Raw genomic sequence first — 144,179 nt, forward strand, 5'->3', positions numbered from 1 at the left:
AAGACATGAATTCAGGAAAAATTCTTGGTAAGTTAGATTGTACAAAGTTTAATGGACCTAGATGGAAAAGCACATGAAGACTGTTGGGGAGCTAAAAAAGAGAATGGAATACAGGAAGGGAAAATATTAGGAACTTTTATCTTATGGACTACAAGACACGGTCAAGAACAGAAAACGAACAGAGTGGGAAGTTGATGAAAAGCAAAGGAGAAATGGGGAGAGAAACAATGAAGTTATTCAGATAAACAGTTATCTTCTGGAGGACTACTTGGAGGTTTTACTTCAGTTTATTTTTATGTTGGAAGTATGTGATCTGCTTTTGTGATTTTTTTTTATTGATTTTATTGAGCTATACATTTTTCTCTGCTCCCCTCCCGTCCTCTCCCCTCCCTTCTACGGTCTTCCATGGTCCCCATGCTCGCAATTTACTCAGGAGTTCTTGTCTTTTTTATAGTAGCTCTGTGGAGCATGTCCCATTGTCACTACTTTCTAGGTAAAGTTAACAAAAGCAAAACTTGGTGGTGTGTAGTTACTTGCTCAACTGTAAGGCAAACAGATGATAAAGCGAGATTGCAAATCTAGGGCCACCTGCCTCCAGAGTGTGCATGCAGTATCCACATGAGCAGTCATCATTACATTTTACGTAACTTTTCAATGGGAATGCGTTACTTACCACATGATCAGAAAGGATTGAAAAGCAACATGATGAGCATACCTACACATTAGCAACTCTCAATAGACAGCTGGCCATCCACCCAACCCCACAACACCTGCAGGAACGTCTTCAGTGTAGCTGCAGTGACTGGGCCACAGAACATGACGGTGGCGTGGCATTGAGGTTATGAATTACAGAACTCATTAAGCCCATGAGATGCTTTAGTGAAAGGATGAATGTGTAGAAGACTGCATAGTAGAACCTAGGACAATCAAACCTTAATATAGAACACTCCCCCAATGGCAGCCTCCTGTTCCTATGGACTGGTTGTTACAATTAATATGTATGTTAGGTCACAAGGTTACCAAATCACTTAATATCCTTGCTACGTTATGTTCACTGTAGTTTGCTTTTCTTTGGCTAGGGAAATTGATTTCACAAATAGTCTTTTTAATCTTCTTCAGCGAGTGCTCTAATTTACCTTTGAAATGAAATGCATTGTCAGTGAAGGAATGAGTCTCTATTGCAGGTCCACCCTACGACATGTGTGCATCCTGTTTGAAATCTTCCAGTAAAGACAGTCAGAGATATCTGGAGAGGATAAAAGTCCTGGTTCATGAGCATGCGTGTGTGTGTGTGTGTGTGTGTGTGTGTGTGTGTGTGGTGTGCAGTGGCGGGGATCAGAGGACAACTTTCAGGAACTGATTCTCTCCTTCCATCACGACTTCTAACCATTGTCTGGCTTGGTTGGCAAGAGCTTTTACCTGCTGAGCCATCTGGTTGCCCCTGTTTGCATACCCCCTGAAAGTTCAGCATTCTGACTCAGTGTGAATGTAACTTGCAAAATTTCAATAATAAAAGAGAAATAAGCGTCAAATTCTGATACACAACATTGGATTTTATAAAGTTCATAGGAAGTGATGTCAATATCCGCATCTTTCCTCAAGTTCTGAAATTCCCAATAGTTAAAAGTAAAGAAAGAGATAAAAACAAAGGCAGCAGGTTGTGTGTGACTGCACTTCAGCATCCTGGAAGCTAATGGAGAAGAATCACACTTTTGAAACCTGTCTAGCTGCATAGTTTGGAGTGCAGTTTGGGGTATGTTTTGATACTTTGTTACAAATAAGCAAGAACTTCCCTTCTGAAAAAACAAAAAAAACTAAGGTAAAAAAAAAACACAAAAATGAGTTCAATAAGAAAATTATATTTCTCCTGTCTTTTCTCCATGAAATATAAATATAAATATACTGTGACCTGAATTCTAAGATTCAGACATGGGGCTGGATATGACAACATGGAGTGGAGCAGGTATCTATATTAGGACACAGATTTCATACTAATTGTCAATTCTTTAAAATTGTTCTTTTGAGTAAATCAGAGAATTTTGTATCTTTTTATAAGCTGAATTTACCTGATGAAATTGCATTGTTTTTACAATAAACGTTGCCTTGAAAAACTAAATTTGTATATAGGAATTAATGCATATATATAATAAAAATTTATAGATACTTAATTTTTTTCTAATTTTGGAAAATCTGTATCTTATCTGTCTATATCTGAATACCTACCTTCTATTATTCCCTTAATAAAGCTCATCCATTGTTAAATGATACAGAGTTCCTATGATGTAGTATTGCAATTAAAATCCATACTCGAAAAGGTGAAACAAAATTAGCATCAACTAAAATTAGGAACCAGGAAACATTAGTGCAATAATATGTGAGTTATCACTACATATGCAGGAGTGTGAATAAGTTAAGTTAATCACAGTTTACGATCCCCAGGAGAACCATGTGTTAGAAGAATTCTCTGTTTAGTCCATAAAAGCTACTCTCAGTATTATTTTACTTTGAATGGGTATGACAATATGATTTGCATATGAAACTAGTTGCCAGGATTAGGCCGTGGCATATGCTGCGAAGGCATGCCAACACTTCAGGGATCATACAGAAGCAACGCTTTGGGGACAGATCAATTAAACGAAGCTCTTTTTTTTTTATTTATTTTGTCTGTATGCCTGAAGGCCAGAAGAGGGCGCCAGACCTCTTTACAGATGGTTGTAAGCCACCATGTGGATGCTGGGAATTGAACTCAGGACCTTTGGAAGTGCAGGCAATGCTCTTAACCACTGAGCCATCTCTCCAGCCCTTAAACTAAGCTCTTAATCACAAGATGTAGAGAATTACATTAGTGGTGGTTTGTACTTTGGTCCAAGACTATTGTTTTCACCGGGGTTTTGACCTATTCAAAAGAGATATTTGAGGACAGTTTAATAAAGAATCTATTTGTGGATTTGAGGACAGGGATATATATAGAGAAAGCAAGGAGGAATGCTGAAAGCAAGCACCACTTCTAGGTTTAGAGGTGCACAGGTAAGGGATTAATAAGTAAAGGCGGGGGAGATTGAAAGAGTGCTGTGCTCTAAGTAGGGAACACAGCTGTGTCCTTTCCATTGCTCTGGAGATAAAGAGTTTATAGATCTTTATTCTGCTGATCATTCCTGTGTCTTTTAACAATTTGTCTCCATTTCCTATTGCCTGAGCCCAATCCCAAAGTCCTAGGACAAGAGCCCATTAATAGAAGTCCCTACAATTTAGCCTCTCAGATCAAGGAAAGAGCTGGAGAGCATGGAGTCTGAATCAGGTTGGACACACAGATAAAGGCTAGCACATCTGCCCTTCTGAAATTAATGACAGTGCTGCACTGAGCCGGGCTGGAGCCTACAACAAAGCAAGGGAATGTGATAATATGGTTGTCTGGGTCTAAAATACTGCTATTTTTCTCCTACTGGGATTTCTGCAGTCTTTCTATTTGGAAAATATGGAATACTGCAATGCCATTCCCCTTGAGTACCACAGTTGTGAATTCCCCGCTCCTCAACACCTCTGCCCAGGTCATTATTATCAGTGTCCTAGATTTCACTTTCTGACAATTACACCAGATTTTGCTGTGTATTTGGGGATGTTTGCCTCTTTCACGCATCCTTTGAGAAGGATTGTTCTCAAACCCAATGGGAAAAACATGTGTGCAGATCCTATATGCATAAAACCTGAGTAAAATTTTATGCCTCAGAACAATCAAGACTATTCATATTGTCCCTGCCAGAAAGATTTGTGTTTGACTACATGAGTAATCTTAGAGATGGGCTAATATTCAAATAAAGGCTGTTAAAACCACACGACTGAAGATAGTTTGTTCCTAGATTTCCCAACAGATGAATCCTTTAATTTGGTATTAGTGTCTTCTAACTCACCATTGTATTACACTCAAAGGTTTCTGAGTATACGGGAGGTGTTTTTATTTTTGGCTTCTTCATTGCTATCCCTCAAGAAACTGGAAAATAGTTAATCAGAAACATATCATTGGATTAAAATGAATGAATTGAACAATGTTCATATAGTATAAGAACCATGCACTTCACATTGGTCATTTTCTACAATCCGGTTTAAATGAAAACTGGGGTAACAACCTGGATGATGCTATGGAGAATTCTGCCTTGTATTACGAGACAAATTAAAATCAGAAGACTCACCTTCAAAAGAAGTGCAATTTCTGTCACAGTAGCCAGAGGAGTGTCCCTGCCTGAGGATCTTATGTCTTCCCAGCCAATTCCCAGTGTTCTGTGCATTCTGCACACTACAAAATCAAAACACTGCCAGGTGTGGGAGAAGCAGGCTTGAGTTATAGGTTAATAAAAATGATCTTTAATCTTTGTTCACTACTTATAAGTAGTTTACTTTTAAACAATAATCTATTTTATATGTACTTGTCACCTTACATTCATATTCATCCAAGCAATAGGTCCTGCAAAAATTGATTTTGACACCCAAAACAAAATATGAATCTATCAATGTACACTAAAGTAAAACATAGATTTACCTTACTTGCGTTTTACCGTTATATATGTGCATATATGTATATAAGCACTAAAAAATAATGAGTAAAACTATTTCAACATTGCATGATTTTGTAACTACTGCTTGGAGTCTTATGAGAATGAATGACTTTTAAGTTTTCAAGTGAAATCATTTTCATTTATGGCAATTTTATAATGAGAAATTATTTAGGTTAAATGAATTCTGATTGTTATTACAGGAATGCATGAGAAAACTAATCAGTAGTTATTAATAATCTCTCATCTCCTAGAATATCACCAAACTTACCTCTTAGAAACAGAGTGGAAGAACTTACTTCTGTACATATTCACTATGTAGTTTGTCCCCTGTCATTTGTAGTGATGGGTGTTAAGTCTGCTTCTTGTATTATAATACAGTTAGCAAATACATCTCCAGAATTCCTACAAGGTTTCTTTATCCAGACCTATAAACTAGAATCACAGCCGGTGTAATCCTCCCCATGTCTGACCAATGCACACTTTGAGGGGTCCTTTCTTGTCATCCTGTCTACTACAGTACTTATCAACCATATATTTACAAATTCTCAGTTAGGGCTAGGGAGATGACACAGTCAATAAACCTATTTCCAACCCCAGATCCCATGTATAAAATGCCCTGGTACCTAAAGAGATGGTTCAGTGGTTAAGAGCACTGACTGCCCTTGCAGAAGTCTTGGGTTTGATTTCCAGCACCTACGCGATGGTGGTTTACAATCATCACTAACTCCAATTCCAGGGGACCAGTAACAGCAAAAAGTGCTTTTAACCAACGTGACAGTTACTCTGAATGTCAATTTGACAGGGTTTAGAACAAATCTCTGGGCATGTTTGTGAGGAATTTTCTACACTGTCTTAACTGAGGAGGAAAGACGCACCGTAAATATGGGTACTTCATCTCTAGGCCAGGGTATTAGATGACTATAAGGGAGAAAGGGAACTGAGCACCAGCTTCCAAATCCTGCTTCCCAGCACAGACACCACATGAACAGATTCCCCATGCTCCTGCCCCTGTGATTTCTCCACGATAAACGGTTATTCCTTGGAATTGTGTTTGAGAATGGGCCCATTCTTTTTTCAAGGCCACAGATGAGATGAGTAACTTGTGTAATGGATATAGAACTTTGGTTTTACAAGATGAAGAAAACTCTGGAGATGGATGGTGGTGATAGCCACAAGGATCGTGGACTTATTTAATGTCATTTAAAAATGGCTAAGAGGTAAATTTATGTTGTGTATATTATAATACAGTTTTGAAACTGATACATGAAAAGGTTACATGAAGGAAACCACTCCCTGGGCATCTAGGATACCCTATAAGAAGCCAATGCAATGAAGAATTCTTTTTTTTTTTTTTTTTTTTTTTTTTTTGGTTTTTCGAGACAGGGTTTCTCTGTGGTTTTGGAGCCTGTCCTGGAGCTAGCTCTTGTAGACCAGGCTGGTCTCGAACTCACAGAGATCTGCCTGCCTCTGCCTCCCAAGTGCTGGGATTAAAGGCGTGCGCCACCACCGCCCGGCACAATGAAGAATTCTTGATGATGTCACTAGAATAGACAATGTGAAATTTGACTTCTCATATTTTCCAAGCACTGGAAAGCACTGAGGTTTCAAAGGTCAGAATACTTTTATTATTTTGAATGTCATATACTGCTTATTACCCTTTGCTGAGTATGTTCATAATGAATGTGACATTAATCTTAGATGAGCTCATATGTGACAGCTAGAAATTTCTTTTTTACTTTGTATAATTTAAGGACATTGTAAGGAAATAACTTAGCAACAGGGAACAACATTTGCCTGAATTTAATGAGCTTACATTTGAATTTTATGGTTTAATGTATGTCAATAAATGGTGTGTGTGTGTGTGTGTGTGTGTGTAGTATAGTGTAATGTATCACAAAGTCTTACAATGATATGTATTTTTTTCTGAATGAGGAATCGAAGAGGTCGTATACTTTAAAGCTCATCTGATCCTAATTCAATGTTATTAATGATGATAACAAAGATAATGTGTGTGTGTGTATTGTTGTTTCACCCTGAGTATAGGTGTTTGTGTGCACTTGTGAGTAGAGGTGCCCACAAACTACAGAAGAGGGCATCAGATTCTCTGGGGCTGTAGTTAAGGGCAATGGTGAGCCATCTGACATTGGTACTGAGAAACGAACTCAGGTCCTCTGCAAGAGCAGTGCACACTCTGAAAATCGGAGCCATTTCTTTTGTACCATGGTTTGAATTTTGGTTATCTAAGGTGAACCAGCCAAATTTCACAAAAATATTTGGCTATCTTACTGCTTGTGCCATAGCATTTTGTAAGATTACTCAATCTGAGGTAATGTTGAACATTCTGCCCCATCTAGCAGTAATAATTTTATGGAATTGAGGCTAAAATATTTGCTGTTTTGTACTCTTGAGATTTGCTATTTGATTTTGAAATACAATAATTATTGGAAAATGTGCTATATCTCATTTTAATGGACATTTTCTGTTTTATGTTTTTAGAGAATAACTTGTTGTTTCTTGTTTTATATTCATTTTTATATGGAAATGATTTTAGACCAAAAGCAAATTCAAGGGTTCTTATTCAAGTTCAAAATGAGTCATAAAGTAGCAGAGAAAGAATTGTAAGGTCAACGACTCAATTAACCGATTTGAACTATTAATGAATGTACAGGGCAGTGATGGTTTAAGAAAATTTTCCAGGAAAACGAGAGCCTTTAGGAGAGGGACATAGTGGCAGGCTAACAGAAGTTGATAACCAATGGAGAACTATCACCCACACTGATCCTCTTAAGACTCTTAGGAAGTTACTGAAGAAATTACCAAGGATCTCAACAAAGCCCATTCAATGGTCACTCAGCACTTGAGATAAATTTCCAAGGTGATACAACATGTTCATGGGAGAGCTTTATGAGCTGAATGGAAACCAAAGACTATAATAATAGGGCCAGAGAGATGGCTCAGCAATTAAAAGCATGACTGCTCTTTCAAGGATCTGCATGTTGGCTTACAACGATTGAATACTGTCTTTCCAGGGCACCTGGAGCCCTCTTCTAGCCCCCACACGTACAAGGAACACTTAAAGTGCTTTTATATACATGTAGGCTAAACACTTACACATATAAAGTAAATATTTTTTATAATAACTCATCATGTTGGATTCTTGTTCTTTTATTCTGCATAATAACATACCATTTCTCAGTCAGATTTTGATAGGCAACAACAATGGACACAACAATGGAGACCCATACTACAACTGGTAATGATCAGTTCAGTAGTAGGACACAGAAGATGTTCCACAGCATTCTCCAAAACCTAATTTGTGTCAAAAGACAGTCCCGGTAACTGCTGGTCTTCTGCCCTGCTCCATTACAGCTTTCTGAATTCTGACAAAACCGTAACACCTACTTAGCATGTCAGAAGTTCTGTGTGATGCACTGAGAACTGTAATTTTTGCAGCCCTCACTACTGAGCAGAAAGTACCCAGTTTCTCCACATCAACCTGACCATGTCTGGTGATTTGAATAAGACTGGCCCCCATGACCTCACAGATTCAAAACATTAGGGAATGATTAGGCCTTGTTGGAGTAGGTGTGGTCTTGTTGAAGGAAGTGTGTTGTTGAGGTTGGGTGTGGGGTTTGAAAATGCTCAAGCCAGGCCCTGTGTTGCTCTCACACCCTGCTGCATGCTAATCCAGATAGTGAACTCACAGCTACCTCTCTAGTATCATGCGTGTCTTCTTGTTGCCGTTCTCCCCTCTCTGATGAGAATGGACTAAAGCTCTGAACTGTAAGTCAGCCCTAATTAAATGGTTTCCTTTATAATAGTTGCTGTGGTCACGGCACACCACAATAGAGCATTGATTAAGACAGCACATGGTTCGCACCCTAATGGATGTATTGGGCTATGAAAATTTGCCTCATCTACCATATTTCCCTTACCTACTATGTACACTGTGGTCACTATGGCTTTTTTGAACACCTCAGCAACTCTGCAAGGAAACCCTTTGCACAGCCAGAAAAAAAAAAAAAGAAAAGAAAAGAAACATTCCATGGGTTTGTTAAAGGCTGAAGCATAGGTTTTACACTACAGAAATAAGCAAAGTTATTTCCCATGGGCAAAAATATATTGACTGTAAGGATTGCTATTTTGATTGATAAAGATGTGTTTGAATCTAGTTATGATGTTTTGAATTTCAAAATTCAAAACAAGAATTCCTTTTGAATCAGCATACTATTTCTGCATTAGTGTTAATTTCTGACTGGGAATGTCACGAATCATCAAGAATCTGTGTGCTTTATGTTAATATGAATTAGCTTTCATATAATTCTGGAGGCCGTGATTCAGAACCAGTTTCATGGAACGAAATTCAGTGTTGGCAAGTCGACTTCTCCTGGAATCTCCAGGCGATAATCTTTTTTCTTGATGTTGTTACAGCTTCTTGAAGTTGTTGTCTTTATCACACAAATGTCTATTTTTGTCCTCAGAATCCCATTTTCTTTTTTGTTTTAATGTTGGCAAGAATTTTGGAAGAATGATATTTGAGTATGTCTTACTAACTGTACCGTATTTTTATCTTAATATGACTATTTTCTTAATGTCTAGTCTGCATATTGCATCCGTCAGTACTATGTGAGGAGCTTATCTGCTCAAAACACAACTGCAGTAAAAAATAACTAATTATTAAAATTTAGATATGAAACTAGCTCCAGCAATGCACATTTCAGAGAAGAATATAAACAGTCTGAAACAGATCACAAATGTCCACAGGATTTGCTTGATGGAGCTTGAAGAATTTGCAGTTTTGGGACTAGTTGAAAACTAGTGGGAACAAATATGTAAAAACAAAACAGAAATGAAGGCATGCCCACGACAATTGAAACGGTGCAAGATGAACCATAAATACATCATGTTTAAATGCATGTATATGGTTTTTGAAGCACAGCTAAAGCCAAATTTGTTAGAAAGTATGATATCTATATAAGAGATGCAAATTAATAAGACTTAAAAAGCAGATTGATGCTAGATAATATTTATTTGTTAAATTGTTGTATAGTTTAATTTGTCATAACATTGTAGGTGGTCATTTTAATTATCTTCTTTCTTATAGCTAAAGGTACAGTGTAATAACACACAGCAGAAAGAAATTAAATATTCCTTCTAGATATAACTCTTTACAAAAAATAGTGTATATTTTACTTTCTCTATCCTATTTTATAATATACTCTCTGAAAAAAATAATATATAATTGAAAGATTTCTAAGGTTAAAAAATACAAAAAAAAAAGCCAAGACAAATAAATATGAGGGGTAAAAGCCCCCAAGAATCCTATCAAGTTCCTTTTGTGTTTTCCATCTACTGCTAGGAATGAGCCTGCACTTAAGTGTGGTTTGCATATCCAGTAACAAAAATAATTTTTCATTTGAGAATGATTATGAATTGGTGATAGTTCCGGCTTAAGGTTGGGGGTTTGTAGTCCTTTTGTCTCTCAGTGCTGGAACCCAATCTGACATAGACTTGTGAGTGCCCTTTGGATGTTGCCGTAGTCTCTGTGAGTTCATATGTGCATCCTTCTAATTCTGTCTAGGAGACCTTGTTTCCTTATTGTCTACCATCCCCACTGATTATTAGAAACTTTTTACTTCCTCTTCTGCAGACCTTTCTGCTGTGTCTTGAGGAGAGGAGTTTGATGGAAACATCCCATTCAGGTCTGAGTGTTGCAAGGTATCTAACTCTCTGCTCATTGGCCAGTTGCGCATCTTTGTGTTTGCTCCAATCTGCTGCAGGAGGAAACTTCTCCAGTGATAGTTGAGCAGGATACTGACCTATGGGTGTTTCAGGATGTCATTAGGACTTACGTTTCTTTAGTAAAGTGACTGTATTTTGTTTTCCCCTAGATCCATGGCCTATCTAGTCTCTTGTTCTTGGTCACCCAAGCAGTAGTGGGATAGGTTTCATCTCATGAAGTGGACCTTCAACCCAATCAGATATTGGTTGGTTACTATCGCAATCACTACTGAACCACTGTGTCATGCAGGGAGGTCATCTTTGTAAATCAGAGGGTTTGTAACTGGGTGGGTCAGTGTTTACTTGACTCCTCATGTTCAGAATGCCATCCCGTGCCATAAACACCAGTTCCAGGCACCAGCTGCATGTTCAGTAAGCTATATAGATGTTGTCTTCAGCAGTAGGGCCTTACAAATCATTTGTAGAGAGAAAACAATAGCCCTTTCAATATCGTGAGTTTTGTAGGAGTTCCCATGGGGCCCCTATGGCCAATAATTGAATTCATTGTAAGCCATTGCTGGCACTGAAGGTATCATTTGGTGGTGAGAGATGTCTAGGTGAGGCTTTGGCTCCTTCATTCTTTGGTGTTTCCATTTAGATTTCTATCATAAAAGTATTTTTAGAAGTTTACTCTGTGCAGTCAGTTTCCCCAAGATCCCTAAAATGGTCCTTTGTTTTAGTTGTCCCTCCTGATATTCCTTCTCTTACTCCCTCTTCCCTGCTTTTCTCCACTTAACCCTATTCTGTTCCAGTCCCCTCCTGCCGTCCCTGGTTATCCATACCTATATATTTCCTTTCCTTTGGAGATTCTTTCCTCCACTTCAATTCCTTACTCTAAGCTAATCCCTTTGGTTATATAGATTGTAGCCTGTTCATCAAAGACATTAGAGCTATATTTAAGCAAATGAATACTATATTTGTATTTCTGGGACTAAGTTCTCTTATGAGGTGATTTTTTTCTAGCTCTATTCATTTACCTGTAGTAGGAAGCTGCTTGTTTGTTCCCGGCTGCTCAGCCCTGAAATAACCACACAGAAACTGCATTAATTAAACCACTGCTTGGCCTATTAGCTCTAGTTTCTTATTGGCTAGTTCTTACATTCTTAATGCATTTCTGTTAATCTGTGTATCTCCACATGGATGTGGCTTACTGGCAAGGATTGGTCTGGCCTCTGTCTCTGGCTGGGCTACATGGCTTCTCCCCATCTCTACCTTCTTTCTCCCAGCATTCAGTTTAGTTTTCCCCGCTTAGCTCTGTTCTGCCCTGCTATAGGCTCAAAGCAGCTTCTTTATTCATTAACCAGTGAAAGCAACACATATCCAGAAGGACGTCACACATCACTTACCTGTTGATTTTATAATTTCATTTTTTTAAATAACTGACTAATAATACATTGTACAAATGTACTACCTTTTCTTTTATAAATTTATTTATTTATTTTACATCCTGGCCACAGTTTATACCCCTTCTCCCAGTCTCCCACCCCCAACCCTGTTCTATTCCCAACTACCAATCCACTCCTCCTCCACTTCTGTTCAGGAAAGGGCAGATCTCCTATGGATGTCAACAAAACATGTCATATCTAGTTGCAGTAAAACCAAGCACTTCCCCATGTATTAAGGCTGAGCAAGGTGACCCAATATGAAGAGTGGGGTCCCAAAATCTAGTAAAAATGTCAGCAACAGCCCCTGCTGCTACTATTAGGAGTCCCATAAAGTGACCAAGCTACAAAACTGTAACATATATGCAGAGTGTCTAAGTCAGTCCCAGGCAGGCTCCCTGCTTGTCAGTTCAGTCTCTGTCAGCCTCTACGAACCCAGGTTAGTTGATTCTGCTGGTTTTCTTGACCCCTCTAACCCCTACAATTTTTTCTCCTCCTCTTCTGCAGGATTCTCAGAACTCTGCCTAATATTTGACTGTTGGTCTGCATCTGTTTCCATCAGTTTCTGGATGAAGCCTCTCTTATGACAATTGGGCTAGACACCAATCTATGAGAATAGCAGAATATCATTAGGCATCATCATATTGATATTTTTTTCCTATAGTCGTGTTTGGTTCCATCCTAGGTCTCCGGATCATCTAGCCTGTGGGTTCTGTTGCTCCAGGCAGTGTCAAGGGTGGGCTTACTCTCTTGGTTTTGGGCTATACGGGTCCTTGGTTGGCCACAACTCAATCTCTAGGCCACCCTTTCCTTAGTACATCTCATAAGCAGCACATCCCACCTTTTCCTTTTCAATTCAAGTGTTGTTACTTTTAGTGCCTGTGCTATTGGTTCCCTGTTGAGAATTTTTTTTTCTGTGTCAATGAGTTTAAGGCTCTCCTCACTGTCTCTTCTATCTGACTTAGTGTACGTAACTTTCTTCTGGGGTGCTCAATACATTTGGGAGTTAAGTTTTATAATGGATCATGAGTATGACTCTATTTTGATTCTTCTACATGTAGCCATCCAGTTTAAACAGCACCATTTGTTAAAGATGATGTCTTTCTGCAGTGTGTATTTCTGGCTTAATTATCACAAGTCAGGTAGGTGTGCTGAATTATGTCAGGGTCTTCAATTACATTGCATTGATGCGTGTGTCTGTTTTATGGAAATACCATGTTCTTTTTATTACGATAGCTCTCTTGTACAATTTGAGATTAGAGATGGTGTAATGAGAAGCCTGGAGCTGGGTCTAAGCAGTCTTATCACTCAAAGGGTTAAGTATCAAATCTTCACAAGGTAATAAGGAAAATCGCACAGAGCTTTAGAGGGCTAATGCAGACAGTAAGGTAGCATATTTGGGAGACTGTATTAGTTTGCTATGGCTCTTGTAACAAGACAGCCAAAGCTTATAAATGACTTAAATTTACTGTCAGGATTCCAGTTTAAGGATGGTTTTGCATAACCATCCTCAGGCTTCTTATAGTTCTTTGGCTCATGGCACTGACTCTGAACTTCACCCTGTATCCTATGAGTGTGTGTGTGTGTATCTGTGTATGTCTTAGTTCCCTTTTACAACAGCCTTATTGGCTGCAGACAGTCTAAAATCGCATCCTTCCATAATGTGATAAAGCATAGAAGCCACCATCCATGAGAACCATGACCTAACTAGACATTGAATCTCCTGGTGCCTTGAATTTGGACTTGCTGGCTTTCAGAACAATAAACGGCACATTTGTGTCATATATAAATGGGCTAGGATAAGATATTTTGTTTTAGCAGCAAGAATGAACTAAGACATACCTCATTTCTAAGCAAGGACATGCCCTCATTGGCTAAGAGGTTGGGAGTTCAGCATCTTTGTGGAAAAACACACTTTAACTAGCCATATACAGAAAAGAAGAAAGTGAAGAATTGCCTGTTTTGTGAAGAGAGTCTAGACAAAACCAAAGGACTGAGGAGACTGTGGTCTTTAGAAATTAACAGTATGAAGGGAGAATGCACTAAATACAATATGGATCTTACACGCCATAGCGTTATTTATAATGAATCAATTTAAAACTTCAAAGTAAGCAACACAACTGCTCATTAATATTTGTGAAGATGCAATGGAACTGCAAATCTGCTGAGAAGCTCAGTCTCCCACCAACGCACATCGTGATGCTTTTCCTGCTGTGGACCAGAAAATGGACGTGCTCAGCACTATCTTCACAACACAGAGGTTTCCATTTCTATTAAATTGGATATGCTTTTTTAAGAAACAAGATAAACATTGTATTTTAAAATAGTTTTTCCCTCTTTCTACAGACTCCATATTTCTGACTAAAGTCTAGAAAAGTAAAAGATTTTAACTTAAGCAAATGCAAATTCTTTTTTTTCCCAACTGTGAGTGAATTGCAATCACATGCTGGTAAATGTTTTAAGAACCACACTGCAATGAAATGTTCTTCAAAAGACTTGTGCATAGGATATTTGATGTATGTGTTCTTGCCACCCTCACTTCCTTAAATGAATACTCCGAGAAGACTTCAAAAAGGCAAATTAAAAGTTTTAATAAATTTACTTAAGGGTGAACAGGGGTGAAATATTTGTATGTCAATTCTTAGAATCAAGAGATTTTCATTTACGTTAATGTGGATGCAAATAACATTTCATTACTAAAACTGTTTCTGAAAATAAAAATTAAAATTAGTTATCACATATAATTTTATGGACACTTGTGGCATGTCAGTATATTAAAATTCAGCACAAATAAATGTAGTTTGTCTCTTTTAAGAGTGTTCACAGTTCAGCCTGAAAACGTAAAATCATTTCCTCATCTCATCCTTCTCTTTTGGCTCGAATCTCATTTTCTTTCTCCTGAAACTGCCCAAGGTCACTCCCTAGCCATGAGTGGAAAATTGATGGAGCCATTTTAAAAGACTTAGCTCATGATTATTTTAGCAAACTGTTTACTTGGTCTGTGTTTCCATCTCACGTGCATCTCAGAAGAATAACTGACTCCCAGGTGTACATCTGTGTTCTCAAAAATTTCTGTGCATGAATAATTGCATTTTACTTTGACTGATTTCACAAGATCAACCTCACTCTCATAATTAGAACGGAAAGTGTTTTGATATTCCAATATCAAGAACAAAATTCACATTGGCCATACCTTAAACTTCATTGAGAACTGGAAATTTTCAAATTCATGCTTCAAATGAAAGAGTCTGATGAAGGTCTAAACGAGAAATCCCAAGGAATTAAAACTAATAATTTTGTCACCACAAAGTTGTTCTTTTTGTGGGTGTGGCATTTTATTACAATACACATAGCTTTTGAATCCAAAATAAAAATATTTCTTTTGTATGCAGTTATGAGATTTCCCTCTCTCTGAACCCCCTTTAATAGACTCTGTAGGGACTAAAGAGCAACCTTGCCTACTTCGTAATTTTTTCTGTGCCCAAGCCCAGTCTACCACTCTTAAGTGCTTTCAGCTTTGTTGAGAAGGCAATAACAAGACTGTACTGACATTTAGTACACACTCACCCCACTGATGGGAAACCCACTCAACCTGGAGCCTCCTAATGGTACATCAACAATCTTTGTGTCATAGGTGAAGACTAGTAAAATTAGCACTTAATGTAGACAAGCCTTCCAAGACTTCCTGGGTTAATTTACGGGAGGAAGTGGATGACTCTTTCTCCACTCTTTGTTCTGTTTTTAAGGCAGACTTTATTCCTTGAAGATGTTATTCATTCCCATGGATTTCATATCTATCTCATTCATTAACAAGACCTAAATTATACGACCCCAATTTAATATCCTAGTCTCATAGCCTCCTCGATTTTCATTCTCCAACATTGCCTTCCTCACATTGCATTGAAATTGTTCATTATATATGGCTGCTTTACAAGATCCTCGAGGTTAAAGCCCAAGCTATGCTAATTTTTGCATTCTTAGAATCTGGTATAATGATTAGGGTAATTACCCAGTATGCACTGGATGAATGAACGAATGGATTCATGGGCAGCAGATGCTATCACAGGCTTTATGGCTATCAAGAACTTCCTCCTCTGTGAATGGCAGAGCATATTTCTCACTGGCCCGTGTGGCAGAGTCTGCTTTGCTTTTCCTTTCGCTTTTTACTTTTCTGTAAATTGACTGCTCACTGAGCCGTGAAACTCTAGTATTAGTCATCTTCAGAAAAACAGAACCAATGGTATATCCGGAAACAAAACGAAGTCCATATTGGGAAGTGGATCATATCCTGGTCCTGGAGAGTAAGTTCCATGAGACGCCCTCTGTACTCTGCTGGCTTAATCAGCCCAGAAATCCCAAAAGCCAAGCTCTTCAGATTCCTATAACATTTTGATATAAGCCCTAACAACAAAAGAAAAGAAAATTAGCATATCCTCTATCCATTCACTTGGTAGGCCTCCAATGGATTAGATGATGCCTGTCCGGTACTTATACATGAAAACACTTTCAGAGACACCCTCAGAAACCTGTCTTCCATCAGCCATGGGGACATCCCTAGATGCTGTGTAGCAGTTTCCCCAAGATTGAAGCCATTGGTCCTGCAATTTTTCCGACAAGCATGCTCCTTAAGCCTGAAGGTAAACAACGCAAAATATCTTTAGGAAGTCTCTAAAACTGAACAGATTCATTAAAACACTCCCTGCCAGAGTAAACAATAAAGGTCACTGATAGTCAGTCTCAGACAAGCAAGTCCAGCTGCTTGGAAGAAGCAGAAACTACCTGGAAGAGGTTTAGACCACCTGAGCCACCTGGAAAGAACACTCATCAACCTGTTGAGCTACTTGTAGGCTGTGCAGTGTGCTCCAGGTTCTCAGGTTTTGTGAGCTGTCACTCATATTGAGATGGGCTTTGGTGATGTGGTTGTCTTTGAGTCACTTTTGCTCCTGCAAATAACCCCTCGCTCATATTCCTGTAAGCAATCCCAATAAAACTCACTGGTTCACCAAGCTGAAATTTGGTGTGATCTATACTTTGGTTTGTTGTGCCCTCCCTATCTAGGTTGAGCAGACATGTATTGTGTCTCCCTAGCAATAGTCTCACTATACAATATTAGTCCAGTCAAACTGATATAGGGTATTAGTTATTAAATCATTGGGGTCCTGCAGCTCACACTATTCTAGGTGAAAAGAATGCAGTTCTACATAGATGATGACTCCTAAAGGATCAACATTTGCTTTCACAGAGAAACTGCTGTTAATCAGAAACAATTGCTGCTCATGGATCCCCAAAAACAGAATTTATGTTCAGGTAAATTGTATTCATTATGAGAAACAAAATAACAATGAATATAGTAAATTTTTTTTTCTAAAACTACAATTTTTGGAGAATATTTTTTAACTTTGCCTAAATCATTAAATTTTGAATAAAGAACCTAAACTTATCTAATATTTGTAGTAAAGTTTCTCTACCTTATTGGGGGTAAATATAAAAAAGTTTAGCACAGTAAAACATTTTATTGCTATTATCTATATTGATGACAAAGGAGGTAAAATTTTTAACCTTGAAATGTATTAAGAATTTGCTTTAATATACTTTATTTAATTGAACAAATAAAAGTAGGTAATTATTTTTTAAAATGCTGTAATTAGTGGAAATTTAAATAATATAGCTAAATATTTTATTTGCTATCATTTATAATTAACCTTTTAATCCAAAAATATTCAATTATTTCATACTAACTTTTATTTGCTGATGACACAACAAAGAAAATAATTCTAAGCAAATAAAAGATAGTGTATCACGAATTGCCTGGAAGACTTAGACATTGGTAAATATTTGAAACTGGAACATAGATGATATCAGAGCATAGATGATATCTTTTTAGGAGAAAAGATATTCTGGAAAATTTAAATGGTATTGATACTGAGTCTTGACAATTTGGCGATATAACATTTTTGGTAATTTCGTGGCAGTTATTCATGGAATAATTACCCTAATAACATAAGGCTAAATTAAGAGCCAGAATAAAGAATAGAATTGATATTATAATTCTCTGTGAAGTGATTCAACTAGCAATTTCAGAATTTACAACTTTGACTTTCTCTCTGTGTGGATTATACATAGACAGATGTGCCCTTTGTTTTCACTGTAACTTTAGGCTTTGTTTGTAGAGAGCAACACAAAGTTACTTGCCAACTCTCCTGTTATAAAGGTGCACATTGCTTCACAGAGATATTCACATCTCTCCGAGGTTATTATGTGGGTGACAGATGAACAAATCAAGAACACTGGTGTCCCAGGGCTAACTGCTACTCATCCTGTCACCATAGCAGGACAATTAACCTAGCTGAATTATTTTGAGTATGAGTGTCCATGATGACACCAGCAACCCCTCCTATTAAATTGTTGCTTTAATGAAATAGCAATGTTTGAATAATATGTAGCAGTAACAGTTTAGGAAAGCCATTTAAAAGTAGTGTTTTTAATGCATTGAAATGTCCCACTTTCCTGAGTCATTCTATGAGTGTCTCATCAAAGAATAACATCGAAATAAAAAATTAGTTCTTGTCCACAGAGTCTCACTGGGATTACAAATGATTCTTAATGACTCTACTTCTCTCGCCATCCAGCAGGAGAGTTTTCTGCATGTAGGCTGCCCCATTATGCCCGACCATTGAACCCTGCAAGAGACAAGTTCCACCCCAACCCCTCCTATCTCTCTGCAACCTCAGTGGAACTCTGAAATACAGCCTGCTATTACACAAAGAAGACTAAGAGGTGAGTGATCAGACACCCCACTCTCTAGGCCCTCCATACTGGGTCAAAACCCTGGGTACTTCCCCCACCTGCCTGGGTTCTCTAGCCAGCCAGCAGAAGAGTTTCTTGCAGGTAGGCTGCTCCAATATCCCCATCCCATTCATTATACTCTGAAAGCTAGAATTCCTACCCCACCCAATAACTTGCTTATTCTCCCACAACCTCAGTGGAACTCTAAAACAAAGTCTGCTACTACACAGAGAGGACCAAGAGGCAGGCTGCTCTAAACCCCCTGAGACACAGATAGTGACACTACAGAGCAGACCAAAAACAGTTCCCAAGACACAGATAGTCACTGCAAGGATTGGACCAACACCTGAAGACACTGCCGGCATCAACTGAAGGAAGAAATGGGTAGGCAACAATGAAAGAATTAATTCAACAACCTAAAAAGCAACATGTTAACACAAGAACCCAGTGGTCATACAACAGGAAGGCCTGATCATCCTAAACCAGAAGAAGCAGGAAAAAAATCTTAAATATAACTTTATGAAGATGATAGAGACCTTTAAAGGAGAAATAAAAAAAATTCCTTAAAGAAATGGAGGAAAAGATAAACAAAAAAATTGGAAGAAATTAATAAATATCTCAAAGAAAACCAAGAAAAAAAACAATCAAACAGGCATGGCATAGAGGACAAGCCTGCATTGGGGCGTTGTGATTTCCAGTGTCCAAGTTGCTAGCAGATAGGACATGGCCTTGTAGGAGGTTTAGAGCAATATCGTGCCATATGGCCATTTAGAGCACACTTGTAACAGCCTGCCTGTGAGGTTGACTTAGCTGGGCTCCATCAGGGTAGAGCCTTGTAATTGGCTTCCCTTGTCCCCCTTCCCATGGGCTTAGGGCAGCTGCTAACACCTGAGCTTGCAGATTAACTGCTTGTTGTATCTTTGTCTGTAGGGAAGACTCAGCTGTTTCTTCTTCTTTTTTTTTATGTCTGTAAAGATTTTTTTTTAACTGAGAAAAAACAAGTTTCCACCTCCTCCCAGCTTCCCATTTCCCTCCCCCTCCTCCCACCCTTCTCCCCCTCCCCCCACTCCTCTCCCCCTCCCTCTCCAGTCCAAAGAGCAGTCAGGGTTCCCTGCCCTGTGGTAAGTCCTAGGTCCTCCCCTCTTCGTCCATTTCTAGGAAGGTGAACATCCAAACTGGCTAGTCTCCCACAAAGCCAGCACATTACGTAGGTTCAAAACCCCGTGCCATTGTCCTTGGCTTCTCATCAGCCCTTATTGTTCGCCATGCTCAGAGAGTCCAGTTTTATCCCATGCTTTTTCAGTCACAGTCCAGCTGGCCTTGGTGAGCTCCCAATAGATCAGCTCCACTGTCTCAGTGGGTGGGTGCACCCCTCGTGGTCCCGACTTCTTTGCTCATGTTCTCCCTCCTTCTGCTCCTCATTGGGACTTGGGAGCTCAGTCCAGTGCTCCAGTGTGGGTCTCTGTCTCTATCTCCATCCATCACCAGATGAAGGTTCTATGATGATATGCAAGATATTCGTCAGTATTGCTCTAGGATAGGGTCATTTCAGGTTCCCTATCCTCAGCTGCTCAAGGAACTAACTGGGGACCTCGGCTTGGGCATCTGGGAGCCACTCTAGGTTCAAGTCTCTTGCCAACCCTAAGGTGGCTCCCTTAACTAAGAATTGTGGTTCCGTGCTCCCCTATCGAACCTTCCTTTATCCCAATCCTCCTTTTTCCCCAAGTTCTCCCCATTCTCCCCTTCTCCCTTTTCTCTCCCCATCTCCCCTTACCCCCATCCCACCCCACCCCCAAGATCTCAATTTTCTCCCTGGCAATTTTGTCTACTTCCCATAGCCAAGAGAACAACTCTTGTTTTTCCTTTGTTTCACCTTCTTACTTAGCTTCTTTGGGATCACCAATTGTAGACTCCGTTACCCTTTTTTATGGCTAGAAACCAATTATGAGTGAGTACATCCCATATTCATCTTTTTGGGTCTGGGTTACCTCACTCAGGATAGTGTTTCTTCTTGGGCATTAAAAACTTTAAAGGCCATTTTCATCAATCCCCATATAGGGTTTGGGGACCCTCCTCAGCCTTTTGTAACTTTTCTTCTATTTGCTTGTTTGTTTTGTCCTATTCCAGTTTCTTTATTTTTGTTTTATCTTTTTATTATTATTCATTAGATGCTAGTTTGTCTTATAAGGAAAGGCAGAAAGAGTGTGGCACTAGACAAGAAGGGTGTGGGTTGGTAGGATCTCAGGGGAGAAGGGAGAGTGAAAACAGTGATTAGAATATATTGCTTTATAAAAAATATATTTTTTCAATAAAAGAGAGAAAAATAATTTGAAATAAAAAGAAGTAAGGAGTTTTCTGTGAGTGGAGAATGAGTAGGATATTTAAGGATGCTATTAAGAAAGGACCCATGCTCTGCCCATTAACCATTCTAATCTTGGGTTTGAGCTTTCTTCCTCATGATTCCCTTAGGTACTAGACATCCTTATTATAGCTCTATCCCAGGGAAATAAGAAGACAAAGGGTTTAAGATTAAAAAAAGTCTCCTTCAAAGAGAAGGTTTCTTCTTCTACGACTACTATTCCCTCCCCCTTCCCCTCCCCTTCCTCCTCCTCCTCCTCCTCCTCCTCCTCCTCCACCTCCTCCTCCTCCTCCTCCTCCTCCTTCTCCTCCTCCTCCTTCTTCTTCCTTCCTTCCTTCCTTCCTTGTAAAATGAAAGTAACCATTTTCCATCAGACTTTGATTCTATCTCATTAGGGAATAGAAACATTCCTTTTTCTTTTCTTGGCAGTTTTAGGTTTTTATTGGGACATGACTGTAGTGGGTGCGTAGGTGTGTGTGTGTGTATTACAGTGGATATGTTAGGTGACACACCAAAATGTCACTCACATTCATATTCTAACAAGTTATTGTTGTAATATATAAGAAATCAGGCATCAAATGATAAGTATAACTAAAATGTTTTTATTTAATTTTACATTTCATGGTAGGAATTTTTTACTATCGTTCGATATCACAACAAGTGGTAGGAAATGTTAGTGTCCTCCACAGTTTTACTTTTGTATGTGTAACCAGTTTCCTGCTTAGAACAGAGGAAATCGGCTCAATATTGTGCATATCATTTCCTTCTTGCATTCAAAGTGAAGGGGTGATAAGATGATACCTAATAGCTCAAAGATCTTCAACTAAGTGGTTTTAGTATTATCAAATTTATATCTTTTAAAAATAAGTTTGTTATCTCTAGAAGCAGAATAATATATTGGGAAAATGCACCTTTGTTAAGATAGTCATTCAAAGGTTCTTTATTGCCCTTAGCTATATGCTTGGACACACATAAAAGAGAAAACCAATTAAAAATATGTCCCCTTCTCTCCACTTACGAACCTAAATACATATGTTGTAGCTTTTTGTCACTACTGGTGCAGAAGAGATGGTTAATATGCCATAAGGAGTGGAAGGTGACTCCTCAAAAAAGATTTAATTAAAACTCAGTTGTGAAGTATTTGGAAATAAGTATGAAGTAGAAAAAAAGAATTCTATTAGCTGAAGACTATAGTTGAAAAATATATGAAGACTATCTCAAGTGAAGAGCTGCAGCACTGGTATAAATACAGATTCTAAGGCATAATTCACCTTTTGCTAATCAAGGGAGTATCTGTCCCACTTAGAGAGAACCATGTCCTGGTGATAAGGCTTTCCAACAACTCTAAAATTGGAATTCCTTTAACTTTTATGTTAAAACTTTGTGTCTAGTTACAGAGATAGAAGCCAGGTCTTTGATAATGCTGGGTGAGCATTCTCCAACTAGGCTAGCTCTAAACACTGGCAATTTTTAATCTTATTCAAATGTATAGCTGCGAAGGTAGTGATACCACTTTTCTTTTAAATGCTTTACTATTGTACGCAGAGTACAAATATTTGGAATCAATGCTAGACACAAGTTTCTGTGATTTGGAAAGTTAAAAAATAACCTTTACTATATGTGGCCAGTATCAAACTCAGATTGACTTTGTGTGGATATTTTTAATAGTACCTCATGACATATAAATCCTGATTTCTGGTTCCCAATCTGGATCGCCCACCAAAATATGTTCAAATCTGCTCTATGTATTATTTTTCAAATTGTTAAGTACTAGGCTGTCATAGAATGTGAGCTCACTCTCTGTAGCCCTGTCTAACTGACCACGTCTTCTGTGAATTGTTGTGGGAGCGCTGTGATACCAGTTCATTGAGGAATGCTGTACTTGAGTGGGTACTTGAAGATAAAGGGCACTGGTTTATACACTTTTTTTCCCTTGGAAGAATTCAAAAGAGGAAATTGCTTGGTATCTGCCAGATGAGATAAAATGCTGTATGTTTTGACTTGGATTATAAATTTTGTGAACTTAGGTTCAGGCAATACACATTTGAGTGGAGGGGAAAAGTGATAGGATTTGAGCTATTGATCGGAATAAGAATCAGTCATGACATATAGCGTTTGTTTTTTGATGTGTACTTGTCTTGTATTTTTCATCTGGGCACTATGCTCAGGAAGAGTCTTGAATCTGAGATTCCAGCTGAAAAAATAAGGGACAAGATCAATGTAATCAGAAGGGGATTGAAAGTAACCCTCTGTGTTAGCTTCCCTTCACTGTAACAGCTACCTGAGCCAACATCACAGAAAAGGCTGATTTGGGGGAGGGTCACTATTTTAGTAGTTCTAACTCTGGCTGATTGGCCTGAATACTTTAGTGGCTGTAGACATCATGGTGAGAGCCCATGGCAGAGTAAAACTACTCACTTCCCAAGCAGACAAAAAAGGAGAGAGAGAGAGAGAGAGAGAGAGAGAGAGAGAGAGAGAGAGAGAGAACAAGAAGATGCCAGGGTCTCACATTCCCATTTGAGCCACACCCCAGGAACCTAAGGACCATCAAGGCTTACCTCTTAAAGTGTCTATCATCTTTTAATGCTGCTTCTCGAGAAATCAAACGTTAACAGTTAGCCCTTTGGGAAACACTCAAGATCCAACTGAGGTGGCTGTTCATTTGACATTAATGCAGGTACTGAATGAAGACTCTGGGTAAAGTGGAATGAAGCCTTTGACACTTTAGATTGCTTGAAATGTTCAGCATGCCAAGATATTCTGGTGACAATATGCCTTAGGTCATCATGCCAAAATTAGGAAACCAGACAGACAGTACTTCCTTTAAGAACCTCTGCATTTTAATACTCCAGCAGAGCTTAAATCTGCCTGTGAATCTGTGTTTGCTTACCTATAAAATTTCTACTTATAGATGTAATCTGTCTGCTATTTTCACAGCCTGTTCCATTTAGAAACTAATTTTTAAAATGACACACTTGACTGTATTATATTGATTTGTACAACAATGATAAACTTTACCTCCCATTTTAGTAAACAATTTAATAGACGAGTGAGGAAAGGTACATGAATGTATTTTAAATAACTGGTTTATATTTTTAGCATAAGTTCAACAGTTAGCATATGCCTAGAGTATTTTTAATTAATATCTTTCCCGAATCCAGTACAATATCATAAGTGGAAGCTTTTAAGAACTAATTGGTATGCGTAGCTTTTAATGGTCTAAATCTTGAAAATTATTTCTCTTTTTCTTTAATTACTGAGTTTTTTTTTTTTAAAAAAACAAGTCATGATGCTATGGCTTCTATCTTTGTAGTTAAAATAGCTTTACCTGGAAATTCTCAAGGGTTTATGCATCACTTGTCAAATCAAATCTAATAGCTTTCAGAGACTCACTAAAGATTATTGCATCAATTTGCTTACTCTATACGTAGCCAAAGTTAATGCTAGAAGTGCCTTTCCCTCCGTTTATGTGATCTTTTTTATTCTTCAGGAGTATCGAAAAGCTCAGCTTTCACATTCAAAAGTTAAAGTAAAACGCAATTTATTTCAAACATCCCTAAAGTCACTTAATGAAGTGAAGAAAGCTCTAAAGTGTATGATTAATTAGTAACAACATTGCAAATATGCAGAGGCCATAGTTTTAGCTAAAGGAGGCTTCTAACTGAAGTAAAGGTAAGACTATGCCCCAGGACTCCAGAGCATCTGTTCTGTAGTGCTGACACATCTTCTTGAAGGAGAACACTATAGCCTTGACCACAACCATCCTGAGCCACTGGTACTGAAGGGAGTGAACTGGACCACACACTGCATGCAGAAAATCCTTCCCTCTCATTCACCCCCTCTTTTCCCATTTACCCGACTGATGGCAGCCACAGGCCTTTTATAACCAGGGTGTGCACTGCTCATTCGTTACTCTCCTATCACTCACATTAGAAATATTATCTGCTATAAATCAGGTACTTAAGCAAATCATATCAGACCAAAACAAAAATTCTCTCCGAGTTGTGGAAACCATGTTCTAGTGTTAACAGGAAATAGCATAAACATGTTTAGAAATTGGTAGACATTGTGAGCCAAACATACTGGAACATCCCCTTCTGTCAGTAACAGGCACTTGTCAGGTGTATGGAAGGCAAAGCTGTAATCCCTGCACTGGAGGTGGGGGCATGGGAGGGGATGGGAGATAGGATAGATAAGGGTTTGGGTGAATGTGATTCTCTTTCTCTCCTCTCTCTCTCTGTATCTCTCTGTCTCTGTCTCTCTGTCTCTCTGTCTCTCTCTCTCTTCTCATTCTCTCTCTCTCCTCTTTTCTCTATCTCCATATGGATCAGGAAGTAGCACTAAGCTGCTCCTGTGTGCCGCCATCTTGCTGCCTACCATGCTGATAACAGACTAACTCTCTGAAATGGTAAGCAAAGCCCCAATTAAATGCTTTATTTGTAAGATTTGCCTTAGTCATAGTGCCTCTTCACAGCAAGACAACAATGACTGAGAAGCCTGGTTTGGAATTTTTCTTTTAAACTCAAATGAAATTGACCTTGAGTTTCGTTTTTGAGTCCATTCTTAATTTTTCTTATTCTTGAGACTAAGAGGCCCCAAAAAGGGACTCCAATTTTCCCAGTAAAGCATAACAATTCTCATAGGAAATCCAAAAATTTCCAGCAACAAAGTATGTTTCAGTGATGCTAAAAATTGTTTTTAAAATTATGAAGTGGGGGTTGTAGAGATGGCTCAGTGCTTAAGAATGTATCCTGCTCTTGCAGAAGATCTGACTTCCGTTCTTAACACTCATGGCTGTTGGCTCACAACTATCTTTATCCCCAGCTGCACAAAAATATGACATCACTGGCATCTTCCGGTGCCTGTACACAACTGCACATGACACAGTGACGCACAAGTACACATAATTTTAAAGTGATAAAAATAAATATAAATATTAAAATGTGGAGTAAAAATTTCTCTGTTTAAACTAGGTGGAACCTACTGAGTGGACTTCTGATTTTAATGGGTGAGTGAGCCTGTACTGGTTTCTGGTGCCAGGACAATTAAGTTTGTTGTTTTCTGTCTCTGAGCTGTCTGGTTAAAAATCTTGATACTTGCAAAGAAAGTCCATGAGAAATGTTATAGAGGTATTTGTGGCTCAAGAGATGACTTGTCAGGTTAGGAGCATTTGCAGCTCTTCGGGAGGGCCAGAGTTTCATCCCTAGTACTTACATCAGGCAGCACACAACCAGGTGCAAGTTTAGTTCCAGGGGTCTAATAAATCCATCTACTGGTGTCTGCAGTCACATGTGGCACAAACATACCCGTGAATAAACATTTGACTGCTCCTGTTTGGATCGTAAATACCTCTAGACGCACAGATTCAAGGCATAGTCTCCATCTTTTACTACTAGGAGGAAGTGAAACCTATGGGAGGGTGGAAACCGTGGGCTTGAACTGAAATATTGGCGCCACATCTGTGGAAGAAATATTGGATCCAAGCCATTGCTTTTCTCTCCGTTTGCTAATTATTGTGACATGAGACACTTCCTCTAGCATTGCCTCTCTGTCATCTTATGTGTTCTGGGAGGGATGAAGATATTCGAGAGACACTGTGCTCCTAACTTGGACTGTCAGAAATTTGAAACAATGTCCCCCAGGAACTTCATACTGAAAGAAGAGAAGGTTTTCAACCTGGCAGACCACGTCCCAGGAGATTAGAACCAAAACAACACAAGGAAAGAGATGGGTATGACCACAAATGACCAGGGCTGCTTAAGTGAGTAGATCTCTGACCATCTACTAAAGCCTCAATCTTACTTCACGACTGAAATATGGATTTAGGGGAAAAGGAGCACCGGACTTCTTTGTTACTCTACCCAAAGTGGTCAGGTGGGTGAAATCTTCTTTTGTTTGATTTTTGCATTAACTTGACGGTTTTAATTGACTCATGGAGAAAGGGCAGATGAATTTGGTCTGTTGGGGCTCTGGCTGTAACTTCCAAATTGATCACACCGTAATATACTACTTTAACACAGATCAAAGTCAACAGAGCTAAGACACCTAAATCGAAATCTTTGGAACCATGAGACCCAAATAAACCTTTCCTTCCTCTAAGGTGATGACCTCAGATACTTTGTGGCAGTGGCTGAAAGCAGACTAACCCTTGTTCCTGCACCTGTGAAGCGTCCAACTATCCCCAACATATTTCCAGTAATTAGAATGAGCCTTTAATAGTATCCAAATATACTCAGGCGTGCTGAACTGTGACCAAGTAACCCTAGTCAATGCCACATGGAGACAGAGAAGAGCATCAGTGTGTGCCATGCCCTAGTTTCTGGCCTGCTGATGATGAGCATAATCAAATGACCGCTGTTTTAAACCACCTTTCTTGCAATGGCATTCTAGGTGATTGTAGATAACTAAAATGACATCAGCTGCCTACATTCACTCATGATACTGAAGTTTATTTTCTGTCGTTCAATATCCTTATTTGTCATTATGTAGTAGCCAGTACCTTACAGGGCTATTCTTGACCTCCTCCTTATTGTTCACACCCAAACTGTGGCTCTCACTTCCCTAATAAATGCTACAACTTGCCTGGCCAAATGGGAAAATGTCTAAATATACGGAATTAATTTCTCAAAGAAAAAATATCGAATCTTCTTCTCCATTTTTTTTTGTTTTTTTGTTTTTTTGCATGCCTGGTCAGATAGTATATGGTGATTCCGTTGATTGTCCATATTTGGTCTCATGGTCTAAGTTGATGAAGTCTACTGACCAGGTCAGTCAAGTCTCTTCCTCACAAGGCCACCAGATCTCATTACAGATGCTTGTGAGCCACCATGTGGTTGCTGGAAATTGAACTCATGATCTTTGGAAAAGCAAGCAGTGCTCTTAATGGCTGAGCCTTCTTATTAAAACCTAGAAAAATCTTCACAAATTTTTCTCATTTTTCCTCTTTTGTTTCTTAATGGGAAACTCTACACCAATCTCCAAAGTATTTCTACTTTGGTTCTAATATTAAACTGAGTTCTCTAGTCCTGAGAATGTTTTCTTTCCTTATCTTTACTCTCCTACTTCACCTGTGCCCACAAATAGCTCTATTCTCAGTCTTTTTTTCAATTCCATAGTCACAATCTTCTTTTAAAATGATTCCTTTCCTTGAACTCTGAAGACACTGTATTTGAATCATCTTACACATCACTGAATAATGACCTTCCTGAAACATGCTATATCACCATGTCTCTGTCTCATGAACTGCCAGTGGCTCCCCATTGTCTTCTAAAGACCCTAATTCTTCATGGAAATTTTAATTCTCCATACATACAGCTTCACTTTGTATTTTGGGTTTTACTTTAAAGGGCTTTATTCAATTGGATGTGCCAGACACCGCCACTTCTTATAAGATGCTTATCTTGAAAGACTTTACTTCTGAATCTGATCCAAGCTTCCATACTCTACTGAGATCCAGTTCTCCAACTCAGACCAACTCTCCAACAGTGACTGACACACTGTGAACTTGTCCTTCTCTACAACAAAATTTGTGTTTTATTAAATGTTTTGACTTTACTATATCACTTCCTAAATTATTCTAGAAAATTGCTAAGGGCTATAGGATAACAGGCATTGGGATGCACAAAAAAGTAGTCATTAATCTCAGGAGGCAGAGATTAATGGATCTCTGTGAGTTCAAGGCCAGTCTGATATATTCTTGATATCCAGGTCATCCAAGGTTCCATGGTGAGACCCCATCTCCAATAAATAATGAAAATACAATAATATAGTAAATCTCTAGTAGGAAGAACAACTAAATGGGAATTTGGGAGAAGCTCAGAAAAGACTTCTAGAATATACTGAAGGATATGGAAGTTGAGTCTTTCAAATGTCATTAAGTGGTGAAGATAAAGGAAGTAAGGAACTGGAGAGAGGAAATCATGATGCCAGGATGAAGGAACATGGCAATGTCTGTCACTGAAGCATGGGATGCTTGAATAAGCAAAAAAGAGATAATGGAAGAAACAGGTGATCAGAGGCTCAGGCAATCTGATTTACATACGAAGCTTCATTTGTCCCAGAAGAAACTGCATAGAGAAATGACTTTCACTGATGTGTTGATGGGAAACAAAATGCTCAGACTGAGGCATCTGAGAGAAAATAGCTCTGTTAGTCCTACACTCATATAACTTCTCGAAGTTATACTCAGAGTCCTGCTCAGAGAAGATATTTAACAACGTTTCCATTTTTTTGAATAAAGGGCTTTAAAATTATTATATTAAAAACAACCAGTTCACCAAATTTGTTAGTATCATTATTATTCTTCAGCTGAAAATCCACTCATTCTTCTAGAGCTGCTGACAGAAAGACTTCTCAGGACTACGCTGCTGACTTCATGTTAGCAACTGTTCCTTGCTGCGGTCTTTGCTAAGTGGCTGGTGTTTTTTCTGCTTCCTTCTCATCCGTTTTATTCCGGCTCATAAGTGGTGTTGAAAGGACACACACCATGACTGAATGTGTGAGTTGGGAAAGAGTTTTCCAGATCAGAAAAGTATAGCCTTAGCAGAAGTGTGGATGGAACACCTTTCAACAGCTCTGAGGAGAATGAGGTGGACGTTCCTGCATTGCACTAGAGGTGGAAGATCCAGAGGGGCTATCATGGCTTCCAAGAGCTTGGGAATTCACAGTCTGGGCTGACACTGGCAATCAGCACCAATCAAGTCTCAAGGACAGCTAAGCAAAAGGCTCATGTCTCAGACTCCCTTGATTTCTGTTGTTCCTACTAACATTTGCCTGTTTTACTTCTTGGCTACATCTGGGTAGAAACTGTTTCTGTGGTGGTTCAGAATCCAGATGAAATCTGAGGAGTAAACGTTTTACATTATTTTCTCTAGCAAAATCACCATTGCCCTTCCCTACACCTTAGCTTCATTTGGATTATAAAATCTATGCCAATGAGATGAAGAATGGGATAGGAAAAAGGAACTTGTTTAAGACATAAATAATGTTGATGGCTTAAAAAAAATGACTTTTTCTGCTCTTGTTGGCTATTGGAAGGAAAGCTGGGAAAAAATATCCAGGTTTATTTTGGTGAACACTGTTCAAAGCAAGACTATCTTGAGTGACTAGCTGTGCCCAGATAGGGCTCTCAGGAGAAGCATAACAAAACTCCCACCTGGTTTTCAATTCCCTGTCTGATGACAGTTCTAATGTTTCACAAGGGAAAGCGATACATGTGCTGCTGTTTATAACATGAATGGTTGATATTATAAAATAAGAAGAGTGTTAGGGTACACTACTTAGAACTCTATTTCTTTGGGGCATTGCCATTTGAAAAATTACTGATGTTCTCTAAGCCCTTTTTTTAAAATATTTATTTATTTATTATGTATACAATATTCTGTCTGTATGCCTGAAGGCCAGAAGAGGGTGCTAGACCTCTTTACAGATGGTTGTGAGCCACCATGTGGTTGCTGGGACTTGAACTCAGGCCCTTTTTTATGCAAAGAAAAGCACAATATAAACCTTTACAGGAACACTGCGATGCCCCATTACAAGATACATCACAAGAACTTATCCCATTTCTAAGTCTTTGGTAGCAAGAAGTAGTTGTCATTATTATTTCATAAACTCATTTCTCACATCACTAAATAGCATCAGCGTATACTAAAAGTGCATATGAAGTTCTTTTATTTAGAGAAGCTTGACATTCTTTGCATAATTAATTTTATCATTGTAAGAAGGATCAAACAAACATGACTCTCACAACAACTTCTATCAGTTCTTTAAGAAAAAGGAAAAAAAACCTTTGCCAACTAAGTATATGAATAATTTATAACCATTTTGAGTCAAATCCATTTATTTACTTAACAAATATTTATGAAGCACATATCAATAGAGTGTATGTTAGTGGCAGGTACTATTTGTAACAGCAAGGACAATGTAATTAATATATCCAAGCCTGCGCCTGCAGGGAACTTCTATTCTGGTCCCATACAAAGGGCCATTGAAAACAGTGAAGCAGGGCAAAGGTAGAGAAAATATGACTACTATAACTACCTGGTGAACTGCACTGGGGCTGGAGTACAGCCACTTTACTATTTGCAAAATATGATGATCAGAAATTAGTGTGAAAAAATAATTTGCCATTATTTTTGTTTCCCAGTTTCTCCACATACTAACAGCTAGCACCAAGGGGCCATTAGGGGATGGGAAACTTCAAAATGGCTGTGAGTCATGGGGGATAAAGTTCCAAGTGTCCGTGGTGGAATAAACTGTCTTTTCTAAACATAAGCCTCACCACTTCCCATTACCCAAATTCCACAGCACATATTTCTTGTGGGAAAACGGAACGGAAACCATTTTGTCCATGGAAAGTCAGTGTTAACTGTTTCACTTGGACTTAGAGCTGACCCAAAGCTTGAAGAGTAAAACTAACAGGCTCGATGACAGGATAAAAATTGACAAGAACGTGGTATGCTGGCATAACAAGAAGATAAACACAGTGAAAATAGGGAGGATTTGTACACAGTCCAACGTTTAGACTTTAAAAACCAACACCATAGGTTTTTAAAGATGCGTTTGATCAATACAGAGTTATCCTTTATTAATCCCCAGGCAGATTCCCAATTGCCTAAGAGCTCAAAATATCATTACTTCATGATCATACTTTGCTTTTGTGTCAATTATAGAATTATAAGGTTATTTATTGAAAGGATACTAAGTTAGTGTTAGGTTGTTGCCTTCTTGGTGCAAAGACAGTTTTTAACCTCCGTTTGTATCCTAGCCCTCGTTTGTAACACACAATCAATAGATCTGTTCATTCACTGCATGAAGCACAATATTTCACTGTAATAACCAAGTATTTTGTACACATACAATTAAAAAATGCTTCCTTGTAGGCTGCAGTGCTTAGGTACATTTACAAAGCACCTTCACATTTGGGCAATGCACTGGAATATGTCCATTGGACTATGACCAAGAAGAACGGAATGGTTTTTAAGCCAACAGCCCAAAAGGAATTATTCTGCAAAAGAGAACGTTTCTAATCTTGGAGAAAAGAAGCTTTGGGGAAAATGATAGCCACATTGAAATACACGGGAAGCTTTCATAAGAAGACAATTAGATATATTCTATGTAGCTCAGGGAAGAAGAAGCACAGTCAGGAGCTAAAGGAAGATTTCAACTCGACAAAAAAAATCTGAAGTGAAATGTTCTGCCTCTAAAATTAAGATTCTCATCACCAGAAGTGGTCAAGTCAAATCCGGATCATTGTCCTTGCAGGAACCCTGTCATAGGTGGAAAGTTCTCATGGGAAATTGGGGTTCTAATGTTCTACCCAGTGGTGATCAGCTGATTTTGCTGCTGTAGAAGCAACAGCCTCTGGGAACAATTTTATTTTAAGGAGAAGAATCACTTCTCAGACCATTATTTTTGGATTTGTCCCATCCGAAAGCTGTTCTCTTGACCTAACAAAAACATTCCACTGAGTGATGTTCATACTTGGATTTTGATGCTGATTTTAGGCAATGTTATGGTAAGCTGTCAGCATTTCTAGGTGGTTTAAGAGAGGCTACTATGCCGTCCTGCTCAAGTTTCTCTAGCCATTTCCTGTCACACTGCTATCCAAGCGTGCCAAATGAGTCAGGGTTCTGTGAACTCAACTCCAGTCCACAGATAAGCTTCTTTGTCACAGATCATAACCCCTCGCAGAGAAAATAATGTTCTTTTGGCATCTGTCAGTGTCTCACTATTGAAGCATAGATTATCCACACATTTCTTCAACAAAAATTCATTTGCTAATATTTATTGAGCTTAATTCTAAGCATATAATGCCAAATAAGATATCCAACCCTCCATGAGCTGCCAGCTTAGCAGAAGAAACAAGTTTTGGTGCAGCTCATTACAACATACTGTGACATCCACTTAACATAATTTCTTCAAGATACTAAAGTAGCTAACAGAATAAAGCTGCTCATTATGAGTAGATTCAAAATGATTCCACACAGTATGCTTTGAAATGAAACTTGAGGAATAAGAATGGAATATTATATTTGGGCACTAAAGGTCATTTTGCAATGAGGAAAGGAATATTGTCTTGGAGGGGTATTGTCACAGAGGTTTCAGTAGACAGGGATTTGATGGTTAAATTCACAGAATTCATTGTGTGTTGCCAGGGCCTGCGTTATATTGAGGAAGTAAGGTTGGTCTGCAATAATTCTCTGCTTTGGAGCAGTTCTTGATAGAGATACCACCACTACAGCCGTCCTATGTACAAACCTCTACTTGCTGCCTTGGTGTTCTTTTATGTTCCAGTTTTCTTCACCAATAACTTCAAGAAAGTTTTGAGAGACTCCATCTGGAAAACTCATGCAACACTGTTGTAATTGCCTTCCCAGAAGAACCTTTTTCCCCAGAACTATCTTCCTTTAGATGAAAAGAAATACCTGTTAAGGTAAATTAAAATACTGACCAGGCCTGAACCCTTGTGTAGCTAGTAATGCCTTATAACAAATCTTAATGTTGCTTATGTTGAAAACATAAGTAACTTTTAACTTGAGTTATATGATGTCAGGACCTATATTAAAAAAAAAAACAAAGCATATACTCAACCAATTTGTAGCAGTTGACTGTTTTTTTTTATTGATTTTATTGAGCTATAAATTTTTCTCTGCTCCCCTCCCATCCTCTTCCCTCGCCTTCAATCCTCTCCCATGGTCCCCATGCTCCCATTTTATTCAGGAGATCTTGTCTTTTTCTACTTACCATATAGATTAGATCTATGTATGACTCTCTTAGGGTCTTCATTGTTGTCTAGGTTCTCTGGGATTGTGATTTGTAGGCTGGTTTTCTTTATGTTTAAAAACCACTTATGAGTGAGTACATATGATAATTGTCTTTCTGGTTCTGGGTTACCTCACTCAATATAATGTTTTATAGCTCTGTCTATTTGCCTGAAAATTTCAAGATGTCATTATTTTTTTTGCTGTGTAGTACTCCATTGTGTAAATGTACTACATTTTCCTTACCGATTATTCAGTCAAGAAGCATTGTTTCCAGGTTCTGTCTATGATAAACAGTTCTGCTATGAACATAGTTGAGCGCATGTCCTTGTGGTACGATTGAACATCCTTTGGATATATACCCAAAGATGGTATTTCTGGGTCTTGAGGAAGGTTGTTTCCTAATTTTCTGAGAAATCATCATATTGATATCCAAAGGCCCAAACAGGGAACTCTCAACAAAAGAATCTAAAATGGCTGAGAGACACTTAGGAAACGCTCAATATTTCTTTTTTATTCATCAGAGAAATGAAAATCAAAATAACTCTGAGATTCTGTCTCACACTTGTAAAAATGGCCAATATCAAAATCACTGCTGACAACTTATGCTGGAGAGGATGTGGGGTAAAGTGTACACTCCTGAATTGCTGGTGGGAGTCAACTGGGTTATGATTATAGAACTAGAAGCTTCCAAGAGACGGAGATCTAGTGATTCAAACTGCATAATCGATCAAATGTTTTCTTGCTTGGCTTCCACATCTTATAAAAATCTTCCCTCCCTAACCTTCAGAGAAGTTCAATTTCTAATTTGGAGTTTCTAAATTTAAAAGTAGCTGATTACTCAAAAAATCTTTTTAAAAGCTGTAACATGGCTCAGTTTACTTTTTACATGCCAAAAGGAAGACATAAAATGTAAATGAGGCAAGAAAACAAATGTTTGTACCAGAGCTGAGACTGTGTGAGTGCTTAAAAACTGCTGAGCAGATAGTGAGAGCATCATTTGTTATTGTTTTTATTGAGTTATACATTTTTCTTTGCTTCCCTCCCTTCCTCTCCTCTCCTCATCTCCCCTTCCCCATAACCCCCACATTCCCAATTGACTCAGGAGATCTTGTCTTTTTTATTTTTCTATGTATATCCATGCATGTCTCTCTTGGGGTCTTCTTTGTTGTCTAGGTTTTCTGGGTTGTGGACTGTAGGCTGGTTTGTCTTTGTTTTATGTCTAAAAGTCACTTATGGGTGAGTACATATTATATTTGTCTTTCTGGATCTGGGTTAATCTCAGTATGGCTTTTTCTAGATCCATGTATTGAGAGCATCATGGTTTTTTTTTTCAGAAGACATCATATTTTAATATTAAAGTGACATGTAAATTGTGTGACTAGAGAACTATGTATGTTTATTCTTTGTCTATATTGATCCTATCAAAATAATATCCTTAAATTCTAAGATAGCTCTTAATTGTAGGATGAAAACCTTGATTTTAAGAATTCCAATTGATAATTTTAGATTACTTTATCAATCCTCTATGAAACTGTGAAAAGAAATAAACAAATCTCTCAGAGAAGGAAGAAAGAAGAACATGTTAATGTTACTAAAATTAATATATATATGTATATATATTTGATTTCTAAAATATGTTTATTGTAGTTTGTCAAATATAATGAGTGTTTCTTACATATTTCTCTCCTAGTCAGTATGTTCTTTCTTCTTTTAGTTGCCATGACCTAGTGACCTTATAAAATGACCATTTTAATTTAGGTAAAATAAAAGTAGTTAGCCAGGTCCACGAGTGGGGACAAGGTCAGTGTTGACCCAGGTGAACAGAGGTGAATGCAGAGACCCATGGCTGCTGAGAATAAGGAATAAATGGTTGAGTGCCTGCCCATGCACGATTGTACACCCCCTGGGAGACTCAGCATAACATGGAAGGGGACAGGGAAAGAATGCAGGCACCAGAAGATGGGGAAAAGGTTGTGAAACACTCTCCTTTCTAAGCACGACACAATCTTTGTCATTTTGAACTAATGGCGGAAGCAATTACCTGCACTGGGCCTGTGCCAGACTGCCATTGTCAGCAATTAGTTGTGAATAGAGGAGGAAACTTACTGGGCTCTTCCTGCTAAACTCTCAGTTACTGAAAGATTCTAGAAGAGAGGGATTCATTGTCTACAGTTTTGAACCTACTTATGGTTTCAGCAGACGCCAATGGATAGCGTAAACACCATGGTCAGGCAGCCCACCTAGGTTAAATGCAAGGAGTTACAGAACAAAACAAGAAGATGTAAGGAGGGCTGGAGAGATGGCTCAGCAGTTAAGAGCATTGCCTGCTCTTCCAAAGGTCCTGAGTTCAATTCCCAGCAACCACATGGTGTCTCACAACCATCTGTAATGAGGTTTGGTGCCCTCTTCTGGCCTGAAGGCAGACACATAGAAAGAATATTGTGTACATAATAAATAAATAATTATTTTTTTTTTAAAAAGAAGACGTAAGGTGAAAAGGGATTTATTTCTAGGGAAGAGCAGGAGAAGGCAGGGGTAAAAGGTGAGAACAATCAGAAGGCATCTCATACATGTTTGGAAATGTCAGAGAACAAGTTTAATTACTTTTAATAATAAAAGCTATAAATGGAGCTTCGTAGGTCCCTCCTTAAATATATAATTTTGTAGTGTCTAGAGAAACGGTTGGCACTAATCGGACAGAAAATTTTTGTACTATTACAAGGAAAGACAAAGTCATGAGTGATGAATTTTAAGGACATGAACTTAATAACACACATGGTTCATCTTTGAAGCCATGCCATCTACATCTGCCCTTGGGGTGCCTTCATCCCTGCATCCCCACATAAGCTGACCTAGTCTAGAAGTACACAAAGAATAGGGATACAAATGGACCAGAAGGAAGGTTGCCACCCCCTTGATACCCGGTCCTGTCTTTGATTTGTTAGAAAAATCTAAATCTATGTCCAAACATTCGTATTAATGTTGAGAAAAAATAGAATGGCATATTCTATTTATTCTGTCATTTGCTTGCAATAAAGTAATGAAATACATTTCAGTGAAAAGAAAATGCTTTTCTGGTACTATCTTCTCTCCCAGTGACAGTGCATTTTGGGTTAATTCTCTAACAAAAGTCAGAAGCGGCAGCGGCAGCAAAGAAATATTAGTTGTTTCTCTGGGTCCGAATGAAAGAGCCCAGCATGTTTACTTATACTGGATAAAATATACCTAAACATAACCTTCGCTAATAAGGAGCTTAAGCCTGTATTTAAAGATCTCAGCAACTGCAAAGATCTCCCAGGAGCTGAAGCAGGGAGACTTTTAAAATCTAATTATTTTTAAATGATTCTCACCAGATGCTTCACACTTCCATTCGGTGCCTGGTGTCTCCGCGCTCCATAGGAAAGCAGGTTAGCTGAGCTCTCCACTCTCCGCGGGTTAGCTGCAAAACCCACCTTTTAATTAATGGTAAGAAGTGACATTTGTGCCGAATAAACCGGGACACCGATGCTCACGAGGTTGACTAATGTGCACCTTGAGCATTAAGTACTCATCTCTCATAAAGTCACCTGTCCCTCTCTGAGCAAGTTTACATCCTAGTGCAACCGTTTTCTTGACGTTAAAAGAAAGGTATTTTACCCCACTGGCAAATGAATTGGAAAAGGATCTGAAACTGGTTATGTCTGCTATCCAGGCATCATTCTTGAACTCAATGGGAAAAAGTTCTTATTTGGGGAGAGGTGGTGGTGATGAGGAGAAAATGAAGGAGGAGGAAGGGCAGAAGCTGAGCTGTGCAAAGCTGCGAAGTCTGTGCTGGGGAAGCATGAAGTACCAAGTGGAGCCCAGGCTAGTCCTTTTTAGACCCAGTCTTGCCATACTGAGTCTACAGCGTGAACTGTGGCTTGAACGGTAGGTAGCCCTTGGATCTCATGAAACAGAGATCTTTATGATATAGAGAATCCATTCTTTTAAAAAACAAATTGGCAACCAACTCCAGGTGAAGCCAATCACAGCAGAAATTTCAGTAGATATGAACTAGAGGGTAGATTAGGCTATATGTGCTCCCATTTTATTTGAATGTATGAAGCTTTGAAATATTCATATCATATTATATGTTGAGCATGTAAGATTATTAGTTGGCTGGTTTTATTAGTACCTTGATCTTTGAAAAAACATAGTTATACATTAATTTTCCCCAATCATAAGTTTTCCTTTTTGTGAATCTAATCATGGTAAATTATGATTCAAAACCAATAACGGGAAAATTCCAGAATAAAAAAAAAACTGTTATGACTAAATTTAGTTGTTAAATTTAAATACCTGGGGAAAAGACCATCAACTGAGGAACTGATTCTGTTGGGTTGGTCTCTGGTGATTTTTCTGAGGCATTTTCCTCTTTGTTGACTGAGGTAAGAAGGCTCAGTCAACTGTAAGCAATGTGGTCCCTGGGCAGTAGCACCTGAACTGTGAGCCAATCAGAGAAAGAAAGGCAGTAAGTAGGGTTCCTGTCTCTGCTTCAATTCCTGCCTCAGGTTTCTGGCTACAGTTCCCTCTAACCCCTCCAAAATGGACTGTAACATATAACGTGAACACATTTTTTCTTTCCCCTGGTTGCTATTGGTCATGGGGTTTATTAGAGCAATAAAAAGCTAACAAGAATGCAAAGAATTTGTAACTATTAAATAATGATTCATTCTGAGCAGTGTGATTAAATTGCTGCTATCCCACCCAGGATATGAATCATGTCTTTGTATCCATTGGATACTTTGGATCAACTGTCAACATATCAATGTTCTTTTTCAAGCAAATCTTCTTTCGCTTCATAATGGCCCCAAAGAGCAAGGTCAGTGATGCTGGTAATTCTGAATCCTAGGAGAAACTGTAAAGTGATTTCTTTAGTTGAAAAAGTAAAGGTACAGAAATTTATTTTAACAGAGAGACGGGGGGGGGGGCACCTAGAGGGACACATACAGAGACAGAGACAGAGAATGTGTGTTATGCATTTTTTACTGAAGTGTTTTATGTGCTATTTTATTAGTTGTTATTATGATAAGGATGTATTCTATAGCAATAATATTATAATTACATGTGTTTTGGTTGGAACTGATTGAGTTGAAAACTATGGGCCTTGCAACCATACAGTTATTGACACGCTTGCCTTAGGGATCAGCTTTTCCTCCTTTACAAGTAAAGACTCTGAACAAGTAATAGCAGCTGAGACCGATTTGCTAAAAGAAAAATACAAACACAAAGAGATTGTAAAACCAGATTTAAATCTTTTGTTCACATAATCAGATACAAGAACTCATGATGACATCAAGCCTCGTGCGACTTGCTCTGTCTCTTGTTTATCTCTCTCATGGCCTCATCTTTCGGCAAGCTCTCTCGTTTATCTCTCTCATGGTCTCATCTTTAGTCAGGTCCTCTCTCATTAGTTGTGCTTGGAACTTCGAGATTGGTGAATATTCTTTTAGGCAGTTCAGCAGATAAACATTTTTTTTTTCTTTCCAGGGACTTAATGTTATCGCTCTTGCTCTGGCCAGCAGTGTAGAAGGTTCTAGTTAGCTAATCTGAGTGCTCCTGATTTCTCTGAATCCTTGCCAACTCTGTCAAATTAATTTTGCCTGGAAGCTGGCTAGGGATTGTTCTTGAAGGGGAAATCTTATGACTATTACCAGAAAAAAAAAGTGCAATCCTTGTCTGGGGTGTCTTCCTTCCCAGGATTGCATTGGCATGAGCCTTGCTTTAACAGAGACATGTTAGAGAAGACACGGGTGTCATTTCTTAGTGAACACTTTAAGAACCTCGACATGCATTGCCATGCCTTCGGAGACAAGATCAGAAAACAAAACCAAAAAGTATAAGAAGCAAAGTTTTGCTGTTGTAAACCATTGGCTGCAGCATTTGTTACTAAAGTAATTCTCAGTTTAAGTAGACTGAGAAAATTAGGGGAAACAACAGATGTTCACAATAGTCTATCTCTTCCCAATGCATATCTACTCTTGTTTTCTAACAAAACAGTTTCAAAGCTGTCTCCACCACATTTAATACTGCTTTAATTACACGTCTAAAGTGTGCTAACTTCCTGCCTAAGGAAAGGAAGCATAAACCACCGTCCAGTTGCGTCCGCCTAGCGATTTACAGCCTCCACATTCAAGTTCAGACGTTTTGATGACAGTTGCTCTGGGTGAAGTACCTATTAAGGTCTACTGGTGAAATAAACTATGGTTAAATTATATATTCAAATATGCTTAAATGATGTATTTAATCACTTCTCATACAAGGAACATACGTGATTTTAAAAAGAGAAGACACGATGATGAAACAAAGAGAAGGAATTTTTACTTTCTTCTTTTTGGAAACTGAGAAAAGCAATCAGGGTTTTAACAGGTTTACGGCAAATAGGTATTTTGTCCTTTCCCGCTTGGTGAGTGATTTTGTCTTCTCTGAATGTACCTCTGTGTTTGTTTTTCTTGTTTGCTTTTCTATCTCCATTGTCACATCTGAGACAGAGTTGGATAGGCTTCTTCATCTGAAATTGCCCTCTTCCAACAAACGCTAGATTCCACCTGCCCCTCTGCCAGCTGTATAATCCTCAAGTGAACAGTTCAAAGTTACTTGTTTCCTACCCACAGGCTTCTCCTAGTCTTGGATTGTTTTCAGTAAAGTCTTTAACTAGAGCTGGGTTTCCTGGCTCATGCCCTTAATCCTTAATCTGCCATTCAGAAGGCAGCCGTAGGTGGATCTGTGACAGTTCCAGGGACAACAAGGACTACAAAGTTAGATTCTGTATTAAAAAATAAAGATGAAGGATGTTATCCCAAACAGGAAGTGTGCAGGGGGAGATTTGTCATATCTATCTTCCCTGAGGTTGTACCTTGACCCCCCAAACACATACACACACTCTCTGCTTTCCGTCTTTCCATTTTGTGAACAATATTGTAGTTTCAACCCTCAGAACCTAACTTTATATATTTCGAGACTCCAGCCAGTTCCAGCCAAGTCAGGAAACAGCCAACTAATGGGCAGCTCTGTGACAAAGCACAGAAATTTCCACAGGGTAGCCAGCGAACAGGCGCAGATTGTACCTCTCATTTCTTAAGCTTCACTGGTAATAGAGCGAACTTCGCTGTTCTGTAACACCTCACCACCAAAAAACTTAAAAAACTCAAACCAAGATTCTTTGGTTGAAAACAGAGGACTGGGGAGAGACCCACCTTATTTGAAGAGGAAAATAATTTTTTTCAGAGTCTAAATTAGCTCAGAAGAGTCGAATATACAAACTTTTGAGAGAATGAGATGCAGAAATTCTAGGAATATGGGTAGCAGGAGCTAATAGCCGTGACATTGGCCACGAGTGTCCATACGAGGTCATGTCCACCTGGTATCTTCATTTCTGCTTCACCAAGTTTTTTGCCCATGGCCTTATAAGATGCCAGGGTTCTTAGGGAATAAGGATTTGAATAAAAAGCAGATATCTAACATGTGCACCGAGGAAGGCTTGACAGTGGGTTTATTCTTTCTTACCAGATAGAGATGTTCTCAGAGTCATTTGAATTTCAAATACACAAGGTTATGTCACCGTAAAGCCAATGTGTCCCTAAGCAAACCGAATGCTTTGGTCATCCTTTAACCCCCTCTTATTATTCTTGTCTTCCCTTGGCCCTTCCTTCCACCTATTTCACTTCTCCATCCAGTAGAAGCAGCTTTCTTCCTAAGAACAGACCAATGTGGAAATAACTTCACTTGCTCCATAAACCATCTAGTGCTGATTCTGCCTCAAAATTCTCTGTGAGGACACACCCTCCCTCTTATGGTCCAAGGGTTATTGTTCTAGTCAAAGCCGTCTGCATTCTTTTTCTTAGTATGATTCCTTATTTGTACTAGAACCTCCCACGATTCCTTCCTTATACGTTATGTACAATACGATGTGTGCTAGTCAGATAGGTGAATTTGTGTTGATCCAAAAACCTTTTTAAGAGAAGAGGTCATAGCTGCCTTGATTGACCTCACACAACACCTGAGACAGCATATCAGAAACAAGTATTCGTGAATAGAGAAATGCACGTGTGTGTGGAATCTTACACAGATTCTGTAGCATCTCCACAGTCTCAGTGTGTGCACACTGTGCTGCTGTCCAGTTTAGATGTGAATTTGGGTGGCAAGACGGGAGTGACAGGGAGATTCTATTCAAGAAAGCAGGCTTTGTGGTACTTACCCTCAATCCTAGCATTAGGAGGCCGAAGCGTGTGCTTTACCGCGGTTTTAGGGTCAGCTTGGGCTACACAATGAGTTCCAGGGTTGTCAGAGATATATAGCCAGACCTTGTCTGGGAAAAGGAAGAAAAAAGGCTCCTAGCTTGGGAATAGCTTTTTAAATTGCAGAGATGTACACATGCTGTTAAGGAGGAAAGATAGATGCGAGGTTGACCCAAAGGGGAAGAATTGACTGGAGATTTCCTTTGTTGACATTTCCTGTACTCTGTGTTTAATGGGGCCTTTATCTGGGCCAGAGGCTTTCTCTGTGTGGGGATTACTGCAAAAGAGGAATACAGAAAAAGGTGAGAACATGACCAGAGCACAGAGGGAGAGCAGTGGCGATGGATATTTCCTGCTCTGGGCCCCACTTCTTAGATGGGACTTTTTCCATACACTCCCGGTAATTATTAGTCCAACAAATATATCATAAAGTTTTAGGGGAGAGGTAGGAACATTCAGTACCAAGTGCGTTCACTTGTTATCCTTTGGGCCAAATCTCCTCTGAGTTAATTAAATTCAAATAAGTATCTTTCCATTTCTTGGGACTTCGGAGGAGGAGTCCAGAGCACTTCAGAAGCCACAGAACAGCCATTAGATGTTAATAACTAAGAACTGTTCCAACCTTTGCTGGTTTCAAATGAGAGGACCAGAGGCATAAAGCTCCACAGGGCATTGCTAACTTCCTGAGGCATTCGGCTGCTGAAAATGAATTACTCGAATAATAGTTTCCTTTTCCAAAATTTAGCTGGATCAGATATTTTTAGTAGGAAGGTCCTAATGAGTCGCCACAGGAACATGAGCGGCAAGCAGGGACCTTGCACAGTCAATCAGTGGAGGTGTGCCACCTTGCCGCTGCAGATTGGAATAAATAACCTTGGTGATTTATAGCAGATGGTTTTCCACTTAGCTGTAGCCCACCAAAGCACACGCTAGGCAGGGTATGCTGGGAAAAGTCGAGGGAGAGACGTTTCTGTCTTTTTCTTGCTGTTTTGTAAAGGATACATAACAATGCTTTGAGGATAGTTGTTTCTTGGGAAAAGGTTTCCGAATGGACGAAGTTCTACGTAAAGACTAGGGAACTGTTTATGGTCAGTCCTACCAAAAACAGATCAGTAAATATTGTTCCAGTCTCCAAGCAGGAAAAGCAGAAGGGACCTATTGTTAAGTGAAAAGTCTCAGGTGCCTGTGGACCAGGGCCTTGAGAATGGGAATGGTGCCTCTGAGAAGCTAGCTCTAGTGGGCTGCTTTTGTAGATAAGTTTCTTTTTACACACAAGGAGCATTGTCACACATTTCTTAATTGTGTATATTTGTCCTTCCTCACCTGCCAGCCCAAGGCCCATAATTTTGAGTTTAATAAATGAATATTTCTTTTGATTGAACTGTGTTCACATTGAGTAAGATATGTACTTATAATTTGTTTCTTCAGACATGGTATTGATACATCAGTCAATAGTCATCCCAAAATTCTTCTTAACCAAAATTCTTATTATTATTGAAAAGATAATTGGCTAGGTATAATAGCAAATTCATTAAACACAATGTTTGTCAGGGTGTCCATCTTTAAAATATGAACTCAAATGATCCCTAAGCCAGCAGGTTAATTTATAATTTGAACAAACTAATTTACAAAGGCAAAACCAACCAAACAAAAACAACAATAGAACATTATTTAGCATTTAAATTCTCAACAGACAAAATTTAAATACTACATTATGAATGTGCATGTACTTTTATTGTGTTGCTAAGTACTCAGCAAAAAAATGTCAAATTTAATTTGTAATGTAATTTCTGAACTGAGAGTAGAAGAATTCTATTGTTCTCTTGGTAGTCTGTAAAAATGTAGGTTGAGAAACACAAAGACTAAAACACTGGCGAGAAGTAGAATTTATCTGAAATAAAGTTCCATTGAATTCACACTTTCCCATGGGAGTGTGGAACTGGTTATATGAGATCTCCATGGTGGAACTGAAGACAAGAGATTCTCTCTTAGTCAACAAAATACCCTGAGTATGAGTTATATCTTGACATTTGGCTAGTTTTATTAATATTGACATAAATTGTCCCCAATATTTGGGCAATAAAATGTAAGATACTTCTACTTTTCATATAATTGATAGAATATAAAGGTATTCAAGTTCATTCAAGTTCAGGTTACTATACCCAAATGCCTGTGACCATGAAGTTATGAAGATGGAAAGATTTAGAACATATTAATTCAGGCACCAATGCAAGATGTTATAACTTAAAGTTAGAAAACTGTGTGTGGACAGGAAGGCTGAGTTTAAATTGCTCCTCACAGGATAGTATGTGAGTTACAGAGTCGCAGCTTGAAGACAGAGAGCAAGCTCTCAGGTCTGAGAAAGAGCTTCATTAGCAAAGAGATGGTCATCAATAGCCAGATGGGGGTAGTTTCAGGTAAGAACCTTCAATTTCCTTCAGTTTTGAAGGATCAGGAATGTTATAGCATCTGCAGATAACACAGTAAGGTCATAGGTCAAGAAGGGAGACATAGACCCTTTAGTTCCAGAGGAACACCTGGGTGTTCTTGCTCTTACAGGTTTTGTGACAGGGCAGAACATTTCCATATCATGTAACAGGGATGCTGTTAACCAACCAGAGATGAGAGTTATAATGGAAAGTTGCCTCAGGTCTGGGCAGCAGGGGGAGACTGCAGGCTGTGAGGGAAAGAACTCAGCTCCCTGAGCACTGAGGCACCACGACATGCTTTCTTGTTGACTCTCTGGAGAGAGGTACAGTAGGAAGTAGCCTGAGAAAGAAGGCAACAGCTGGAGGGCCTGTGACGGTTGCTTTGATGGGATAATAACTGGGAAAAAATGGAGCATGGGGAGGAGAAAATAGTTCACATCATTAGTCAAAATGCACAGAAAAGACACAGACTGGGATCCAGTACTGCCCTTCCAAAGCAAAACTCCCCAAACCAAAGTACCCCCACTAGGTCCACCTCCAAAAGTGCCACTATACCTTCAATGCTGCTCCCCAGGGACCAGTTCTACAAGTCTAGCTAGACTTTGAGAGCTCTCAATTAGCTCTCAATAGAGCATTCAATTTGAAATGTAAAAATACATTTCTTTATTTATGTGTGTATATGTGTGTGTGCATGCATGTGTGTGGGGGGAAAGGTGTGCAAATGTGTAGGCAGAAGACAGGAAGTTGTAATAATGGGTCTGGGGATGAAGTTCAGAAGTGGGTTCTTGTCCAGTATTTATGAGATGCTGAATCCTATCTTTAGCATTGTAAAGGAAAAATAAATGAATGAATGAATGAATGAATAAGAAGAAAAGTGCTGTAATGATAATCCAAGCGCAACTGAGCAAGTAAGAATCTTTGATTCAGATCTCATGATATGATCAGAACAGAGAACAATAGAGAACTAATTGCTTATGGTGAGAAAATGGAAACGAATTCTGTAGAGACTATTGAAGAGCCTGGGCAGATATTGATGACATTATTGGAGTAAAGGGGAGATTCAACAGTCAGTATCAAGTTCTGAGTCGATGCTGAGACAGAATGTCTTGGAAATGGGCAGATTGATTTTGAGATGCCTTGATTGCCTGTGAAAAGCCCTCCTTCCCACTTGCAACCATTGTCCTTTTTTCCATTCATTCATACTTTGACTCATCCCATTCCAGTTTAAGCTCCAACACCCCCAGTTAAGCAGTTTAAACCCTGATGGCTCTTTGGACTAGAGAGGGAGGGGGAAAGGAATGGGGGGAGGGGGAGAAGGGTGGGAGGAGGGGGAGAAGGATGGGAGGAGGGGGAGGGAAATGGGAGGCTGGGAGGAGGTGGAAACTTGTTATTTTTTTCTTCTCCTTTTCTCAATAAAAAAAAAAAAGGCAGAAAAGCCAGTGTCTGGATTCAGGGCTCTGTCTTCTAGCCTCAGCTTGCCTTCTAAGTTTGTTTGTAAAAAGTGAAGTCAAATGGTGGTCTATAGATATGGGGACTCTCTAGCTATCTACCCAAATAAGAACGTCTTTCTGTAGAAAGGGCACTATTAGTTATGATGCCCTTTCCCTGAAACATGAAAAATGCTTATCTCCAGAGTTAGGAATATGTCAGGTCATGAAATTGCCCTAGAATGGGTGAGTTCTAGGGCCACGAGACGAGTGGAGCTACTAACAAGAGTGATGCTTGACAGTGGAATCAAGGGCATAATCCTTTCAAAACAGCAGTAGTTAAATGATTCCCTCAGGATTGTATGTGTTCTATGATAGCAGTTTCCCTGAGGAAGTTCCAACTAGATGAAGGAAGGAGGGATGTGGGGATTCAGGCAGAAGCATAGAATCTATACTAAAGCTGTTCAGCAGATATGATTGTCTATGTGTCTATGTGTTGTTTTTATTGGTTAATTGGCCTGTTGATAGCAAATCTTAGGTAGGTTGTGGGGGTGAACTAAACTGAACACTGGGAGGAAGAAGGATGGAGTCACAGAGCGATGCCATGGAGCCGCCAGACTCAGACATGCTGAAACTTTGCCAATTAGCCACTACCATGTGGCGATATATAGATTAATAGAAATGGGTTAAAATAATACAAGAGTTAGCCAATAAGAAACTAGAGCTAATGCGCCAAAAAGTGATTTAATTAATACAGTTTCTGTGTGATTCTTTCAGGTTTAAGCTAGCCGGGGCACCCAGGAACCAACAAGTGCCTTTCCTCCTACATAAAATTCAAAGAATAGAGACAGTCTTTAACCTCAACTGCTCTCAAGAGCTACCCCAGAATAGAAAATTGATGGTATTAAGATGAGTGATAGCCCCTGAATTTCATATATTAGTGAAATGGGAAAATATGTGTAGTTATGAAAGAGGAGGAAAGATATTTTGGACACATTTCACTCTTCTATCTCTAAATCTATGTAGAAAAACAAATATAAACACCCACATTGTAATGTTAAAGAGCTCTTGATGTCTGAGGCTGAGTGAAGGCTTAGATCAATGCCAGACTGAAATCATGAACATTTCTGTTTATTTTTCAAAAAGCTTCTCTTGTGGGAAAGATGAACACCTGGATGCTACTATTGTTTTTAAAAATTGAAATATATCTTGGCATGAGTTTTAATGTGCTATATGTATGAAGAACCACTGACTGCATCTTAGGCATGTTTGTTCTGCAGTGCCCTGACCCTAAAGTTTTATTTTTCTTAAGTTGACCGTCAAGATGTTTGTTCTTCCAGTTTGCAGTTTTCAAATGCCAGATCATTTTATGTGGACAATATTGATGTCTTGAAGCACTTCTAAAGTAATAGAACATCTGAAGATGCTATCTTAATGGGGCTGAGAGCCACTTCACTGTCTAAAGGAGGAAACCATCCCAACATTATGTGAACTTGAGACTCTGAAAATGTACATTTGATAAACACTGGTAATACTGACAAATGCTGTCTTCATGCTTTTAGCTTGTGATAAAGAATATTTGTTAATAAGTAATATATACATAGGCAGTTACTTTTTCTTCTAATCCCCAAGTTATATTATTTTCAAAATACTGTTTTACTTACATATTTATTTATTTATTTATTTATTATTCATTCATTCATTTATGTTTTGTGGATGTGTGCATGTGTGAGCATACTTGCTATACTGTGTGTGTGTATGTGTATGTCTGTCTGTCTGTCTGTCTAGTTGTCAATTCTTTCCTTCTATTGTGTGGGTCCAAAGGATCAAATTCAAGTCTTCAAGCTTGGAGGCAAGCATCTTTATGTATTAACACATCCCACCACCCTAAAAACATTATTCTCAAGATTATCAATTTATGTATTTTGAAACCAAAGTTTCTGTTTAGTTGCATCATTTATACTACCTACTTGTAATATACTTCTACATAGCTAATAAAAATAAAACCTTCAAAAACTGATATATTGTTTTTCTTATAGCTATTACAAATTAACTGACAAGAATATATAACTTAAGGGAGAAATGTTGTATTTTGGTTTTGTCTTGGGGTTTCTATTTCTATAAAATATCATGACTGAATGCATCTTGGGGGAAGAAATGATTTATTTAAGCTTATAACACTTGGGTCATACTCCATCAGTAAAGAAAGTCATAGCAGAAACTCAAACAGGGCAGGAAACTGGAGGTAGTGGCTGATGCCATGGTCATGGAAGAGTGTTGTTTATTGACTTGCTCCTCATGGTTTTCTCATCCTGATTTCTTATAATACTGAGAACCACCTGCCCAGGAATGGCACTGCCCACTGTGAGTTGGATCCATCAATATCAATCACTCAAGAAAATGCACTAACTTGGCCATAGGCCATCAGATGTAGGTATTTTCTCAATTGAGGTTTCTTCTTCTATAAGGACTCTAGTGTATGCCACAGTGATATAAAAATCTCCAGCACAGACTCACAATTTAATATGCAGCCCATCATGGTAGGGAGGGCATAGAGGAATTTACCACAGCATGGAGCTGCAGAAAATGAGTGTGGGACTGCTGGCTCTCATTCTGATGGACCAGAAAAGCAAAGAGAGCAGGCTTGGGCTAGGACTCAACAAACAATCCCCACTTTCATGACTGCGAGAATGGTGCTATAAATAACATATTCCACAGCTTAAAAAGTGGTGCCCTTAAAGTGTTGAAACATGTGATCCTGTCTGGTACATCTCATATAAAAAAAATCCACTTTTATTTTATGTGCATTGGAGCTTTGCTTTCCTGTATGTCTACGTGAGAGTGTTGGATCTCCTCGAACTGGAGTTACAGACAGATGTGAGCTGCCAAGTGGGTGCTGAAAATTGCACTTAAGCACTGAGCCATTGCTCCAGCCCACAATATTTCACATTTAAACCATATGAAATGTCATACATATCTTCTGAACTCCCAGAAATTGGTTCTTCTTTCTACTAAGTGGAGAACTAATAAACAAAAGCATAAAAAGTACATAGGCATAACACCAAATACTTTAAAACAATAGAAATGAAGTTATCTACTGCCTGTGTTTGCCTGAATATTATACTATCTAGAGGAAGAAGGTGTAAAGCCCAAGTAGGGAGCATATTTAAGTCGGTATTGTAACTATCACAGGCTTGTGGTATAATCTGAATTATATACATAGACAGACTATGAAGGGCCTAAGCATTTAGTTAGAGCAAGTACTGTCATAGTTTTGGTACCAAGAAAAAAAATGATGACTGTAGTAGAAACAGAATGTCCACAAAGACTTGTTTAGACACATTCCTGAATAGGGGACACAAAACAAAAACGTCATGGTGTTTTCTTAATTTTTATCTAAATAAAATGGACTGGGTATTTGTTTTTGTTCCTTTCATTTTGTTTGTTTGTTTTTTTGTTTCTTTTATTCTTTCTTTTTCTGCTTGGACGCTGTAAATAAGATAGTTTGGAGGTTCCAGAAAGTAAAATAATCTTCCAGAGAAAGGTAAGAACATTATTAAATGTCATTAAAAGGCCTAAGAAGCCCTCATGAAATATACAAAAGACCAGGCGTCTAAAACTACTGATACCTGAAGAGAGAGGAGAATGCTGGATTTTATTCTCTTTGACTCATGGTTAGATTAAACACTGATAGAAAACCAAGAAACTCCAAGAAGATACTATCAACCAACTAGTGCTAGATAGTACCAATGAGCTTCAGAATCTACAAGGAACTCATTGCCAGACACTGGCATAATTTTATTTTATATTATTTATTTGTAGTAGGTGAATTTCATTATTTTTTAATCTTAAAATTTCAGTAAATAATGAAATTTGGGAGGAAAAATTAAGTGAATTTGAAATAAAACCCTCTCAAGTCCAGCTGTGTCGTTATCCAGAGGAGATCTACTCAATAGGTTCGCATAGCTGTAACCTTGGGCTTTATTTTCATTGGACAAATCCTAGTGAGTTATTCAAGAAGAGGGAAATGAATCTCCATCACTTTCATACATCTAAGCAAAAATGCAAAATTAATATAGAAAAAAGCAAAGAAAATGAGCTTTAAGAAATAATTGTCCTTAGATTGACTATTTCTATTGTTTTACTGGATTTCTGTGATTTCTGAATTGGCTTTCTAACAAAATGAAAAATGGAAGTCTCATCACAGACCAGCATATATTTTATGTGTATCTGTTCCATGCAAGGAAAATGAGCCTCCTCAAACATCAAGTACCACTAAGATCTAGTTGTTTGTTTTGTCTCTGTCTTAGTTAATGTTCTGTTGCTGTGAAGAGACACCAGGCCCAAGGTAACTTATAGCAGAATGCTTTTAATTGAGGTCTTTAATTAACTTTAATTAATTACTATGTTTTCTGAGAGCTAATACCTGATCATCATGGTGGAAAGTGTGGTGGCAGGCAGACAAGGATGGTGCTGAAGCAATAGCTAAGTTTAGCATTTGCATTCAATGACCATTGGATCCATAATCAGAGGTGGGGGTAGGGGTTTGAGAGGGTGGGACCCAGGTGACAAACCTCTTCCTAAACCATCCACCAACTAGGAATCAAATATTAAAATATGTGAGTCTGTGGGAGTCATTTTCCTTCAAACCACCAGTCTTTTTTAAAGTGTTCTGGGATCTCTGGCCTTGGCATCTCAGTCTTTTTCAAAATTTCCCAACCTAAAAGAAATCATACTTCAGTTAAATGGCAGTAATCTGTTTAAGTTTTGTTGTTTTGTTTTGTTTTCTAATGAGTAAGACAATGTCTATGCCAAAGGATACAAGAATGGCTTGAAATTGGCTGCTATCTGCATTTGGTGATGGATCTGATATTTGACTCACACAGGGGTCATTTGATACCCACAATTTACTCATATTGTGGACACGGTAATGCTAGTGATTCTCCTGAGAACATTGTACCTGAGCCACTGAAACAGCCTGACCCATAATACGAAGGTCAAATTGTGTTTTTTAATATCTTTAATTAGAGACAGATATCCCATCGAACATCCTTGAACCATCCTTGTAACAAAATTTGTGTGTGTGTGTGTGTGTGTGTGTGTGTGTATAAGCAGACTTCAGTGTTGTTTGCTTTGTTTCAGTTAGATTTTTTTGTGTCTGTAGTTCTTCTCTCTCTGTTACAACAAGGCCACTCAGTTACAGGAGAAATCTGAAGTTACATTAAACTGTCCTTTCCCTTTTGGAAAGGTAATATTATTTTGAACCACATTTTTGTTTACGGTGCCTATATATCCCCAAGGATGCATTAGTTCACAGAAGATGAGCAGACCTGTGTGTGGGGCTCTTTGTAGGTAGCCCCTTGAGACTAGTTTGACATATGACCATGATTTATGACAATGTATTCAAGGAATTTGTGTGCTGGATGGGAAACAACTAGATATATGGCAAAATCATACCCTTGGAGAGTGTGCAATTTACTAGAGAAGGCACAGTGTAGGAATTACTAACAACTTCCCTCAGACAGGAAATAGCAAAATTCAGCTGTGTAGACAAGAATGGGCAAAACTAGTTTGGGTCACTCTTTTGAGTCCCACATGAATAAGAAAGAGCCTGCTTAAATACGGCCCCATTCAGGTCTCATAACCACTACCTTCATTGTATAAAGGCTGAGTAAGATCAGAAATAAATAAGAAAGTCCTGAAGAGATTAGTATTTAAATCGTATGTTTGCAGGTAAAACTTTCTTCAAGAGCAAACTAATTATATGCAAAAATAATTACTAAACTCAAAGAATATTAAACACACAAGCCTCATGTGATGACTCATGACTGTCATCACAGCTCTCAGGACCCAAGTCAGAGGATTTCTGTGACTTCAGGGTCAGATTGGTCTAGGGAATGAGACCTTGTCTGAAAACAAACAACGGACAAACAAAAAATAAATATAGCAAGTATCTTAAAATGTACAAAAATTGCTTTTTATTATTCAAAGAAGAGCTAGTAACTTCTCCAAAAATATCAAAACTAATTATTTTATCTCATAATTCAATGAATTTTATGAAATAATTGTTCAACATAACAAGTGCCTTGTAAAATGTATTTTAGAAATGTCTTAGCCTCCAGCATTAGACAATAGCTTCATGTTTTTACAAGTGCCACCCTGCCATGCCTTTACCTCCTGTTTCAGACATAAATTACCTTTAATTTAAAATAAAACAAAACATGTTTGTTGACCCAAGGAAATTCCTTTCAAATGAGAGATAATAAGCAGGTTTTCAATAACACAATATCAGAAAAAAAGTCCATTCCCCATAAATGTCTTCACAGATTCAATGTATCCACTCAAAAATGATAATAATAAAAGCAAATTTTTTCTGTATTATTTGACAAGGTAACAAAGTGTATTTGGAAGAGCCAAGGGCAAGCAGAATGGGAGCTTATCACTGGAGATATCAGACCTTGTTGTGAAGCAAAAGTAATTAAGATGGAACAGGGTATGTCCGCAGAGACACAACTAGGCCAACAAAGTGGGAGAAACCTAGAGAAACTCACTGACATGTATAGAAATCAGTAATTAATGAACCAGGGCTTGTAGCTCTGCAGTGAAGAAAGGGGCTGTTTATCAATGGTCCTGGCACATTTAATTACAGATTCCAAATAATGGAACTGGGATTGCCAGGTTGCATGCTGACAATTCTCAATTTAGGGTAGATTAAAGGCTGGCATTTTCAGGTGCAGCTCTAAACTCTTAGAAGACAACATGAGCGATATCTTAATTACCTCAAGGTAGGACAGTTTGAAAAGGTGACATAAAAGAACCAACCATAAAAGACATCAAAAGACAGATGAAACTCTTACATTCTGATGAAGAAGTTCTGATCATCCAGGGGGCCTATTAAAATGTTAATGGAAAAACCTCCAATAGGAAGGATGTATTTGCTCAATGCAAAAATGAACAAATATTCATACAAATCTCTGACATGAATTAAATTAAATAAGTGAATTAAAAAGTAACAGACAGTAGACAAGTAGCAAAAGATAGGATCAGAATTTATCAGAAGATAGCTAAGGATAGAGTGGACATTATCTGAATAAAAAAATGCCAGCTCTCATTAGAAATCAGAGAAATTCACAGGTACAAATGAAGTTATAGAACACATGCATTAAGTAACGCAGCACATGCATGCAACTGAGACACTCTTGCCTTCACTTATTCTTAGGATGAGAATAATTCTTTTCAGCTGTATTTTCCACAGTCTGGTCTGTTTTTCTACATTCTTTCAAGTTCCAATTCCTCGCCTTTCTATTTCTTCCTTTCTTCTCATGCTTATATCAGTTTCTAATGGATTTAGCAGCAAGGAGACGTTCCTGTTCAACTTGTACAAACTCGTGAAAGCATAAAAGGATGGAAATGGCAATGGAAATTTCAGACTACCAGATGTCTGCGAGGATATACAAGAAATAATGCTGCATAAAATTGACCCTAGCCTAGTTTTAAAGTAGAAAAACACTCCTTTAATCCACACAGGTAATGATGGATGGTTAACTTGCTACTAATTTGCTGAAAACTCAAATCAGAAAATGCAAACAGTACATACATTAAGCCTTCCATGAGCGCATGACATTCAGCAGAGTCTGGCACCCTGGTACTTGGCTTCTCAGGACTCCTCCAGGCTTTTTCCTCATCAGTGTAATAAGCTTTTCAGAACTCATGAACTCTCCTGCTCTTTGCAGGTCTAAGGTTACATCTCTGTGTTTTCACAGCAAAGGATTGTTTACTTCTGTAAGAACAGATTGGATAGCTGTTATGAGGCCCCCTCTCTTTTCTGTATCCTTCTCTTTGTATCTAAGGGAAGCTCTTCCCACCACTCATCTTTCTCTTCCTTCCCTCTTCCTCTGATCCTCTTCGCTGTCATGCTCACTACAGAATTTACAAAACCTACTCAGATAAAATCTCCAACCTTTAAAAAATACAATTCTGGAGACTACTGAAAAGAACAGATAGAATTTTATGACAACTGTCTAAATATTAATAAAATATAGTAACTTATAACCCTACTTCTACTAAGGTACACCAGAAATCTTATTTGCGATGAATAATTTTGGCTTTTCAGTTTTAGGGTTGTTTTATTATGAGACAAGGTCTTCCTATGTAGCCTTGGATGTCCTGGAACTTTCTTTGTTGACCAGGCTGTCTTCAGATTCATTAGAGATCTGTAGACAAAGACTGCTCATTCATTTCCCAACCACCCAGACCCGAAATAATCACACAGAAACTGTTTTAATTGCAACGCCCTTTCTCCTTCAGTGGCTACATGGCATCTCTTTTACTCCACCTACTCTCTCTCTCTATGTATCTCTTTGGATTTTCCACTTGGCTTTACTCTGTTAAACCATTAGCTGAAAGCACCTTCTTTATTAACCAATGTCAATAAAACATATTCACAGCATACAGTGGGGAATCCCACATCAGAGATCTACCTGTCTCTGCCTCCCCAAGTCTGGAATTAAAGGTGTGTGCCACTATAACAGGTCTCATAATGAACAACTGATCAATCTTTTCTGTATCAGAAATAGAGTCTCTAAAGTTATGAGGAATTTAAAAACAAATATTTTTATTTATTTTTTGGAAATATTATATATGCAGACAATGTATTTTGATCATATCTGTTTATCAACTGCATCCTAATATTCACCTGGGTTATATTCACACATCTCTCTTAATGCATTCTTTCATCCTTCCTTCCTCCCTCCCTTCCTGCCTCCTTTCTTTCTTCTTCCCTCCCTCCCTCTCTCTCTCACTCCCTTTCTTCCTTCCTTTATTCCTTTCTTTCACCAACTGAGTCCAATTAGCACTAGAGTTTTTCTTATTTATTAATACAATTTCTCACAACCTGGTTATCAACAGACCTCCCATTGACTTGTACTTTTTTATGCTGTTCCTTTGGCACTTGACAGGTTTTGCTCTCATTTATCCTTCATGGGCAGGTCACTGATCAGTCAAAATGCTAACCTCAGATGTTGACAAACCTTTATTCTTGTGGTGAGAAAGTTAGAAGTGGGGAGAATGGCCTCTTTTCTAACACAGCCTTCCTTATCCCAAGTGAACACTCATGAAAATTTCAGCTCTTCATAAGAGAGGTCACTGGTAGGTTTGGACTGAATCTGGGCAAACTATGGTCTCATTACTGACTGAGGTTCATGCATGAGAGAAATTTCCTCTCTTGGGGGATGGAGCCTCATGACATTCTCCTAAATTCTCTCCCCTCCTAGAACTTTGAACTACCCTCCCCTCTGTATTATTCTTCTGCAGTCTGTCCTCTGTGTTATTTACCTCTAAAAGTTAATTTACAGATTAGAACTAGAACAATTTGGCCTTTTGCTCTCAGCTCTCCAAATTGTCCTTCTTTTCCCTTGGCATCCAAGTCAAAAGTCATGGCTTTTTGTGTGTCAAAGATGCAGGGAAATCAGGAAGGAGAAAATATCCTGGCAAGCCCAGCCAAGCCTGGAGATCTCATTAGTTAATTAGAGTGACCCATTAGACTGAGAACTCAAACCTAATATGTGATCTTCATGAAAGATTCTGATCCCTTTATCCCAAACAGAAGAAGGAATTCTGTTTGCATTAATTGAATACTTAACTCGTACTCTCTGATCCTTCTGGGGTTCTACTCATTTTTGTTTATCTATAGTACAGTGTTCTAGGCTGTTTTCACTACACAGGAACACAATGCAAAATATTAGACAACTGCACAAAACTATAAAAATGCAAATAAATTGTGTTGAAATTTTATCTTCCTGAAGCAATTTCTATTAAAAATACTGTCATCTCTATTTCATACCTCTGTAATGAAAATACAAAGGCAAACATTGATATTGTTTACATGGGGTCATATATTTCTGTAGAAATCTTGAAAATGTAAATTGACTATTAAAGATAGTCTCCACAAATGCTTGTATAAATTTCTTCATTCTTATATTGTTCTTTGAAAGATACTTATTGTGTTATGGTAGGTATACTTTTCTTTTCTTGCATTTTATATGTGTGTGTATATATATGATTCCATGAGTGTACCACATACATGTAGTAGCTCAAAGATGCCAGGAGGGCAAAGCACCTCCCTCGGAACTATTGTTGAAGATGGTATGGGTCGTCATGCAGGTGCTGTGAAATGAACACAGGTCCTCAGTAAGAGCAGTAACAAGAACTAGTAGCTGATGAGCAAGCTCTCTATTTTTCTATCTCTTTTTCTTTCCCTCCCCCTTTAGTCTTCCTTCCTTCCCTCTGTCCTTCCTTCCCTCTTGTCACTCTGACTTCAAAGTAGTCTTAATAACAAGAAACTGCTGTGGGATAATGCTTTTGTACACTGTAAAGATTTGTCATTCATATTGATTTAATAAAATGCTGATTAGCCAGTAGCCAGGCATGAAGTATATGTAGAACAACCAGACTAGGAGAATTCTGAGAAGAGGAAAGAGAGATGCAGTGGCTACCCAGACACAGAGGAAGCAAGATGAGAATGCCTTACTGAGAAAAGTTGCCAAGTCACGTCCCTAAACATAGATGAGAATTATGAGTTAATTTAAGTTGTAAGAAGTAGATAATAATAAGCCTGAACAACAGGCCAAACAGTCTATAATTAATATAAGCCTCTGTGTGTTTCTTTGGGACTGAACAGCTGCAAGACCAGGAGGAACAGAAACTTCTGTCTGTAAGTAGCCTGTATTCTCATGTACCCACATTACCTAAATTAAACATAAATCATCACCCATATGCTAGTTTTCTCTTCCTGATTGACCTCCTACAATTACATTCTTCTATACAGACACTAGCCATCTCCCTCATTTGGGGCTTTTTATCCCACTTGATATTTTCAGTGTGTGTCTTCTATATGTTTGTCATGAATCAAAACATTTCATATTTTTGTAAGATTCAAACCAGCATGCAAAGATTCACTATATACATTACTATGGAACCTCTTTCATTCACTTGATATAGATCAACATGAACAAGCTAAGTTTATTCATTTTTGGTATTATACAGTATTATCCTGTGTGAATATACATCAAACTGTCAATTTCTCTTTCAAGGGGCATTCTTATTAACATTTTGTTTTCTATAGTATCCATTGGAAACATATTCCAAGTCTAGAGTAAGTGCAGTAGGTAGCTGAGAATGTGGACCTTGGTCTCAGACAGATGAATTTGAAGTTTCGTTGTACCACTTAACTGTTACATTAATTTGAAAAATTATTGAGACTCTTTGTATCTCAGCTTTTCATCTTAAAATGGACACAATAGCAATTGTCTCATAAGTATATAGAGAAAAGAATTAGGTTTAGGGCATTGGCATGATTCTTTTATGGAAACATAGGTCATCATTTAATAGGAAGACCCCACTGCTGAGATCTCTCTGAATGCTCATCCTGAGGTCTTTGGCATTGTTTCCCAGTCAGGCCTTTGATTCACAGTTACCAACTGCTCTAAATATCCCTTCTGCTGCTGTTTCGTCTTTGCTTCCACATGCCAGCATTAGAAAAGAAAATTAATTCTCTGCTTTCTATTGGCTCCAAACAATTTTCAGTACAGTTTCACCTCATTCTTCTATGACATGTCAACTGTTGGTTGCTGTCTTCCAATACACATAAGAGCTCTTCTCTTCCCGATTGTATACACTACAATTTCTCATCCATTATCTCTTGGACCATCCTCCATGTCCTTCCCCAGCCTCTTCTTTCCTGCCAGAGACTGGGCCCTTTCAGTTCTTACAATAAGCTAGAATCTCTTGTTCACTTGCTGCTGCCCTTACAGAATGTTGCGCTCTGCTTTTTCCTCATGGTAGTACAGTCTATCTTTTTTTTTTCTCAATTTAAGTGTTTATTTGAGAATTTCATATGTGAGTACAATATATAAACCATTTTTACTCTTTCCTCCCCTCAATAACTCCTATGTTTTCCCCATACGCATTCCTCCTCAAATAAATTATTGACCTCCTTTTTAACTATTGTTACACACACACACACACACACACACACACACATCTTGTTGAGTTCATTTGGCATTGCTTGCATATTTATGTGTTTTGGCTGACCACTTGGTATGGGATAATATATCAGGAGTTTGTCATCCTGGAGAAGACTGATTATTCCTCTCTCAGAGCCATTAATCACCTTTAGCACTTTTTCTAGGGTATAGCCCTTAGCAGACATCCCCTCTCCACAACAGCAAGTAGTTGGTGTTGTCATTATGCAGGTCTTGTTTTAAGGGAGCACATTGTTGAGATTTCATGGCTGTAGCTTCTCTGACATGTATATTGGTCACTATCTGACAGCAGATTGTCTGTCTACTCTTCTGTATCTTAAAATCTCTCTGCTTCCTCTTCTGCAATGTTCTCTGAGCCTTAGTTGTGTTGAAGGAGTTGTGTTGTAGATGTGTCAGTTGTGGTTGGGCACCTCACACTCTGTATTTGGCCAGTTGTAGATTTCTGTAATTGTCTCTGATCGTTGCATAAATAACTTCTTAGATGAGAGGTAAGAAGGATGAGTATTTATAATACAGGTAGAAATTCTAATGGCTTAGAAACATGGAAATAATAGTAACAGGTTCTGTTCTAGGGTCTGAGATATCACCAGCCATAGGTTTTAAATATTAGGCATGAGTTCATGAATTCTCTCCTACTGAGTGAGTCTTAAGTCCAATTAGACAACTGGTGGTCTCCCCCAAAATGTTAAGTGACACTATTACAGCATTGAACTATCCCCTAAACCTAAATACCGCTTACTCAGGTGACACTATTACAGCATTGAACTATCCCTAACCTAAATACCGCTTACTCAGGAGGCAGCTGCTGATCCTTCAGCCCATGGGTTCAGAGTCAACAACTATCCTTCATGCATATTTAATCACACATCTGTTGCATCTTTAGGCCCACTCAAAACCTCCACATTTCATAAGACTCAGAGACATTATTTTTGAGATAGGGTCTCAGCATATTGGCTAGTGATGTGGGAGTGTCATATATCAATCTGTTGATTTCATTGGTTAAGTAATAAACAAACTGCTTGGCCTCATAGCTTAGAACATAGGTGGGTGGAGTAAACAGAACAGAATTCTGGGAGGAAGAGGAAGTGAGGTAAGACACCTCAGACAGAGACATCATGCTCCCCTCTCCTGGGTAGAAGCATAGCTCTGCTCTCTGAGACACACGCGATGAAGCTCTGACCCAGGATGGACATAGGCTAGAATCTTCCTGGTAAGCACATCTTGTGGTGCTACATAGATTATAAGAAATGGGCTAGTTCAGGTACAAGAGTTAGCCAAGAGGAGGCTAGATAGAAATGGGCCAAGCAGTGTTTAAAAGAATACAATTTGTGTGTTGTTATTTTGGGGCATGAGCTAGCCAGGCGGCCGGGGTGGTGGGGACACAGCCCCGCCGCTCGTATTACAACAGAATGGCCCCCAATGTGATGGACTAAACCCACTTAAAAAACCTGAGAAGCCTTAAAAATAAGGGAGAGAGAGTTTAACACAGATTTTTGCTGTTTGTTGGTGGCGTGCTGTAAAGAGATTTCCTGATTCGGCAACAGCAGCAGAAAAAAACGCTGTGTCATTTTAAAGCACAGCTTCTTGGGGCTGTGCTGCTAGCATGAACTCTGGCTTTAAAGCATTTCAATGGCTTTGATGGGACTGGATGTTTGTGTTCCCACTTTGGATCGGAAGGAGAGTGCTCTGAGACTGTGCTGATGGCTCAGAGCTCCCCGCCTGCACCTGGGCAGATGGATGAATCAGGCTTAGGCAGGAGGAAGGGCATGACGTGTTTTCAGACTGCGCAGTGCTCTGCGTGTCAGATTTGGCTGTAACTTGGATGAAAAGAATTTCTGTGCTGCACACTCAATCTCAGAATTAAAGTGCCGAGTGCCGCTCCTACCTGGTGGCTCCAGAGCTAGCACAAAATGATACATCCTCCATTTTGAAATTTTCCTGACTCAGCAACAGGAAAAAAAAAAGGCTGTTTTAAAATGCAGGCTTTCTGGGCCATCCTGCCAGGGCAAACACTGACTGTTTGAGGCAGGAGGGCTGACTACAAAGGGAGGACTTGTGTGTTGTCTGTGGACATAATGCTGCAACTTACTTGCTGGCAGGGACCTTGAAATGCCATAGAGTTGTGGCAGTAAACATGGCTACAGCCAGTACCTCAGCGTGAGGCTGGAAAGCAAAGGAATGGACTGCATCTAGCTGGCAAAGCCACGGCTTTAATCCTACTGATATTGCTTGCTAAATTAAGGACTCATGTGGTCAAAAAAGAGACATATACAGTAAAAGAAAGATTCAAAGTCAAAGAAAATGTTTAAATGGTTTACAATGTGTTAAAAATATATGCATGCTAAACATTAAAGTTCTTAAAGTAAAAAACAAAAAAAAAAGGAAGAAAGAGAGTAGTTGGGTGTGGTAGTACACACCTTTAATCCCAACACTTGGGAGGCAGAGGGAGATTGACCTCTGTGACTTCAAGGTGTGGTAGCACACGCCTTTAATCCCAGTGCCTAGAAAGCAGGGACAAACAGATCTCTGTGAGTTCAAGATGTAGTGGCATTTGCCTTTAATCCCAATGCCTGGGAGGCAGAGATGGGCGGATCTCTGAGAGTTCAAGGACAGACTGGTCTACAGAGTTATTCCAGTTCAAAGATACAGAGAACCTGTCTCAAAAAGCAAAAAATAAAAATAAACAAAATAGAGGTTAAAATAAAGCTGCACAAAGAAAAAATTACACAGAGAATTTTGATTATGTGTGCTATTATGCTCTCTTTGAATTATTTGAATGCTGAGGAAAGAGCAACAGCTTCTTAAAGATATTTATTTATTTTGTCTACTTCCCTTAGCCAAGAGGATAACTATATGTTTTTCCTTGGGTTCACCTTCTTACTTAGCTTCTTTAGGTTCACCTATTATAGACTCCGTGACCCTTATTTATGGCTAGAAACCAATTATGAGTGAGTACATCCATGTTCATTTTTTGGGTCTGGGACTCCTCACTCAAGATAGTGTTTTCTATTTCCATCCATTTGTATGCAAAATTCGAGAAGTCATTGTTTTTTACCGCAGAGTAGTACTCTAGCGTGTATATATTCCATACTTTCTTCATCCATTCTTCCATTGAAGGGCATCTAGGTTGTTTCCAGGTTCTGGCTATTACAAATAATGCTGCTATGAACATAGTTGAACAAATGCTTTTGTAATATGATAGGGCATCTCTTGGGTATATTCCCAGGAGTGGTATTGCTGGGTCCAGGGGTAGGATGAACCCGAATTTCCTGAGAAACCGAAACACTGACTTACACAGTGGTTGCACAAGATTGCATTCCCACCAGCAATTGATGAGGGTACCCCTTCCTTCACAGCCTCTCCAGCATAGGCTATCCTTGGTGTTTTTGACTTTAGCCATTCTGACAGGTATAAGATGATATCTCAAAGTTGTTTTGATTTGCATTTCCCTGATTGCTAAGGAAGTTGAGCATGACCTTAAGTGTCTTTTGGCCATTTGAACTTCTTCTGTTGAGAATTCTCTGTTCAGTTCAGTGCCCCAGGTTTTAATTGGGTTAATTAGCGTTTTAAAGTCTAGTTTCTTGAGTTCCCTATATATTTTGGAGATCAGACCTTTGTCTGTTGCGGGGTTGGTGAAGATCTTCTCCCAGTCAGCAGGTTGCTTTTGTGTCTTAGTGACAGTGTCCTTTGCTTTACAGAAGCTTCTCAGTTTAAGTAAGTCCCATTTATTCAATGTTGCCCTTAATGTCTGTGCTTCTGGGGTTATACATAGGAAGCGATCTCCTGTGCCCATCTGTTGTAGGGTATTTCCCACATTCTCTTCTATCAGGTTCAGTGTGTTCGGGCTGATATTGACGTCTTTAATCCATTTGGACTTGAGTTTTGTGCACGGTGATAGATATGGGTCTATTTTCATTCTTCTACAGGTTGACATCCAGTTGTGCCAGCACCATTTGTTTGCCGGGGAGAAAATTGGGATCTTGGGGGTGGGGTGGTGTAGTAATAGGGGCGGCGGCAGAGCTGCGTCCCCAACACCCCGGCCGCCTGCCCAGCTAGCTTATGCCCCGAAATAATTACACGGACACTGTATTCTTTTAAACACTGCCTGTCCCATTCTCTTCTAGGCTAATTCTCACATATTAATTTAGCCCATCTCTAATCATCTGTATGTAGCACCCCAAGGTGCGCTTACCGGGGAGATTCCAGCCTAGTCCATCCTGGGTCGGAGCTTCATCCCGGGAGCGGGGCATGGCGTCTCTGCTGAGGCATCTGCTCCGGAGAGCAGAGCTGTCGAGACTCTGACCTCACTTCCTCTTCCTCCCAGCGTTCTTTTCTGTTTACTCCTCCCACCGATCCTCTAACCAATAAAATGGGCCAAGGCAGTTCCTTTATTAGCCAATGACCTTCCTCCATCATTTCTCCTTTTTCGGTTTAAACAAAAAAAAAAGGCTTTAACTTTAACATAGCAAAATTACATATAACAAAACAGTTATCAACTAAAAGTTACAATAATCTTTATCATAACTAAGGAAAACTATAACTATAACTAACTATTCTTAACTCCATCAAAGACTCCAGAAAGATATAATATTACCTAAGTAAGCAAGAAAAAAGCAAATTTTAAAACTCTAGAAATGACAGAGACATCTCGCTGCCTGGACAGTCACCCAAAGTTCCTTTGTACCGTTGGGGCATCCATCTTCAGCCTTCAGGCCCATGGTATCCAGCAGACATTTCCATAAAGCAGGAAAATTCAAAGTCAGTTCAGTCACTATCTGTTGTGTCCTGCAGAATGTCTTGCAGACTCTTTCATGAATCAGGAACCCCGAAAGATCATCTCACCTTAGGCAAGTTCAGTAGTCCTCTCTCTGTGGGTTCTCTGTTTCCAGTTTATGCAATAGTCCAGGCAAGAGCAGTTTCTTGCCCAAATGGCTATCAAACTCCATAACGAGCCTCTTCGATGCCCATCTTCCTCTTGAAGTAGATTGCTGCTGCCAGGAGCAGAGTGTCTCATTGTCATGAAAAGTCCTCAGTTATTAAAACATTAAATGTCCTATTCTGTAATCTTTGAAAGACATGAAGAATGTCTATCTAAAATATATCTCTATATATCTAGAAAATCTAACTAACATGACTACAAGCTTTATTATTATTGATGATTATCCATTAACAACCTACATTTCTTAATTATACAGTACATATTTAAATGAACTACACAATCACAATACCTTAATCAAAATCAGAAACACTTATACATGTAACAAAATTGACCTTAAATCTCTATCAATAAAGCAAAATCTATACTAATGTAAATTATTCATATCTATATCATATCCCCCTTAAAATGTAAAAGAACGTTTATAAACCATATTTGGGAACATGGGCGCAGGTTTTTCTCTCCAAACTGCTTCCTGCTGAATGGGGCATCGTTAATTAGGTCTTTCACGGGATAACCTGTGTGCTAGTTTCATCTCAGTTGGCAGTTGAGCGAAGCAATTTTGTGAAGATGTTCACACCAACCCTTCAGGAGGGCGTGGTCCATCATACCAAATCGGAATAGAAGAAATGAACAGCGTCTCATCCTCTGTGAAAACAAAATAAGAAACTCCTTTCCAAAGTATCATATCCTTAGATCCAAATTCAAAATATCTATGTTGGATTAGTTCAGCAGCATTTATAAACAAATATCTTTTAGCAGCTGTTGCTCCTTCCTCAGCATTCAAACAATTCAAAGAGAGCGTAATAGCATACAGTATCAAAATTCTCTGTGTATTTTTCATCTTTGTGCAGCTTTGTTTTAACCTCTATTTTGTTTATTTTTACTTTTAACTCTTTGCTTTTTGAGACAGGTTCTCTGTATCTTTGACCTGAAGTAACTCTGTAGACCAGGCTGTCTTTGAACTCTCAGAGATCCGCCTGTCTCTGCCTCCCAGGCATTGGGATTAAAGGTGTAAGCTACTACACCTTGAACTCACAGAGATCTGTTTGTCTCTGCCTTCTAGGCACTGGGATTAAAGGCATGTGCTACCACACCTTAAAGTCACAGAGGTCAATCTCCCTCTGCCTTCCAAGTGTTGGGATTAAAGGTGTGTACTACCACACACAACAACTCTCTTCCTTTTTTTGTTTTTTACTTTAAGAACTTCAACTTTTAGTCTGCATATATTTTTAACACACTTTAAACCTTTCAGAAAATTTTTCTGTCTTTGAATCTCTCTTTACTGTATATCTCTCTTTTTCTGACCACATGAATCTTTAATTTACCATGCAATCTCAGTAGGACTAAAGGCGTGGCTTTGCCAGCTAGATCCAGTCCATTCCTTAGCTTTCCAGCCTCATGGTGGATATACAGGCTGTAGCCATGTTTACTGCAACAACTGTATGGCATTTCAAGGTCCCTGCCAGCAAGTGAGCTACAACAGACAACACTCAAGTCCTCTCTCGGTAGCCGGCCCTCCTGCCTCAAACAGTCAGAGTTTTCCCTGGCAGAATGGCCCAGAAAGCCGGCATTTTTAAACAGCGCAGCTTTTTTCCTGCTATGGCTGAAAACCGAAAAACATGTGTTCAGCTTTTCGTCAACACCGTTTAAGTGCTTCGTGGCAGGACCTCTTAATGAGCTGCAGGCTTTGCAGCTAAAGCTGAGTCAGGAAGCCTCTCTTAGATGAGGCGCTTGCTTGCCTCTAGCAAGCAGAGTAGAACCGAGAAATTGCTGCTACCAAGAAACCAGGCACAATGCCTTCATTTTGTTCTAGAATTACTTCCCAAGCTGTCTCAGGCTTTATGTGGAAGCAGTTGTCCACGTGGGCGCCATAAGAAGTGATAAGGGCGGCGGCGGGGCTGCGTCCCCAACACCCCAGCCGCCTGCCCGGCTAGCTTATGCCCCGAAATAATTACACGGACACTGTATTCTTTTAAACACTGCCTGGCCCATTCTCTTCTAGGCTAATTCTCACATATTAATTTAGCCCACCTCTAATCATCTGTATGTAGCACCCCAAGGTGCGCTTACCGGGGAGATTCCAGCCTAGTCCATCCTGGGTCAGAGCTTCATCCCGGGAGCGGGGCATGGCGCCTCTGCTAAGGCGTCTGCTCCGGAGAGCAGAGCTGTCGAGACTCTGACCTCACTTCCTCTTCCTCCCAGCGTTCTTTTCTGTTTAATCCTCCCACCGATCCTCTAACCAATAAAATGGGCCAAGGCAGTTCCTTTATTAGCCAATGACCTTCCTCCATCAGGGTGGGATGGGGGTAAGGGAAGATGGGGAGAGAAAAGTTAGAAGGGAAGGAGGGGGGGACTTGGGGAAACAGGAGGATTGGGATAAAGGAAGGGTGGATAGGGGAGCACGGAACCACAATTATTAGTTAAGGGAGCCACTTTAGGGTGGGCAAGAGACTTGACCCTAGAGGGGCTCCCAGGTGCCCAAGCTGAGGTTCCCAGTTAGTTTCTTGGGCAGCTGAGGATAGGGAACCTGATGACCCTATCCTATAGCAATACTGACGAATATCTTGCATATCATCATAGAACCTTCATCTGGTGATGGATGGAGATTGAGACAGAGACCCACCCACACTGGAGCTCTGGACTGAGCTCCCAAGGTCCCAATGAGGAGCAGAAGGAGGGAGAACATGAGCAAAGATGTCGGGACCACGAGGGGTGCACCCACCCACTGAGACAGTGGAGCTGATCTACTGGGAGCTCACCAAGGCCAGCTGGACTGTGACCGAAAAATCATGGGATAAAACTGGACTCTCTGAACATGGCAAACAATGAGGGCTGATGAGACGCCACGGACAATGGCACAGGGTTTTGAACCTACTTAATGTGGTGGCTTTGTGGGAGCCTAGCCAGTTTGGATGTTCACCTTCCTAGATATGGACGGAGTGGGGAGGACCTAGGACTTACCACAGGGCAGGGAACCCGGACTGCTCTGTGGACTGGAGAGGGAGGGGAAGAGGAGTGGGGGGAGGAGGAGAAGGGTGGGAGGAGGGGGAGAAGGGTGGGAGGAGGGGGAGGGAAATGGGAGGCTGGGAGGAGGTGGAAACTTGTTTTTTGTTTTTGTTTTTTTTTCTACTTTTCTCAATAAAAATATTAAAAAAAAAGATATTTATTTATTAATGCTGCTGAACTAATCCAACATAGATATTTTGAAAATACCTTGACTTTGAAATTTGGATCTAAGGACATGATGCTTTGGAAAGGAGTTTCTTATTTTGTTTTCACAGAGGATGAGACCCTGTTCATTTCTTCTATTCTGATATGGTATGATGGACCACGCCCTCCTGAAGGGTTGCTGTGAACATCTTCAGAAAATTGCTTCGCTCAACTGCCAACTGAGATGAAACTAGCACACAGGTTATGCCATGAAAAACCTAATTAACGATGCCCCCATTCAGCAGGAAGCAGTTTGGAGAGAAAAAACTGCGCCCATGTTCCCAAATATGGTTTATAAACGTTCTTTTACATTTTAAGGGGAATATGATATAGATATGAATAATTTACATTAGTATAGATTTTGCTTTATTGATAGAGATTTAAGGTCAATTTTGTTATATGTTTATGTATTCTGATCTTTATTAAGGTATTGTGATTGTGTAGTTCATTAAAAAATTAATGTATAATTAAGAAATATAGGTCAATGGATAATTATCAGTAATAGTCAAGCTTGTAGTCATGTTAGTTAGATTTTCTAGATATATAGAGATACATTTCAGTTAGATAGACATTCTTCATATCTTTCAAAGACTGCAGAATATGGCATTTAATGTTTTAATAACTGAGGACTTTTCATGACAATGAGACACTCTGCTCCTGGCAGCACCAATCTACTTCAAGAGGAAGATGGGCATTGAAGGGGATCCTGATGGAGTTTGATAGCCATTTGGGAAAGAAACTGCTCTTGCCTGGACTATTGCATAAACTGGAAACAGAGAACCCGCAGAGAGAGGACTACTGAACTTGCCTAAAGGTGAGATGATATTTCGGGGTTCCTGATTCATGAAGGAGTCTGCAAGACATTCTGCAGGACACAACAGATAGTGACTGAACTGACTTTGAATTTTCCTGCTTTATGGAAATGTCTGCTGGATACTATGGGCCTGTAGGCCAAAGATGGATGCCGCAACGGTACAGAGAAACTTTGGGTGACTGTCCAGGCAGCGAGATGTCTCTGTCATTTCTGGAGTTTTGGATTTCTTGTTTGCTTGGTTAATATTATATCCTTCTGGAGTCTTTGATGGAGTTAAAGAATATATAGATACTTATATTTTTCCTGAGTTATGAAAAAAGATAAAATAGATGTAAATATTGTAACTTTTAGTTGATAACTGTTTTGTTATATGTAATTTTGCTATGTTAAAGTTAAAGCCTTCTTTTTTTGTTTAAACAGAAAAAGGGGAAGTGATGTGGGAGTGTCATATATCAATCTGTTGATTTCATTGGTTAAGTAATAAACAAACTGCTTGGCCTCATAGCTTAGAACATAGGTGGGTGGAGTAAACAGAACAGAATTCTGGGAGGAAGAGGAAGTGAGGTAAGACACCTCAGACAGAGACATCATGCTCCCCTCTCCTGGGTAGAAGCATAGCTCTGCTCTCTGAGACACACGCGATGAAGCTCTGACCCAGGATGGACATAGGCTAGAATCTTCCTGGTAAGCACATCTTGTGGTGCTACATAGATTATAAGAAATGGGCTAGTTCAGGTACAAGAGTTAGCCGAGAGGAGGCTAGATAGAAATGGGCCAAGCAGTGTTTAAAAGAATACAATTTGTGTGTTGTTATTTCGGGGCATGAGCTAGCCAGGCAGTCGGGGTTGCGGGGACGCAGCCCCACCGCTCATATTACTACAGGCTAGGTCAGCCTAAAATTTTTATAGCAGCCCAAGCCAGTTTCAAATCCCATGATTTTCCCGCTTTGCTTGCTTGTGTCCTGGGATTACAGGCATCAGCCAGCAAGAAGAATTTCTTACTCACTGTCACACTTGCGTAATTAGATTATATTAATTGAGTACTGCATAAAATTCCAACATATAACTCAAAAAAAGAGGTATATATGGTTGACCTGAAATAAATTTGGTTTTATACTGAAAGATTCATTGGAAGTTGCCTCTGTAGTGAGAGCATCCTCAGCTTTAAAGTAAATGGATTTTGAGTTTTGTTGGTAGTCAATAAATACAGTTATAATTTGCCTTGTAAATCTCAGAACAGAGTTTTGAAAATATTTCAATACTCTGACATTCCTAAATGGAAGTTTTCTTTCTGAAATTGACCATATTTCCTTGTGAGTACCAATATTCCTGAAGAAAAGATAATATGTCTTCCAATTCGAATGATTTATTCTCTGTATAACAATAAAAATTTATAAGATCAAAGCAAAAAGCCAATATAGATTTAGTAGACTATTTAATGAAAGCTTCTTTATGTGTTATGGCTTCCAGGTAGCTAATGTTCTTTTTTATTGTATGATAGAGAACACCCATTCAGATACCACAGGGATGCAAGCTTCAATTCCTAGCTCAAATTTCAGAAAGTGTAGCTTCCTGAAGAGCAGGCTGCAAATACACTGTGGGGCCATTCCAGTATGGGCTGGTGGAAATCCCTAAGATAATTCAGAGGAGAAGTAGTCATCTCAGAGAAAGCATCCCACAACCAAGCCAATTCACTCTGCGAAATTTAATTTCATTTGCTTCTAAGAAATAGAAATCCCTGCATCTAGCCATTAGACAGGAATAATAATCCTTATTAGTGTAATATTGGATACTTAATAACAAGTTCTGGAAAGTGGCTTATAAGACATTAAAATTAACACTGCTCATATTATGACTTTTTAAAAAAGTGCAGAAAGACAAGAAAAATAATGTGAATGCACTGTACAGTCTATAGGGGAAAGTTTTAATATGGGTATTATGTATTTAAAACAGATGTAGAGACTTTTTCCTTCATTTTGGTATGAGTTTTCTACCATTATTAGTGTCTGAGGCTCCACATCATAAATTATTACTCTTTACTATCTCTTCTCAGCGTGAGAAATCCACCATGCATGACTCCTTGAAGTACTGCCTTGTAGAGGGTGTGGTGTGTGCACAGCAGTGAGGACCTGCTTGTAGTGAGCCAGCCACGGGTCCTCTGCAGTGTGAATTGGTGGCGTGTCTAGACTTAACATTTCATAAGACTTAGAAAAGCATTGCTGAGCCAGCTCCTTACACAAACACACTGGAGAAGAGTAAACATGAAAGAGGCTGCCACTTATCTGTCCTCCCTGCTTACCTCCTTCCTCCTGTCCTTCCTTCCTCTCTCCCTTCCCTTATTCCTCACTTCCTTTCTCCCACTCTACTTCCCCTGTCTTCCTTTCTTCTCTCTCTACTATTCTATTATCTGTCCATCCCGTTTCTTCCTCTCTTTCCCTCTAGCATGCTCTAATATACAATTCTCATTTTTGTCATTCACCTGTAGCGTTGTCTCATGAATGTGAAACAGTACTGATGATGCTCCCTGTCTGTTATCTCAAAAAGTAACCAGCAGCCTCATATGAGCTATGGAGTTCCTTCCAACTTTGGGCTATTGAAATACAATTTAGTCATTGCATTTTAAAGGTGTATTTACATAGCTACCTTTGGATAGTGATTTGGGCATATGTGAATAAAATTCCACCCTGACCTTTGGAATGTCACAGTACCTTCTGTAGCAACAACATTCTACAAGAGATATTCAGAGAATTAGTTAATTGGAAAGTGCACTGTTCTTTACCAAAAGTTATCTCAAGAAACAGGGAATGCAATGGAAATTCAGGCAGATATAGCAAATGTATAAATGCACAATCCATGATACATGCGTGCTAGCAAAAAGGACATTACTTACAAATATGTCTTACAGTTCTAGGAAATGTAGTAGGTTTTCATCAAATAATTTATGCATTTAATATTTATATTACTCCAAAATAATTGTATTAGCCGAACTTAGACTTGATTTCTAGCTTGGCCCTTCTACTATCTAAGTATTTGAGGCTGCATGACCTGTGGATGTTTCTTGATCTTGGCCCTTTAGGGTAGATCAGTACTATCAAGAGAGTCTCTCAAGATGGCGCCCAACCACTGTGCCCCACCAAGTCCTCTGTTGTGACAAAATAGGATTTTTCTCTGCCATTGACTAGTCCTTGGAAAAATTTTGTCTCATGAGAACCTTGAGTTGAATTTTAGGTTGTGAAGGCTGTGAGCTGCACTGAGGGTGAGAGTGAAGGCTCCCCAAAGCCTTCCTCATTGGAAGCTGCTTCTGAGTCTCTCCTCCCTACCAAGGAGCTCCATGTCCAAGCTTCTTGGCTTCCCCTGTCTTCACTTCTGCTCTTCCATTGTCTTCTCACTTTCCGTGGTTTTTCTAAAGCTCTGATGCTACTTCTCACTTTGAGATAAAAACCGCTTCTTTGTCCTGCCTCTCTTCATCACCATCCCTCAGAAAGGCATCCATCAGCCTGTCATCTCCAGATGATTTTTATTTTTACAGCACACTCATGTCATATGCTCATAAACTTTCAAATCTCAACCCAGGAGATGTGAAACCACTGTCATCCGGGTTGGTACTGGATCCTGACCATGTTTTAGTGTTTGCAGTGTTCTCATTTGAGAAGCAGCAATGAGAGGGAAAGAAAGAGGTGGGAAAAGTTTAATTGAAATTATAGTTAATCTACCATTTTATTTTACTAGTATTTTTCTTCCTTCAGATGTTAATATTGAAATACACTACACATATGGAAAGAGCATAGGCTTCAGCCACACAGCCTGTGACTCTAGAAGTACTCATTTGTTGTGCCTTTGGGTCACGGAATCTCGAAACTCAGTTTGTAGCTCTCAATAGAATGATGCCTTGTTGAAATACGGAGTGGCGGGCTGTGTCCCGCCACCCGGCTAGCTTTACCCAAAATAATTACACGGAAACTGTATTCTTTTAAACACTGCCTGACCCATTAGTTTCAGTTTCTTATTGGCTAGCTTTTACATATTGATCTAACCCATTTCTATTAATCTGTGTAGCCCAAGAGCTGGCTTACCAGGAATGATCTTAACCTGCGTCTGTCTGGAGTGGGAGAATCATGGCAACTCTCTGACTCAGCTTCTTTCTCCCAGCATTCCGTTCTGTTTACTCCGCCTACCTAAGGGTTGGCCTATCAAATGGGTCTAGGCAGTTTCTTTATTAATAAGAAATTACTCCCACATCAATGCCTTTTGAGATTTATACTATAAATGTTCTCTCGAGCAGAATCTGTTTTTAATTTTTATGTGTATAGACTATATATTGTGCTTTCCTAGAGAATGTTCCATAAATATTTAGAAGTCAAGTCCAGTCGCAGGGGCTCGACTACTGTTTGCTTAGAAAATTCTTATGCTTGCTTAGTGATGCAAGCCCGTGGATAGATGCTCTTGCCTTAAAATTTCAATTTTGAATAATTGCACTACTTAATTCTCCTTTCCCAAGTCATTCAGTACCTCACAAAGTTATTATTTATTTCTACCTCCATTCAGCAAGGATTTATGGTACCATTCAACACATCCAGTGACTTCGACAGTCCCTTCTGTGGATGGAACGCCTAACTCATCATTCCTGAATAGAAGGCATTTTTCAGTCCATTCTCTATTATCCACACTAATGGATGGAAGCACTAGAGCAGATAATTTGAGCCACTGAATGGGTCCAAATCCATTTTATATTTTACTTTGGAATATGCATTAGTATTTATATTTGAGACCATGCATGATTGCTATTTGGCCATCCAACCTAAGTGATGAAAGCAACATGAGAGAAGTTTGCCAGGAGTGGGCAGAACACCTGGCTTCAGACTGTCCTTCTCCCCTGCATTTAACCTTCTCCATTCACCTTTGAAAACAAAAAGCATCACTTAACATGCCGATGAGAAACAAGAGCCCAGAGCAGAATTTCCTTATCTCTAGACTTCTGGCTCAGACCTTTCCTGGGACAGAGAAGCAATTAAGCTTTTTGGTTGAGGTCATTTCTCTTCTAGTTACTGCTGCAAGCGAAAGGTATAATTAGTCATGGGAGATGATCATGCTGCCGAGAGTCTGCGTGTACACCGTTTGAAAAGACAAGTGCCGAATCTCCTACAGGAGAGTTGGTTTCCCCTTGCTGAATAGTTCTCTCCCTGTGTTTCTTGGAGTAGAGGCCTGTTTTCTTTCTTTCTTGGCCCACTGTAATAGATGAACCACTGCTGTAGGAATTTCCCAGACTCTGCTGAGGCCAGTGCTAGTGAAATAAAATAACTCAAAATTAAAAGAACATAACAGCATGAAATGAAGTGAAGCACACAGGAAACCTGAAAACCAGTGTGATATTTATTGTGCTACAAGATGCCTGTGAATTCTAGTGACAAAGAGGTAAGGTATTGAGGTCAAGCCTCAATGGGGTTCACACTTTTAGGGTAGGGGTGTTTGGGTTAGAAATGCCAAGCAGCCAGAAGAGAAATACAAAAGAAATAAAGAGACATAAGATAAAATCAGGAGGGCAATCCAGTGAATTCTGAATTTGCCCACATTGATTTTCCATATGCTTATACACTCCAACCCAAAAAGGCAGAAAGAAGGCAAAAGACTGCTTTAACAAGATACAAAGAACAAATAGAGCAACTAGCTCTTCAATACCTGAAGCATCAAGCAACTCTGTCCTGAGTAAAGCATTCTGTTGTTTAGGTAGAGGATATGCAGTGACCACACTTTGGGCTATACAGCTTGTATTCAGTCACACCCTGGGTCAAACCTGCTATCATATCCCTGAAAGAGCAGGAGTAGGCCTGTACTCTCTGACCTTTGGTCAAGGTGGACCTAATCCACTTTTGTGGGCTCCCTGATTTTAGTGGAATTGCTTTGAGTTTCTTTCCATTTAATTTGATATTGGCTGTTGGCTTGATGTATATTGCTTTTATTATGTTTAGGTATGTATATTATATCCCTGATCTTTCCTAGACTTTTATCATGAAGCATTGTTGGATCATGTTTTCATATCCATTCTTTTAACCTGTGTCTTTTTGTTGGAAAACTGAGTTCATTGATATTAAGCGATATTAATGACTAGTGATTGTTAATTCCCTTTATTTTTTTGTTTTGATGGTGTTGGCTGTGTGTGTGTGTGTGTGTGTGTGTGTGTGTGTGTGTGTGTGTTTCCTTCTTTGGGTTTGAATGGTGTGAGATTTTCTATTGCCTATGTTTTTCTGGGTGCAGCTAACTTCCTTGGGTTGGAGTTTTCCTTTTAGTACTTTCTGTAGGGCTGGATTTGTGGAAAGGTACTGTTCAAATCTGGTTTTGTCATGAAATATCTTGGTTTTTCTGCCTATGATAACTGAGAACTTCACTGGTTATAGTTGTATGGTCCCTGTGGTTTCTTAGTGTCTGCAAAACATCTCTCCAGGACCTTCTGGCATTTAGAGTCTCCATTGATAAGTAAGGCGTAATTCTGATAGGTCTGCCTTTGATTTTTTTTTTGCAGCTCTTATTAATCTTTCTTTATTCTGTATTTTTAGTGTATTGATTACTATGTGGCAAGAGGACTTTTTTTGTCCAGTCTATTTGTTGTTCTGTAAGTTTCTTATACCTTCATAGGCATATCCTTCTTTTGGTTGAGAATGTTTTTTTCTATGATTTTGTTGACTATATTTCTATTCCTTTGATTTGGGATTCTTCCTCTTCTATTCCTGCTATTTTTAGGTTTAGTATTTTCTTGGCATCCCAAATTTCCTGGATAGCTTTGGGAAGCTAGTAATGTTTTGAAAAAAAAAAAAACCTTTTCTTTGGCCAATGAATCTGTTTTCTCTATCATGTCTTCACCCCTTTAGATTCTCTCTTCCATCTCTTGCATTTTGTTGGTTATGCTTGCATCTTTAGTTCCTATTTGCCTAGGCAGATTTACCATTTCCAGAATCCCCTCAATTTGTGTTTTCTTTATTGTTCCTATTTTGTTTTACAAGTCTTGAACTGTTTCCTTCACTTGTTTGATTTTTTTTCTTTACTTTCTTTAGTGAATGTATTGATTTGTTCAATTTTTTGTTAGTCTTTTCTTCAATTTCTTTAAGGTAATTTTTTATTTCCTTTTTAAGGGTCTCTGTCATCTTCATAAAGCTATTTTAAGGTCATTTTCTTGTGCTTCAGCTGCATTGGAATATTCATGTCTTACTATTGTAGGGTCACTGGATTCTAGTGGTACCATATTGCCCTTTCTGTTATTAAATGTATTCTTTTGCTGTTATTTGTACATCCAGGTTTGGGATGATTATAGTCTGGGTATTGAATCTTGTGTTATCTTAGTTGGATTGTTGTTTTGTTCTTTTATTATCTCTTTCCTTTATCATCTTTCGTCTGAAGGGCAAAGGGTTCTGTTGATTGCATGTTTTCGGGTCTAATAGGCTCTCTCAGCTGAGGTTTGTAAACGTTTGGGTGCCTAGATCCAGCATATCCTTCTATCCCTCAGATTGGTGTGGGCTGTACCTGTGCCTACGGAGTCTGTTTTTCTAACTGGTGTAGGCTGTACTGTGTCTATGAAATCTGCTGGAGTTGTGGAAGGGGCTGGCAAAGAGAAGGAAGATGAGGTGGGTGGGATTGGGCAATGGAATGGGTCTTGGGGGAGCAAAATCCAGTGAGCATTAATGGTGCAGCTTTCAGGCAGTTCTTTCACCTGCTGACTAGCTATTGGAAACTGTACCAGAGCAGCAGAGTTCCACTAGAGTTGAGGGTGGGGATCAGCTGCCTTGATGGTGCTGATATGGGAGGAGAGGGGTCATGGGATGTGTCCTATGGCTTAGAATCTGGAGGCTGGGGAAGTTCAGCTGGGAGATTAGTCACTCACCTGTTCTTCCAACTAGTTTGTGTTGCAAGGAGGGGCTGCTTGTTCATCCCTGATGCCTGGCTAGCTTAGCCCTGAAATAACCACAAAGAAACTATATTAGTTAAATCACTGCTTGGCCCATTAGCTCTAGTTTCTTAATGGCTAATTTTTACATCTTAATTTAACCCATTTCTATTAATCTGTGTATTGCCTCATGGCAGTGGCTTATCAGGTAAAATTCCCATTGTCTATCTCTGATGGATCCATGGCATCTCTCTGACTCTGCTTTCTTCTTCCCAGAATTTAATTGCATCTTCCCTGCCTACCTAAGTTCTGCCCTATCAGGCCAAAGCAGTTTCCCTTTTCATCAACCAATACAAGCAACACAGAAATAAGGACCTCCCACACCAGGTGTGAGCTGTATCTGTGCCCAGGAGGCCAGCTGGAGTTTTGGGGAAGAGATGGACATGGGGAGGATGATGAGATGGGTGGAGCTGGGAGTCTGAGTGTGTCTTGGGGGAGCAGAACCCAGTGCGTGGTTGTGGTGGAGCCTGCAAACACATTTCTCAGAATACCTACATTTTAATGAAGGATATTATATAAATATGTTGAGAGCCAAGCTAGAATCAAGGCGAGGGCAATTTCTAGGAAGTGTATAGAGTGTGCCAATACTCAAATCCTTATAAGGAAATCAAAGAAAATGTACTTCAACACATTAAAGTGATGGATTTCAATTTTGGATTGGAAAATGCACTTTATACCAACACAAAGAATGATTAACAGTGTCATTAATGACATATAAATGAAAAATGAAGGTAATCATCATATGACAGCTTTCACAAACTTTAGTTTTCACCTTAGCGAGATCAGGGTTTAACACAATTAGTGAAAAATTTAGTCCCTGTTCTGTACATCTAGCTGACTGCAAACAAACCTGACTCAGAAAGAAAATTAATATTAGACTATTAGAATTATTCTAAGTATATCATTTAAAGCATTTGAAATTTAATTATCGAGGGTTTCTCATTACCATGTATGATGGAAAAATTACACAGAGAGAGCAAAGATTTTCCAAAATTTGATAATATAATAAGTATCAAATTAAGGTGTTCTAATTATTAGAATGTATGTAAAGTAAGCATTCTTAATCATGAATATCAAACTCTGTAATAATTACACTTGCATCCCCTCTATCCTATTTATCACCGTATAGCAAACCTGACTCATTATCAGCTTCTTTCTTTTTGGCAGTGGTAATGCTTCAATGGAACCCAGAGACTTGTGTATACCAAAGCAGCTCATGCATTAAGTTATATCCACTGGTTATTGGCTTTTTAATATTTAATTGTCAATTAAAAAAAGAAGTCACCACCTCAGACAAAATGTAAGGAAATAGTAACTCTAAAAGTTCAATAAAAATGGGTTGAGTAAGAAAGTTTCTTATGCAATCACAAGAACTTCAATTTAAATCCCTAGCGCGCACGCGCGCGCGCACACACACACACACACACACACACACACACACACACACATATATATATATACATACATACATATAAATGACAGATGCGATTATATTTGCCTGTTGTTCCAGCATTGAGAAGCAGAAGCAGTGTTGGGATCTTGCTGTCCAGATAGCCCACAAACCTAGCCAAAGCAGGGACCTTGAGTTTGCTGAGTGACTTTGTCTAGTGGCACTAAGGTGAAGAAGGACAGAGAAAGGCACACATGGTCCTCCTCCATCTTCCAAGTGTGTGTGCATAGACAGGGACCCACATTTACAATAGAATCTGAGCAATTGAAATGAAGTGAGTTAATAATAAGTTTCTGATACATCCTCAGAGAATGAAGAGAGAAATGCAGTAAATGTGAACTAAATATAAATAATTTTTTACAATGCTCATACCTTAATTGGATATTTATATTAATTTATATTAACCCATCTACTGAAACATCATGGTAGAAGAGAAGGGGGGAGGGAGGAAGGACCAGAGTGTGGAATAGATGATGGTGCATAGGGAGGAGTACTCTGAAATACCACTTGCTAGACATGACATGGCTATGACAAGCATAAACTCACAGCAGCTGTTACTACCTTCATAAGACCTGTACAAGACTAAGCTATTCAAAATCTTAAAAAATGTTGCAGGAGAGAACTGCGTATTGGTTCCCGCTGCCCAGAACTGAAATAATCACAAAGAAACTATATTAGTTAAATCACTGCTTGGCCAACTAGCTCTAGCTTCTTATTGGCTAACTCTTACATATTAATTTAATCCATCTCCATTAATCTGTGTATCACCACGTGACTGTGGCTTACCGGCTAAAGTTCCCAATGTCTCTCTCTGGTGGGCTACATGGCTTCTTCCCTATTACTCCACCTCCTTTCTCCCAGCATTTAGCTTAGTTTTCCCCACCTAACGTAGTTCTGCCCTACTATAGGTCCACAGAAGTTTCTTTATTCATTAATGGTAATCACAGTATACAGAGGGAAATCCTACATCAAAGAAAGATGTCCTGAATAGATGATTTCAAGGTTCCACCTAATACTGGGGAACTATTGAAAATGAGGTAGTTGCTGGAGAAGCAGAATTAGTATTTAGTGAGCTGTTTCTCATGCTTCAGTGAATGTTCTCCCATCAATGTTCACATCGATAGCCCTAACAGTACTTAATGAGTTTTTTTTATTTTTTAACGAGGCAGGGAAATATATGATATGGGGAATTGTTGGAGTAGGAAGGTATGCATAGGCATAACCATATTTCATTGTAAATATGCATGAAGTTCTCAAAAATAAAAATGTTACACCATGTTAAGCCACAAGCAAAATTCCTATTCAAGATATTATTGGGAGAGCAACACTTTCTCTTCAAATATCAGTAAGAAAGAAAGGAATTGGCATTTACATATCATCTCCTGTACTATATTATCTAACAATACTAAATTTAGGTTGTTTTTATATTTAGTCAAGCCTCTAAAAATTTAAATAACTTGCTCAAGATGACATAGTAAGTAGTGAGAGTCACAAATAAAAACACAGAAATATGAATCCAAACTCAATCCCTTTCTGCCATGATAGCAAAAGACGATTGAAGTTAAAAATAATTACTGAAAAATAGTTCCCTTCTGTAAAGCTAATTTGAATTATAATTATCATTTACAAATAGTTTCAAAGTATAATAAATCAATCTTGTACAAATTAACCAAGACTAGGAAAAAGTAGAATTTAAAAATTTTTCTTAATTTTTAAACTTAAATATAATTACAATTTCAATTTAAACATTTATTTAAATGCAATTATCTTACACATATATTGCTTACTGAATGCATATTGAATATGCTCTGTGTGCTACACACTGTATTAAGAGTGGGATGTATAATTATGAATTATACTAATTATGTCTTTGTGAAATCAAAATTCGAACTTTTTGTGTCTTCAAATTAGCTTTAATGGGAAATTTGTTGCTATGGAAATCCTCACAAGACAGAAGTAAGTATATTTAGGAGAATAGCATGCTTCTGAAGGAAGAAGATATTTCCATAAGCCACATAGGAGCATTTATCTGATTACTTTGTCTTCATACTGGGCACCTAATGATTTGTTTTTGCTAACAGACTCTGGGAAATCTACCCTTATCATCCGCTCACTTTCCTTTCTGTTTTCTCATTTCCAGCCTTCTCTTCTCCGTAACTCCTTTTCTTACTACTTCACTCTACTGTCTTCTTCAGACACTCATGGTAAAGACAGCATTAGAAATTCCTCATATACAGAGAAACACTGTCTTGAAAAAAGAAAAAAAAGAAATTCCTCATAAAGGGTCTGCCAGAAGGCAAACTTCTGGCAGGTAGGCTGCTCCAACACCCCACCCCATTGATCAGGCCCTGTAAACTACAAGGCCCACTCTTCCCCCAAACCCACCTATCCCCCATAACCTCAGAGGAACTCTGAAGCACAAGCTGTGTCTGCACAGAGAAGACAAAGAAAACAGACCAAGAGACTGAAACTACACAGAGTCAACCAAGACAGCAGGCTAAAAGACACAGCTGACTTGCTGAGACACAGACAATGACTGCATAATACAGACCAAGAGCAACTCCCTAAGACATAGACAGAAACTGCAAGGATTGGATCAAGAGGAAAAGACACTGCGGACACCAATTGGGGGAACAGATAAGAAGGCATCAATGCAAGAATTAGTTAAACAACCTAAAAAAACAATATGGTAAAACCAGAACCCTGTGTCATGAATCAAATGACCTTAACAGACATATATAAAACATACCATCCAAACACAAAAGAATATATCATCTTCTTACTACCTCAAGGAACCTTCTCTAAATCTGACCACATATTCAATAACAAAGCAAACCTCAACGGATACAAAAAAATGGTATAATTTTCTATATTTTATCATATCATCATGATTTAAAGTTAGAACTTAACAACAATACTACTCTCAGAAAGCCTACATACTCATGGAAATTGAACAGTGCTCAGTTGAATCACCCCTGTGTCAAGGAAGAAATAAGGAAAGAAAGTAATGTTTTCCTATAATTCAACAAAAATGAGGGCACAATGTACCCAAACCTAACGGACACTGAAAGCAGTGCTAAGAGGAAAGTACATGGCACTAAGTGCCTACATAAAGAAAGTGGAGGAATCTGACACTAGCGACTTAACAGCACACCTGAAAGCTCTAGAGCAAAAAGAAGCAGGCTCAACCAGGAGGAGTAGATGACAGGAAATAATCAAATCGAGGGCTGAAACCAATAAAACAGAAACAAAGAAAACAGTACAAAGAATCAATGAGACAAAGTGCTGGTTCTTTGAGAAAATCAATAAGATAGACAAACCTTGTTCCAAACTAACCAAAAGGCAGAGAGAGAACATCCTGAGTGAAGTAACCCAGACCCAGAAAGATGATCATGGTATGCAGTCACTCAAAGGTGAATACCAGCTGAAAATCGGAGGATAAGGAGCCTATAGCTCAGGACATTAGAGAAGCTAAGTAACAAGGAGAATCCTAAGAGAAACATGCACAGATCCCCCTCAGAAAGGGAAATCGACAAGATCTCTTGAGAAACTGGGAGCCTGAGACAGGAAGGCATAAGGGGAAGAGGAGGGGAAAAGTTGAGGGGGGAGGGAAACTCGAGGAAACAGGATAGTCGAGATGGGGGAAGGACAGAGACAGAGAGCAAGGAAAGAGCTATCTTGATTGAGGGAGCCATTATGGGGCTAGCAAGAAATCTGACAATAGAGAAATTCCCAGGAATCCACAAAAATGACCCCAGCTAAGACCCTAAGCAATAGTGGAGAGGATGTCCAAACTGGACTTCCAGCATTTCCATAGTCACTCAGTTCTAGAGTCCTCCTATTTTATTACCTGCTCTAGAAATTTATCACATAGTGGCTAAGAACCAAAAGTGAGTAGCTCTAGGTATTTAACACAGACACACACAAATGGCTTGGGAAAAAAGAGATAGTTGTCATACACTTTCAGTTAAATTGGAACTGTTTATAATCTATCATAGTAAACCCATTCCATATTTATCACACAAATGTCTAATGCTATATGCAAAACATGCTTTGTATGTGAAATATTCTAGTATTTTCCAAAGAATCTTTGCAATGATGAAGAAGAGATAGGTAATAAAGTATGGGTCTGTAAAGAGTAATTATTTATTTCCTCAGATGTGTGAGTCTTTAAGTAATTTCAAAACAATCACTTTATCAGAAGTGAGTACACAAAATCCAAGTATACAATTGTGCAAACATGCTACAACAGCATCAGTTCTAATTTTCTTTCACTATGGGATTATTGAGAATAAGCATTAGACCTTTTCAAACAGAGGAACATCGTCTTTCTCTTAATCATGTTGTATCTTACTGGAAAGGACAAATTCCAGACCACTTATCCTACTAGCCCTGATTCCATTGAGGAAAGAAAAATTCTGAATTATGAGAATAATGGAGCCCCTTTCGACATGACAGAAAATTACCCTTAATGAAATATAATAATCTCTCTAAATACTACACATTAAGCATTTGGGACAGAAATGTACGTTAATGTATTATACCACTAACAAAGTAAGTGATAAGCCCTTAGGACCTTCAAGATTGTTCAGGACCTCAAAGGACCCACTGACATTGCGTTAAGGATGCAATCACTGGAAATGCGGTTCACTGCTAATTTGTCATTGGTTCTATTTTTTCCCCTCGGGCCGAAAATTTCAACTATACTACCAGCACTGTCATTCAAAGTACAAGCTAAGAAATTTCACATTCTGACTATATCCTCCAATTTTAGATATTGAGAGAATGAGACCTTTATTTGAAATGCCTTTAAGGTAGTTGGAGAAGCAGAGTCGATTTGTAAGTAATTATGTTTTATTTCATAGGTGACCAAAAGGGAATACAACTTTTTAAAAGCAGTACTAATTTAAATGGTGACTTATTTCCTATGTAGCAGAAGCTCTTACATTCTTATCCTGTAATCTTAGTCTTTTCCACTATATAGATTTATTTTCTCTGGACCTTGGGTGTCTTTTTAATTTCTAGACATGGAGAACTGTCTGATTCCATTAGGGTAATCTATATTTATTTACTTTTGCTATTTATTTTACTTTATGTGTATGAGTGTTTGACAAGTGTATTTATGTGCACTCGGTGCATGCAAAAGCACACATAGGACAGAAGAGGTGTAGGTAGGATCGTTTGGAACTGGAGCTACAGATGCTTGTGAGTCACCATGTGGATGTTGGGGACCATACCTGGGTCCTCTGCCAGAGCAGCAAATGCTCGTAGACACTGAGCTGTTGTAAGAGGCCGCTTGTTTGTTCCCAGTTGCTCAGTCCCGAAACAATCACACAGAAACCATATTATTTGCAATACTGTTTGGCCAATAGCTTAAATATATTTCTGGATAACTCATATCTTAAATTAACCCATCTCCATTAATCTGTGTATCACCATGAGGCTGTGTCTTACTGGGTAAAATTCCGGTGTCTGTCTCCAGCAGGCCTATATATATGACTTCTTTCTAACTCTGCCTTCTTTCACCCAGCATTCAGTTCAGTTTCCCCCACCTAGCTCTACTCTTTTGCCTTATTACAGACCAAGACAGTTTCTTTATTAACCAATGGTATTCACAGCATACAGAGGGGAATCCCACATCACTGAACCATTTCTCTAAACCCTCATTTCTTTTTAATTAATTGATTTTTGTAAGTATGTGTTTGTACACAGGTATGTGTTTGTGTATGTGTGTGTACATGGGAATGTACATATATACATTTTTAGTCAAGAGGTCAATTTTTAATTATCTGCCTTGATTTCTAGATATATTTTTTGAAGTAGAGGCTCTCATTGAATTGGGAAATAATGAACTGGCTTGATTGGCTGGTCAATGAGCTCTATGGAACTACCTATCTACCTATCTATGTCCTAACCTGCTCAGGTGATTTCAGATCTCACCATGATAGCCTTTACATGCTAAAAAACCAAGTTGTTATGCTTGTGCAGTAGACATTTTACTGGCTCAGCCATCTTCCCAGACCTGAATTAGATGAAAATAGTAATAAGGAAAAATTGTGAGATAGAGCTTCATCTAAGTTAGCAAGACAGGGAACAAATTGAACAATGTCAATCAGAAATACCCAGATAATTGAGAAAAATATCATAAACAAGAGGGGCAAGTATAACTCTAATGTGACATGTTTTCTTGAGAGAACTGAAATTTTAATGCTTGATGAGAAAAGTTGTCTGTCCTGAACTTGAATAGGCAAAGAGTGGCGATTTGAAATTATAATTTTTTCTTTAAAATGATAAAAGGGAAACAATGATTCTTTATCAACAATTGTTTTCAGTTAGAAAATGAATAGAGGATGTCATTCTATAATGGTAAACTAGTTGTGAATCTTCTGCATACAAATTAAATTTAATTATCTTAAACAATGAAGAAAAGCTGCTAACTCAGACTTAAATTTAGCAAAGACATGGCCAAACAGCTCTGTGATATCATTCATTATAGATTTCTTTTATCTCTTTTCTTGATATTCTAAAGTAATTCTTCAATCCAAAACGAGCCTTAACTTTAATAGAAAACTTTCTTAAAGGTAATAAGAAGGAGGTCAACTTCTGGCAATAAAGAAACACTTATATAGTTATACCTAGTAGAATGAAAGCTTCTTGTTTTTGTCCCCCAGCACAATTCTTGGTAAAAATAATCCAACTTCTTTGCAACAAGTACAGAGAAAAAAAATCATTCTACAATTTAGCTTAGCCAAAATCGTGTTAGGGTGCCAGCGGTAGTGGGGGAAGGCAGTTGGCAGCTTCTACAAAACAGACTTGCATCATAGACAAGAGTAAACATTTAATTTCAGTGTATTTAAAATAAAAGAATAATATATCCTGAGTACTCTAATTGTCAAATACATTTAAGTGGCAGGTTTGATTTTGTAGCAGGTGGTAGAAACTGTCTTGGAATTTTCTGATGTCTCTGTAAAGTCCTTAAGAATAGGAAATATTCTGCTTTGTGGGTCATGAGCAACTGGTCTACCTGAAATAAAAGGGGATAGTCAGCTTATCTGCTTACAGCTAAGAAGTACAATTTCTTTAAGGTCAACTTCATTTCTTTTCCTTTATTGCTTCTTATGCCTTTTCTTCATTGAATTCTTGCCCTTGTCACTTACAACACAGGCCTATAGGGAGAACACAATTCAAAAAGTGATGATGCTCACAACATGGCTTTCCGAATCAATAGAATTATTTTAATATAATTTGCATTCCCTTCAGTCTTTTGAAATGAATTCAAGAAAGATATAAAAGACAGCCTACCCAAGTCCAGTAATATGACTTTGGGTATTTTCCTATAAGTTAAGCATACAGTTAATGCACTTGTCTCTTCATTTTCTTATGATTCAATGAAAAGGAAATGCTGAACTGAAACTCACCTATGAAATTTATTTATGTTAAAACATGTCTGTTTCAACTTTTGTCTTTCAACAATTTACTAGAGTATTTGCCAATTTTACAATAACTTAAACACTTCTTGTGATTAAACAGTCCTAACTATAATGTTAAAAGAATTAATGCTATTAACTTTCCCCTTAACACTGATTTCATTTTGTTCCATAAATTTTGTATGTTGTGTGGTCATTTTCACTGACTTTTAGGAAATCTTTAATTTCTTCCTTTATTTCTTCCTTGCCCCATTGGTGATTCAGGTGAGCATTGTTTAATTTCCATGTGTTTATGGGCTTCCTGAAATTAGTGTTGCTGTTAAATTCTAATTTTAAGCCATGGCAATTCAGTAAGATATATGGGGTTGTTCCAATTCTTTTTGTATATGTTAAGGTTTATTTTGTTACCTAGTATGTGATCAATTTTTAAGAACGTTCCATTAGGTGCTGAGAAGAAAGTATATTCTTTTAAGTTTGGATGGAATGTTCTATATATGTCTGTTAAGTGAATTTGAGTCAAAACATCTGTTAGTTCCCTTATTTCTCTGTTAAGTTTCTATCTGGCAGACCTGTCCAGTGGTGAGAATGGAGTGTTGAAGTTTCCCACTATTAGTGTGTGGTGCTTAATGTGTCATTTAAACTTTAGTAGTGTTACTTTTACATATGAGGGTGCCCTTTTATTTGTGGTATAGATGTTCAGTATTAAGAAATTAGTCATCAAAATAACAAATAATCCAGTTAAAAAATGTGGTACAGACCTTAACGAAAAACTCTCAACAGATGAATCTAAAATGGCTGAAAAACACTTAAGGAAATGTTCAACATCCTTAGCCATGAGAGAAATGCAAATCACTTTGGATATCAGTATAGCAATTTCTCAGAAAACTAGAGCAGAACATTCTTTAAGACCCAGCAATACCACTTTTGGGTATACACACAAAAGATGCTTGATCATGTCTTAAGGACATGTGCTTAACTTTGTTCATAGCAGCATTGTTTGTCATAGCCAGAACCTGAAAACAACTTACATGCCCGTTGGCTGAAGAATGGGTAAGGAAAATGTGGGACATTTACACAATGGAGTACTATACAGCAGAAAAATAATAACATCTTGTAATTTGCAGGCAAATGGATGAGTCTAGAAACCATCATATCGATGAGGTAAACCAGAACCAGAAAACAAATATAATATGTACTTGCTCATAAGTGGCTTTTAGACATAAAGCAAAGAAAAGCCAGCCTACAATTCACATTCCCAGAGAACCTAGGCAACAAAAAGGACCCTAAGAGAGTTATATATGGATTTAATTTACATGGGAAATAGAAAAAGACAAGATCTCCTGAGTAAATTTGGAACATGGGGACCATGGAAGACAGTAGAAGAGAAGGGAGGAGGAAAGGAGGGAAGCAGAGAAAAATATATAGCTCAATAAAAACAAAATAAATAAATAAAAGAATTAGACACTTTAGGATACAAAATCTAGGGATCAGTCTCAAGATCCCATACATGTGAGGTAAATGCCGTAATACTGAGATACTACCCAGCTCCAAATACTCTCTTGTATCAAGAAGGAATAAATGAAGACTCTGAACTTTTCATTTATTTCTGCATAAGTAATAAAAGCAAATTTCTGCTGCTGTCACACACATGTGCTATATACACACACATATATATATATACTTTCACATAAATATACATGCATAAACATATATATATATATATATAAGTATACTTATATACACATAAGTGTGCATTATAAACTATGGTTGGTATTTAAATAATTCCTCTAAAATTTAGTCATCTCTTTGTACAGCTGGCTCTTTAAGTGACATGCCTGATCACAGAAAGTTGTTCTACTACTCTATTTCTCATTGTTCTAGTCTGATCCAACTTTCCCCCTTAGGGTTTGCTAGTGAAATGTCCTCCAAAGGGTATTCGACTGAGAAATTTGTTCTTTATAAAGCCACAATTCTATTTGTAAAGCATACTCAGGAAAAAGTAAGCTGAGCAATCGCAGTTCTTTACATTCCAACTTAATATACTATCCTTCATGCTATACAAATAGACTAATTGTTTGCACTGTTGCCAAACAACCCCATTTTGTACACAAACACTCCTCTAAAGTCATACTTTATTCAGAAAATATTATGGGAATCTTGATTTAATGCAAAATGATTTTAGGTATATTATTGGGTATCTCTTTCATTTTGAATGAAATTAAAATGTCATTAGATTTGCTGTGGCTTCAATATCAGTTTGCCCTCCTCTATAGCCTGTGTCCTGAGCCATACTGACACCTTCTGCAGGAATTCTCAGCAGTGGGCTGTCCCATGTTACATTAGAAGTATGTACAACTGGAAGGCAGTGATCAAAAATGCAGTTAAGTCAAATGAGATTCAAAGGGACTCTGTAGAGCGCACTATTCAGGCACTGAAGTAGTATAACATAGTCAAGGATATTGTGACCCATATCAAGAAGGAGTTTGACAAGAAGTATTACCCACACCACCTGACACTGCAATGAGGTATGGAACTTTGATAGTTGTATGACACATGAAACCAAACAATTTATCTTCTTCGATCTACACCAGGTGGCCATTTTCTATTCAAATCTGGTTAAAACATGGATTGTGCCAAATACTCTGTATCCATCCCAAAATAAGGACTACATCTTAAAGTTCAAAAAGGCCAGACACTGACCTGTCAGTCTTGCTAAAGGATCACCTCATTTTGAATCCATTGCATTTGGTACCAGGCATCACCCTCTCTCTTGGAGAGTTTGTGATTATAAAATATTTACTAAAACAGCTTATATTTGGTTTATTTTCCAGTATATTCTTCTGTACCCCACATTTTCTCCCTTCTGCAATTCCTTTAAAAATAAATCTGCTGGAGATGTAGTACATTAAAAATAAAAATAAGGATTGAAACTGAATCCTCCTTGAAGAATAACTGTTTTTATTGATAGTTTTGTTTTTGTGGAAATAGTCTCCTTACCACATGTTTCCTTTCCTTTCTATTATTTTATAAAAGTTCAAATGTTTTTAAATGCTCAATGAAAACAAAGTATTATATAAAGTGTTATGTAACTTTAATAAAAAATTAAGATCATATCATACAATGAGCGTATTATCTGTAAATTTCATTTTGTTTCAAGTAACATAAAATAAATATATTCAACTTAAAGAGTTTCAAAATGCAGGAAATTGTATTGATTTTATTTTTTTCTTTAATTGTCCAAATAAACTTTATAACCAAGAAAATTACATGGTTATAAACATTCATATAGTATTTGATTGCTATATACTTATAGACATCATATTGGCCCCTAATGATTTTTGACAATCTGTCAAAAAGGAAAGAAAACAGTCATTATAATGTTCCATTCCTTTTAAAACTTAGCTTAGAATAATTTTGATGCCATAGAAGTAAAGTGATTCAGTTCCGGAAGACAGTGTGCAAGTGTAATTTCAAATAATAGGCTATACTGCCTGGCTTGGTCTAATTAGTGTGGAAAGTACAACAATTGGGTTTGTGAGAATAATTTTAAGTGACTGTAGAGATTGCAGAACATCATAAAATGATAAGATAGGAGACGTTTTAGAATTGGGACAGCTGCTTGAGATGTGAAGGAAAACGGAAAGTGGGTACCACAAATGTTTCAGATTTTACATACTCAATTAGATGCACAAAATGTATTTTTTAAATCACACATCTGTCCATGATTTTCAAACAAATGCATTTGCCAACACATGGTGTGTTTAGAACACATGAATACACTAATCAATTTGTCCTCTAAAACTTCATTGTAGGTTGTATACGTATATACAAACATGGGTATGGGTTTGCATATGCATATATGTGTACGTGTGTATTTATGTATGTACATATTTATGTATGCATTATCAAAAATAAGATTTGCAGATCTGAAATGAAAGCCATGAGTCTCTGAATAAAGAAGCCCAGCTGTGACTTTGCCCAGAAAATGGTCTATGTTCAAATGCCTTTCTCTGCAAGACGTGGAGGTTACCTTGCTGTTCCCTAGGCCTCTCTTTTGCATTTGCAGGTGAATCGTGGGGTTCTGGAGCATGTGACATGATCTGGCGTCATGAGAGGAAACATTAAAATACAATAAAACTTGCTAAAAGATGAGCATACTGAGCCTGCTGGCACTGACAGTCCCTGCATTCTCTGTCTATAATCATAATCTGTATAGTCCTGCTATCCCACTGTGCCTGAACATGTCATCTGCCCACAGCAATGCATGAAACTAGGTGGGCAGACTGTCGTGATTGTCACTATGGATCACCTGAGAAAATGAGAGAAAGAATTGTGGAAGGGAGGTATAGGGAACAGCCCCTTGGCTGTTCACAGTGGAATGCGTCCAAATGGAGGCCCTTATATGGGTAAAGGCACAATGAAGATTTATTTGCACAGACGATCTCTAGACCATGGACTTTATGTAAGATTTGAAAATCTTATCTGTGATGCTCTGTCTGAAAATAAGATATCAACAGAATCGCTGGTATAACGTCATAATCCAGGAATACCAGATCATCCTGGAACATGAGGGTTATGAAAATAGTACAATGAGATTCATTGACCCTAGTGAACTCCCCAGTGATAAAGGAAGAAATAAAGAACTTTGGACAATCACTTCTTGAAATGATAGAAAGGCATGTAATCATATGATAAGGGGTTGCTATGAGGAAGAAGTCCTACAGACTAAATTATACTTTGGAAAAAAAAAGCATGTGATAAAACCGGACTCTCCGAACATGGCGAACAATGAGGGCTGATGAGAAGCCAAGGACAATGGCACTGGGTTTTGACCATACTTCATGCTCTGGCTTTGTGGGAGCCTAGCCAGTTTGGTTGTTCACCTTCCTAGACATGGACGGAGGGGGGAGGACCTTGGACTTTCCACAGGGCAGGGAATCCTGACTGCTCTTTGGACTGGAGAGGGAGGGGGAGAGGAGTGGGGAGGAGGGGGAGAAGGGTGGGAGGAGGGAGAGGGAAATGGGAGGCTGGGAGGAGGAGGATACTTTTTTTCCTTTTCTCAATAAAAAAAAATAGATAAAAAAATAAAATAAAATTAATGTAACCATCCACTAAACTAAAGATCACATTAATTAGCAGAAAAATAAAACAATTGAATGTCTAGTTTTTAGACTATGAAATCAAAGTGCAAAGAGGTTATATGAGAGAGTTTTAAGAGCAATGGAGGATAGGTTGGACTGAATCGATAAAAGTCTAATTGAGGTTTTGAGGGGAGAAGTTTGTGATAATTGAAAGATGTCTCTTGCAATAGTCAAATAAAAGGCCTGGATATAGCTTTGCTGAGAGAACCTAAGATAGAAACTTATCCCTGGAGACATTATCACACCAAGGACATCGAAGAAAAATAAAAGCTATGTGAACATCTTCAAATATTAATGCTCATGTGATGATATGACAAAACTCAATCATTTGCATACATTAAAGGAGATGACAGCAGCAGCGACTATCTAGGACACAGCAGGCAGAAGAGGACAAACCGTTGTGCATGAAATACGTATGAATAGGTATCTTAACAAATCATGGTCTCAGGAGTTTTTTTTAAAGTTGTTCAGAAAAGAACTAGTGATTTATTTATACTTTTAATGAAATGATACTATAAATAGAAATCCTGAATTAATTTTCATTAATTTAAGAAGGGAAAGGGGGGAGGAGCTAGTGTCTGGCCAAGTAAGCTCTCCTGTATAGACAGAAGTAAAGAGTTAGACATTAAAGTTCATGCATTCAGAAAAAGCCTACTATTTAGGATTGTGGTTAGGATCACTAAAGAATTTAAAAGATAAATCATTAAATGTTAGTCCAATAAAATTGGTTTCGGTTTACAAATAATTGATGAAAGTCTGTTAGTTTTCATGTCATGTCTGTATCACTTTAAAAATAAGTCCACGCATTATTATAATTAAATGTGTATAGAAATACGTGAACAAAATGCTCAATTATAAGGCTACAGGGTTAGAAAACACTTATTTCATGAAGTAATCTTACAGAATTAGCAGCATGCCCTTGAATACATAGGAATATATGTAAAACTTTTATTGCATGAGTTTAGGAAACATTGTATTTATGTGTTTCTAAGAACACACAGGAACTGAAACTCATTTCTTGTTATGGTAGATTAAAAATGCCTTTCTGTAAAGGAGCAGATGGTAAATATTTTAGATTTTAGTGGTAATGAGGAAAAGTTGAAGATTTACATATGTACATGCATAGAAAGGAAGAAATATTTTGGCAAATTTTATTTGACCAAACTTGTACATAGTATAAAAGTTAGCTACAATACTTGTTGGACAGATCTTCTGAGAGCATTATTACTTTATTATTTTGTATGTGGAAGGGGAGAATGATAAAATTTTACTTAGTTGGGGTCCTAGTCAGTGTATCCTCTCCTCAATTCCATTGAAAATGTGTATCTGTGCTGACAAACTCATTTGTAGGCCATAAAAAGAAACAGGTGATGGGCAATGCTTAGCCCCCGGGTAATAATTTGCTGGCAATGGCTAAGAACAATCTGCCTCCAGGTAGCTGGAATCTGAACTTAGATTTTGCCTCTATTGGTGGTTCAACTGGAAGATTTCCCCCAGTTTATTGTAGAACCAATATGTTATTAAATAAACTAAAATCAATCTGCTATAAAAAGAAAATAAAAAATACATCACACATTTATTTTTCAACCCAATAAGCATAAAGCTATACTGTTAAGTTACAGTGAAAGCTTCCAAAGACAAATTTTTCATTTTCATATTTATCTTCTGGCAAAATGATGACAACAATCAAATCTGTGGGCATATTTTTATCATCATGATTTCTGAGCCCTCCAGTTGAACTACATATGGGTTCATTTCCTTTGCAGATCTAATTGACAAAATTACAGATATTCTAAAGTTGTTGAGAAAAAAGCACACACATAACAAATTTTCTAGGACAGGACTTGGTCTCATATTTTATTTGTGAATTTGATCATTTGGTATACACCCCTGGAAAGCACATCAATAAACAGACTGAGTCTATTAACTCATTTCATAAGGTCAAATCACATTTTGCTGAGCATATTTTATAGAAGTTGTTCTACAGAATTTTTCTTGTAAAACGACATTTGTTGTTAATGCCCTGTCTTACCGATAGCACTCCCTTATATTATCATCACAATCTTCTATTTCATATTTAAATAATTCAGAGTTCAATTGTAAAGAAACATGCTTTATTCTCTACTTAAGTGGTTCAATTACTGTCTTCAGAATTTTCCACAAATGCTATAGGTACTAATAGAATACATATTTAAATTCATGGTCTCCAGCCATGCTCATCTGGCTGTGTGAGCTTAAAATGCAATAGTTAAAAAATTCATATTTGGTTGTATTATTCCCAAGTGCATTCTGTAAAATTCTTTGAAGAAGCATCTATTACATTTTTAAAAACACTTAATATCAGCTTTTTTCTTGATCAGAATAAAAACACTGCAGAGGTACAGCAGATGTTAATTAACTTAAGAGAAAGAAGTTGAAAGTGCTTTTCCTTCCTTTTGTGGCTTACAGATCTAAATTCTTGAGTGGGAAATGAAAGATTTGCAGTATTTTCAGCATAGCCACTGTTAATGTGGTGGATACCTTGCCTGGTGTAAGCCTGCCCCAGGGGTTCTTGGAACCAAGACAGAAGCATTTCAGAATGCTTTGCTTGATGGTTCAGATAAGTTTTCATGAGCTGTTTTCCCTTTAAGAATTATCTCACCTTATTATTTTTAACTGTGAACACATCTCACCCGGTGTATGTGTTTTGAGTCATACGCAGGACCTGAAATGACTAACAGCTGTTCATGGCAACTGTCAACCTAAGTACTTGAAATCATTTGTCTGTGTAGATGGCTCAATCATACATGTTTGCCACACTAGCAGGAGGCTCTGAATTTGGATTCCCAGCACCCCTATAAATAGTCAGCATGGTAGGGTACACCTGTAATCCTGACCTGGGGAGATGGAGAAAAGAGAATCCCTGGACACTACTGGGCAACTAGTCTTGCTCTGTTGGTGAGCATCAGGTTCAACAAGAGACCCTGCCTCTAAGAATAAAGTGGGGAAACAATAGTAAAAGACATGTTCCTCCCCTCCCCTGGGCAAAGATCTGAACCCAGGGTGTTGTGCTTGCTAGGCAGGTGCTCTATCACTGAGCTAAATGCCCAACCCCTAGACATGTATTGTTCACCTCTGGTCTCCACATGCATGTACATCTGTGATCAACTTCATAGACAAAATTATTACCTCATGCATGAAAATTTAATGAGAGAGAGAGAGCGCGCGCGCGCACGAGAGAGAGAGAGAGAGAGAGAGAGAGAGAGAGAGAGAAACAAACCCCTGACTAGGGACATAGCTCGTTTGGTGGATGGTAGCAGATCTCTTAGTAGCGTGCCTAGGTTCAATCAATCAGTACTATTGTAAAATCTAGCTGAATAGAATAAAACACAAGATGGCAATTTATCTCGTGTGCATTGTTGCTAAGGGCCTGCCATAAATGCAATTCACTTTATAGACTGCCTTTCATTGCATTTCTGTTAGACCCAACCCCTGTACAGTTGATCCCCTTCAAATACACAGTTAGAGCTCAATTGTGGCTATAAGTTCCCATGCCATTGTTAGCAAAACAAAAAGGTGCTTTTAAAACCAAAGGAAAACATTAGCCTACAACAGTCCAGGTTTGAAAACATCATTTTTAAAATTTTCATTTTAATCTGAAAGATCAACAGGGCAAGGACGTATATACTAAATCCTGTCAAAGCTGAGTGGCCTGCATATGTCCATGCGGTGCTGCATGTCCCTGTACCAGTTTAGTGGATGATCATCAGGTCACAGCAGATTATCTGGGGCTCACTAACGGTCTCATAATGTTTTCAATCTTCCCCTAAGGGAGAAATGGAGCTGATACCACCAAAGTCAACGTTTATTAAACTGATGTAATTTCAGGCAAAATAGCACAGCATAGAGTAACCGCAGGCTTCAAAGCATTTTATTATACATCAGGACACACAAATACATTTCCAAACCTACCTCATAATACCTTGAGTTCTTATCAGCACTGACAATAAGTTACCCCCGGTACCGATACTATAAATAAACAAATCAGGATAATCTCATATTCTTTGCCATAAAAATACACTATGCAGTTTGGCCTGCATATAATTTTGAAAATAAAAAGGAATTGGTCTTCGTGGGCATCATTTTAAGCGTCTTGCAAACATATGCCATGTCTACAATCAGGCTGATAGTAGCTGGCCAGCAATCTGAGAATGCAGATAGAGTGTTCAGTGATGAATCCAATCAAACCAGTTAAGGGCAGAGACCTGTCAGCTCCAGTGAGTTCTACATTGGATGGAGAATATTGGCTAATCAGTATTGCAGGCAGTGGTTATTGGCATTGAAAATGTGCACACTGAAACACTCTTCTGGAGATGTCACCTGCACTTTAAAAAAATAATAGGAGCTAATATAGATTGAGTTCTTGCTATGTGCTAAGACCCCCTGAAAAGAAAGACACACACACACACACACACACACACACACACACACACACACGCACACGAGTTTATTGGATGTAAAAGTATATTCTCCATTTTAAAACTAGAGAAGTAGAAATATAGAGATATTAGTAGGACCAAGATCATACAGAATATATATTTTAACGTTAACATTCTAATTTCAGGCCTCAAATATTTTATGAAAATATAGCTCTTGGGCCAGTGAGTTGACTTAACAGGTAATAGTGCTTCCCACACATGCCTTACTCCCAAAAATCCATAACCCATTTGATCCCTGAACTCACGGTGGAGAGAACTGACTTCTGAAAGTTGGCTTTCGTACACACACACACACACACACACACACACACACACACACAAATAATAATAATTAGAATAAAAATAAATAATGATAACGATTAAACTTAGAAGGAGAGGACTTGAAATTAGGAGGGAAGTATGTTAGGGAAGTCCCTGGAAAAATAGCTCCACAAAATCTTTCAAATAATGGGCTAGGTCAATAAACAAAGGCCATTGAGGGGTGCTGGAGAAACACCTCCGCCATTTGAAAGGTCATTGGGGGATGCTGGAGAAACACCTCAGCCATTTGAAAGCACCCGCTGCTTTTCTGGAGGAGCTGAGTTTGGTTCTGAGCACCAAGGACTCCCAGCTGTCTGTCCTTCAGGCTCTGGGAGGATACGATACCCCCACTTCTGTGTTCACCTGCACTCACATGTACCCCCAGAACACCCCCCCACATGGAATGTTCTAGCTCATTTGTAATGCTTCCAATCATCCATTCTGTCCAGCAGCTCCCTTTATTAACCTAGGTGAGGACTCCCAGAATTTTAATGCTTTAATCCTGTTTCTCCAAAGGCCCTGCTCAGTGATTTTCTGATAAAATTTAAATGTTATTTTGTCTCTTCGTATCATCTCCTTTTCATAATTTAATTAAAAAAACTTTAAGGAAGGCATTTAAGTTGAAGAGAATTCTTTATACACTGGCTTTCCTTGGCATCAGCTATGTTTTATTTGTTTAGAGAGATGATGATCTATGGAAGGCCAGCTGGTTTTGTACAAAAAACAGTCAAATGAGCAGTTCCTAAATGGAACCGGTAAGTAAGTAACCAAAGCGTATAGACCATAGACTCCAGAGTTTCTCTGTCACCAGAAAATCTATTCTGCTTACTTAACATGCTAAGATCCCCTTAGTCTCTCTTTGTTTGTTGGTTTTTGTTGTTTTTTCGAGACAGTGTTTCTCTGTGTAACAGACTTAGCTCCACTGGAACTAGCTGTGTAGACCAGGATGGGCTCTACCTCACAGAGATCTGCCTGCCTCTGTCTCCCTAGTGCTGGGATTAGAGGTGTGCACCACCACCACCCGTGATCCTCTCAATCTCTTAAACCCAGACTGGGGGAACAGAATCAGGGTCAGCAACTTGCTCTTCTTGATTACAGCACAACTGAAAGCACTGGGCTGGATCTCCATGGGCACCGTCCCAGTCGTTGAGAGTGCGAATGGGTGAGGACACAGAAGAAAGAAGACCTGTTGTCTTTAGGACATTTTACATCTAAAAATGGCCATGTCATTCAGTGTGAAGCATTTATAGAAAGGAAAGAAAGTTATTTAAACAGAATCTCCACATTGGGCCAGCTCTTTCCCATTTGAGTGCCAGGAACTTCAAAAAAGGGGGAGGTAGGAGGACTCAAAACCTAGGCCATAAAGGGAAGAAAGAAACCTTCAGAGTCGGCTAATTAATTGCAAAGAAATAGTCTCATGATTCAAGATGGGCTCGGTTTCATTCTATTTGTAAGGTTTACATTAACCCTTAATTGGAGGCCATGCTTGTTTTAAAGTTAATATTTTATTTTCACTTATGGCACTGAACATCAAAATCAGGACCTTGCATATGCAAGGCAAGCACTCTACCACTAAGACATTTGAGCAGCAAACCAATATTGTCTGAAATATCAGAAGCCAGAAATGCGTGACAACCTAAATCACAGATACCTACCTTTGAGCCTGCAAATTAAAGACTAAGTAATCATTTTCTAATTATAAAGTTCCTATTCTTTTAGTCTTTTTGAATTCAGACTTTAAGCCAATCTATGAATGCCAGGTTTCTGCTAATTACAAATGATTCATCTTAATTAGCCCGAAAGAGTGTTCTAACAGGAAATAAATTATTGCGCCCAGAAAAACAGCTTCAGTCAAACGTTTAATGTTCACTTCAAATCCCTTTCAAAACAAACGGCAGTTGAGAAAGCAGAAGGTTAGAAAGGGAACTTTGGGGAGTGGATGGATCTCAGATCTGCTGTGGCTGCTTGCAGGTGTAGCAGTGTTTATTTTAAAAAGTTATTATAGCAGATAACAATCGTTATAATTATGACGGTAATCAATGTTCATTAGGGATACAACAAAAATTCCGTGATTAAAGCCCATTTGTTTCACCACAGTAGGAGTGTTGATTTATAACTGGGTAAATTGTTACAAATTGCTTCTCTAAGGGACAGCAAGGGTGAGCAACATATGAATTTGGAGATTGTAGCAGAAAAGCTTCATTATTGCGTGAAATTATGGCAGGTCAGTGGGGTGTAGGGCACCCACAAAAAGGCATGCTTGTTTGTTGCTTATCCCATCCTTCTACCGTGCAGTTGATGACAATTGTTCCACGGACATCTTCTCCTGTCTCCATTTATCTAAATTACACAGTCTGGACAAGCCAAGGTGTTTTTGGTTTCCATATCAACGGTCCTAAAATGTATGCAAATGAAGTGACTTCATTTCCTTTTCTTTCTAATTCCATAAACAATCTTAGCTTCCCTGTGATGTAGCAAACATAGCTGGAGACATCCCTGACCTGTGCTCGTTTTGGTGCCTAAACCAAACAAAAACACTCAGATCCATTCTCAGAGGAAGAGTGGGAAGCCCACATGGAGAGGGAAATTATGAACACTCCAAATGAAAAGTTCTTTGCCCAAACTAATATTTCCCCTTTGACTATCTAATTCAGATAAACACTGCCGCCCTTCACAGTCACCAGCTGTATCCTCCCACTCCTGCTTGAGATTGGAAACAGTCAGTACAAACAAAGAGATTATTGGCATCAGATTCAACTGTTCTATCATAAAGCTGTTTGTGACTCATTTCCAGCCTAAACATACTGACTCCTGGAAACGTCTCTTCCTTGAGACAAAGGCTGGTATTGTGATTCCCATTCAGAGCTCTGCCAGGAGCTCTATGTCAGCGGATCACACAGGACCCTTTCAACGAAAAAGAAAAGAAAGACAAGCCAGTCACTCCATGGAAGTCCCACTTGAGAGGCCTCATGGTGCCCTGGAATTTCAGCTGGAGAGCAGTGGGGCTTTCTTTTAAACTTCACTGAGCAGGAGACAGCACTCTTATTCCTTGTATGCTCTCTGAACCTGAACCTGGAGAACTGCCCAGGAATACCATATATGGCCCCATGTGCCTGTGCACAGTAAACTTAACCAAGGGATCTCTGAGGTCAAACAAGAAGATAACTGTCTTGAGTTAGGTGGAGTAAGGAAAGTACAACCAATCAGGAGAACACAAGCCAAAAACTTGCTTTCTCTGACACTGGGTGTGCAGTATCTGGACTCAAATTAACACATTGCTCCTATTGTCAGCAAGAGATTCAGGTGAGCAAGTGAACATTCTGTTTAGGCATAATTCAGCTATGGAAGAGAAATACATATTTGTTGTAGGGATAAGTCCCTCCCGGGTGCTGTTTTTCAGTTCGTGACTCCGGCCCCAGTGCCGAGTCCGAGACATACTCGGCCACACAGGCCCATTCTGCCTGCCTTGGCTAAGTTTTGCAGCAGAACCCCACTGCCTGAATTAGCAGAAGCTCAAGTACCTGTGGTTTTGCAACAAAAGCTGCCACAGCGTCAGATTTGGTCTGATATAAAGTGACTTGGCCGGGCAGTGGTGGCATACGCTTTTGATACCAGCACTTGGGAGGCAAGGGCAGGCGGATCTCTGTGAGTTTGAGGCCGGTCAGGAAGTGGTAGTGCACGCCTTTAATCCCAGCATTTGGGAGGCAGAGACAGGCGGATCTCTGTGAGTTCGAGGCCAGCCTGGTCTACAAGAGCTAGTTCTAGGACAGGCTCCAAAAACACAGAGACCACCACTGACAGGAACCGATCATTGCAGGTAAAAAAAAAAAATTTCTTTTATAAATAAAATGTCTGAACACATTACTGTTCAAGAATTTAACAGTTTTTTTAATTGTACCATGTGGGAGATTTTACAAGAGATGTCTATCACCCCACATCTATGGATCCTTCTGGGATTCATAGTTTTCATTGGCACCAAATGGTTTGATAATAGAAATATGATAAAGTCTTTACGAGACGAATCCAGGATTCTTAAGGCAGAGATTGAATGCTTAAAAACAATTGAGAATGATAACAATGTTCTCGAGAATCAGTTTGAAGTTCTCCAGGCTGATAACAATGTTCTCAAGAATCAGTTTGAAGTTCTCCAGACTGATAACAATCTTCTCAAGAATCAGTTTGAAGTTCTTCAGACTGATAACAATCTTCTCGAGAATCAGTTTGAAGTGCACCAGGCTGATAACAATCTTATCAAGAATCAGTTTGAAGTTCTCCAGGCTGATGTTAAGGAGAAATTCATTACTATGGAAGAGGGAACAGCTGATCTGGACCATAAGATTCAGTCCCTTTCTGTAGGAAATGAAACATTAACTGAGAGAATCAAAACTGCTGAATGTGACAATCGGATTTTGTCTAAAGCTTATGACAGATTGACGGAAAGATTGTCAATACAAGAAGGCACGGTTTATGCCATAAAAATTATGTCCAAAGATGAGATGTTATCTCTAACGGACAAACTTCATACTTTAGAATCCTCAATGAAGGCTTTGGAACATAATTCTGGACAGGAGATTCAAACATTGCAGAAGGCAATGGTGAATAGAATTGAAAAGATTGAGGAATTTCTAAATTCTGATGAAGAAGAGCAAAGGGTAGAAAGGCAAATTTTAACTACATCTATGGGTAAATCTCTCCGGGACAATTTCCACAAAGCTCTACCTACAGCTCTACCTGCCTTTCCAGTAATAACAACAGAGAAGGTGATTGGTTCCAAAAACCCTAGGGTCATCAAGGAGGATACATGGGAGCCTGTCCGTATGAATGATCTCAAGGAAATAAAACAGGCTGTCATGACTTTTGGGATGCAAGCCTCTTTTGTTAAAGAGATGCTAAGATCTTGGGCCATGACAAGCAGAGCAACCCCCTCGGACTGGCTCCAGCTGAGCTCTGCGGTACTCGAGAGTGGACCGCAATTGAAATGGAAATGCTTATTCAGGCAAGAGGCTAGACTCTTAGAACAGCAGGAAAAAGCAAAGGGAATTGACATTTCCCTAGATCAAATTCTAGGTGAAGGGCCCTTTTCCGATCCTCAGGAACAAGCTAATTTGGATGAAAACACACTCTCCGTGTGTACTACAGCAGCCTTAAGGGCTTGGGACAGGGTACAAGACCCAGGACAGAGAATGGAATCATTTGTCAGAGTGAAACAGGGTCAGAGAGAACCCTATAGTGACTTTTTACAAAGATTAACTAAGGCTGTACAAATAGGGATATCTGACCCAGAAGCAAGACGTATAATGATTGAGTCTTTGGCTTATGAAAATGCAAATGTGGAATGCAAAAGGATTTTGGGTCCTTTAAAGCTCAGATCAGCGCCCTTGGAAGAATGGGTCTTGCATACACTCAATGTTGATACATTTGATTATGGCACTGAAGCATGGGTAGAAGAAGCAATTTCCAATGGTAAAAGGAGACACCAGAATACCAGATGTTTTAATTGTGGCAAAATGGGTCATATGAAAAGGAATTATAGACAACGGATTTTCAGAAATAATAATAATAATAATAATAATAATAATGCATCTTTCAGAAATAATAATAAAAATAATGCATCTTCTAGAAATAACAGAAATAGGAGGACTCAGCCTTCAGGTTTATGTAGAAGATGTGGAAAGGGGAGACATTGGACGAATGAATGCAGGTCTACAAGAGATAGACAAGGCAACCTGATACAGCCGGGAAACATGAGAGGGGGGCCTCACAGGCCCCCATGGCAAACATGGTTCAGTCATTTCCAGTTTCTGCAGAGAACGTGCCTCATCAGGACAATTAGGAAGCCCTATGCCTACTGTTACAAGCAATAATGATAAGAAAGATAAGTTACGTGTGTTTTGGCAAACTTCTATAAATGATCAAAGACCTAAACTGAGAGTGTGTGTAAATGGCATTTTTATTATTGGCCTGCTGGACACAGGTGCTGATGTAAGTATCATTACCCCAGAATCTTGGCATCCATATTGGCCTCTTCAGAATGTAAATGTTCAGCTCCTGGGAATTGGAACCCTATCTCGAGTAAGGCAGAGCACGAGATGGGTTGAATGTATAGAGCCAGAGGGACAAATAGGAAAATTAAAGCCATATGTAGCCAATATCGCAATGAATTTATGGGATCAAGACCTATTACAACAATGGAATACCGAAATTAACATTCCTGCTAAATCTAGAGCCTATATTTCTGAGAATAATATTAAAAGATATTACAAACGGAGAAAACCGGCCTTCGGGCTATACAAGAACAAGCAATTGATGTCCCTTCAGAGATACCAACAGCCTTGCCTCTAAAATGGTTGACTGAGAAACCAATATGGACAAAGCAATGGCCTTTAGCTGAGGAAAAGTTACAGGCTTTAGAACAGCTGGTACAAGAACAATTAGATGCTGGACATATAGAAGAATCTACCAGCCCTTGGAATTCTCCTGTATTTGTGGTTAAGAAAAAATCAGGTAAATGGAGAATGGTGACAGATCTCAGGGCCATCAACAAGGTTATTCAACCTATGGGCCCTCTGCAATCTGGAATTCCTTTGCCCTCTTTATTACCAAAAGGATGGCCTCTCATAGTTATTGATTTAAAGGATTGTTTTTTCACTATACCTTTGCAAAAAGAAGATAGAGAAAAATTTGCCTTCACAGTGCCTACTTATAACAATTCTCAACCTTCAAGGAGGTACCACTGGACCGTTCTCCCCCAGGGTATGTTAATAGCCCCTCCCTGTCCCAATATTTTGTGAACCAACCATTGCAAATAATACGCAAGAAATTTCCCAAATCTATAGTATACCATTACATGGACGACATCTTGTTATCCGATTCAAACATGGATACCTTGAACAGACTGTTTGAAGAAATAAAGATACTTTTACCTAAATGGGGATTGCAAATCGCTCCTGAAAAGATTCAGAAGGGAGATTCTGTTAATTATTTAGGTTATAAAATAGGTTTGCAAAAAATTAAGACACAAAAAGCACAAATTAGGAGAGATCGCCTACGGACTCTTAATGACTTTCAAAGACTGTTAGGAGACATTTCCAGTCTACGACCAGCTATTGGAATAACACCTGATCTAATAATTCATTTGAACAAAACCTTGGATGGTGATAAAGATTTAAACAGTCCCAGAGAATTAACAGCTGAAGCAGAAAAGGAACTGACAATGATTGAGGAAAAATTACAACAGGCACATGTGGACAGGGTGAATCTAGAGCTCGATTGTATTCTCGTCATACTACCATCAAAAATTTCTCCTACAGGAATTTTAATGCAGAGAGATGATATTATTTTGGAATGGATCTTTTTACCACATAAACCAAGTAAGAAACTGAAAACTTACGTGGAAAAAGTCTCTGAGTTAATTATAAAAGGCAAGCTGAGACTTCGTCAACTAGCAGGCATAGACCCAGCAGAAATTATAATGCCTTTCACTGCTGATGAACTAAAGAAATTATGGGAAGATAATGAACCATGGCAAAGAGCTTGTGCTAATTTTTTGGGAGACATTAATAACAACTATCCAAAAAGCAAGCGGCTTAACTTCATAAAGAGAACTTCTTGGATTCTTCCTCGAATCGTCCGTGATGCTCCAATAACTGGAGCCCGTACATTCTATACTGATGCCAATAAATCAGGGAAGGCAGGTTACAAATCAGAAGACTTGGATAAGGTGGAACAAAGTCCGTATAATTCTGTCCAGAAGGCGGAATTATATGCCATTCTTATGGTGCTAAGGGATTTTAAAGAACCTATTAATATAGCTACAGATTCACAATACGCCGACAGAATTATTTTACATATTGAAACTGCTGAATTTATACCTGATGATACTGAACTAACCTCATTGTTCCTCCAGGTTCAAGATTTGATCAGGAACAGGCTTTGCCCTATGTACATAACACACATCCGATCCCATACGGGTCTGCCAGGTCCTCTAGCACAAGGTAATGCAGAAATTGATCAATTATTGATTGGGAGTGTGCTACAAAACTCTGAATTTCATAAAAAACACCATGTTAATAGCAAAGGTTTGAAGAAAGAGTTTTCAATTACATGGCAACAAGCTAAGGAGATTGTAAAGAAATGCCCCACTTGCTCTTTCTATAACCAAACGCCACTGCCTGCAGGGGCTAATCCAAAAGGCACCCAAAGGAATGAAATCTGGCAGATGCATGTGTTCCACTTTGCAGAATTTCGCAAATTAAAATATGTTCATCACACCATTGACACTTATTCAGGCTTTCAGTGGGCAACTGCTTTAAGTTCAGAAAAAGCTGATTCAGTAATCACTCATTTATTAGAAGTCATGGCTATCATGGGTATACCTACACAAATAAAAACGGACAATGGTCCTGCTTATGTTTCCAGGAAAATGAAACGGTTTTTTGATTATTACAATATCAAGCATGTTACAGGTATACCATACAATCCTACAGGTCAAGCAGCCATAGAAAGATCAAATCTAACTATAAAAGATATGTTGAACAAACAGAAAGGGGTGGAAAACACCCCCAGAAATAGGCTACATAATGCTTTGTTAACATTGAATTTTCTCAACGCTAATGAGAAGGGAACAACGGCTGCAGAAAGACATTGGATAATGGAAAAGTCTACTGAACTAAATCAACCAGTTTATTTCAAGGATGTGCTGACCTCACAATGGAAGCCAGGATATGTGCTACGTTGGGGATGGGGTTTTGCTCTTATCTCCACAGGTGAGGAAAAATTGTGGATACCATCAAAATTAATAAAGGTTCGGTTTGAAGAAGAGAAGCCACTGGAAAAGATAAATAACAATTCTTTCATAAGGATGGCGAACATACTGATGGTAAGAAATACAGATAGGTTGGAGGCAGGGTTGTTTTCTTATCTCCACAGGAAAATACTCATCTTCAAAGAATTTGAGGGATCCTGAATATTTAATTACTGATGGATGGACACATTTTGTAAGTATTCATTTTTATTTATATGTCTTATTAAACATTTCTTTATAAATATATAGAGCTGGTTTTGAAGTTGGACTCTGGCTCAGTCCCTCTCCAATTCCAAGCCTGTTAGTAAGAGAAAAACCCAGAGTTTCTGGAGTTTCTGTCTCATGTCAAGAGCCATGATATGGGACAGAAAGAAATATGAGTTTAGAAAACATCTTTGCTTTTCTCCATATCTATCATACTTTTCATTGAATATATCTATCATGCCTTTCATTGAATATATATATATGTATGTCTATATGATTAATGTTTAAGTTTTTCATAATGAACAATGAGTTTTTCCTGAAGTGACATTTGAAGTTTCCAGGAAGAAGATGGGGCCCCACAACAACAACTCTACCTGGTTGATATGACGTCATGATACTGATAGCGCTACTACAAGACCTGTTTTGGATACCAGCTGCACAAGACGATCCAAACTTGGTTAGCTGAAATGGTGCACATCTTGTACAACATTCTGGCCAGACCTCCACAAAATACTCAGAGACTATTTGCAATTTTAAAAGACATTGATCTTGAAATTTAACCATCATTTTACTTTCACAGGATCCCCCAGAAAGAACATCGCCCCCATGGCAGCTGGAAGTAATTCTAGAGGACGATGTCCCCTCTCCCAGTAAAGTTTACCCCTGGGTTTAGGGACATCATTTAGGGGTTGGGAGGTTGGGGGAGGAATTCTATAAGCTCAGGGATCATTTAAAAAAAAAGAGGGAATGATGGGATAATAGATTTGTAATTGTGAGTTACTGCTTTTAGACAAATATATTGGTATCAATTCTTGTATATTGAAACAAAGTTAAATTATATTGACTATTGTATGCATGCATGTTTCTATGTCTGTTTAAAACATTTTTATGTATTGACACATATTGTATTGATATATATTTATATATATATTGTATATATTTACCATATTGCAATGTACATTTCTACCTCTGATTAAGATACTTATATAATGTTTGTGTATTGATATATATTTACCATATTGCAATGTATATTTGTACAATGTTTATATTTGGAGGTCATTATCCTCATTTGTTACACAGTTGTTTATTGTCTTAGTCTTTAAGTTAGATAGATATTGAGAATTATATAGATAGTCATCTAAGTTTGTCATTTATAATCAGACTAATCAGGTTCTTTAGATATATAGAGATTATACTCAGTATAGATAGATATTCTTCAACCTCTTCAAAGAGCTGTAGAAAATGGCCTTTAATCTAACTCAGAGTTTTGTGGTAGTGAGACACAATTGCTCCTGGCAACACTGCTCTATTCCCGAGAGAATGTTGAGCACCAAACACACTCCACCTGGAGCCTTTCTATTTGGCAGAACTGGCCTTTGGGCAAAGAAATGCCCATACCTCAACCACTGACACAGATATAGAGCGTGCATCAATGGATAAAACAGGACTATCATATCCTGCCAAGACAGGGTAAGATAGTTTTGAAAAGTTCCTTGCCTTTAATAATGGTATGTCAGGTATGTTAGGCTTAGCCAAAATTGGTTGACTCAACATTGCAAACGAGACTTTGGGTGATTGCCCAGGTAGTCAGTTGTCTCTGTCAATTGTTGCACATTTTGGATATATCTCGTTTGTTGAGTAGTGTTTATTCCCTTCTCAGATCTTTGACTGAGTTGAAGATTATAAAATTGTAGTTACTCTTTACATTATTTGGACTCCTTGAGATAGAATGTTTAGCAAAGCTTTTGTTCTCAATATTGTTTGTTATATTTATTATTTGTTGTTATTGTATGTAGTTGTATTTGGTTTAGTTCTGTCTTATTTAGACAAAAAGGGGAGATGTAGGGATAAGTCCTGCCCCTTAGGGGGCGTGTTCGCCTCGGGCTAATGTCTGCCTATAAATTTGGCAAGCGTGCTCTGAGCTGTCTCTTCTGCTTTCCTGGTCTCCGCGGGAATGGTGGTTCTGTAAGTCTATTTCTACATTAAAACTATATATATTGTTACAATCTGTCTGCATTCGTTTACGCCGCTACAATTTGTTTTTCTCTCCAGACCTCTTTTGAAGGTATTAAGTTCATCAGCTAATCTTCAGTACAGTAGTTAAGATGAATTCCTTATTTGGTGGTGTGGGGAGTACTTCTGTATATGTGTTATTTTTACTAGTTAATAAAAAGTTATTTTTGGCCAATGGCTTAACAGAATATAGCCAGGCTGGAAGAGATAGAGAGAGAGAGAGTAGACCGAGTCAAGGAGACACCATAGAGCCACCAGAAGGGAAAGACGTGAGCTTCCAGCTGGAACCTTGCCGGTAGGCCCGCAAGCTTCATGGTAAAACATAAAATAATGGAAATGGGTTAATTCTAGACGTAAGAACTATCTGGTAATATGCTTAAGTGATTGGCCAAGAAATGATTTCAATAATATAGTTTATGTGTGATTATTTTGGGAGTCTGGGCAGGCAGGAAATGAACAAGCGGTCCTCCTCTTACAGATTGGCGTGTCAACATGTGCCAGCTAAATCCACATAAAACCTGAGAAAGCTTGAAAAGGAATTCTAGAAACAGAAAACAGAATTTAACGCAGTTTCTTGCTCTTTTTCCTGGTGGCAAGCAGAGACGTGGCTTCTTTAAGTGGTTTCCTGACTCATCTTTAGTGACAAGAACTGCATAGTTTCTTTAAGGGAAAGCTTCCTGGTTTGTGCTAGTTACAGGAACAGCTGTGGCTCTTTTGGAGGGTTGATCTCTGCCACCCACTTTGGGTCTGGATGTTTATGTGCCCACTCAGGATCTGGAGGAAAGTAGCTGAGACCATGTGCAGGTCTCAGCACTCCCCACCTAGGCAGGCAGCATACACAGGCAGGAGAGCTTGGTGGATTCTTGCTGCCATACACAGAGATATTTCCAGGCCATGCAATGCGTTGCATGTCAGATTTAGCTATTACTCAGATAAAAAGCGTTAATGTGCTGCATACACCTCAGAATTAAAGTGGTGAGCATGGTTCCTACCTGGTGGTCTCAGACCTAGTGTTAATGGTACCTCTGCAATATTGAAAGGCAGAGAGAGGTGGAGCCAGCACCCAGGGGCCCTGCTACCAAGCTGCTTATCATTTTAAAAGCTCTCCAGGACAAAAAAAAAAAAAAAAAAAAAAAAAAGGATTACAGATACACAATAGGATGGATTCAGACATAAAAGACCTCTAAGTAAGACACAGTGTGTTTAAAAAAATATATGTAGGCTTGGGAGAGGGAAGAAAAAGAGTATAGAGAGTTATAAAAGGAAGTAAATGGTTTATTAAAAAAAAACAAAGTTTTTAAAGAGACAGAGTAAACTTGTATGAAAATAATAGAGTAAAAAAATAAGCCATGTAAAGATAAAATATACACAAAGAGTCTAGATTATGTACATTATTGTGTTTTCTTTGAATTTTTTGACTGTGAAGAAGCTAAGTACAGATAGACATTTCATTGCATGGGCTGCTAAGCTAAACCAGCATATATATTTTACAGGTATCTTGATTCCAAAATTTGGGTCTAAGGATTTGTTGCTTTGGAAAAAAGAGGTTCTGCTTTTGTTTCCACAGAAGATGAGAACCTGTGGATTAATTCCAGACTAATGTGGTTTGATGAACCAAAAGCCCTTAAAGGTTGCTGTGAACATCCCCCCAAATAATTACTTTGTCCAAAAAAAGCAGAAAGAAGTTTGGAGAGAGCTACACCCAAATTTCTAAATATTGTTTGTAAATGTTTGTTTACATTTAAAGAGGGATATGCTATATATATGAATACTTTGCATTGGTATGGATCTTGGTCTATTGATACAAATTTAAGGTCAATTTTCTTATACTGTGAATATGTATTTCTGCTCTTAATTAAGGTATTGTGTTTGTTCAGCTCATTTAAAAATGAAATTTATAATTAAGAAATATAGTCTAGTAGGTAATCATCTATAATAGTCAAGCTTGTAGTCATGTTGGTTAGATTTTCTAGATGTGCAGATAGTGGCTATCAACATGTAGGTTGTGACCTCTTTGGGGGTTGAACGATCCTTTCACTGGGGTTGTGAACCAAATATCCTGTATATTAGTTATTTGCATTACCATTCTTAACAGTAACAAAATTGAAGTTATGAAGCAGCAATAAAAATAATTTTATGGTTGGGATCACCACAAAATGAGGAACAGTTTTTAAGGGTCACAGCATTAGGAAAGTTGAGAAGCACTGTATTAAAGTCTAAATCTAAATCTTAATTGATATGGAAAAAATATGAGTTAATACAGAAACTTTTGTTTCATTTAACACAGTCTATATAGGTGGCACTATATCACTGCTTAATATAAACTTTTAGTTCCTTAAGCTCCACTATGGACCATTTTTAAATTAAGTGTCCCTCTGGCACCAACTCCATGTGAGTGAATGCAATAAGATTGCTCCCATATCTTTAGTTTACGCTTGTGAGGAAAATTCATAACAGCTCATTGAAAGCACAATGTCAAGGTCACTTATTGATTTGTAAATGTGGTTATATTAATCATATAGAATCAGAACTGCAGTTTAAGTAGCCATGACTGGGGCTGTATTTGGGATGTACTCATCATGATCTAACTAGAGTATGACTGACACCATCTCTGGAAATATTTTTATTTGTATCATAACTAGAGTATGACTGACACCATCTCTGGAAATATTTTTATTTGTATCATATAAGATCAACAGGAAATACGGAGTTCCCTACTCTGCATATTCACCAGTGACAAAACTGTTAGTCAAGTCAAGTCAGTGTCTGCCCTCTAGCAGTTCTTCTACATACTCTGGAGAACTGATGTGAGCCGCAACTGAAGGGAAGTAATTTCCAACAGTAGGGCTTGCTTGCAGGGATTTTTTGGGGACCATTTTGAACCTTTATGTTCCAAAATGCATGTATTTTTCACATATATGGGCCACCCAAGAATTAAGCACATCTATTTACTCATCTCATTCCATTTTTTCGTGTATAATTTTTATGGGCATTCACACATTAATCATCTACCTGATAGCAGATGCTGTCATGCCCATGTTCCCTTCTAGGTCACATGGAGTCTTTCCCTTAATGTATGACACTGATTTTTAGAGAAATTCAGATGATGAGCCTGAATAAGGTTTCCAAGATATATTTTTACAATAAATAATAACTGTAATAGCATTATTCGCAAAGTATTTTTCTGAGAAATAAATGTAAAAGGCTTCTGTGTGTCTGTTAGTGTGTGTGTGTGTGTGTTTGTGTGCGCGCATGCACACGTGCGCACGTGTGCCTGAGGGCATAACATTTAGTTAATCCTGCCTCAAATCAAGTGGAAGTATCAGCCAATATTGTTTCATCATTACTGAGATAGCAGGATCACTGTAGTCACTGAAGGAAAACAAGAAAAACAAAATAAAATTTGCTAAATATAAACCATATCACTCAACCGTTCTCTTGCTAGGAACTTACTCATGAGAAGAGAAATATCCACACAAAGATTTGCACATGAATGGTCATAATAAGCCAAGTCTAGCAGCAATGCAGATGTCTTGCTTGCAGCAAAATGGGGTAGATCAGTCATATGGAATAGTATTAGGTACCAATAAAGAATGAAGTGTTCATGCCTTCTAAGAAAAAAAAAACCTCAAAAGTATTTTGTTTACCAAATAAAGTTACAAATAAGAGGCAAGAGATTTTAGATCCCACCTACATAAAATGCCTAGAAATGGAAAATTTATGAAGACAGATATTATGTTAGTGACTGTCTGAGGCTTGGGGTAGAAATAAGGATGGATTATAATTAGGCACTGGGGATCTTGAATGAAACATGAAAAATGTCCTCAGCCTGAGTAATGGTTTTGTCACACAATGCTGCAAAATAACCAGAAATGATTGAATTGTGTACCCGCACTAGTTCAATTTCAATGTTGCACAAAATACATCACAATGGGCTCTTAAAAATATATCATCACCAAGTCCATCATGTACCAATGATTTCTTTACCTTCTTTATGTACATAAGGACCAATACCTGAAGAAATTGTATTTATTGTATTTATCCTGTTGAAGGTGAAACTAAGCAAAAATATTTTTAATAATTCAGAACTTAGAGTAATTTCATGTTCTTCAAGACATATTCATTTGTTAGCTGCTTCTAGACCTCATATGATATAATTCCTCATGCAAATCCAGTGATAATAAAATCAGATCTCTTTTTCTCTCTTAAACACACACATACATACACACACACTCACACGCACACACGCACAAGCCAATAAAGCCATGCATGGCCTATGAATGTACACATAGCATCTTCTACACGGAATTCTTCTAGCCATAACGGAAACAGTCCAGGCCTTGGTCAACCCCATTGCTGTGAGAACACCATTTAGTCTTTGTCACAGATCCTTGAGCATCTGTCACTGTTTGTTTGTTAAAGTTGCTCTGGTTCTAGTCCTCTCATCTGTCACTCTGATCTTCCAAGCTCTGAACTCTCAAATGTGCAACCTTAATCTTGCTTCATGATACTAGGTTTAAGAATTAGAATCAACGTCTCTGACATTAGATGGCTCATCTCCTGTGTGTCTGTTTTGGTAGAAATCCATTTTTTGGTCCTCATCCTAAGCTGGGCTGCCATTCCTTTCTGGTGCAGCCCCCACCCCTGCCTCATATTCTGTTATCCTCTTTAAGAGAAAACTCTTACTTTATTATACACAAAATACCTTCTATCTATGCATCTGCTTGTTTGAATTGAACACTTTCCAGAATGAGCTCAATAGAATGAACAACAGAATTTTCATAGTGCCACTTGCTCCACCTAACTAAGCTGCCCTAAGTACCCAACACATAAGAGTGTGTGTTTTGAAGGCCCACCAAAGAATCCACATGTCTCGGTCTCTGAAAGAACTGGCTATGCTAGAGCCCAGTTCATTATCAGTATAGCACACATAGATGGTCAGTTCTCTGCTGGAAAATGTTACCTTCCTGGCTTAAGTCATTTCTAAAGGTGTTGGAAAAAGCATGAATTGGCCCCAAGTTTTAAACAAATCAGAGGGAAAAAAGTTAAAGCGTTAAATATTATTAACATGAGCCTATTTATAGCAACATATCAGCTGGAACTGTGAGCCTTTTAAAAATAGACTGTAGGTATAAAAGTAATAGGAAAGGCAGCCTTCTGGAGTTGGCGAACCTCTCTGTCCCCACAGACAGAAGATCCTCCGTCTCCACTTGAGTTCTGAATGCTGTATTTGGCAGGACTAACCAAGTCTGATGTTTCAAAGGTGAGTGGCAAAGTGGCCAAACCACTCCTCAATACATTGCAGCGTGACACACTCTTTGCTTTCAGATTCTTGTTTAACAATGCTATCAGTTTAACATTCACGGAAAAGGTAATTATTCTCCAGTTTCACTGAGCTATTAAGAAAAAAGAAAGCGCATTGAAACTCCAGCAATTGAAATGCTGTGGTTTCGGGACCAGCTGGAAGCCTTTCAGCATTCAGAGTGGGAGAGCATACATTTATTTTCTAGGAAGGAGATTTAGAGACTTCCCTGAATGGGGAGTGGGAGCAGGACAAGAAGTCTCTGGAAGGATAATCTGGTTTTGTAGACTTGTCCTCTGAATGTTGCTTTGAAACAACGCTTCCATATTTTTGCAAGCACACTGGCATTAGTTAATACAGGATCCTGGCTTTAGGGGATGCAACTTAAGCGCAGCCAAGTCCTGTGTACCAAATCAAAACAAACAAACAAAACAAAACAAAACAAAAAAAAAAAACAAAACCAAACAAAACAAAACAGCGAAAAAAAAATAACCTCTCAGTTCAAACTAGAAAACATTATAGGTGAATCTTTGATACATCGTTTCTTCAAAGCCTGTCCCCAATTGCTGTTGAGCACAGCAAAGCTCAAGAAAGAAGAGTTTGTGGGTGCAAGGGTGAGAAGTAAGAACTGACCAACCTGAAAGTGCCCTGCTTTCAATGACGTTCCTACTTTCTTTGCAACGATAGGGCGTGTCAACTAGTCACCAGCTGAAGCAAATGCTGTGGTGATTACAGCTGAGCTGGAATTGATACACATTTAGCGCAAAACAGAGGAAGTGGAAACACCACATAAGATTACAGAATTTGCAGACTTTTTTTTTCCTCTGTAGACAAGTGGTGTGTAAGAACTGAAGATGGGGGGCTGTCCTCCTTGTCACCTCTGCTAAATGAAGGAATGGTCACCTCCATGTACTACAGAGAAATGGAATTAGAATGCTGTGCCCATTGCAGCAGGCCATTCAAATTTTAATTATTAATCAGAGACCACCCCTAAATTTAAGCAAGAAATACTGCGTTTTGAGTGGCTAAGCAATGCATTCGTGTATTTTGGTTGCAGGCATGTCTGTGAGGTTTTTAGATTTAATTCATAGTGTTACATGTATGGGTGTGCTGCCTATGTCTGCGCAGTATGTGCGTGCAGTGCCCCAGACACCAAAAGAGGGGTGCAGATCCCCTTGGGACCAGAGATACAGGCAGTTGCGAGCCAGTATATTGGTACTGACAATCAAACTGGAAAAGCACCCAGTGCTACTAAAACATCTGGAGTGGGTGTCACACTGGAGGGGAAGAGGAGGGCATGTGCTGCAGACCCCCTGGATCATAGAGTGAGATGCTTCTTTTTTTCTCTCTGTTCCTAGACTACAAATTAAATTATAAGATAAAACTTTAAGAAACCATCTAATTGGGAGGAGTGCTGCTACCTGGGCCAGTCATGCTACTGCCTCATTTTACATTAAAACAAAAAACAAAAACAAACAAACAAACAAAAAAAAACACCCAGCACTCATTTCTTACTACTTGCAAACTAATTAAATATAAAACTGTTGAGTTGTCACAGAAGTTATTTTCATCTATTAGAAACGGTCATAGTCGAAAAGTCTTTATTCAAAACCTAAAATGCGGTAATTAGGACCAAAACACGTATTTTGTTTACTGCTATGAATAAGTTTGTTTAGCTTATTAAGAAAAAATTAAAATGAGGCACACAGTAAAGCAGAGAATACGTTTCACTGAATATCACAACAGTTTATGATATCCGCTGGAATCCAGAGCTGAGACAATGCATATCCAGCCTGTACTCAGAGGCCGTGCAGTTAAACCCTTAAGAGCGGTTTGTTCCAGGAGCAGGTACAACAGGATCAGAGCAAGCCCTTTCAAACTGAGTATGGTATTAGCTAAATCTGAGAAATGAAATAAAATACAAACAAAAAATAAAGTGCTATTTGAGAACCTTTCTTTATTCACCACACTCTATGTGGCTTTTCTATTCCATAAACCCTATTAAGAAAAAAAGTCCTTATCAAAATTGCCTTCTAATCTCAAAATCTTTATTTTACTTTTCCTTTGTGATGTTTTCAAGAAAAGATGGGGAGGGGAAAAGAGTGGTGATGAGGAAAATGTTCTTTAATAAGTTTTTTTTCCATATTATCTTGCTAGAACTACTAGGAACAGAGGTTTATTGTAGTATTACAGCGATAAGATTATTATAGACATAGCAACATAAAATGCACTTTGCTAGTATAGTGCCCAAGTGTAGTGTACAAATAGCATCCCCATTAGCATTTACAATGAAGTGCATCCAACAGCACATATATTCAAGTTCTACCCAACACTTTGTATACTGATTTTCCTTCCAAGGTTTGTGTTAATACCCTATCTAATGGCACATATACTATTCAGCAACATGTCCTTTGTTCTTGCTTCAATATAGTAGGTAACCTGTGACAGATCCAATTACCAGTATATGTTTTCAGTGGTAGCATGAAAATAAAATAAGTGCCTGCCAAAGACCTTGAATGGACAGCTGTGGCAAAGTTAGAGCTGTTTGTAAAATAGACTGCCTTCAAAGCAATGGAGTAGTCATAGTTTCTTTAATGAATCTTATGAGGCCTTTCCTTGTTACATTGAACAGACTGAAGAAACTGTTCCATGCAATTCTGCTTCTCTGCATCCTTTTAAAAAAAATGTAAATTCACTTCACAGTAGATGGCCTTGATCTCGGTGAAATGACTTCTTTTGGCCAACAGGAGAAGGGGAGACTGCCAGTGTGCTAGCTATAAGAGCCACGCATTATTCCTGCCTACCACCACACAGTTCTGCCGCAGTCAGTCCTTTGATGCCAAGAGCAAAATCAAAGACACACCGAGCACAGCCATACCCAGTCAGCCAACCCTTGGCATACTTCACATGTGAGTTTGTTCAATTAAGATGAGAACTTGTCTGGCATGTCTTTTCTAAAATATTTCAATCTGCTAATACATGGAAATGAATGAATGAATGAATAAATAAATAAATAATGGTTGTTGGTGGGCACAGAGCCTGGGTGATGGTTACACAGCACTATTTTAATGTCTGTGGCCAAATGTCATTGATAAAAGAAGCTTAAAATTATGGCTTTCCCATTTCTATGGAACAGATGAGGAAATTTCATGTATTTACAACATAGAGTCCATGCTGGACTTCTGTTTTCAAAAATATGTGAATGAGTCATGCTCAATTTGCAAACACGGTAACTACATAAAGGATGGGTTAAATGCTGAATGAAAGAATTTTCATGCTCCACTTCACACTAGTTGAAAGAAGAGACACTTTTCAATTTTCACAGTCTCTGAAACAAAATAAATGATTTTGCAAATGTCATATTTAGTTACATTTCTCTGCCCATTGGATTCTTTCCTTTAAGAAAAATATATTTGAATACCAACTTTCCATTTCATATATTTGGCATATATTCATGTACAAAAATAGTTTGTATTACACAGTAAAAATACCACCCACAATCTTTTGCAAATTATCAAGAGTCTTAAGAAGCTTCAGTTAGTAAGTTTAAAAAAGATTTATCTCATTATGCTATGCACATGTGCATGTGTGTGTATGCGTGCACATGCACATAGGTGTGTAAGTGCCCAAAAAGATCAGAAGAGGATGTTGGATGCCACAGAGCTGGTCATGGGCAGTTGTGAGCCACCCAGTGTAGATGGTGGGAACCAAACTCTGATCCATTGCAAAAGCAGCAACTTAACCACTGAGCAATCTTTCCTTTCCCATTAATTCTCTTTATAAATTAATAAACTTCTCTTCATAAGATAGATGGGACAAAACAGACAGCAAGTTATGAATTGTTTTTATCTATGTCTCCTCCAATGTCATTTTCTTTCTCATTCTTTCTTTAACTAATTTTTGGACAAAGTTGGCAAGTTACGTGTAGTTTGTTTTTTAAAGATATCAATAAACAATTAGCCTTTTGAATGTATAGCAAAAGACTGAATAATGAACTTTTGGAAGAGGTACCAAAAAACTGAGCGATGCAGCATTGACTGACTAAGCTCCTTCAAAAACATAGCATCTCTCTCACTTTTTGGACCATGAGCCTGGGGAGCCAAAAGTTACACTGGGCATTACCCTGAACACTGAAACCTGACATTCATAAAATCATCCTACCAGAACCAACCAAATGTGGTACCTACATGTCATGGAAACATCAGAGATGTTCAAAAACCTAATTCATCTGGTGTTGACAACCAAGTTTCACACAAGGACCACTGAAATCCCAAGGTCATGAATGAAGAAACATTTCTTGAATGGAATTAAAACAGTCAAGTAAGTAGGATGTCATAGGCTACACATAGGAACACACAAACAAACACACACACACACACACACACACACTAAATGGAAGAAGCCGAGAGCAGAGGAGTTGATTTAGTCAGAAGATCTTAAGAAGGTAGGTACTAAACTATCCTGAAATTGAACCAATATTTACCAGTATATTTTTTCAGGGTTTCACTTTTCCAACTGGAATTTCAGCCATGCTAGTAAGCAGATTTATGTTGACAGGCAGAGTGGCTCTTTACTGAAGTAACACTTATGTACTTATAACGGATTCATTTTTCTTAGGCTCTGTTAGCTATAACAAGCTTGCTTTGAAACAGTCGTTTTATGCTTTCCAAAGTACCTCTGTAGCTCTGTGAGTCTAACCAGTACTTTCCACAAAGACCTAAGAATCTTTCCATATCTTATTTCCAGCTAGCCGTGACATCGTTCCCATCATTTAAAACTACTTATTCAGGGCTTTCACTCGTGTCCAAAAATTTGATCAATTTTGGAGAAAGTTCCCCAAACTGTGTAGAAAGAGATATATTATTTTGAGCTTGGGTAAATTGTTATGCAAACATCTGTTTTGTCTATTTGGTTTATGATGCCTTTTAGCTCCAGCATTTCTCCTTTTGGTTTTTGTTTGAAGGACCCGTCTACTGGTGACAGTGGAGTAGTGAAGTCATCCACTTTCAGCATGTGAGGGTTAATATTTGATTTTAGAAGTAGTACTGTTTCTTTTATGAACTTGGGTGCATTTGTGTTTGGTGAATAGACATCAAGAATTGTAGTGTCTTCCTGTGGACTTTCCTTTGATGAGTATGCAGTATTCTTCCTTATCTCTTCTTACTAGTTTTCTTTTGAATCTCTTTTATTAAATATTAAAATACCTACACCAGCTGGCCATACTCATGTCAATAACACACATTAACTCAAGACTGCATCTCCTCCCCACATTCAATATTCTCTTCTATAGTGGCTGCATTAATTTATATTCTCCACGATTGTGTGAATGGTCTCCTGTTTCTTTATGTCTCAGACTGCACATTTTCCTATTTTGTATCTTGTGTCTGGACTCCAGTGACTCTGCTTTGCAGAAGCTTTTCAGTTTGATGCAATTAGCTTTTGTGTTCTATGCTTTTAGGCTTTCATTGAAAGGTATCGTGCTGAATGTTTTGGCTTGAATATTAGTGTCTCCCATAGGTTTATGTGTTTGAAAAAGAGTTGCCAGCAGGTAGTGATCTTTAAGAGGAAGTGACCAACCAATGACTGGTCCAATGACTTGAGGGCCACTTCAAGACAAGAGCCCATGCCCGACACTGCCTGGAAGGCCAGGAACCAGAAAGTGAATAGCACAGAAATTTATGATAAAACCAATCTCCTGAGCGGATCCTTTGTGTTCTCTTCCAGTATTTCCCCAGTTTTAGGTGTTAAATTTGGGTTTTTAATCTAGTTAGAGTTAGTGTTTGTGAACAATGAGAAAGAGGGTTCATGTTTCAATCTTCTGCACATGACTAGCTAATTGTAAGAACATCATTTACTAAAACCACTCTCCTTTTCCTAACGTGCCTCAAACACTTTTGTTAAACAACAGTGTTAATTCAAAGAAAGAATAAAAACAAGGGTATAATTCACCAAAGCATGTTCATAAATCTTTTTAAACATCATGTGGACATGTATTTGATCAATGAATGGATCAATAAACTATAATTTCTAAATGCACATTTTCATATGGAGGAAATTGACACACTTTCAGTCTTTTTAACTTACTCGAGTGGTCAGGAGAAGAATTAAAACTTAACTTAGGCTCTTTCATTTATACTCATTACAGTAATTGTCTGTGATTTCTGGAATAGTATCACATTTTGATTCATATGTGATCACTCTTTCTGAAGACACTGAATAGAAACTTTCTGTAAAACTAAAGCTCTTTCAAGCATCTCCTATATTAGTTAGATAGTTTTTCAGCTTTTTTTGCAGACTTCCTGGACTACTTCTTTTGTGAGGTTTTATATAACAACTGTATTTCAGAAGCACAGAGCAGTCCAAAAAGGCAGGTTTCATTCTAGTGAAGGAGCTGGGATGATATGAAACAAATAGTAAGGCTTTTGATATTAGACAGTATTAGACTCTGAATGAGGAATTTTCAACTGGCAGCAGTTGGAGTTGAAGGAAAGCAGGTAACTACTTGGGTCCTTATTTCCCTTTTCTGTAATGTGATATAACGATATCTCCTTTTATCCCGTCATAGAAATGTAAACAAGATGGCAAACACGCTGTGTAAAGACACATACTGCTCTTGCCTCGCTGTGAACTGTCTTTCTTCCAGGTCAGCTGAGACAGTTGTGGACCTAATAGTCTACCTGATGTCTATGAGGAGCTGCAGGCAGGGGCATTGGCTAGACTTCAAGAGATGCCAGACCCAGAATGCACGGTCAATTGGCAACTGGTGGAAATGACGAGACTGATAACAGGGAGAGGCCTAGCAAGAAGTTGCCTGGCATCAGGAATATACCAGTCAAAACAAGTCTATCTCTTATTTCTTGTGTTCATGGCCAGTTTCATTATTAGGAATAATCAAGAAGTTAACCAGGGACCACTGTCTCAGTAAGTAAGAGGCATTGATATGTTTCCTGTATCTACCCTCCAGCGCTTTTAAAGTTATTGGTTAATTTTAAATAGCTTTATTGACATTTGACATGTCATATAATCCACACATTTAAGGGTATATAGCTCAACAGTTTTTACTTTGTGGAGTTATGCATCTATTAATATAAGTTTATAATATTTTCATTGCACCCAAAGGGGAAAACACATCCATCTTTCTTGGGCTCTTAATTATCCCAGTTCATTCACGCAGCCCTCGAAAGCTGCTAATCCATACTGTGATTCTATTGATTCATCTGCTCTGAACATTTCATATAAACTGTGTGGCATTCTGCCTCTGGTGTGCTTCAGTTAGCATATGCTTCTGTGTGTGATTCATTGTATTGTATTCGGTATGTGCGGTGTTTCTCATTCCTGTGACCATATCTGACAAGAAGCTCTCTATTGACAAGAGGAAGGGTGTATTTTGGCTCACAATTTCACGGTGAAGAAGGCAAGGTGAAGCTCCTGTCTATAATAACATCAGGGACATGAGACACAGTTTCCTAGCATCCTGTGTGACTGGCAGGTAGAGCTGGGCTGGAAATAGGCCTGAATACAACTCTCAAGTTCCTGGCTAAGACCCAATGAGCCTGCCCACTATCGTCCACTTCCAGCTAGGTCCTGCTTCCAAAGATTCCAGAACCTCAATGAACAACCTCCATAAACTCCCACCATCCTGAAACCAAAGATTAAAACATACAAGCCTGGGGATTATATTTCATACTAAAACTATAGCGGTCTTCTGTGAATAAATAATTTTTGCTATATAGTTTTCAAGCATTGTCCTGCTTCCCTCTTATGTTTAAGGTGAAAGACTACTTACATTTCATTAATTCATAATCTTTTACTATGAAAGGAAAGTCTGGGATACAAGATGCTAATGTAGTACATTGTTCTGTTTGTTGGATCACTCAGGCCCCATCTTTGCCAGCTTACTAGAATATGCTGGAGTTTCATTTAGTTTCAGCTCTAAAATATCAGTGCCTCCTGCTTCATATACCAAGGTTATGTTTTTTTTAGAAATTATGAAACGATTGTATCATTTGTCCCCTTATTTTTCTGTCTCTAATACGTCCCATATGCCTTCATTGCTCTCTCTCAAATTCATGACTTCTTTTTCTTTAATTGTTCTTACATATATGTGTGTGTATGTATGTATGTATATGTGTGTTTAAGAACATTTACATTTCTAATTGTATACATACTAATCTATTTTAAAATTTTATATATATATATATATGTGTGTACACACACACATATATATATATTCCTAAGTATATAAATGCAACTTGCTTAGTCTGTATCTTACTTATATGTATATGATTTTAGAACTGACTACTTAGTGTCAGATACCATATTATTAATCACTCAAAAAATATGTCCTGAATTCATGATCTATGTCTAAAGTATGTGTTGTAAATAAGAAATAATTAGATAATTGAAATGCAAGATGTAATTTCTGTCCCAAATTATAGACAGATATCTTCAAATGACCTTCCAGATAGCCCATACAGATGACAAATATAAATGTCTTGCTTAGACTCATGGACGGCTCAATGGATTTCATACATTGTGATGTTCTGATCTTACAATCCCTAGAAACAAGAGCTGTAAATGTGTACAGCCATCTGATGGCAACGAAGAAGTGCTTCAGTGTTGAAGGAGGGCTCTGCTCTAGACTTGCGGATGGTAAAGTCAAAACAAGGCTTTTCCTTTCTTCTCATTGCAGGCCATAAATTTCCCGAGACCTTTTGTACCAAAGTGACCCAGAGCATATATTTATATAAGATTGTTGAAATTTAAAATTTGGGGATTTAATAACAGTATTGATGGGATATAAAAGCACAGCAAATGCATTGGTCCTGCCGTTTAGGCTAAAGCGAATAGCCCCAGTGTGAGTTATGGCACTGTCTTTTCCAACCCAAAGGTTAAAATCTTATTTCCTTTGCTAAACTCCTTTTCATTTTCTTTTCTCTGCAATACCTGCATGACTTACTATGCTATTACTGGAGTAATCTCTGACCTCATTAACATTCTTATCTCCAAAGGAAATATTATAAAGACCTGCCGGGCTATAATCTCTCTACCTAGGACTTTACTATCATTCAAGACCTACCCAGTTTATTATTGAAAGTTTCTCTTTTTTTTTAATATTTCCTTAGTGATTTTATTTAGAATTCCTAATGAATGAAACCATCCTTACACAAAGACAAACAGACACACACAGACATACACACACGTCTTGCGCCATTTCCAAACTCATACTCCTAGTGCCTCAGGTCCAGACAAGCATGCAGCTCTAGAAAATGATATAGATTCCTAGCCTGATACCCTGTCAAGGGACTGAAATCCAAGTCCAGAGACCCAGTTTTGCCCTCCAGGGAATGTGACCTGGCTCTTGAAATGGGCGTCTTCTGTTTTGCCAACTGGTACAAAGATCTTTCATGAAAGATCTTTGAAAGTTTCTCTTTGTGAGTGAGCTAGTTCCCCCAATGTGCTGAGTTCTAGCATTAGCTGTCTACTAAATCTGTTTTGATGGACACATTTTTCATTCTGGAAAAATGCCTTAAAAATAGTGTGTTTGGACTTGTTTGCTCATGTTCTCCCTCCTTCTGCTCCTCATTGGGACTTTGGGAGCTCAGTCCAGTGCTCCAGTGTGGGTCTCTGTCTCTATCTCCATCCATCACCAGATGAAGGTTCTATGATGATATGCAAGATATTCATCAGTATTGCTCAAGGATAGGGTCATTTCAGGTTCCCTATTCTCAACTGCCCAAGGAACTAACTGGGGACCTCAGCTTGGGCACCTGGGAGCCCCTCTAGGGTCAGGTCTCTTGCCAACCCTAAAGTGGTTCCCTTAACTAAGAATTGTGGTTCCGTGCTCCCCTGTCCAACCTTCCTTTATCCCAATCCTCCTGCTTTCCCAAGGCCCGACCTCCTTCCCTTCTAACTTTTCTCTCCCCATCTCCCCTTACCCCCAACCCACCCCACCCCAAGATCCCAATTTTCTCCCCGGCAATTTTGTCTACTTCCCTTAGCCAAGAGGATAACTATATGTTTTTCCTTGGGTTCCCCTTCTTACTTAGCTTCTTTAGATTCACCTATTGTAGACTCCGTGACCCTTATTTATGGCTAGAACATGAGCAAAGAAGTCGGGACCACGAGGGATGCACCCACCCACTGAGACAGTGGAGCTGATCTATTGAGAGCTCACCAAGATCAGCTGGACTGTGACTGAAAAAGCATGGGATAAAACTGGACTCTCTGAACATGGCGAACTATGAGGGCTGATGAGACGCAAAGGACAATGGCACGGGGGTTTGATCCTACGTAATGTGATGGCTTTGTGGGAGCCCAGCCAGTTTGGATGTTCACCTTCCTAGATATGGACGGATGTGGGAGGTCCTAGGTCTTACCACAGGGCAGAAAACCCTGACTTGGTCTTTGGACTGGAGAGGGAGGGGGAAAGGAGTGGGGGGAGGGGGAGAAGGGTGGGAGGAGGGGGCGTAGGGGGAGAGGAGGGGGAGGGAAATGGGAGGCTGGGAGGAGGTGGAAACTTGTTTTTTTTTCTCCTTTTCTCAATAAAAAAAATGGATTCTAAAAAAAAAAAAGAAAAAAAATAGTGTGTTTGGAGGGGGAGTGCAAATTTCTTGGATATCCAGTCTTAGAGCATACATAGGGATGTAGCTATAGCAAACAGGTCCTGGCTTGTTCCACTGCCAGATAAGTGTGAAATTGAATTGTGTAAAGAGAAGATTAGAGGGTTTTCATTCTACTTCTGTTTAGCACACTGTCCATGGCTTTAAAAGCAAATCATTGTGTTTTAAATTGGCAATTCAAGATCAACATATACACTGTGAAATCACAAAAAAATGAGCATATTAGGAACTTTTTGAGATTTATCAAACACATCATGAGACCTTTTTCAACAATATTCTGCACTTAAATAGTAGTTTTTAATGTATGGAATATCTGAACTAATACAGCCATTCTCGGCCCCTTAATATACAAACATCATCTTGGAAAGACCTGTTCTACAACCTGAAATGGCTGTGAATGTTTACTCAAGAAATAAGTGTAAGAGATGGGAAATAAATGACATTTCCAAGCACACATATGTACTGCTTTTATAGAAGCATTCTTGAAGGTCATTCGTCTTTGGAAATCATCTTCTTGATGGAATTCCCTCACGATGAACAATCATACTTTGGTACAATTGTAAACTGGCATTACTCAGTGGATGTACAGGCATTGGTCCTTTCTAATGAAGGCTCCACCCGGTTTGAAAAAATTCTACACTCCTCCATGACAACCCAATGTGGTAGCAGTGTAATTACTAAAACACAAAGTGAGTAAGCCTAATTCCATTAACTCTCTTACAATTCTTATCGTATTCCTCAAAGGAAATAACTCACATCTACTTCAGTGATAACACAAGATAATCCAGAATTCTGAATCTTAACTCGTCGTGTTATGTGTAAGATTTGGGTCACAAACACAAAAGATTACCTCACACAATGTAGTATTTTTTTTTGATTTTGCTCAATGTCTGCCATATATAGAATACAGATATTAGTGAGAAATAACTACACGTTATTCTTGTTATCAACCAAAATTTAAATAATTCAAAATGAAGCAAAGCAAAATGTTGCCTTACAGAGGTAAAATCTTCCACATTTTAAACACAAAACACCATGTGCTAAAAGCAAACACTAATGTGTTTAAAACGGCAAGCAGGTGGGTTTGAGAGGGAGGGGAAGGGAGAGAGGAAGGGGAAGGTAAAGGAGAAAACAAAATTTGGTGGGTAGGGATGTTCTGCAAGGAGTTGGATAGAGGAAAACATGATAAAATACATTCTAATGGAAGAAATATAAAAGAAATAGAAAAGCCACATACTTCAAAATTCATAACCTAGATTGTTTTTCTAGCTTATGGCTTGCCTTTTTATTTTATTTATTTTGAGATTATAGACTAGCTACTTCAGATGTTTTAAAACTGAATTTGATCAGGACATTTTCTGGCTAAATCTCATACTACCATCCATTATCTGTAGATGACTTCATAACTTAACTAGTCTGTGGCTTTTTTTTTCTGGAAGATGTTTACCATTTAAACTTCACATGCTTTCTTTGAATGTGCCATGATGGTAGGCCTGCTTAATGTCTCTGAACTACGATGGTCGTGTCCCTCTGAAAAGACCAAGCTACCATTGGAAATGGGTCATGAAGCAAAAGTCATTAACTCACTTTTAAAAGGGCAAAGCCCATCAACGCATTACTGAGAGACCTCCTTCCCTGTGTCCATTTGCCTTTATTAAATATCACTTTTAATATCTGCATCCATGCCTGAGAGAGCCTTCGGGTGCATGTCACCATGAAAAACATAAGCCATTAGGAAACAAATTACTTTGAGGATTGTCTTAAATGAGTACCTTAACTCTTTACACAATATTATACAAATATTATATAGTAAACTACATATTTGTAATCCTCAGTAATATAAAAGCTGACACCAGAATTGTTTGTTGGAAAACACTCCTGGGCCAGCGAAGAAGAAAATTCAATTAATAAAGGCAATGATGAAAATGTGATTAAGGTAGGACTTTTTTTCCCCCTCTAATGTTTAGGAAAATGAGAACGGGAGATAGAAATTTGTGTCTCTACCACTTACCAAGTGAAAGGTTTATTTAAAAATCAATATTAAGATAATAACAAAATGATACAGAATGAGATCTCTATTTCCACGTGGCTAACTTCCCAGACTAACCTTGCAAGTTACAGTTCAGAATGATCAGCCTACTGCGTCCAAATGGAAATTTCACATAATGAGGAAAGATTATCCACGCGCTGTAAATTCTCTTCTTGGAAGGATGTGTTGCCGGGTCAGTCTTTCCATCTGCTTTCCTCTATTCTAGCTGTTAGGAAACAAAGACTTGATGAATTTGTACCACTCTGGCCTGTGAGGCACTGGTGTCATGGCTAAAGGAGGCTAGAGCCAGGTCTGATGACACTGAGATCCAACCTCAGCACTCAGCAAACCCCTCTTTAGGATCTCCAGAGCAGATGGGAGGAAGGCTGCGAGGAGTCTGCATCAGTCAATCTACCCAAGGACCCAAAACCTAGGTCTGGCAGCTTGACTGCCTAATTAAAACGTTCACATCTTCAATTTTGTTTTATTTATAAATAATCTCAAACAGTTTTGTAAAGATAATAGTAGTGTTTCAGATATGCAAATCTTCAGAATTATATATGAGAAAACATAGCTAGCATGTAAACACACATATAGATAGACAAAGGAAAACATAATTCTAAAAAAATGAAATATCTGTCCTTTAAATATATTTGATTCTCTATTATTACCTTTTTTCTCCTCTTTCATCTCTGACTCTTTAATACTTTCTTCTTTCTTTATGTATTTATTTCTCTGTCAATATAGCATTCCTACATTCGTTTTTCACTTCACTTTCTTTTTAATTAAGGACTAATCAGATATATTTACATATATAATGTATTATATGTATATATTAATAGGGACTATTAAAATTAATTAATCCATTGTGAACCACTTCTACTAGATATATACTCTTTTGTTTTATATGTATTTATAATATTAATGAATATTAATAGGTATATTTACCTGCATATATTAGTTCCCTGCTTCCCAGTTACACCTGGTATTACATTTTTCAGTATCATCTGGGAGCCGATCAGAGCCCCCTTTACTTAAATATATCACACCACAAATGCACCCCTGTCCTTACTTCTCTGAGCTTTTCAATGATGAAATCTGCTGGCACCTGATCCTTCCAGCAAGAGCTGTCTCAAGCCCAAGGTCTCCCACACAGGGCAGTCCTGCCATGGTAATGGCCCTGATTTCTCCATCTGGACCAAGTGTATGCCCACTGGCAGCTACCATGTTCTTCTCTAGTGCCACCTTCTCTGATTCCATCTGGCTGCATTGAAAGCTTGGCTCTTGCCTATAAGCACCTACTGAATATTGCAAGAAAATGCCAAGGTTTCTTGGATTCCTAGTTGCTTATCGTATTTCCCACCCATTTACACTGAGTCCTTCAGAGCTTGTCGTGTCTTTCTGAGAGCCAAACTTCTTCATGTGATCCAGATGCGATAAACATTTCGTCGGTAAGTTTTCTTCCAGTTTTAACAGGTATGATTACTATTGAATTCAGCTTTATTCCTGTTATCATAATTCTACAGTGTAAATGTCGAGTCACAATTACTATGAAATTGATATGCTTTTCCACCATCATATTTTCCATTTGTTTTTCTCTGTTTAGAATTTCTCAATGCCTCTCTTCAATATGATAAAATTCTCTCTTTCTAGCTTAAAAGTTACTCGTTTTAGTTTTTAAAAATAAGCTTTTAATTAAAATAGAATTATGTCATGTTCCCTCTTCCTTTCCTCCTCCCAACCCCTTTCAAGTACTCTCCCATCAACCTCATCCATGCCCCCCCCACTCTCAAGTTGATTGTCATTTTTAAGTCATCATTATGGGAATGTACGTGTACACACACACGTATACATGCATACTATATATGTGTGTATGTATGTATATGTAAATATATATCCTGATATATATATATATATATATATTCTGCTGAGTGTGTGTGTGTGTGTGTGTGTGTGTGTGTGTAGTGAGTGTTTTTTTGTTCTTTGAGTGTATATGGTTTTAGGGATGGCTACTCTGTATAGGACAACCAATAAAGGGGCTCATCCTTGGGAGATGCTGATTTTCCTGCTCCCAGCAGTCCTTAGTTGCCTGTAGTTTTCTCCTTTGAGTGGAGCCCTGTGAAATTTCCTCCCTTCCTTGTTAAAATGTTTGTTGATATTGCCTTTGTTCTAGTCTTATTTATGCAACTGTTTTGGAGGGCTTTTTTTTTAACTTTTCATTATACATTCTAAACTCAGTTGCCTTCCTCCCCTTCTTCTGCCTCCCCCCTCCCATTTACCCCTTTCCCATCCCCCATCCATTCCTCAGAAGGGATAAGGCCTTCCTTAGGGAGTCGACAAGGCCCTACATACCAGCTTGACACAGAACCAAGCCCCTCCTCAAGGCTGAGCAAGATATCCCACCATAGTGAATGGGCCCTACAAAGCCTAGGATGGGTTCTGGTGCCACTGCCCCTCCCCAACTGATAGAGCCACATAACTATCACCGACATTCAGAGGTCTAGGGCAGTCCCATTCAGGTTCCCCAGCTTTCAGTCCATCGTCCCTGAGCTCCCACTAGCTCAGGTTATCTCTCTCTGTGGGTTTCCCCATCATGTTCTTGACCTGCCTTGTTCATATGTGCCCTCTTCCTTCTTTTCAACTGGACTCCAGGAGCTCAACCCAGTGCTTGTCTGTGGGTCGCTACATCTGCTGTCATCAGTTACTGATGTAGGTTCTATGATGACAATTAGGCTAGTCACTAATCTTATTAAAGGGGAAGGCCCTTTTAGACATTCTTTCCACTATTGCTAGGAGTCTTAGTTGGGGTCATACTGTGGATTCCTGAGAACTTCTCTAACACCCGGTTTCTTCCTATCCCCATAAAGGCTCCCTCTATCAAGATATCTCTTTCATTGCTCTCCCTCTCCAGCGCCCCCCAACTCGGTCTTCTTGATGTCTCATGGTCCAATCCCCCATCCCCTCCCTTCTACTTTACCTGCCACGCTCTGAGTTTACCCAGGAGATCTTAATTATTTTCCTTCCTGGGACACTCCATGTGTTTCCCTCTTAAGGTCCTCTTTTTACCTAGCTTCTCTCGAATTATGAACAGTAGCATTGTTATCCTTTATGTAGCCATTTTTAAAAGTATGATTTTAATTGAAAACAGAACCCATTACTTTCCTCCCTCCAGGATACCAGGAAGTCCACTGTGGTATAATCTGTCCTAGAAATGACTGACAAATGTTGGGGAGGTTGTGAAGAAGTAGGAACACTCATTCACTGTTTGTGGGAATGCAACTAGGACAGCTACTTCCCAAATCAGGGCGGATAATATTCAAGAAACTAACACTAAATTTAAATATGACCCGGCTATATCATTCTACATCATATGCCTAGAGTACTTGATACCCTCTTCCACAGTTGCTTGCTCAGCCGTGTCCACTGCCTCCCTATTCATAATATCAATGGAAACAACCTAAATGCCCTTTAACAGATAAATAGATAATGAAAATACATATGCACAATGGGATATTTTACTTTTATTATAATGACTTTGGTACCTATTTTAGAATCTATATTCTTTTATTCTGTCTTTATTATTTGCCTGGATTTATAAATATTTAGATCTTTTTTTCTCACTCAGTAAGTGCTGGATTCTTTCTAAATATTTTATCTTGCCTCAATCATGTTTTATTATTCATATCTTTGTTTTAGATTGCTTAGGACACAGTACATTTTATTGGAATTTTTCCATTCATAGGTAACTTTATTTGTCTAACATAATAGTAGTATTTCACACTTGTTCATTTATACCATCTTCTGATTTAAGTGTTAAAGAGGTTTTCTTAATTAGGACCATTTTGTAATAAAACTTCCAAAGACTTTTAAGTTTAAATAATTTTATTAAGCCTTTTTCTTTTCAAGCCTGTTGATAAAGACCTGTAATCCCAGATACTTAGGCTCTGGGCTGGTAGATAACAAGTTCAAGCCCTATCTAGGCTACAGAGTGAGTCCAAGGCCAACCTTGTTGATTTAATGAGACCAAGTCTGAAAATTAATAATTAAAATTAATTACCATCATCATCAAGCTGGGGATATAGCTCTAGGCAGTAGAATACTTGCTTTGGCTCAATCCTCAGTAAGATAGAGAATAGCTCTCTATACATTACTTGCCCAGTTTGAAAAGGTTAAATTTCTTGTTCATTTTCCAACCGTAAAGACAGTTCTGAATGTCTTTCTTTATTAGTTGGACTGTGAGAAGTCTACTGTTAATGAGATTGATAATTCTTTGCAGATTCTCGGCTGAACATCCTTCCTGTTGAAACCCTGCTTTTCATTGTTGAAGTAGTATCTTACTTAGCAGTCTGATCTGCCTAAGCGAGTCAGGCTGACATTAAACTCACAGCAGCCTTCCTGCTAGATGACAGGTCTGCGTCATCATACCTGCTGTTCCTGCTGAAATACTTTCAATTTTCCCTCCCCTTTGAAGTCTAAGCTCCCATTAAAATTGCCAAATGTGAATTTTTCATTATTTTTTCCATTTGGTTCCTTATGAACTATTCATTCAAAGACTTTCCAACTTCTTTAATTTTGAAAAATGTCCATGAATTCTTCACATTTTCTCCGTTCTTTGTTTTTCTCTACTCTTGGGCCTGGATCAGACATTGCTATTTATAGCATTCTCTGTCCTCTAACATTTATTAGCTTTTCTATTTTGCCTTATGAAGTCCTCCTCAAAGAGATCCTCAATTTAAGACTGACACTCATTCATTTACTTTCTACTTGTACTCAACAAATTATTTAAACTGCCTATTATCTAATTTAGGTTAGCTGTTTCATTTTCTCATTTGACACTTACTTTCATAAGTAAACGTTATTTCTTGGGGCTTGTTCTTGTTTCATACTGCTCATATCTCCCCTAATTATTTTAATGATGTCATTCATTTTTAAAAATCCTCAATCTACCTGTTGTAATAGTCATTTACAGAGTATGTAGCATTGGCTTTTATGTCTCTTCTCTTCAATCTTGTAAGATCGTAGTTATATATATGATCTGTGCCTGCCTCACGTAAATATAACAGGAATATATCTCAGGTGAGCTGTAGTGTGGGGAGCCCTGGGGCCATGGAAACTAAAAGGTACAGTGACAACTTCACAAGGCCATCCTCAGCTCAGGCTTTTATGTAAGCCTTGTAACAAAACTCAATTGAGAGTGGATATTTTCTGGAGAATGTAGTCAACCTACCCAAAGGATGGTGAAAGATCAAAGAAGGAAATAAGTGAATGTCTTAGAAAGGCAGTAAGTCTACAAATTTAAAAAAAAAAAAACCCTTCAATCCACTAAGATTTATAATCAGCTTTGCTATAACTTCAGTATACAAACTTGAGTCTCTGGGCTCAAGAAAGAATTTAGAATTGTCTATAGTAATAGGAACAGCGGGGCTGCGTCCCCAGCACCCCGGCTGCCTGGCTAGCTTATGCCCGAAATAACAACACACAAACTGTATTCATTTAATCACTGCTTGACCCATTTCTATCTAGCCTCTTCTAGGCTAATTCTCACATATTAATTTAGCCCATTTCTAATCATCTGTGTAGCGCCCCTAGGTGTGCTTAACGGGAAGATTCTAGCCTATGTCCATCCTGGGTCGGAGCTTCATCGCGTGCATCTGCCTGGGAGCTGGGAGCATGGCGTCTCTCTGAGGCGTCTGCTCCCGAGAGGAGAGCTGTGAAGTCTGAGCTCACTTCCTCTTCCTCCCAGCGTTCTGTTCTGTTTACTCCTCCCACCTATCTTCTAACCAATGAGGGCCAAGCAGTTTCTTTTTATTTAACCAATGACCTTCCTCCATCATTTCCCCTTTTTCGGTTTAAAAAAAAAAAGAGGGATGATGGGATAATAGATTTGTAATTATGAGTTACTGTTTATAGACAAATATATTGGTATAGATTCTTGTATATTGATACAAAGTTAAATTATATTGATTATTGTATGCATGCATGTTTCTACCTCTGTTTAAAACATTTTTTATGTATTGACATATATTGTATTGATATATATATTGTATATATTTACCATATTGCAGTGTACATTTCTACCTCTCATTAAGATACTTATATAATGTTTGTGTATTGATATATATTTACCTACCGCAATGTATATTTGTACATTGTTTATATTTGGAGGTCATGGTCCTCATTTGTTTCACAGTTGTTTATTTTCTTAGTCTTTAAGTTAGATAGATATTGAGAATTATATAGATTAATAGTCATCTAAGTTTGTCATTTATAATTAGACTAATCAGGTTCTTTAGATATATAGAGATTATACTCAGTATAGATAGATAATCTTCAACTTCTTCAAAGAGCTGTAGACAATGGCTTTTAATCTAACTCAGAGTTTTGTGGTAGTGAGACACAATTGCTCCTGGTAACACCGCTCTATTCCTGAGAGAATGTTGAGCACCAAAGACACTCCACCTGGAGCCTTTCTATTTGGCAGAACTGGCCTTTGGGCAAAGAAATGCCCATACCTCAACCACTGACAGAGATACAGAGCATGCATCAATGGATAAAACAGGACTGTCATATCCTGCCAAGACAGGGTAAGATAGTTTTGAAAAGTTGCTTGCCTTTGAAAATGGTATGTCAGTTATGTTAGACCTTAGCCAAAGTTGGTTGCTTCAATGCTGCTAACGTGACTTTGGGTGATTGCCCAGGTAGCTAGTTGTCTCTGTGATTTGTTGCATGTTTTGGAAGTTGTTTTACTGAACTTCCTAATTACCCAGGTAACATTATTTCCCTTCTCAGATCTTTGATGGTGTTGAAGACCATATAAATGTAGTTACTTTCTCTCATGACTTGGCCAAGTTATTTATTATACAAGACCTAAGCTAGTTAGAATAGGATATTTGTACTTATTGTATATAATTTCATAGTAGGTTTAGAACTCTCTTATTTAAACAAAAGGGGGAGGTGTTGCAGGAGGTCCTCCCGCTCCTCCAACCTATAGCTGCTGAGATACCAGCCCATTGGGATGTGGTCTCTCTCCCTTTAAAAAAACGGCCACTTCCCTCTCCTCTCTCTCTTCACTTCCTGCTCCGCTGGCGACTAGACTCCCTTCCTGGTTGCACAGAGAGCTGGGATGGTGATCTGTAAGTTTTTTGCCCTTTAAATAAATACCACCCTATTAATCATAATTCCAAACTGGTGTGGCATTGTTTGTGACTTACGCCTTCAATTGTCTTATTCCGTGTTATTAATATATAATATTTTAAGAACAGATATGCAAGGGTAAAGCCTGATATTTTAATGCTTTCTGCCTTGATTATATTAATTATCATAAAATATCATTCATTATCCTTTTCTGCATAGTTTCTTTCAAAACTATTTTTTCTTGGTTACTTTGTTCCTTTTCTTCCTTCCTTTTTTGTTTATTTCCCCCCTCGGTTTTGAGATGATGGATGTACTCAATAGCTCTTGAACAGGGCTCACCTGATGAACTCTCAGCCTCTCTAATATGGTTCTGCTATCCACATTTATTTTTGTAGTCATTATTTGTCTTCCCTTACCTCATCCTCAAACTGAATTCATGTAATCCTTATTATACATCCAGGCTACTTTTTACAATTTTCATTTATGAGAATAAAATCTTGTCATTTGCAGTAAAATGGATTGAACTACAAGATATTATGTTAAGTGAAATAAGTCAGGTACAGGAGCCAGGGACCTAGGTATTCTCTCTCATATGTGAAATCACCATCTGTTATTTTGTTCTCTTGAGGAATCTTCCAGTCATATTCATGTCAAGATAATATACTTCCCCAGCCAATATCAGTTCAACAGGACCCTGAAATCTCACAGGGAATCTGGACTGTTTCCTTCCTCCCCTCCTCCTTCCCTTCTTCCTCTACCCTACTCCCTTTCAACTTCTATCCTTCCCTACTTCCTCCCCTTCCTTGCCTCCCTGCTCTTCTCTACCCTTCCCTTCTCATCCTTCTTTCCATTTATCCTTCCTCTATTTGTCATTCTCTCCCTCCTTCATTCCCTCCCTCCCTTTCTTCCATTCTTTCCTTGTTTCCGTTCTTGAAAAACTTACTTGGGAAACTTACTTATAGAAATTTTCTTGTCTTTACAGACCTAGTATTTGATGTTAGCATACATATTATTAGGTTGCTTTCAGTGGAAGCAATTGTACAAATGAATACATAGAAAGGACTAAGATATGTTTTTGATCATATTTTTTCAATTAAGAAGTGTGTGCTTTTCTCTTGGAAATGCTAACATAAAATAAAAAGTAATTCCATCTTTTTTCCTAAACCAGTCTTAAATAGATTTTAGTTTTTAATTGCCTGCTTTCCTAAATAAATTCTAAAATAACATTTAGGTTTTCTTGTATTTTTCCCTGGTCGTTGCTTACATCTCTGTCATACATCTTTCACCAGCTGGAATCTGAGCTCAGGTTACTTTCATTAAAACAGAAGTGGGGCCAGAATGATGGTGCATATGTGTAAACTCAGCATTGAAGAGGCAAAATCAAGAGGATCAGGAGTAAAACTGTTTCGAAAACAAAACAAATGAACAAAAAAAACATAAGGAAGATTAAAGTTAACTAGGATAGTTTCAAAATCATTTCCTTTTCTTTGCAGTAATCTCTTTTTGGGTCTTTGTGGTCTTGGTCAGGTGGCTTCACTTGTCAGAAGAGCAAGTACTATAATTAGGAGATTTAACTAAAGCATAATTAAGATGGACTTTCTGAAATATCTTTGATAACATAATGTTAATAATCTAAATGAGAAAATCTGCAACGCTGAAGATACAGCGATCAACAGCAGATGAACTGCTAGAAATCATTTTGAGCTGAATGGCCTGTTGGAAACCATCCTAAGCATCTTACCGTATAAGAAATTGACTCTCATTACTGAAGTCTTGATGTATCAAATACTTTGCTAGTTTTCAATACTTTAGGAATCCATATTTCTTACATTTTTCCTCAAAAGTGTTCTTAAATTATTTAAACAAGTGCTATGGTGTCTTATATTACTATTGCTTTAATATATGTAATACATTGATTATAATATCTATCATGAATGAAGATTGGGAATTCTGTTTTCAGCATAAAGATTTAACTTGCTAATGTTGCAAAGTTCAGAAAAGGTGAAATCTAGATTAAAATGCAACTCTCTTTAACAAAATTCTTCTCCTCACCCCTCTAGAGTATCATAATAATGATTCTACTACTCAAATCTAAGTAAACTTTGACAAGTATCATAAATATCAAAGTAATAAATGTATTCAGATAATCATTCCTGGTGTTAACTGGGGATGATTTCCAAAATCCCTTATTTCAGTTTAAGGGCCCTGGAAGAACAGACTGAACATTGATAGACAGAAAGGGTGAACAGGACTTCTAAGACTGGATGAGAGACAGGAACTAAAGAGCAAAAGAGAGGAAGAGCAGATTCCCAAGAACTCCCAGTGTTCAAACTGAATGACATATGGGACAGGTGAAAAAAGGGATGCTGATACAATTTCAAAGATAGATTGGAGCTAGGTTATAGGGAATCGTAAGTTTGTCCTTTTTACTCAAAGCCAATGCTACTCATCCCTGGCTGAGCATCAAAATCAATTTTACAGCATTTTTGAAATGCCCATGACCTGGCAACACTCCCAGAGATTCTATTCATTATATCATAGGCTATGGACATCTGCATAGTTTAAAACTCCTCTGTTGATTCAGCACGTCGGGCTTTGTAAAGAGCAAGTGTCGCGATCATGGAAATGTAGCCCACTCACTGTGCCCTTAGTGAGTGAGGTGCAGTGCACAGGCCTTGAGAGTCTTCAGAATGTTACAATCCATGAGGACTATTAGAGGATAGCATCTGACTAGCAATGTTATACAGTATTGTTGCATCTGTTGAAGCGTGTAACTTAAAAATAGAGTGCTGTTTTGTGTGTTTCTGTTGTTGCTCTTACACAAATCTTTTGCTATGTCTGGAATTTGTATTTACAAACAAAAGTAGGCCTCAGCAAAATCATTTAAAAGACATCTTTATGAGCTACATAACATTCTTGAGCCAGGAATAGGTTTATAATCAAGGCTGAATTAACACTAATATGGCTTTAAGCAAATGGGATAATTGGACTAATGACCAGTTTGAAGTCCCCAGTCACAACATACTTGGATTCAGTTGTATCGACAGAAAAGTAAATAAATAAACAAAGAAGAAAAGCAAGGAATGCATGTCAATGATTTTTCTGGTGCTTCATACTTGAGCAATTAAGAAAGTAAAGTGTGATTATGATACATGCAGATATTTGGGATGAAAACTGGAATGGGTTTGGGAATGGAGATACTAGTGCTAGTTTAGGCATGCTGAACATTGTGCTATATAAACAAAGAAATATAGAGAGCAATTTAAAAAAAGATTAAATAACTGTTAGCATGATAATTTTTAACCTACAAATCCATCTGTCTGGAGTAAAGTGCCATAAAAATATAGCAAATAAACAAATAAAAAAGATGTCACAATTAAGTTGAAAAGAAATGCAGCCAAGAAAGAGAAGAGATGGAGATGGGGTTGGAAGTAGTTAGAAAGACGGAGTGATGGATAGTAATCCAAGTGGGGTCCAAAGCCTATGAACGTGGTGGGGTGTAATAGAGCACTGGCAAAACTGAGCCTGAACAGTGGACAGCATTATTTCATTTACAGCAGGCAGTGGGGTTTATAATTACCTTGTCTCTCAGAAGGTAAAGAAGATAAACAGTTTGGAGAGCAGCTCTTAAAGAGTATATGTTTTTGATGCAGAAAAGAACTATATTGGAAAGTGGTGGAAAATACAAAATTAGTAAGGAAGAGAGATATTTAGGGAGAAAGAGAGATATGATAATTATTATGGAGATCTACAGAAATACTCAGTGTAGGAAAATCAAAGGAAACCTTAAATTGAGTAAATAGACATAAGGAAGAAAGGCTGGCGGGATGAGTTTTAATATACTGAGTAAAATTAAGATATTCATCAATAAATATTGATGTTATTGTGCGCTATGGTTTAAGGAGGGCTTACTATAATTCATATTTTGAAGCACCAGCTTCACTAATTTTCAGGTGATTGTAGTGATAAACAGTGCCATTGTGAGGTGGCTAGTTCATGAGAGAAGGAACATTGTTATGGAATTAGTGAATTTATAAAGCAATACCAAACTGGAATGCAACCATCTAGAAGCCAGGAAGGGCTCTTCATAAGTTTGAAGTTTGAATATCCATATTGTGAACATTCCTAGGATCCAGAACTACAAGAAATAAAGTTCTATTGTCCTAGTCATCCAGGTAATCTCATATGTTATAACCAAAACAACTTAAAGTCTGCAAAATAGAGACGATGGAAAAGAGTTCTTCCTGAGTAGATGCTACCATGTTAGTAAATGGTAAAGGCTGGATTGGAGCATGAGGTGGGAGAGAGGAACAAGGGCCACGTTTGCCAACTAATAGCTGAGTTCTCCAGGTCTGATGATGAACTGCAATTGTACAGATACTTGAGCCCTCAGGATCCTAACACAAGAGAGAAAATGTATTTATTAATGCATTTAAATGCAAACGTGGAGTATCCAGGGCATGAGAGGATTAAGAGCGCTGCAAGTAGACTGCTACATGGACTGGAAATGGATTCCTTACAGATGGGAATGAGGCCAGAAAAGAACAGAGTGCTCAGAAACAAACAAACAAACAACAACCCTCAGATATCCATATCAAGTGGCATCTTCAGTGTAATGGAGGAAAATGGGAAATAGTTCAGAACATGGCACTGACAACTCTACTCACTATGTCTTCCACACAGGTGGAATAGTATGAGCTGGAAAGATGATGATAAAGAAGGGAAATGAAGACGAGACTGGCAAATATATAAACAATTTAAAGCCACATGAGTTAATCAAAAGTATGATCATGTCTTGCAGACTGTAAAGTATAGAGAGAAAGGAAAGTGTGCATTGCATGTAAGAAGGGGGCAGGAGCCTGAACGAGTTGATAGTCTGTACTAAGCAGAGGGCGATGTTACTTTTTTATGATCAGAAACATCATTATCATAACATGAGAGAATGGTGAGTAAAGCCAATACTGGATTCATGTCAGAAGAAGTGAAAGTCCAGGTCATAGAGAGTATGAAGAGAGGTATTGTTTTTGAAAGGAGAGACAAATGCTAAGAAAATACAGAGTCTGTAGCAGGATCAAGGGTATTTACACAAGCTAGCTCTACAGTTAGACTCAGTGTATTATCTGGCTCCTGCTTCTATATTTTGTTGCTACTTACAATTATTTCCATTTCAATAATGAGGAACATGGATCCATAGTGGTGCTGACGTCTTGACTCAAAGTTGAGGAGAGACTAGTAAGATCTGTGGCATCATCAGACCTTCAACAGATGAGTTGGGAAACAGTGGTGTTGTCCATCATATGCAAATAAGGTAGGAGTTGCATCTTTTACTTTTGCACTACTGTGACAAAACGCTGGCCAGAACAAGTAGAGAGGGGAAGATTTACTTTGGCTCAGAATTTCAGAGGTTTTTAGCCCATCATGACTGGGAAGGTTTGGTAAGGGGCTCAGCTCATAGCAGGGGAAATGCGTGGCAGATATTCTTCACAACGCAGTGGTCCAAAAAACAGAGAAAAGGAAAATGTCACCTCATCTTCCCATGTCTCTCTTTCTATTCCATCTAGAATAGAGTCCTGGGATGTTGCAGCTCACATTTGAAGAGGGTTTTTCTTCCTCAGTTAATTAGGTTCGTAATGACCTCAAACCCTTAGAAGTATGTTTTCAACTCCTACGTGACCTTAAATTTACTCACACTGGCAACACTGTTTGACTATCATAGCAGTTAGGTAAGGTTGTCCACTGCTACTGGATATCAAGGAAATTTAAACTAAAGGTGTGAGAACTGAGAAGTGAAGGCGTAAGTCACAAGCAATGCCACACCAGTTTGGAATTATGATTAATAGGGTGGTATTTATTTAAAGGGCAAAAAACTTACAGATCACCGTCAGCCCTCTGCGCAACCAGGAAGGGAGTCTAGTCGCCAGCGGAGCAGGAAGTGAAGAGAGAGAGGAGAGGGAAGTGGCCGCTTTTTTAAAAGGAGAGAGACCATGCCCCAATGGGCTGGTATCTCAGCAGCTATAGGTTGGAGGAGTGGGAGGACCTCCCGCAACAGAGAACCTGCGAGACTTTGAAATGTAAGGTGTAATCTCCATTTTCTGTATCCAAAGATTGTACTGATGAATCAATCATTCTTACTTGCAAAAAATTAAACTCTTTAGTCCCTTCCTCCCTTTTAGGTTGCACTGCCATAACTCCTCCCCCACCCCCAGTGTTTATGTTTGATCTTACCTGTGTTGGTCATCTTACTTACTCATTTTCTTCACTTTCATACCTTGAGAGACTACAGGGATTTCTACTGTTTATAAAACAATTATAGTTACTTGCTGAATGTTTCTCTTCCCCATCTCTTTCTTTCCCCAAACAAATAAATCTTGACTGTAATTCACAGGACTCGATGTTTAGGAGGTCTAAGATATTAATTTAGAACTCCTGCAGGTTTTGACAATATTATCAGAAATAGTTCAGACACTAGACAGTCTCTTACTTCTTGCCATAAGTAAAGGCTCTCATTGTTCAAGCTTAGAGTGGCAGATAGAGTATGGATTTAAAACAGCCACTGCCAGTCTGTCCTTTGATGGGACAGGAACATAACGGTAATCACAATCCACCTTTGTCTTGTAATAGCAGCCTGTCGATAACAATCCTGCCAACTATTATTTTTTAAAGACCAAAATATGTGTCAGTGACTGTGGCATATGCTTGTGAGCGCAGCACTCCAGAGGTAGATGCAGGAGGATGAGGAGTTTAAGATCAGGATCAACTACCTAGTGGTTTGAAGGCAGTTGAAGGAAGTCTTAAAAAAAGAAAAAAGAAAAGGAAAGAAAGAACACTAAAGGAAGGGAAAAGATAAAAGAGTACATATGTTCACTAAAAATGATAGTAAGACATGGGAAAACAACCGTGAAAATATTTGCCGAGTTTAAGATGTAGGAAATATGGCTAATTATCTAGTGTTTTAATTACCCTGAAGCTGGACCTTCTAACTACAACTCCTAATCGAATTAAGGAAGTCCATCATATAGACAGAGCATAATGCAGTATGCAATTAACATTTCCTAAAATTAAAACTGACAAGGACTATTTTGATTTACTCTAATTATGCTGTTAATTTTGTACCTAACACAGGAATGTCTTTGCATTAAAAGAAAAGTCTTTTAAAGGTCTCCTAATTTGTAACAGACTTGTGTTTCTTTCACTAAGCTGCTTGCAATATTACTCAAAAGTGAAGGTTACTAAGACTTCTCAGCCCACAGACGTTCTAAAATAACGGTTATGAAAAGATGAGGCTTATCATTCCCACAAGAAGAGTTTGCATTGCTCATGTAGCACTCAGCTTTCAGGATATCACTTTGATCAGTCCTCTCATTTATCTCGAGGTACTCATTAGAAGTGCCTTACAGGAGGCTGAGCCAAAGTCCCTGGATTCCCAATGAAGGCTTCCTCTTTGCCCTGTTACCAGTGTGCTTGGTTTTGTTCCCAGCGCCCCCCGCAAGCCTTTCAGAAGTACTGATTCAGAGCAGGGCAGCTGACACCATCCCTAAAGTAGAGGCCAGAGTACATAGCTGATCCTTTGTTCAGCTGATGAACTGTGTGTGTCCTGTGGTGTTCAGAGGTTCTCAATACAAACCCATTAACCTGGAAAATGCAAGCCCCAGATTAGTAAATCTTATGGATAGTATCAGTAGAAATCAAGATTGTGGGGTGTGAAAAGGGGAAGGCATTTGGAAGACTCAGCTCATGCAATGGGTTAATTTGTGATAGTCCAAGTCAGAAATTGTTTTGCATAACCATAGTTAACTATCAAAGAAACTCATTCAGACTATTCTTCCCCAAAGGAATAAGAAAGGTAGCAGCATGGAGACACATGCCTCTGACCCAGTAGTCAGGAGAGCATGTGGTATTAACACTAGAGAGGAAGCCATTTTGCCCAATCCTACATCAAAGCAGGAACCAAATCAGCTCTATTGAGCACTTAGACATTGCAAGTCAGGATGAACAGGGTTCACACCTGGTTCTCACTCACCAGAGAAACATGAGCGGGTTACTTCATTGGTCCTTGGTTTCCTTTAAGATGGAAGCATATGATGCAAGGTTAAATGGCAAATAAGATACGGGAAGCCTGTTGTGTTCTAACTGTGGTAAACTGTGTCACTTAATAGAACTTTTTCTAGTCATGACACATTGGAAGATAATGAAAATGACACAGATCTGAAGTCATATTGGTTAGTAACTTATGAAGAAAAAACAAGGAAACCTTTCAGAGACCTTCAAAATATGGCATTTCAAATGTTTTAAGAACTTAGGACTTTTCATAACAATAAGACACTCTGCTCCTTGCAGCACCAATGTACTTCAAGAGGAAGATGGGCATCGAAGAGTCACCTTATGGAGTTTGATCGCCATCTGGGCAAGAAACTGCTCTTGCCTGAACTGCTTGATGAACTGGACATGCAGGACCCACAGAGAAATGACTGCTGAATTTGCCTAAAAATGAGATGATCCTTTGGGGTTCCTACTTCATGAAAGAGTCTGCCAGACATTCTGCAGGACACAGAAGAAAGTGACTGACTAACTGCCAATATAGGCAGACCTGTCTTTGAAATTTCCCGCTTCATGGAAAAGTCTGTTTTTGTTAAATAACTTTGAGGTGAAAAAGCCAAAGAAGACAATGCAAAGTTTTAGAAAGGCACATAGTTGAGTGTAGAAGGGAACAAGAGCAAAGAAGCCCAGTTTTCATTGACTGATTTACCTTCCTTGCTAGGACTGGTTGATGATCCAAGGTGATGATTAATTCCTTATACTCAATTCTGCTCTCAATCTCCTGAGTGGTTATGTACCCTAAAGGTTCAAAATAGAATTGATTTAATCCCTTTCATATATAAAAGTTTAGGTTTGTGAGTGCTTTAAGATTCCTTATAAGATTACCTTTAAATATAAGTAATAAAGTAATTGCCCTTTCTTTGTAACTGCAAAATGCAGCCTGCCAGTAAAAAACCTGACCGAGAACAAAGCCTTGCTTGCCCACACAGCCAATCTATAACAAATTGCTTGGGTATAAACGTATGTGAGTTCTTGGGATAATTTTTCACTTATAGTATGTAAAATGTTTAATCATTTAAAGGAGTGAAAATGATGTTTTTTTGCCTGTATTCATTATAATTCTTCACTTGACAAATAGAATGTAACCACATTGTAATTCCTATATTGCCTGAACAACTTTGTTGGGGGTATATAAACTGTAAGAAAGAAGGTATACAATAGAAAGAACACGGAAAGAACATGGGAAGAACATAGAATAAAGAAAGAAACGAGATACTGCTCGATACCTCCTCTCTCTTCCTATCCCATCCAGCTTACATCCAGATCCTCCCACCCCCTGTCTCCCTCCCTCCCTCCCTTCTTTGGTGGCATAGCGCCTCCCTGCTCAGCCTGCTCAGGCGCTGGGACAGATCCCGAACCAGGAGGGCAAAGGGGGGGGGGCGGTAGCTCCTTTGTCCCCATAGTCTGCCTGCAGCAAGCAGGGTGGGCCCTTTGTTCGCGCGGTAACCAAGCAGCACGGAGTTTCGATCTGGGCACCAAGTGAAACATCATTGTGGAGAAACATCTCTGGGGAGTGACATCACTGGGCAGGTACATCAGGGGGCAAGAAGACCTGATCCTGTAAAAGAAGATCCATAGGGGAGTATTGGGAGGAAGAGATGGGCAGATGCCAATGCAGGAATTCTCCCAACAATCTGAAAAACAACACGAAACCACCAGAAGCCAGGGACCTCACAACAGGAAGACATGAACACCTTAATCAAGAAGAAGTAGAAAAAACTGACTTCATGAAAGTGATTGACACCCTTAAACAGCATATAAAAAACGCCCTTATAGAAATGGATGAGAAGTATAACAGAAAGTTCGAGGAATTGAGTACATCAGTGAATGATACCCTAGGAAACCAAGGAAAAATAATCAAGCAGATAAAGGAAACAGTTCATGACTTGAAAACTGAAATGGAGGCAAAGAAGAAAACACAAACAGAAGGCCGGCTGGACATGGAAAATCTAGGTAAACAAATAGAGACTACAGAATCAAGCATAACCAGCAGAATACAAGAGATAGAAGAAAGAATCTCAGATTCTGAGGATAACATAGAGAAAATAAACGCTCTGATAAAAGAAAACAGCAAGTCCAACAAACTCTCATCACAAAACATTCAGGAAATATAGGACACAATAAAAAGACCAAACCTAAGAATAATTGGAGTGGAAGAAGGAGAAGAAGTGCAGCTCAACGGTACAGAAAATATACTTAATAAAATTATAGAAGAAAACTTTCCCAACCTGAAGACAGATGTACCTATGAAGGTTCAAGAAGCATACAGAACACCAAATAGGCTGGATCAAAAAAAAACATCCCCTCACCATATAATAATCAAAACACAAAATATACAGAATAAAGAAAGAATATTAAGAGCCACAAAGGAAAAAGGCCAAGTTACTTATAAAGGTAAACCTATCAGACTTACACCTGACTTCTCTATGGAAACCATGAAAGCCAGAAGGTCCTGGATAGATGTACTCCAAAAACTAAGAGACCATGGATGCAAGCCCACACTACTACATCCAGCCAAACTTTCGTTCACTATAAATGGAGAAAACAAAATTTTCCAGGATAAAAACAAATTTAAAGAATACGTAGCCACAAATCCAGCCTTACAGAAAATAATAGAAGGAAAATCACTAACCAAGGAGTCCAACAATGACCACAATAACTCAGACATCTAGAGACCCGTCACCAGCGCAAATCAAAGAAGGAAAACACACAAACCCTACTACTAAAAAAGTGACCGGAGTTAACAACCACTGGTCATTAATATCACTTAATATCAATGGGCTCAACTCACCTATAAAAAGGCACAGGCTAAGAGATTGGATAAGAAAACAGGATCCAACATTCTGCTGTCTACAAGAAACACACCTCAACCACAAAGACAGGTACCTACTCAGAGTAAAGGGCTGGGAAAAGGCTTATCAAGCAAAGGGACCTAAGAAACAAGCAGGTGTGGCCATACTAATTTCTAACAAAGTTGACTTCAAACTTAAATCAATCAGAAAAGATGGAGAGGGACATATTATACTCATAACAGGAACAATTGAGGAAGAAGTCTCAATCCTGAATATCTTTGCCCCTAATATAAAAGCACCCACGTATGTAAAAGAAACATTACTAAAACTCAAGGCTGCCATCAAACCGCACACACTAATAGTAGGAGACTTCAACACTCCTCTCTCACCAATGGACAGGTCAATCAGACAGAAACCTAACAGAGAAATTAGAGAATTAATGGAGGTAATGAAGCAAATGGACTTAACAGACATCTATAGATTATTCCACCCAAAGAGGAAAGAATATGCCTTCTTCTCTGCAGCTCACGGAACCTTCTCGAAAATTGACCACATACTCGGTAACAAAGCTAACTTACACAGCTACAAAAAAATATTAGTAACCACCTGTGTCTTCTCAGATCACCATGGATTAAAGTTAGAATTCAACAACAATGCTACCCCCAGAAAGCCTACAAACTCATGGAAACTGAACAGTCAACTACTGAACAATACCTGGATTAAGGAAGAAATAAAGAAAGAAATTAAAGTCTTCCTTGAATTCAATGAAATTAAACAAACAACATACTCAAACTTATGGGACACAATGAAAGCAGTCCTGAGAGAAAAGTTCATAGCACTAAGTGCCCACCTAAAGAAAACAGAGAAAGCACATACTGGAGACTTAACAGACCACCTGAAAGCTCTAGAAAAAAAAGAAGCAGACTCACCTAGGAGGAGTAGAAGACTGGAAATAATCAAACTGAGGGCTGAAATCAACAAAATAGAAACACAGAAAACAATCCAAAGAATCAATGAAACAAAAAGCTGGTTCCTGGAGAAAATCAACAAGATTGATAAACCCCTATCCAAACTAATCAAACGACAGAGAGAGAACACGCAAATTAATAAGATCAGAAATGAAAAGGGGGACATAACCACAGACACAGAGGAAATTCAGAGAGTCATTAGATCTTACTACAAAAGCCTGTATGCCACAAAACTGGAAAATGTAAAAGAAATGGACACTTTTTTAGATAAATACCATTTACCAAAATTAAACCAGGACCAGGTGAACAATCTAAACAGACCTGTCAGTCGCGAAGAATTAGAAGCTGTTATCAAAAACCTCTCTACCAAAAAAAAGCCCAGGACCAGATGGTTTCAATGCAGAATTCTACCAGAACTTCCAAGAAGACCTAATACCTATACTCCTTAATGTATTCCACAATATAGAAACAGAAGGGTCATTACCAAATTCCTTTTATGAAGCCACAATTACTCGGATACCAAAACCACTCAAAGACTCAACCAGGAAAGAGAACTACAGGCCAATCTCACTCATGAATATCGACGCAAAAATCCTCAACAGAATACTGGCAAACCGAATCCAAGAACACATCCGAAAAATTATCCATTATGATCAAGTAGGCTTCATTCCTGAGATGCAGGGCTGGTTCAACATACGAAAATCTATCAATGTAATCCAGCATATAAATAAACTGAAAGAAAAAACCATATGATCATTTCATTAGATGCTGAAAAAGCATTTGACAAAATTCAACATCCATTTATGTTAAAAGTCTTGGAGAGATTAGGGATACAAGGGTCATACCTAAATATAATAAAAGCTATATACAGCAAGCCGACAGCTAACATCAAATTAAACGGAGAGAAACTCAAAGCCATCCCACTTAACTCAGGAACACGACAAGGCTGTCCACTCTCGCCATACCTCTTCAATATAGTGCTTGAAGTTCTAGCAATAGCAATAAGACAACATAATGGGATCAAGGGGATTCGAATTGGAAAGGAAGAAGTTAAACTTTCGTTATTTGCAAAGAACTTTTACAGCTGATAAACAGCTTTAGTAATGTGGCAGGATACAAGATCAACTCCAAAAAATCAGTCGCCCTCTTATACACAAAGGATATGGAAGCAGAGAGGGAAATCAGAAAAGTTTCACCATTCACGATAGCCACAAACAGCATAAAATATCTTGGGGTAAATCTAACCAAGGAAGTGAAAGATCTATTTGACAAGAACTTTAAGGCATTGAAGAAAGAAATTGAAGAGGATACCAAAAAATGGAAGGACCTCCCTTGCTCTTGGATTGGGAGGATCAACATAGTAAAAATGGCAATTCTACCAAAGGCAATTTATAGATTCAATGCAATCCCCATCAAGATACCATCAAAATTCTTCACAGATCTTGAGAGGACAATAATCAACTTTATATGGAAAAACAAAAAAACCAGGATAGCCAAAACCATCCTATACAATAAAGGATCTTCTGGAGGCATTACCATCCCTGACTTCAAACTATATTATAGAGCTACAGTAATGAAAACAGTGTGGTACTGGCATAAAAACAGAGAAGTCGACCAATGGAATCGTATAGAAGACCCGGATTTTATCCCACAAACCTATGAACACCTCATTTTCGATAAAGGAGCTAAAAGTATACAATGGAAGAAAGAAAGCATCTTCAACAAATGGTGCTGGCACAACTGGATGTCAACCTGTAGAAAAATGAAAATAGATCCATATCTATCACCGTGCACAGAACTCAAGTCCAAATGGATTAAAGACCTCAATATCAGCCCGAACACACTGAACCTGATAGAAGAGAAAGTGGGAAGTACCCTACAACAGATGGACACAGGAGATCGCTTCCTATGTATAACCCCAGAAGCACAGACATTAAGGGCAACATTGAATAAATGGGACCTACTAAAACTGAGAAGCTTCTGTAAAGCAAAGGACACTGTCACTAAGACACAAAGGCAATCTACTGACTGGGAGAAGATCTTCACCAACCCCGCAACAGAAAAAGGTCTGATCTCCATAATATATAGAGAACACAAGAAACTAGACTTTAAAATGCTAATTAACCCAATTAAAAAATGGGGCACTGAACTGAACAGAGAATTCTCAACAGAAGAAGTTCAAATGGCCAAAAGACATTTAAGGTCGTGCTCAACTTCCTTAGCAATCAGGGAAATGCAAATCAAAACATCTTTGAGATATCATCTTACACCTGTCAGAATGGCTAAAGTCAAAAACACCAAGGATAACCTTTGCTGTCTCGGCTGTGGAGGAAGGGGTACCCTCATCCATTGCTGGTGGGAATGCAATCTTGTGCAACCACTGTGGAAGTCAGTGTTTCGGTTTCTCAGGAAATTCGGGATCAACCTACCCCTGGACCCAGCAATACCACTCCTGGGAATATACTCAAGAGATGCCCTATCATATGACAAAAGCATTTGTTCAACTATGTTCATAGCAGTCTTATTTGTAATAGCCAGAACCTGGAAACAACCTAGATGTCCTTCAATGGAAGAATGCATGAAGAAAGTATGGAATATCTAAACACCAGAGTACTAAGCTGCGGTAAAAAACAATGACTTCTCGAATTTTGCATGCAAATGGATGGAAATAGAAAACACTACCCTGAGTGAGGTGTCCCAGACCCAAAAAGATGATTATGGGATATACTCGCTCATAATTGCTTTCTAGC

General features: G+C 38.4%; 1 pseudogene; it reads left to right on the plus strand.

Annotated features, from left to right (window-relative positions):
- The first annotated feature begins 85,893 nt into the window (after positions 1-85,893).
- Positions 85,894-86,245, plus strand: LOC121433803 (annotated as a pseudogene).
- The last annotated feature ends 57,934 nt before the right edge of the window (positions 86,246-144,179 follow it).

This window comes from Microtus oregoni, unplaced genomic scaffold (genome assembly GCF_018167655.1).
Source record: "Microtus oregoni isolate MIOR12 unplaced genomic scaffold, Mior012 000041F_ref0000270, whole genome shotgun sequence".
Taxonomy (NCBI): domain Eukaryota; kingdom Metazoa; phylum Chordata; class Mammalia; order Rodentia; family Cricetidae; genus Microtus; species Microtus oregoni.